The sequence below is a fragment of the Taudactylus pleione genome, unplaced genomic scaffold (genome assembly GCF_031769625.1).
Source record: "Taudactylus pleione unplaced genomic scaffold, aTauple2 ptg000041l, whole genome shotgun sequence".
In the NCBI taxonomy this organism is placed as follows: domain Eukaryota; kingdom Metazoa; phylum Chordata; class Amphibia; order Anura; family Myobatrachidae; genus Taudactylus; species Taudactylus pleione.
This window is the reverse complement of record NW_028284443.1, coordinates 29,937,817-30,081,995: the sequence shown is the minus strand read 5'-3', so window position 1 is coordinate 30,081,995 and position 144,179 is coordinate 29,937,817.

The following is a 144,179-nucleotide window of genomic DNA, read 5'->3' as shown; positions in this document are numbered from 1 at the left end:
GGCTAAAAAAGTGGAATGTTATGCAATGGCCAAGTCAATCCCCTGACATGAATCCGATTGAGCATGCATTTCACTTGATGAAGACAAAACTGAAGGGAAAATGCCCCAAGAACAAGCAGGAACAGAAGACATTTGCAGTAGAGGCCTGGCAGAGCATCACCAGGGATGAAACCCAGTGTCTGGTGATGTCTATGCGTTCCAGACTTCAGGCTGTAATTGACTGCAAAGGATTTTCAACAAAGTATTAAAAAGTGAAAGTTAGATTTAGTATTGTTTAGTTTGTCCCATTACTTTTGGCCCCTTAAAAAGCGGGTGGCACATATGGAAACCTTTGTAATTCCTACACCATTCACCTGATTTGGATGTAATTACCCTCAAATTAAATCTTAAAGTCTGCAGTTAAAGCACATCTTGTTTGTTTCATTTCAAAGCCATTGTGGTGGTGAATAGAGGCCAAAATATGAAAATTCTGTCAATGTCCCAATATTTATGCACCTGACTGTATATATTTTGGTAGTATGATAGAAGTTATGTTTGGTGACTGCCTTGCCTTTGAAAGCCATTAGTTGGCAGGTGAGCTTTAAACCAGTTAACATTTTTTTCAGTTTATACTCTGTGATAGCAGCTACCAGGTTTCAATAAGTATGACAGATAGTGTAGGACCGGCAGAGAAGTGGGGTCCCGTGATGTGGGCTGCAGGCTTAAATGCATTGATCAGTCCATGAACCAAAACTCCATTATTTATTTATATATTATTGTGAGTGATTTAACAATGGTGAGCGCTGAGTTTTCTGTTTTTATTTATTTAAGCAATGTGGTCACAAGCCACTTGCACCCCTTGCCTGGAAATAGCGAATGCATGTCTGCACCCCAACACTGGGAGTGGCGAGTGCAGTGGATTCCTGACTTTGTTTATTTGGTTAATTTTTAATTAACCTTTTGTGATCATAGCTTTCTCATGCACCCCTGTGCAAGCTCATTTATAATAACTTGTGTCAGCCGCCTTTTTGGTAGTATGATAGAAGCTATGTTTGGTGACTGTGTTGCCTTTGAAAGCCATTAGTTGGCAGGTGAGCTTTAAACCAGTTAATATTTTTTTCAGTTTAAACTCTGTGATAGCAGCTACCATGTTTCCATAAGTATGACAGATAGTGTAGGACCTGCAGAGAAGTGAGGTCCTGTAAAGTGGGCTGCAGGCTTAAATGCACTGATCAATTTATGAACCAAAACCCCATTATTTATGTATTATGGTGAGTGATTTAACAATGGCGAGTGCTGAGTTTTCTGTTTTTATTTATTTAAGCAATGTGGTCACAAGTCACTTGCACCCCATGCCTGGGAATGGCGAGTGCAGGTCTGCACCCCAAATCTGGGAGTGGCTGACATATATATATATATTAGGGATGTGCAGGCTCGGATAGGTTCGAGTTTGCACGTGGAGTTCGGATTTTTCCCTCCAAAAAAACGGAACTCAGAAAGAGGCAAAACGTCATCTTACATGGACGAACATCATCATTCCTGCCCCGCCTCCCCTCTGATGTCAGAGACATAATGTTAAAGAATCTGAAGTACAATGGATCTTCATTAAGGCATTCTGTAAAGTGTCTATATAAAGAATCAGTGTTTGCTTTCAATTGAATATACATTTGTTGGAGCTCATAAATAGTTTATTTAGTAGATACATATTCTTACTGGTTTGAAAAGTGTTATTTTTCTTAATAATTAAAAAAAGACCTGTGCAAAATCAACACAATTGCACATGCTTCATTTATGGCAAATGGACCACTTATTACCATTTTTTTTAGTGGTCTTGCAAGTAAAATAGGTGCCAATCTTTTTTTCATATTTTTGAATAATTATGGCTAAATTTGTATTTGTCAGTAAGGACATGATTGTTACATGGATCCATCTTTAAGATTCTCCACTTTTTGTCATCTTTACTGAAGCCAGAAATACAGTACTGTATATCTAAATTTTGTGGAAAGTGGGCTGATATAATTAATATTAAGTTTGATAAATTCAAATTAAAAAAGTGTGCAAGTTGTAGCTTTTTTCTGAAAATCTTTTTTTTCTATAAAAGTGGATTCTTCATAATGCAAAATAATTGACTACTAGGGATATTGTTTAACCCTATTTTTTATGGGTGCTATTAGCATGGGTATACTGTATGGTCGGCAATAAACCTCCTTGAAATGAGCATAAATATTAAATGTATACCAGCTATTGTTATTATGAGATCTAAAAAAAACAATAAGGTCCGGACTACACGCAAAAAAAACGTCAAATGAAAAGTATTGTTGTTTAAATATAAACTAAATGCTGCAAAATCACTTAACTACCTGTTCAACTAAAATGAGGTAATCTCATTTTATAAATTAGTTTATAAATTAGTTTTATAAATAAGCCATAGCAGAAAGTAATCCAAATAAATGTAATTCTCCCAGTAACAAATTGCCCAAGATGGATGCCACTGATGATAATATTTATAATAATTATGCAATATTATTAAATGAATGGGGTATAGTATAAAGAGTCGACATTCAGAATGTCAACATAGACAGCATGTTGACATGTTGAATGTCAACATTCACAATGTTGACACTGACCTAGCATTGTGAATTTTGACAGTCGGCATGTCGACAATGCATTTTTTCATTAAATTGTTAACCAACCCTAAACCTTACCCCACCGGAGTCTAACCCTAATTCTAATCCTAAAATCATCTGTCATCATTCTCACAGCGTCAATATTGTTATTCCTGACATGATGAACGTATACCAATGAATGCACTTCTTAAATAAAATAAATATATTTAGCTGGATAGTTAGTCTGTCCTCTCAGGAACCACAAAACTGCTTCTATTCACTGTTTATGATTGAGCACAGACTATAACTATTTTATATTACAAGTAGCCAGAGTAAAATGAGCAGTGTTGGTTTTCAAGGTTTCAAATAAGGAGATTAAATCATGCTTGAATCATTGGATATTGTACATTAATGGTTATAGAAAGTAATTCAGATATTTGTAGGGATTGTATGTAAAGGAGATGGTGAGTGTAAAATACTATAATTAATATCAATTAAGTTCTTTTTTTGCCATGCTTTTGTACATAATGCTTTAAGAAACACAACCTACAGCACACATAATAATGTTCTTGTAACTAATACATGTGCAAAACATAAGGAAAGGCCGACGAACTGTATATGGTGATCATACAAATATTAATAATGCATTGTAACTAAAAATGTACTTTAATGCTGCAAGCATAACTCTCACAAATGTATACATGTTCAAGAAAATAACAGATGGATTCTCTTTTAACTGTTCCAACCAGATCCCAATTATGTCCTTGCCACAAGCCCTGGAGGAAGATACAGGACCATAAAGAAGCAGTAGTCCTCTCAGACAGTGCCACTTAAGAGGAAGTAGCAAAAAAACGAATTTAAAATTGTACAAGTTGCATGTTTTGTAACATGCCATCCTTATGCCCTTATATGAGTCATTATGCCTTATTGTAATGTATACACCTCTGTTATGTCTAGTGTTTAAAACACTACTAACAATGTGTTTTAAGAACAAATGTGGATAATTGTATTTGGTGTGTGTCATAATATTTGCTTGACTATTTATCATGTCAAAATAATGTGTGGTTTGCTAAGGATAGTGATGGTTGTTATAATGTGCCATGAGAGGTAGTCTACCAGTGTATTCTTGGAAGTGCCATGTCTTAGGCTTCTTGCTTTAGTAAGTTAAGTTTGTAGACTCTTAGCCAAGTTCAGATTACTTTGCCATTATTTTATTACAGTATGATAGAAACATCATCATTGTATAATAAAAAATTGTGTAAAAGGTATGCATATACTTACACATGTAACTGTCTTTTTTATAGTCTTATATGAGTGCTACGCATTACAGATAGTAATTATAAGGCAACACTTAAATTTTTTATTATCCTACAGGATGTTAATATTTTTAGCCTGTTTGCACTGAGAGAAAAAGAACAATTGGTGAGTCTAGACCAGTCTAGTTATATGTATAACGTAAGTTCAACGACTCAAGCACAACACTCTGAATATGTTCCTTCATATACACAACCCCCTCAATGGATCCTGTACTGGAGATGTTGGCATGGATTTCTGCATTTCATAAAAAAAAAAAAAACAATTTTAGGAACCCAAACACATCAAAACAATAATATTAACCATCAAATGAGGTGCTGAAAATACCTGCATTATGCCACTAAAGCTCTCCTCAACAGGCTAGTCACAGCTAATGAGACACAAACCTCAGTGCAGTTAAGAATATGTTTTAGCCTTAAATCAGTCAACAGCTCTGTGAGTTAAATAATAATGTAGTGTCACTATTGACACAAACCGATACCAGCTTTCCAAAACCCATAACATCTCAAACATATAACAGCACCTCTCCTGCTAGTTCCCTCACTCCTACAAACGGCGTGGTGCACACACCACATGCAGTGCCGGATTACCAAATAGACAGAGTAGGAACCAGCCTATGGGCCCCTCACCTTTTAGGGGCCCCACAACAATGGATCAAAATAATATTGATTTGATCTTGAAAGAAAATTACAATCAAGCTTTCTTAAATTATTTCCAAGAGATAGAAAAAATGAATCAACTCAAAGAAACAAAGAATTTACATTAAAGACTCTATAGAGAAAATACTGTGTTATTGTAATGTACCCATTAACAACTAAAAGTACATAAACCATATACATCAGATTCACATAACAGTTTGTCTCTTAATAGCTCATCTTCTGTCAGCTGTCAATATGTAAAAAATTTTGGTGCAACCTGCGTACTTGTAATGTAAAGTAGTGATGGTCATTTCCATCTAGCGGCTAACGTGCACAGTACTTAGATCAATGATGTCCCCCTAGAGCTCATGCCTGAGAACCATCGAGAAACTAAGCTGTCTGTGGGATAGTGTGTCATGACTTCCCGCTGACTCCAGATCATAGTCGAATATTCGCGAGTAGAAGCTTAGAGAACACAGACGGGTATATAATTTGCTAGCGGGGACCCGAGATTTTGACTGCCTAGTGGCCTCCACAGGATTTAATCTGGCACTGACCACAGGATATCAAGATGATGTGTTCTCCCTTTCTAAAAAGAAAAAAATATTTAGTTATAATTTCTCTAGTAATGCTATTTTCCTTGAATGATATCTCTCCTAATTATTTGTAGCCAAGAGAAAAATCATTTAATTGTGACATGTACAGTGAGATGAAATTTTATATTATATTTGCCTTATACATGTGTTGTGTTTATAACATTTGGGACAATAAACAATTTTTCTTCTTTGCACAATTTTTCAGCACATGATTTAATTATGTTGGGCTCAGTATACATATATATGTTATACATGCACTGATATCAATCAGCCCTAATTAACATACCTACAGTGTATCCGGAAACTATTCACAGCGCTTCACTTTTTACACATTTTGTTATGTTACAGCCTTATTCCAAAATTGAATAAATTCATTTTTCTACACACAAAACCCATAATGACAACATGTAAAAAGTTTTTTTGAGATTTTTGCAAATTTAATTAAAAAAAAATTAAGAAATCACATGTACATAAGTATTCACAGCTTTAGCTCAATACTTTGTTGATGCACCTTTGGCAGCAATTACAGCCTCAAGTCTTTTTGAATATGATGCCACAAGCTTGGCCCACCTATCTTTGGGCAGTTTCGCCCATTCCTCTTTGCAGCACCTCTCAAGCTCCATCAGGTTTATGGGAAGCGTCGGTGCACAGCCATTTTCAGATCTCTCCAGAGATGTTCAATCGGATTCTTTCCGGATAGACTGTAAATAGCAAAAAAAAGTGTGGTCTAACATTACTTAGACCAAGGCCCTGATTCAGAGCCGGACGCTCTGACTGAGCGCTCACTCTGAATCAAGGCCGTCCCTCCTCCTTTTTGGAGCGGCCACCTGGCCGCTCGCATAGCTGTGGGTGACCACCCACAGCTATAGCAAGCGGCCAAAATGATGGTCGCGATGGTCAAGACCATCGTGACCATCGGGCTTGCGACGAGACCCTTGCGGTAGGGTCCCGCTGCCGCAAGCCCTGGAGTGCTTTTGGCTCTGTCAGAGCCAAAAGCACTCCCACTGACATCACTAGTGATGTCAGTGGGGCCGGCCCCAGACGGTAGGCATTCCCATGGGAACGCCTCCGTCTGGGCAGCCACGCCCCCAGCACGCCCACCAAAGGGGGCGAGCTGTCAATCACCATCGACAGCACGCCCCCTTTGGTGCGAGACCCATAACAACAGCTTGGCCGTCGTTATTCGGGTCTCGCGCATGCGCACGAAGGAGCCGTCTCCATCCTGCGCAGCTGCACTTGGGCAACATCGACCCGCTTGCGAGCGCTCAGCGCTCGTGAGCGAGTCTGAATCAGGCCCAGAGTTCACAAGTATAATACAGGTAAAATAGTCAGAATGTATTCTTAACCTGCATCCCCCCACCATCCCATTCCCCTCTGTATTGAGCAATGTTGTAATGCCAGATGGCAACCAACCACAATATCTGAGACCTCTGCTGAGCTGTAGAGTAGCATGCCACCAGACTTATCAAGACATCTGAACCTGGATTTCAAAGCCCAAATGCTCTCTAATACATCTATTGTTATGTTTTATTGTATATATATATATTTATATATATATATATATATAAGCCAAAGGTGCACACTCAAGACTCTATACAGACTCAGACACTGGAGATAAATGCTAACGACGTTTCAGTAATCAAACTGTCTTCAGGTTACAAATGTAAAAAACAGTAACATGTTTATATATACTCTGTTACTCACCCCTCGTGTACCATCGGCTTCCCGGGACGGGACTGCCCACCTGCCCATAGTCACCTCCTGCTGATGTCATCGCGCAGCCGTCTTGATGCAGCAAGTTAGTGTTGCGACCCATCACCATCGTTACATCAGCATCTATGCAGTACACAGTAGTACCTGGTTAAACATCATATATCAACGGATGCTGTACTGTGATCAAGTTAATGCCTAACATTAAGTCCCCCCCGGGGGTGCCTAACCCTAACCCTCCCTCCCCCTAGCCTAACCCTAACCCTCCCGGGGGGTGACTAACCCTAAGTCCCCCCGGGGTGCCCTAAACCTAACCCTCCCCCCCGCGACTGACCGCTCGTGGCGCCCGGCATCCCTTCGATCGAGATGCCGGGCGCCTGTCTCACAGTGTTGGGGAAATGACAGGCGTCTAGATATAGATGCCCGGCATTTCACCCTCGCCGGGATATGACAGTTGGGAAGCCGGATGTCGGTATTAAGGCAGCCGGTTTCCCAATTGTATACCATACAGACAGATGGTGCAGCACTCCATGCACTAAATAAGATTTTAGACAATGGCATGTAGTCAGCAACATTTCAGTGCATTTATTATCATTAACACTCACCTTAAATACCAAATACTAATCACCGCATGTATGCTGTAGCCAGTAAGCGGGACCCTGAGTCCCCCACGGCCACGCATAAATTATGATGTCATCACGCACGATAACAACACATCAACATGACTTTATCAGTAAAACACACATAATCTCACAAGCGTATGAATCATAGTAGGCAACTAATATGCAATCTTTTACAATAAATAGAGATCATAAAGGCTACACTATAAGTATCAAATTTGTCTCTAAAGGGCATATAATTGATAAGAAAAAACATTATAGAAAGTCTAATAGAAGAGAATATTATAATCTTGCTGCCGTAAAGATTCATCGATATCCTATAGTATGTCAAAACGATAGTGACATATCTATATCGTGGTCTCAAGAATGAATATATAGGTAACAATAAAAAAGCTATACATCACTCTTATCCAAAATAATGAAAACACAATTCTCATCAAAAAGAGCATATCAAGAAAATGATGTCATTATGCACATTATATATACTCATATGAAGAACTAGAATTGACAATATTCAGAAAAATATATTAACCAAACCTAGGTACACAGATAAAATAAAAGGACAGCACAACAGCAAAAAAATCAGTTATTATGTAAAGTAATGGAGTCCTGCATGTTCATTCAGTCCCTTGGGAAAAAGGGTCCCTAAACAATATATCCATTTACTTTCCGTCTGTAATAATTTCAAACATCGATTACCACCTCGGATAGATAAAGGGATATGATCAATCATTCTGTAGCGAAGTGATGATAATGGGTGTTGGGCATTACAAAAAGTCTAGCGACAGGTTGGTCACTATTACCGGTATTCAAAGCGCTTCTAATCGCGGACCTGTGGGCTGCCATACACTCTTTGAATGAGCGTTCGGTCTTATCTATATACAGTATGACAACCCACAGGGGCAAATAATTTGATATACCACAAATTTAGAAGTACATGTTAATCTATAGCCAATGTGGTATACCTTACTTGAGTTAGGGTGATGAAAAATATCACCTGAGATCAAAAAACTGCATGAAGTACAAGAACATCTATAGCACCCATTCTTACCTTTCAAAAAATTGCCTTTAGATGACTCTTTAGGACTAGTTATAACTGTCTTAACTAAACTATCTCTTAAATTGCGACCACGCTTGTAACTGGCCATCAATTTAACCTGTTGTAGAGCCAAATCACCATCGGTTTGTATCATAGGCCATTCTTTTTTTGCTGTTTGGTTGATAACTTTGCTCACAGGGTTATATTGCATAACCCATGGAAACAGTGGTGTCTGAGATCTAATGCTACCGCTGGTCGACAGGTCATCCATATCTAAATCTAACACTTATGTGATTCACACACATATGATATAATGGGAACTACTAATATATATCACATGTAGTGGAGACCCATTAATGTAGGTGTGTTGACCAACTATATACTAACATAATATACTTGCTGTGTGGGATTAAACCTTATAGCTAAGAGACTCAGAACTACAACATATATTTATATATTTATACATACTGCATAGCTAAGAAATATTTACTATAAGCATTGCATGGCAATACATAAGGATAAGACATCTAAGCGAAGGAAGAGAAGACAGTTTGGAATACTGACTATACACATTATTAGTCACTGCATTGTTTGGTACAATTTGATACTTCCTTCTAGAAGCTGAGGAAGGCATTTAGGCTTAAGAAATAATTATTTGCAACATAAATAACAGAATAAACTATAATAAGTAATGAACCACTGTGTTACTAAACACCGATCATATTGAAAGAATGACAAATTGACAATGGTCTCATTTTGCATATTATATTGTACACATTAATTTTCATCTCTTTTGCACAATTCTATCTTTTTATATTTCACCATCTTAACAAATTTAGGCCTTGATTCAGAGCCGGACGCTCTGACCAGAGCGCTCGCTCTGAATCAGGGCCCTCCTCCATTAAAATGGAGCGTCCTCCTGGACGCTCGTATAGCTGTGGGTCACCGAGATTCAAGCATCTGTTTTTTACTTTATTGCTCCTATCCCGATGTCACAATGAGATAATACAGTACATATCTCAGTTTCTTTCTAGGTGTCTAAACTTAACAATATTGAAAGGGCAATCCAAATTCATCCTGTAGATTTTGCGTGATGCTGGAATGAACAGACAGACAGACAAACAAAAATTCTGAAAAAAATTGTGTTTGTCTCCACAGTTTATATAGCTTATCCAGTTTGTTCTGAATAGATTTCAGCCCAATATTTCCCCCACATTTTTGTTCTTGACCCAATGCTGTAACTTGATAGTTCAGTACAATACAATACAAGGACCATACAGTTAGATACAACTGTGTAAATTACTAAAACAGAAAAGATACAGGGGGAGATGTATCAAATCTTGGAGAGACAGAGAAAATACCAACCAATCATTTCCTAACTGTCATTTTTCAAACACAGCTTGTAAAATGACAGGTAGAAGTTGATTGGTTAGTAATTTATATCTCTCCACTTTATTAATTTCCAAGCTTAGATAAATCTTCCCTTAAGTTTATTTAATAAAATATAATTTAGAGCAGACACCATTAAGAACCTTGGAATCCTGGTTAAGAAAGGGCTGTAGCCTTATAAAAATAAATCTATTGTAACATATATTATATGGAAGTTACCTAGATTGGCTACACTACCGCATTATTTTTATTATTATAGAAATAATTTGGCATTGTAATCCACGTAATGTTTTTATTGAAGCCTCCATGTCCACTTGTTTATTTTATTTTAATTAAGAAGTATTCAAGATGAAAGTAAGAGAATATGTCTGATTTTGTCATCTTGACAATTAGTTGAACATTTTGCTTCATATGCTGACATCTCCTTGATCCTTACTTTTGGATGCTGTAAATTTATTCCTAGGCCAATGCTACACCTGGAAGACCTGGGGGCTCTGTTATATGTATGCTTAGGCCAATATTATTTTAATGGCGCACAGCTTTGGGAACTTACATCTTGCCTCCACATGTTACTAAAACATTACATGCAAAGTCATGTTTTGAATAAAATGTCCTTTATTTAAAACAATAATTAAGTTGTAGATTTCCACTGGGAAAAAATCTTCAGGTTGAATTGAATCACAAATGAAAATGTCTGCAGATAGTTATGACACTAGCAGATTTCAAACAAACAAGATGCAAGAGAAAAAAAAAAAAGTGAATTATTCTTAAATATATAAAGAATATACTGTGGAGATTTAATTTTACAATTACTTTTCCTTCTTTCATTTTGTTATTAATAATACTTTTAATTTTAATAAGCTAGGAGCGACTCTCAGCTGGCCACATGATATATATATATATATATATATATATATATATATATACAGTATATATATACGAACTAAGGACCTGATTCAGCAAGGAACACAATTGCAAAGCTGCACGCAGGCTATAGATACAGTATATGCACGCAAGCAGCTTTGCAATTGCGATCCTTGCAATAATGTAAATGCAGTAGAATGTGTATGACACCCCATGCTGCATGTGCGATCCCAGCACTGCAACGGAGGTCACAAGTTGGGATCACCATCGCGACCATCGGTGGTCGATGGTTGCGATGGTGGAGGCGCTGGGCGGCCGATCAGCTGAGTAAGCCTCAGCTTGCTCAGGCTGGCCAGCTTGCGAGCCCAGGAGACTGCGTACATCCAAGCAGTCCCTGGGCTGGCCACTCCCGGAAAACAGTATGGATACGCCTCATTTCAGGGAATGCTGGCCGCACCCAGCAGAGGCATTCAAGGGCTTGCGTGCGATTAAGCAGGACCCATTCTGCACACTTGCAGAATGGATCCTACGCACACGCACATTCCCAATAATTGGGATCAGGCCCTAACACAGTTGCGGAGTCATTCTTGTTATACAAGACCCGAGAGTGCTGCTGTTTCTCTGCCTATATTCAAGGTATTCTCTACCTCGCATGGCACCTGAGCAAGTATAAAATTCAACCTGTGGAGTAACTCTGTACCTGGACAAACCATGTTGCAATACAGGGATTGCAAATACATACCCTTTTTTGCATGTGGGGTTAATACTGGCTGCTTCTGCATGTAGCCTACAAATGCTGGACAGCTTTATTTTTAATCTGTAATAAGATGTCAGTTTGGACACACCCCTCCCACATCTAAATTTCTCTGCACATTACATCTGCCCCACCTGCAGTGCAGCATGGTTTTACCAAGATGCACAGTTACTCTATTTCCAAATCTGAATCAGGTCAAGAGAGTGAGAGTGCTGCTAAGCAACAGGACACATTGCTAGCTCTGATTGGCTCTCACTTTGCTGTTTTATCACTATGTTCTATCACTATGAGCAGCTGCTGTACTTCAACTTGGTGTAAGATTAGATTTTTTTTCTGTGACTGCTTCAGTAAAATCATCACTGCTCGGCTCCCTTTTATCACAGATGAATGAACAGACAGACTCAGAATCGGGAACTTTATTTTATATATAAACATATACAGACACTCTATCTATCTATCTATCTATCTATCTATCTATCTATCTATCTATCTATCTATCTATCTATCTATTCGAGAAACCTGAGAAAAGTGTTTCTTTAATAATACTGAAACATTGGTGAAGATATGTCTTTTTTTTGGTACTCAGTGCCACCGCTGGAATATATTATGTAAATGCCCAGCCTGGGTGATCTATGGAGGGCACAGCTTGCGTTAATGCATAGAGGAGTGCCACCTGACTGTGTTTGCTCATACATATTGTGGTTGATAGTTAGGGCATGAAAAGTGAGATAGTCCCCCGAATGGAGGCTTGGTTGTATTTTCTGTTATTGTATGCTGATGATATTAAAGCACCATTTTGTCTGTTTGAACTCCCAACAAGCTGTGTGGTGACTTTTATTTGAGCACCCAAATACTGCACACTGACCACTCTACTGAGGAAAATAGCCCAGAACTGCGCAATATACAGTATATGTATATATCTGCAAACTCATTCTGATGGGACTACTAGAATCTAGTAGAGCTCCCTGACATAATATAACTGATTCAGGGCTCCTCGGCCTTTGCTCTGCTCCAATATACAAATCACATAGTAGTGACTTCCCATCCTGAAGCGGACTCATCTAGTTGTTTTGCATTCGTTTTTGCAGTAGTTGCCTACAGCCATTGATGAGGGAATCTTTCATGGTCCCGTTTGTGATATTGGACCAACAGTTGGGCAAATTTATTTACAAATCTTATTACTACTACATGTAAAAACAAATAGTTGTTTTAAAACAGTAACGTTTTTGTTCATATTAGAACTGTTCAAATTGTTTTGAATTTTTTAACATGTGTTCTTAAAAGTTATTTTTTAAAAGACCTTTTCTCAAAATCTTAAACACTCATTTCAATTTATGTTTGTTTATTTTCTTGCCGCTGAAATTTTGGATTACAAACACTATCTACAGTAATGCTGATTAAAAGTTTGGATGAAATGACCATATAAAAATGCTACATGACAGGGAAGTATATTTTTTTCTAGTATACTGAGTGTAAGGGGTAAATTTACTAAGAATCGAGTCTGGGAAAGTTTGCTTTTATTTCAACTCGATTAGCTTCACCGAAACTTGGATGATTTGTGGCTCCTGAGACTCTCAAATTTCCCAAGAAGTGATTTTAGCTGAGAGTGAGATGTCTGATGGTGAAGCAGAACGAGATTTCTCTCCAGAGTAACAGGTTTTGCAGGAGATTACTCACCCGAAATTGCAGTGTCTTCTGTACAAAACTCTCCCAAGCAACCAGCCTGCACATATCAGTGAGATATGTGTAAGCTGCTTGTGTTGTACCTGTAAAAAAGTGGGTTCAAAGTTTTCAAAAAAAATGACATAGGGCCCCGCCCTAAATCCTAACCAGCCGCAGACTTGCCAGCCTATCCTGGTTTCTCTAGTTATGGGGAACAAAATGTGTAGGCTTCCACGGTAAGGTAGAAACCCACACTAGGCTGCAGGGACAGTCCTGGTTTTAAATATAAGGGGGAAAAATTGCGTATGGTCTCCCCTATATTTAAAACCAATGTAACCCTGGTTAGGGTTACAGAGATATATTACATATAAATATAATTCATATATACAATTGAAACAGGTATATATTTTCATTCAACTATTTACAGCAAAATCCCATTTATGAGGTAAATGTTAAATATACTGTAGGGATATATGTGATGTGATGTAAATATAAGTAAATATGTGGAAATGTATGTACCCTGTGCATGTTAGATATCTATGATGTCAGTGGACTTTAGTGCTACATGCTGCAGATATATATTTCACAGACATTGGTGATAGTTGCACAAGGGGGCGGAGTAATATAGATGAGAGTGAATCGGTTCCTGTCAGGAAAATAGGATCCGGTGAGAAGAAGGATATATAACAGCTGTTAGCAGCAGCTGAGAGGCAGTCTGCTGATCCCTCCCTCCAGTGCCTGCCCTCCAGTGACCTGGGCAGCCGGTGAGCACTGATGAGCTGCCAGGCGCAGGGGGGCAGAGCCAGAGAGGGAGCCCAGCTGGAGCTGGGGAAGCAGGGGGGCAGCAGTACTCACCCTGCCTTATTGGTGAAGCGGAAGAAGCTTACCGCTGATAAGAGGCAGTGGAGCAGCAGGGGTGGTCCCGGCAGCGGAGCAGAGCAGCAGTTACCAGAGGCATTTCCTGTGGGAGGAGGTAACTGCAGGGGCTCGTCAGTGGCTCCAGCTTGACAGCTGATCGGCTGTCAGAAGGAGGGGACAGACGCCCAGCACCACTACCTGTGAGGCGATGCTGGCATATAAAGTCAGCTGCACAGAGGGACTGGCTTCAAGGAGGTGGTGAGAAATCTTTTAATGGAGCATACGTACACTTAGTAGCCACAGTTACTCTGTAGTAACTGTGTAGAGAGGCTGTATAATGGGACCAGCAACCTCCTGGCTGCCCCACAGCTAACAGGCTGTGAGAAGGGGATGTGCAGCTGATAAGGAGAGAGGGATGACCTCGGCCAGTGTGAGGATAATCTATCAGTGTAGAATTCCTGAGGCAGCGTGGAGTATTCTGACAGCAGTGAGTAACTAACCCACTCTGTAGCACCACACAATGACTGGCCAGCTACTACAGTAAAAGTGAAAAAACAAGGGGGCACATAGAGCTCTAAGGGATTTGTCAGTTGGGACAGTTATAAAATACCCCTGCATTACAATGTACTGTCATCAGGATACAGCTATAATTGAAACTTGGGGGAGCATGTTCTATATTTTTTGTAGTAACAGAGGAGCAAAAGCTAAAAAGTAATTTATTTCAGCTGCAGCCAGATAGGGAATATTCTATGCTATGTCAAAGTTTACAGCCTTATACTCTGGCTTCTGCATGGCTGAACATATGAGGTATCGTTAGCATCCAGCTCTTAGGCTATTAATCCTTAATGAACTTTTAGCTACATAAGTGGAAACCTATATGAGAGGGATACTTTGAGTGTTCACCTTGGATACTATTCATACAGGAGATACAGCGAATTGACGACTTGGACCAAATGTATTTAAGTTGTTAGGAGTGGTATATTCCAGCACAGTTGAAGGCATATTTACCACCATATAGTATAACAGAAAAAGGAACATTTTATTCTTCCGGATTCCAAGCATAACTTAATTTATGGCGATAAACTGTGCATCTGCTTAAAACTGTACAATTTGCAACAATGTTCAGTTAATATTTATGCATACTGTGACACAGTCAGATTAGGAGGTCCCTCTTCTGGGTAGGGGACTCCTTCCTTACACACACACACAGCAGCAGGAAAGCAGCACACCAGTCTGGAAGCGAGTACAAGCTGGTCGGCGCCAGTCTTTATTGTACAATGTCAGAAATAACATAAAGAAAACATAAACATAAATCCTAGCCCTGTGGGGGCACTAACTTCACAGGTAGTTCCCTCACTACCAGAACCTGGCAGGGCCTAATACCCTCGCCAGCAACAAAGCACAGCACTCACAGTTAGGTTTCCAAGTGTCTCTGAGCAAACTCCCTGCCTGCTCTCCCAGGTGAGACAATCAGCCCTAAACACACTAGGCTTATATTGGCCACTCTCAGGTGGAAACCCTAACAACCTGTTACCAGGCTGCGAGAACCAAAACCTGGAGCGGCCGTGGGTGGAGCCCTCCCTCTCCTCTCACCCACAACCCCCAGGTCCCAAACCGGCTTTTCAAAAAGCCGAAACTCAAGCCTGCTACACTGCAGACTTTCTCCTGGGGGTTTAAAACACAAAAGACAGGAATCTGGGACAAATGTACCTGCCACCGACCACTTTACCAGTGATCCTATCACATATCCCCCCCCTTTGGTTCGACCTGTGGGGTGGAACAACTGAAGCCCCCAAACAATGAACGCGTGACAACGCGTCAGCATTGGCCAGCTGGCTTCCTGGCCTGTGTTCCACTGAAAATTTAAAAGTTTGTAACGCCAAGAACCATCTTGTAATTCTCGCATTACTGTCCTTATTTTCAGACATCCACTTCAGAGGGGCATGGTCAGTGATCAATTTGAACTTTCTTCCGACCAAGTAGTACCTGAGAGCCTCTAGCGCCCACTTTATGGCCAACGCCTCCTTCTCCACTGTGGCATAGTTTCTCTCATGTACATTCAACTTTCTGCTAAGATAGAAAATAGGGTGTTCCTCACCCTCCTTGTTCTGGGACAGGACCGCTCCTATACCTACTTCTGATACATTGGTTTGTACTATGAATTCCCTTTCAAAATTAGAAGTCATTAGGACTGGTTGGGAACACAACGCTACTTTCATCTCCTGAAAAGCTTTCTCTGCCTCAGGACTCCATTCTACCATGACTTTTTGTTTGCCTTTGGTCAGGTCAGTCAGTTGGACTGTCATGGTGGCAAAGTTGGGCATAAACCTCCTGTAGTACCCGGTAATTCCCAAGAAGGCTCTCATCTGCTTCTTATTCAGAGGCCGTGGCCAGTTTTGTATGGCATCAACTTTATTGAGCTGAGGCTTTATCAGGCCTCTGCCAATGGTGTATCCCAGATATTTTACTTCCTCCATGCCTAGACAACACTTTTTTGGGTTGGCTGTCAAACCTGCCTTATAGATGGAGTCCAACACTGCTTGTACCCTGGGTAAGTGAGACTGCCAATCAGGATTATGAACGACCACGTCATCCAGATAAGCAGCCGCATACCATCTATGGGGCCTTAGAATCCTGTCCATCATTCTTTGGAAGGTAGCAGGTGCCCCATGTAGCCCGAAGGGCAACATCTTGTACTGAAACAAGCCCTCAGGCGCTGAAAAAGCTGTCTTTTGTTTGGCGCTCTCGGTTAACGGTACTTGCCAATACCCTTTGGTTAGGTCAAGAGTGGTTAAATACCTTGCCGTCCCTAGTCTCTCAATCAGTTCATCCACTCTTGGCATCGGGTAGGCATCGAATTTTGAAACACTGTTCAACTTTCGGAAGTCATTGCAGAAACGCACACTCCCGTCGGGCATTGGAATCAACACAATGGGACTTGACCATTCACTATGTGATTCTGCAATAACCCCTAACTCTAGCATATTTTTAATTTCTTTCGACACCGATTCTCTTTGTGCTTCTGGTAACCTATAGGGCTTTAGATTAACTTTAACCCCTGGGTCAGTGATGATGTCATGTTTAATGACCGAGGTTTTCCCAGGTACGTCAGAGAACAGCACCCTATTTCTAATCAGAAACTCCTTGACCTCTTGTTGTTGAATTGCTGACAGGGTTTTTGCCACTGTCACTTCGGGAACTAAGGGCCCTGGACTTACTGGAGGGTCTCGGACGGCCGACAGTACCGTTCTATCTTTCCAGGGCTTTAACAGATTTATATGGTATATCTGTTCCGGCTTTCTTCTCCCCGGCTGGTAAACTTTGTAATTGATCTGCCCCACTCTTTCTAAGATTTCAAAGGGCCCTTGCCATTTAGCCAAAAGTTTATTTTCCACAGTGGGAACCAATACTAACACTCTGTCCCCAGGAGCAAAGCTGCGTAACCGAGCATTGCGTTTGTATACCCTCTGCTGTGCCTGTTGAGCCTGTTCCAGGTGCTCTCTCACTATCGGCACTACCGCAGCAATTCTCTCCTGCATTTGAGAAACATACTCAATCACCGTTTTGTAAGGACTAGACTGCCCCTCCCATGTCTCTTTGGCAATGTTTAGTAACCCCCTTGGGTGTCTCCCATACAACAAGTCGAAGGGTGAAAACCCTGTGGAGGACTGGGGAACTTCTCTTATGGCCAACAATAAATACGGCAATAAGTAGTCCCAATCCCTACCATCCTTGTCGACCACTTTCCTAAGCATGTGTTTTAACGTCTTGTTAAACCTCTCGACCAGCCCATCGGTATGGGGGTGATAAACCAAAGTTCTTAACTGTTCGATATTGAACAGGCGGCATAACTCTTTCATGACTTTGGACATAAACGGTGTACCCTGGTCAGTTAGTATCTCCTTAGGTATACCCAGCCTGCTAAAGACATGAACTAGCTCTCTGGCAATGGTCTTGGTTGACGTATTGCACAAGGGGATCGCTTCCGGGTACCTGGTAGCGTAATCCATTATGACCAGAATATACTGGTGTCCCCTGGCAGACTTCATTAAGGGTCCAACCAAATCCATCACTATTCTTTCAAACGGCACCTCTATGATAGGCAATGGAACTAGTGGACCCTTAAAATGTGGCCTGGGAGCATGATACTGACACTCAGGGCAGGATGCGCAAAAGTCAGATACCTCTTTATGAAGCCCGGGCCAGAAAAACCTCTGCATTATTCGCTCAGTGGTTTTCTCTACCCCTAGATGGCCTGCCGTTATATGACCATGGGCCAGATCCAACACTGTTCTTCTGAAGGCTTTGGGAACTATTAGTTGTTCCACAACATCTTCCCCCTTCTTAGTCACCTGATATAACAAATCCTGCCACATTGCCATGTGGGGATAGGACAAAGGACTATCAGGGTCTACGGGTTTACCATCAACTACTTTTACATTCTCCCTGGCTTTTACCAAAGTAGGGTCATTCAACTGCTCCACGGCAAAGACCTCTCTTCTGACCTCTAAATCAGGCAGACGATCACCTGGCCCAACAACTCTTCCCACCTCAATGGGAGGCACATCAGTTGGCGGGCCACCATCACGCTCCGCATTCTCTAGTTTGCCAATCATAGTAGAAAAAGGGAATAACTCTGACTCAGAAGAAACTCCCTCCTCCACTACATCGACAACCTTCTCAAATGGATCGGGGTTGTTCACCTCTGGAACAAAACGGCTTTCCCACAACTTCCAGAAGTGAGCAAAGTCTCTCCCCAATATTGCATCGTACATCAGACCATGTACCAAACCTACAGAAACTATAGCAGAACCACATGGCGTCTCGATGTTCACCTCGGCAGTAACATAATATCGAGTATCCCCATGTATGCAGGTCACACCAACAGTTTTCCCCTCACGCCGCAAGGGGTTCACCAGCTCAGCTTTTATAAGTGTCACCAAGCTACCAGAGTCTAACAGTGCCTCTACTCGGTTGCCATCTACAGTGAGTACACACATGTGCTTATCAGTCACAGCCTGCCGGTCAGCCGTACAGGCTATCTGTGCAAAGAAAGACCCCCTGCGGTAGACATGAGCAGTATCACATTGCATAGGTTCAGTTGTAAGTGCACAATTAGCGGCAATATGGCCGAAGCCACCACATCGGAAACACTGAGTCATATTAATGTCTAGTCGTTTATGGGGCAAGAACCTTCCCGGCCTGGCAGGCCTGTCTCCAGGTTCTACACCCTCAGTCTTAGGTACATTCCACCGCCCAGCACCCTTCTCCCCTGGAACAGTCTTACCAGTGTCTGTGGGAGTTTGCTGGTGCGCCATCGGGGCTCGGTGGGGCATACTCATCAGCTCCTCAGCCGCCACGTACCTCTCCACCAGCTCGACCATCTGGTCCACGGACTTAGGGTCTGCATGGCTCACCCACTTGCGCAGAGTTACTGGTAATGATCGCAGGTACCGGTCCATCACGACCCTTTCCACGATCTGTGGTCCCGTCAGCGTCTCGGGCTGTAGCCATTTTGAGGACAGATGGACGAGGTCATGCATCTGTGAACGAGGAGGCTTGTCCCTATGGAACTCCCAGCGGTGGACCCGTTGGGCACGAACAAAGGTGGTGACTCCCAAGCGAGTTAGGATCTCCTGTTTTAGTTTTTTATAGTCCTTGGCATCAGCCAGGCATAAGTCGAAAAATATGCTTTTTGTGGCTCCCCAGACAAAAAAGGCGCCACCAGACTTGCCCACTGCTCCTTAGGCCAACTCTCCCTTTCGGCCGTTCTTTCAAATGCGGCGAGATAGGCCTCCACATCATCGCCCAAAGTCATCTTTTGAAGGAAATGACTGGCTCGTACGGAGTGAGTGGGGGTGGAAGGACCAGTAGCAACATCTCTGGGCCGGGCGACCAGGTGCTGTACCATCTCTCTTATGACCTGGCTGTTTTCCGCTAAGGCCTGGCGGGTTTCCTCAATGGAGACCTGTTGAAGTCTGTTAGTCTCCTGCTGAGCTGCTGTAGCTTCCTGCTGAGCCCTGGTAGATTCCTGCTGAGCTGCTGTAGCTTGGAGCAAGGCCTTAATAATGTCCTCAATTTTGTCCTGGGGTGTAGGTTGGAAGCTGAACCTTGCCTCTCTGAGCATTGGCTGATGCCTCCTCTATGGGACTCCAAGGACACAGTGTTATTTCCACACTCACAAATTGGGTGTCAGTCCCTTTCATTTTTAAATGGAAAGTTTTCCTCTTGCTGCAACTTTAGTGTGTGTGGTTGCCCGCATTCTCCACCATATTGTGACACAGTCAGATTAGGAGGTCCCTCTCCTGGGTAGGGGACTCCTTCCTTACACACACACACAGCAGCAGGGAAGCAGCACACCAGTCTGGAAGCGAGTACAAGCTGGTCGGCGCCAGTCTTTATTGTGCAATGTCAGAAATAACATAAAGAAAACATAAACATAAATCCTAGCCCTGTCGGGGCACTAACTTCCCAGGTAGTTCCCTCACTACCAGAACCTGGCAGGGCCTAATACCCTCGCCAGCAACAAAGCACAGCACAGCACTCACAGTTAGGTTTCCAAGTGTCTCTGAGCAAACTCCCTGCCTGCTCTCCCAGGTGAGACAATCAGCCCTCAACACACTAGGCTTATATTGGCCACTCTCAGGTGGAAACCCTAACAACCTGTTACCAGGCTGCGAGAACCAAAACCTGGAGTGGCCGTGGGTGGAGCCCTCCCTCTCCTCTCACCCACAACCCCCAGGTCCCAAACCGGCTTTTCAAAAAGCCGAAACTCAAGCTTGCTACACTGCAGACTTTCTCCTGGGGGTTTAAAACACAAAAGACAGGAATCTGGGACAAATGTACCTGCCACCGACCACTTTACCAGTGATCCTATCACAATACCTATATGTATATGAAACTGGGTATGATTTCATCTCTGAGTGTAAAGGAAGTATTTATTGCCGTGTTATACTGTTGACACATAAAGATGTTAAAGCTATAATTATAGTGAATTTTATTCCTGGAGGAGTCTGTCAGTCCTTGGGTCTACATGAACGAAGAAGAACAGGTCATATATATAGATATGTATGTGATGTTACCCTGTAATATTATATGTAATTTCAATCTTCATACACAAACATCACATTACACTATCAGGACCTTATTAATATTATAGTGTATCACATGGCTTACCCCAGGCAAGCCTTATTTAATTAGCTTGGGTGGAGGCACTGGATTAATGATAATATAAAAGGTACACCACCTAGAGAGGTTAAGGGTGGGTGCATTATACAACATGGGAGTAACAAAGGTGGTAGTAACCTGGTGATCCTTTAGTGGTAAAAAGGGGGGTTACATCTAGAGGCACTGCTGAGATGTGACTTATAAGGGAAAGGTAGGGGGAGCAGAATGGAGTTCTGCTTCTCTAGAATAAAAGTAGAAATGTGAGGAGACTCACTAACAGAATAAGAGGGTAGTAGAGGATGCCACAGATGCCGGTAGTAATGGCAGTGACCAATAGAGGTAGTTTGAGTGATAATCTGGATGATAACCATGTATCATTCACAGATTATCAGGGGGAGTGTGCAACCCTGGTTAGGGTTACGGAGATATATTACATATAAATATAATTCATATATACAATTGAAACAGGTATATATTTTCATTCAACTATTTACAGCAAAATCCCATTTATGAGGTAAATGTTAAATATACTGTAGGAATATATGTGATGTGCTGTAAATATAAGTAAATATGTGGAAATGTATGTACCCTGTACATGTTAGATATCTATGATGTCAGTGGACTTTAGTGCTTCATGCTGCAGGTATATATTTCACAGACATTGGTGATAGTTGCACAAGGGGGCGGAGTAATATAGATGAGAGTGAATCGGTTCCTGTAAGGAAAATAGGATCCAGTGAGAGGGAAGATATATAACAGCTGTTAGCAGCAGCTGAGAGGCAGTCTGCTGATCCCTCCCTCCAGTGCCTGCCCTCCTGTGACCTGGGCAGCCAGTAAGCAGCGATGAGCTGCCAGGCGCAGGGGGCCAGAGCCAGAGAGGGAGCCCAGCTGGAGCTGGGGAAGCAGGTGGGCAGCAGTACTCACCCTGCCTTATTGGTGAAGCGGAAGAAGCTTACCGCTGATAAGAGGCAGTGGAGCAGCAGGGGTGGTCTCGGCAGCGGAGCAGAGCAGCAGTTACCAGAGGCATTTCCTGTGAGAGCAGGTAACTGCAGGGGCTCATCAGTGGCTCCAGCTTGACAGCTGATCAGCTGTCAGAAGGAGGGGACAGACGCCCAGCACCACTACCTGTGAGGCGATGCTGGCATATAAAGTCAGCTGCACAGAGGGACTGGCTTCAAGGAGGTGGTGAGAAATCTTTTAATGGAGCACACTTACACTTAGTAGCCACAGTTACTCTGTAGTAACTGTGTAGAGAGGCTGTGTAATGGGACCAGCAACCTCCTGGCTGCCCCACAGCTAGCAGGCTGTGAGAAGGGGATGTGCAGATTATAAGGAGAGAGGGATGACCTTGGCCAGTGTGAGGATAATCTATCAGTGTGGAATTCCTGAGGCAGCGTGGAGTATTCTGACAGCAGTGAGTAACTAACCCACTCTGTAGCACCACACAATGACTGGCCAGCTACTACAGTAAAAGTGAAAAAACAGGGGGGCACATAGAGCTCTAAGGGATTTGTCAGTTGGGACAGTTATAAAATACCCCTGCATTACAATGTACTGTCATCAGGATACAGCTATAATTGAAGCTTGGGGGAGCATGTTCTATATTTTTTGTAGTAACAGAGGAGCAAAAGCTAAAAAGTAACTTATTTCAGCTGCAGCCAGATAGGGAATATTCTATGCTATGTCAAAGTTTACAGCCTTATACTCTGGCTTCTGCGTGGCTGAACATATGAGGTATCGTTAGCGTCCAGCTCTTAGGCTATTAATCCTTAATGAACTTTTAGCTACATAAGTGGAAACCTATATGAGAGGGATACTTTGAGTGATCACCTTGGATACTATTCATACAGGAGATACAGCGAAATGACGACTTGGACCAAATGTATTTAAGTTGTTAGGAGTGGTACATTCCAGCACAGTTGAAGGCATATTTACCTATATGTATATGAAACTGGGTATGATTTCATCTCTGAGTGTAAAGGAAGTATTTATTGCTATATTATATTGTTGACACATAAAGATGTTAAAGCTATAATTATAGTGAATTTTATTCCTGGAGGAGTCTGTCAGAGCTTGGGTCTACATGAACGAAGAAGAACAGGTCATATATATAGATATGTATGTGATGTTACACTGTAATATTATATGTAATTTCAATCTTCATACACAAACATCACATTACACTATCAGGTCCTTATTAATATTATAGTGTATCACATGGTTTACCCAGGCAAGCCTTATTTAATTAGCTTGGGTGGAGGCACTGGATTAATGATAATATAAAAGGTAAACCATCTAGAGAGGTTAAGGGTGGGTGCATTATACAGCATAGGAGTAACAAAGGTGGTAGTAACCTGGTGACCCTTTAGTGGTAAAAAGGGGGGTTACACTAACACCGGACCCAAAACGGCCGGGCTGTAATGACACAGCCTGGAGACCCTTTCACCGGGGCTCCGGGGCCAAAGCATTATCAGCCCAAGCCGGTCAGGCCAAGCCGGGTATCTCAGGGGAGGTGGGGACCCCCTGAAACCCCAGGTTTGGACTGAAGCCCGGGGCTCTTCCCCGCACCCCTGGAGCATTGGGTACGGGGGTAATAATGTAAAGAATAGAAGGAAACTATTGTATTTTACAGTGGAACTACAGGTGCCAGCATGCCTGCCCTTTGGCATTTGTGGAGCTACAAGTGCCAGCAGACGGGCGGCACCTGTACCCCCACTGTAAAATAAATAGATAAAGAAAAACAAGCACACACAACGTGATTATTAAAGCTTTATTACATACACCTACCAATTCACACATACTTACCTATACCAGATGTTTCTGTCCCCTTTTCCAGTAGAAACCTTAATGACTGGCCCTGCAAAAAAGATTTCATACTCACCTATATTCTGGGGCTGCTCTCCACAGCATCCCCGGGACTTGGCAAAACAAAAAAGTGACTTAGTCGACCTGACGGACCCAGGATCTGTATGTGTGTTGCCACACATACAGATCCCTCGTGAATGCCAGCTGACGGGCCTGCACATGGTTTGCACGTCCCACCAGCCAATCAACAGCCACTAACTGTAGAGCGGCCGCTGATTGGCTCCGGCTATTGACAGTTCCCATGTGGGAACTGTCAGTAGCCAGAGCCAATCAGCGGCCGCTCTACAGTTAGCGGCTACTGATTGGCTGGTGGGATGTGGGAAACCTTGTGACGCCCCGTCAGCTGGCATTCGCTAGGGATCTGTATGTGTTGAAACACACATACAGATCCTGGGTCTGTCTGGTCGGCTCTCCAGAGTTTGCAAACTCTCCCAAACTCTCCCTTTAGTAAATTTACCCCTAACTCTCAATATCTGTTTTTATTCTATCAGCATGTATCTGAGTTGCATTTCCTACTCTATATATCTCTTCATTATCTACTACTACTCTAGTAGCAATTCTCATAATGGTTGTCATTTTCATAATCTGCTCATTGTGTCTGTATGGACAACATCAGTGGCGTAACTAGAGTAGAGCCGCCGGGACTCATGCCCTGGGTGCTGCGGGACCGGCGCCGTGAGGTGGCACCACTGGCCATGGTACAGGTCCCGGAGGTCTGCCCTAGTCAGTCAGTGTAGTGCTGTCAGTGCTGGGTAGTACACTCGTACTACCCAGCGGTAATGTGTGTGTTTCAGCAGCCAATGCGAGTCAGACAGACTCTCATCGGCTGCTGCGCCCACTGCCAGAGCTGGGCTGGAGCTCACTCATGAGCTCCACCTTCAGGCTCCTGCAGTGGGTGATGGCGTCTCTTCCATAGTACCGAGCAGGACCAAGTGGGAGGATGGAGGAGCAGACAGCGACGGGCGCGGCAGGAGCAGGGATTCAGGTAAGGTAAGTCAGTGTTTTGTGTTTTGTGTGTGTATGTATGTATGTGTGTGTTATGTAAGGGGCACTACTGAGGGCACTGAATAGGGAGGACCACTACAAAAGGCACTGTATAAGGTACACTGCATAGGGGGGATCACTACTGGGGGCCTGCATAAGGGGGACCACTCAGGACCAGATTAACACAGGGGCGGATGGATCTACAGCTCCAGGTCCCCTGTCAAAATAAGCCCATAGTATCTGTGCTGCTGTAGCCAAGCTTATTTGTAGCTGCTACAGCAGGCAGCAAGTGGCCGTCTGATGCCCTGCCCCCCTTGACCGTGGGACGTTATCATACCCTACCCCTAGCAAACTGTGAGTGGCTGTCTCGAGTGGCCGTCCAATGCTCCGCCACCCTGACTGCAGGATGCTAACACCGCGCTTCCCCCAGAAGACTGCGAGTGGCTGTCTCGAGTGACCATCCGATGCCCCACCTCCCCACCCGCAGGACGTGAGAACCCTCCACCAGCAGGCTGCAAGTGGCTGTCTCGAGTGGCCGTCCGATGTCCCACCTCCCCGCCCGCAGGAAGTGAGAACCCTCCACCAGCAGGCTGCAAGTGGCTGTCTCGACCACGGGGCACGAGCACCTCCCTCCCACAGCAGGCTGTGAGTAGCCATCCAATGCCCATCCCCTCCCCCCATGGCGGATCACACCAAGAAGGGGGGCGTCAGGGCTGGAGCATGGCTCAGTGGGCAGTGTCTGCTGCTCATCAGGGATCACTCCAGGGAGCTCCTATGAATGGGAGGCTGGCTAACATCAAGATAAACTGTCACCTAAGGGTACAATAAAAAAGGCAGTTTTAGAATATCTATTTTATGTGTGTTTTGTTTTTTAAATATTTTATATTTTGATTTTATTATACTGTATATATAAATATATATGAAAAAGGGGGTTAAAGATACATGCGCCTGATAGTGTAGTAGATTAATTAAAGTGATAATTGGTGCTCAAAATTAATGTGCGTACCAAAAAAAAGAACTTTAAAGCTTATCTGGTTTCCAGTGGTACATTGGCTCATATAGGGTGGAATGTAAGGGATGTTATCTACTGGAACACCTTAAGAGAGGCTCATTCAAGCCCGGAAGAGAAAATGTGATATAGTGTAGTTTGTTTTTACATAAGTAGCAAGACAGGACTACAATTAGCTGAGTACCATATATTGTTGTATATCAAGCATGTAGTATGTATATCCAAGATATCTCCCAGTATTCCTCTCTCCTCAGTATTCTTTGGAGGAGTATGCAATGCACATAAGCCTTTCAAAATGGTACCCAGTCCTCTTAAATATGAGTGTCCAATGACTAGAGAGTCTGGATCAGGTGGCCTCAACGCGTTTCGTCTGGTAAGGACTTCTTCAGGAGAGGTATTATGTCTGGGCAGTGCCTTCTATTTATACCCTGCATAGAGGGAAATGATTTCTGCAGGGTATAAATAGAAAACACTGCCCAGACATAGTAGATGACATCCCTTACATTCCACCCTATATGAGCCATATACCACTGGAAACCAGATAAGCTTTAAAGTTCTTTTTTTTGGTACGCACATTAATTTTGAGCACCAATTATCACCTTAATTAATCTACTACACTATCAGGCGCATGTCTCTTTAACCCCTTTTTCAGAATCACCTTATCCGCTGGCCAAAACCGTACACTAAGAAGACTGCTGCCGCCTTTTAATCAAGGATCAGTGACATTTAAAAAATTAATTGTCTATATCACATTTATACTACACTTTTCAATATTTAAATTTCATTTGAGGGAATTACTGTATTTGTGCGCTGTCCCTACACACACTTCCACATACAGTATATATATTATATATATATATATATATATATATATATATACAGTATATACACATATATATATATCAATATCTATTTATCTCTACAGTATCTCTAATTATACATATACACATCTATAATTATGTATACGTAATTATATATATATAATTATATCTATCTAATATATATATATGTATGTGTATGTATATATATATATATATATATATATATATATATATATATTATATATGTGTGTCATGCCAGGTTTGACTACCACTCAAATATATGTATATACATATACATACACACACTACTAGTAGAGGATTGAGAGGTGCAGTCAACTACCATTAGTTTACATTGTGTGATTTACTATTGAAGGTACAGACCTTTTTCCCCCTAAATTAAGGATCTATTATATAATAGCCTTTGATATCAGTCCAGGGCATACAGAGTGTTACACAAAGCACAAGCATGGGGATGTGAGATCCCGAGTACTGGCATCCTGTACCCATCTTGCATGGGGATGCGGTCAATATCCCAACTGCGGGGAATCCGGAAGTCACAGTGCCGGTGCTGGAAACCCAACACCTGTCAGAAAACCCCCCCTACCCCGGGCCTAACAGCTTAGGCGCCCGCTTACCTTCGATCGGGATGCTGTCTGTCAGGATTCCGGCATCGGTGTGTAGGCTGGCTTTGAGATTTAGCCATCTATGTTTAGTCACGGGTCAGGATTCCGATGCCGGTATTTCAACAGATGGCATCCCGGCCGTCAGTATTTAGACTGCATCCCCACCCGCAATGCTTAACACATCTCTTGCGGCGGGTTACAATAGGCCCTTCATAAATTTCAGCTCTAGGCCCTTGTGAACCTTAATCTGGCACTGGGACCACTATTGGGGGCACTATATAAGGGGCACTACTGGGGACCTGCATAAGTCGGACCACTACTGGGGCTACTGTATAAGGGGCACTACTGGGGGCCTGCATAAGAGGGACCACCACTTGGGGCATTGCATACTGGGGGTACTGTATAAGGGGCACTACTGGGGCCTGCATAAGGGGGACACTACTGGGGGACTGCATAGGGGGGATTGTATAAGGGGCACTGCATAGAGCGGCACAGTATAAGGGTGTACTACTGGGAGCACTTCAAAAAAAGAACACTGTATAAGGGTGCACAACTGGAGGCACTGTATAAAGAGAACTACTGAGGGCACTGTATATGGTGCACTACTGGGCACACTGTATAAAGAGCACTGCTACTGGGGACATTGCATAAGGGGCATTACTACAGTGGGCATTGCAAGAGGGGCACTACTACTGGGGGCATTAAGGTGCATATGGAATGGAAAGCAATGTTCCCAGAGTGATGAGTAAGGGGTGTGTGTCATGTTGACATGCCCCATTTTCAGTGACCACGCCCCTTGTGGTATGTGACCACGCCCATTGTTGGCGCATGCACATAGAGTGGGGGGCTCCATTTTTCAACTTGCCCTGGGCTCCATATACCCTAGTTACGCCACTGAACAACATACAGTTTTAGCAACACTTCTTTTACTTTCAGTTATTCTCAATAGATCCATCAAATGCAACAACCGCATGTCTAATGGTAATAGCAGTAATGCAGAATAGATTTTTCCAATTAAGGTTTACATTGTAAAGACCGCATGTGCTTCAAAGAAAGTCTGAATTAAATGTAAAATTACCAGGCAATCTACAGTATACTTCATTTCCAGCATTTTGGATGTCAGTAAAATGGAAAAGTTCTTGATTTTATTGGATAAAAACAGATGGGTCTCCTTTAGCTTTGTTCTGCCTGGTGGGGTCATGAGGAATGCTGACATAAATGATAAACAGTCAAACCCCAAAATATAATACATTAAAATACACAAACTCACACATCAAAGGCAGAATAAATGAGAAACCCTAAGGTTATGGCCTCAGCACATTACATCAGAGTCATTTCTATCATAACTATTTCTTCCATGCTGCAAGTTACTTATCTGTACAAGTAAATGTTCTCTCATCTCAGTGTACAGAAAGAAAACCAAAAGCTTCCAATAAGTATTTCTGTTTAAATGATTTTGGTATGTTTCAAGGAAGAAAATTCAGCACCTTTGAAAAAAAATCCACAGATGGTGTTTTGAACTTGAAAGTGGCATGCTAAGTAGAAATATACAACTATTTCCTGTTGAAAAAACATCTAACAGAAATTTAGGGCTAGGAGATATTTGCTTTACAATCATTAGTTACGTATTTCCTCTTGTCTACTATTTATTCAAAGTGCTTAAAGGAATCCTGGACTTCCCCTCTCCAACTGTGTTGGGCAGGGAATGCACATTCAGTGTTATTGTTTATTATATGTATACACTAAGGAGTCAAAAATTTTAGAACACCCCCTTTTTCAAGTTTTTATTGTACTCTAAAATAAAGCATGAAACAAATAATAATTGGAGATCAAAAAGAAATCATAGCATCATTTTGTTTAGCACACTTTAATCTCAATTTTTGACACTTCAAAGTAGTGACCAGGACTGGTGTTCCTTATGCAGTGCCCCCTATGCAATACCCCCATTAGTAGTGCCCCCAGTAGTCATGCCCCCTGTAGTCAAGCCCCCAGTACTAATGCCCCCTGTGGTAGTGCCCCCAAAGTTAATGCCCCAGTAGTAATGCCCCCTGTATAAATGCCCCCAGTAGTAATGCCAATGTAGAAGTGCCCCAATAGTATTGCTCCCAGTAGTAATGACCCAAGTAGTAGAGACCCCAATAGTAATGCCACCCAGTAGTAGTGCCCCCAGTAGTAATGCCCCCAGTAGTCATGCCTCCTGTGGTAGTGTCCCCTGTGTAGTGTCCCCAATAGTAATGCCCCCTGTAGTAGTTCCCTCTGTATAAATGTACACAGTTATAATGCCCCTGTAGTAGTCCCCCCCAATAGTAATGCTTCCTCTGTAATAGTGCCCCATGTAGTAGTGCATCAGTAGTAATGCCCCACCCCAAGTAGTAGTGCCCCCAATAGTACTGCCCCCTGAATAATGCCCCCAGTAGTAGTGCCCCCAATAGTAATGCCCCCCGAGTTATGCCCCCAGTAGTAGTGTCTCCAGTAGTAAAGCCGCTTGCACCAAAAAATAAAAACCTAATACTTACCTTAAGCCCTGCTTCTGCATCTGCTGCCATCCAGTCTGCTCAGCTGCTCCTCCTACCTATGGGAGAGATGTCATGACGTCTCTCCCATAGTTCACTGTGGGAGCCGGAAGCCGGAGCTCACAAGTGAGCTCCAGCCTCTGGCTCCAGCTGCCGCTGCGGGTAGTGCGCCGGGCGCCACTGGTAACAAAATCTTAGTGGGTGCCTGGCAAGTGGAGCCTCCCTGTGGTGCCAGACTGGGGTGGGTCAGCGGAGGCGGAACTGGTTCCGTCTCCTCCGGCCCTCTTTAACCCCAATGGATGTGGGGGCCCTTTACGTATGGGGTCCCAGGGACAAACACCCCTGTCACCCCCCCCCCATTAATCCAGCCAAGGTAGTGACCTTGTGCAGATATAACTGATGAAAACACTTGTGGTATTCTTTCTATGGTGTAAATCAAAGATTTTTCAGGGAGTTCTTCCCAATACTGTTGCAGAAGTTCGCACACAAGTGTTGCACTTGTAGGTTGCTTTGTTTCAATCTTTTGTCCAGTTCACCCAAACCAGCTTGATGGGGTTTAAGTCTGGACACTGTGCACCAACAGTGCCACTGTCAGAGGAGCATTGCAGCAGACATGGGAAAGAGTGGGTGCTGTAGGCAGGCTGGAGCAGCTGTGGGCGCAGAGTAAGTTGGCCAGAGAGAGAGCAGGTGTGGTCAGCAGTCTGGCTCAGCTTTGGGGGCGGAGCGAATTGGCAGGGGGAGACGGTGTTCAGTAGGCAGTCTCAGGTGACCCAGCATATGCCGGGTCCCATTACTAACATAGAACAGGCAGGAAGATAGACATCACTGCTTCTCTCCAGCTGAATAGCTCAGACACCTCTAATTGGTCAGTGATAGTGAAGGGGGCAGAGAAGATGGGAGGAGGCAGAAAGACAGCAGTCTTCACTGCTTTTCTCCCATCAAGAGGCTCTTTACACCATCCTCAGATGGCTCAGCTTTCCGTTCTTCTCTGAATCACTCTCCCCATACTACTGTATGGAGAAGCGATCATAAGAGCATGATCATGCTGAGAAACCACTGGAGAAATCAAAAACGTCTCCATGGTATACCCCTTCCTGAACAAAGCAGTGAAATGCCCTGTCTTCTGGAGTGCTTTACCTGAATAGACCCCTAACTTTTTGTGCACTATTGAATGAATATTTACAAGACTTTTTTCATCATGGGACATTTATTTCCTAATTAAAACGTCTTCCTGCCTGCAAGAGTGGTGATTTCCTTATCAGTGGTAGGCAACTGTATTAAAAGTACAAGTAGGTAAAAAGCAAATGCACTTTTAATGTGCTAATTATTTAGAAGTAATTACAAATGGGCTAAGTTTGATGCACATACTAGAAGCAAAACAGTATGACAGACTGGTGTAAAATAGAGTGTTTTAATGAATCTTAAAAATGGTATTCAGTATAGAGCAGATATTTACCTGTTGCCAACCAACAGGAAAGAAGAGGATGCACCTAATTTGGATGTTGTCTCTGGACCCTCCTTATCAATATTATAGTCAATGGCATTATAATATAGAAGACATTTTACTTGCTGATTACTATGTGAGGCAAATTGGCAATGTGCAAACATTACTGTCCTTATAAATGCATATAAAATGTTCTTTAATTTGATTTAATAAAACACCTTAAACATGCTTTGAAAACAAGACAATAAATGTGTTTCACAATGCATAACAAAAACCAGTATGGATAACTGGATTTCTAAATAGTGTATTTTCAATTACTAAATTAAAATATCGCTATGAAGACTTCTACAATTTGAATACTGCAAAAACAGAGGCTCATCCGATAAATTTTTACCCTGCCCTAATCTAAACTTAAAGGTACTTATTCCTATGCTTGGTAGGATAACAGCCTTTTATATTGAGGAGTTTATATTCCACAGCGTCCTACTGACATTGTCGTCTGTAACTATGTCCCCCTATTAGGGAACTGTTCTCGTCTGACAGCTAATTGGATGTTGCAGGAGGTATCATGGTTAGGCTGTATGGCAGCCTTAGAAATGGTCCTGTTAAGCAAACTAATATATTAATTTTGCACCTTCCCCAGACTGCTCCCTCTATGTCTAATACATGTTATTCTGTATTTATTAAATATATTTGGAAGACAGGGAAACCTAAACTGTCTAGACGCACCATGTCCTTGCCTAAGACAGAGGGAGGCCTAGCATTTCCTGACTTGGAAAAGTACCAAATAGCATGCCTCCTGAGCCAAACTGGGTATTGGTTTGTAGTAGACAACCCTAAACCATGGTGATTCTGGAGCAAAGTAGGACTCACCCTTTTTATTGCCTGATTTACTATGGTTACCACATTCCTGTAAGATCCAGGTATCCCCCTCATCTTTGGCGGTGTTGGCTTCTGTGGCTGCTTGGCACAAAGCGGTCTCTGGGTGAATGAGTTTCACCTTCCCACCATGGTCTCTGGATGCTATTGCCAGGTTAATTCCTGATTTGAGTTTTGACAAATGGAAGGTTTTACGGGTGCATGCTCTGAGTTACGTAATTTGTGATGGTGCTTTGCTATCATTTGCAAGCCTTCAGGAATATTTTTCTATTTCATCTAGAGATTTGTATAACTACCTACAACTGTGTCATTGGTTTCAGAGTACCCATGAAGGTTCATTAACTCTGGTCGCCACCCCAAAATATATTACTGAGAAATTATTTTTGGTAGGGTCTAAGAAGGGTATCTCTTGGTGTTAAAGTGTGCTTCTGGGCTCCTCAAAACCTGGTCCCTTTCCAGCTTTAATAAAATGGGAAGTCAAACTCTCTATAACCCTTACAGAAAATAATAGAAGCTCTATATTCTGCATGTGTTTTACCTCTTCTAAATGTATCTCACATGCTGAGATGTTTTACAAACTTATTAATCGGCTATATTTGTCCCCTGGTAAATTACACCAAATATGGTCCTGTATTTCTAATCAATGCTGGCAAAACTGTGTCAGGTGGGGGACCTTTACCACATTTTCTGGGCTTGCCTGAAAATTAAACAGTTTTTGAGGTTATCCCTAAAGTAACTGGGTCTTCTATACCCCAAGATCCCCTTGTAGCATTATTTAATTTCCACCAAGGAGCTGTAGCCTCTGGAGACAGAATGATGAGCCATATTTTATTTTCCACTAAAGCCCTTATTGCTTACTATTGGCTTTTGGATCTCTTACCAAATTTTACTGCTTAAAAAATAAACTACAAATTCATTGTGATTTTGAAACTGGTGTGTCTTACTCCTCCTCAGCTACTAACCCATTAATGAACTGGTTTGGGTGGAGTGATTATAGGGTAGATGCTAGAACCTCTGTTGGTATAGCCTGGTACTTAAATTGATTTAAATTAATTGAGCAGATTTCAAGCTAAGTAAATCTCCCTTATTATCTGGATTGCGATTAGATTTTCATTCTGACTCAACGTTGTGTTTTTATTCTTTATTATGAGTATTGTTTTTCTAACTGTTGGTGATCAGTTGCAATATGTTTCTAGTGAGTCTATTTGTTATTTGTTTTTTTTTGGATATTCCCTCATTACTGATATTTTTCCCTCTTCACTTTTTTCCTCCCCCCCCTCTTATTTTATATTTTATATTTTACTTTGCTTTATATGTTTGGAAGAATAATTTCTAAGATTGTTTGGTTATATTATAAAAATTAAATTTTGAAAAAAAAAAGAAAACAAACTTTTTTATGATTATGTTTGAAGGTTTTATTGGACATTGTCATTTTGTTAACAATGAATAATATAGACACTATGTTGTATCCATTACAAGCTGGTGTATTTTGGAAGGTTAGTAATTCTTTAGCCAAAAAAAATGGATACCATTAGAGGTGTGGATTGCCGCAGATCTACTAGGTTTTCACAGCACTCTCTTAAAAGACTTTCTAAGCTCCTACCCATGAATTAACACCCTTGCTAAGGGGGAGATGTATCAAACATTCTAAAAAGCGTAGAAGTGTTCAAGTGAGAAAGTTTGTAATTGCAACCAATCAGCTTTTAGTTAGCATTTATCAAGTTCTTTTTATAAAATGATCCATAGAAGCTGATTGGTTGCTATGGGCAACTTCTCCACTTGTTCACTATTGCACTCATTAGAAGGTTTTATAAATGTTCCCCATAACTGTCTTAGGAAAGGATTGGAAAAAGACACAAAATAATGGGTTTACTGCATTGGTATCAGTGTAAAATATTGGTGTCTGTTTTATGGCAAAATGTAATATATAATGAACAAAAATAAAAAATGTTAAAAAAAAACGTGAAAATAAGTTTCAGGCACTGAGGACAAAACACATCGATCTTGCATTCCAAAGACTGATATTTTTTATTGAGCCTGCATGTTGAACAGATCACAATAGAACTACCAACAGAACAGTTCTTCACATTCCACTAAGAGGAAGAACCACTTTACCCTGTGGGATCTTGCTGCTTGGCACCTGGACTCATATACTGACACTGAGACGATTGTAAAGAAAGTTATATTAAAATAACATACAGACCTTCTAGCTACTGTTAGGGGAACAATATCCCCTAATATCTAAGTTCCAGAATATCCTTAGTGTTGCATATGATAGAGCTGTCCAATTCTGAGCTACTTTTTACTGTTATTGCTGTTATTAATCTTGCAACTTTTAAATTATTTACACCTAAATTCCTGGAAGGTCTTGGAGTTATTTGCAAATATCAATACAAGCTTTTATTACCACTTGTCCATAATATCCAAGTGGATAATTAACTAATTGATTTTAAAATTGCAAGTGATCATGTTATATTTTTATATGCGACAATGATTTTTTTAGTCATTAGTTATTGTTTTTATTATATATAAAATTTGGGAATATTAAATAAGATGCTCCCTTATTATATATTGCATAAAGCAGCCACCAATATTTTACACCTTTACCAGCGCACTGTAACCTGTTTTGTCAATTATTCAATAGCATTGATATCTTATAAAATAATTATATTATATTATTAATATAGTAGAAAAGAATATTTACAAGTTTTGTTTGCCCAGCTATTCAGTTAATTAAAAAACTTTATATTAATGAGCATTATTAGAATCATAAAAAATGTTTTTCTTAAAATAATTAATATAAACACCTTCTGGTAGAAATATTTTCTTCCTGATGTCACTGCAATACTGCAAATGAATGAAGTCTAAAACCACTTAACACTAAAATGAACAACTATATACAATATGAAACATTATTCAAAGATTTTTTTTGTGGGTTTTTAATGTCGGCTTTTAAATATTTTGGATCATCATTAGATGTAATGCTTAACAGCTCTAAGAAAGTGGCAATCATGTTTTATATTTATCCTGGAATGCCTGTGTTACTGGCACAAAACTTGTTTTAAACACATCAGAACAGAGGTCCCATAAGCGAGCATCATTTATACTGGAAAGCTATTATTGCATAATTCAAATCCATGATGACATAATCTGGAATAATTTAGTTGTTTGGTATTTCTGGCCAGAATATTGCAAATGCTCTAAGGGAAAAAATAATAATGTTTTTATAATAGTTAAACTAAACTAATTGAAAAGTTTGCTGACAGGATACAATCTCTTGGACTTGAGTGATGTAATGTCTTATTAATATAAATGCATTGCTGCAGCGCTTTTGTTTGTCCAATAGAGAATACACATTGTTCATTCTGTAGATAATTACTGATATATTTAGACATTGAAATTCAGAGGTTTTTAAACTGTTACATTTGGCTGGTATATGCAATCCAAAAGTATTAAGATGAATAACATTAGATAAGAAAATGTCACTTTTCAAATATCTCAATTTACACATTGAAGTATCCACATGTAGTGGACAGAGGTTAGGAAAGGACACTGATAATTATTTTGGCAAAAACCTGCGACAGCATTTTATGACTTGCCTAAGAGAAAAGGGTACTCTCCTTAGTGGGACACTAATACATCATAAATAGTACAAAATAATAAGTAATAAGATACAACTAAAACTTAACTTTTATTATAAGTATATAAAATATTTGTAAAGATGGGTACTCACATGAAATACGATAATAACACAACACATAAACATATTGTTACGATCCTCTAGCAATTGCTAGGACCGAGATGGAGGTATTGGAGATACGAGGCACATTGAAGAACAGTCACAAGCAGAATATTAAAATCATGGCAGTTTACTTTATAAATGATATGGTGGACCTGGAGGGCCAGTACAGACACAACATGTTAATGGTGCAGTAAGAAGCTGATACAATAGGACAGTCAATAGAATATACTGTAGACTTGCAGCCCAAACTAAAGTTGTAGAATGGCCAGGAGGCCTAGTTGACAGCGATGCATGAATCGTGGTATAGAAGCAGGATTGCTGGATGGCCTGGAGGGCCTAGTAGAACGCGATGCTTGAAATGTGGTGTAGAAACAGGATTGTTGGATGGCCTGGAGGGCCTAGTAGACAGTGATGCTTGAAACGTTGTGTAGAAGCAGGATTGCTGTATGGCCTGGAGTGCCTAGTAGACAGCGATGCTTGGGCGTGATATAGAAGCAGGATAGCTGTATGGACTGGAGGGCCCTGTAGACAGTGATGCTTGAACTCTGGGTACTTGGGTCACCTAGAAGCCGGTGAGCAGAATACATGCAGCATGTGCAGATTATAACTGGAAGTCTGGAAAGCAGGTTGCATAACCAAAGTTCCACATGAAAACTCTCTAGCCGACAGGATGGCGACAGTCCTGGAAGTTCAAGTAGGATCAGCTGCCAATCAGGCAACACTAGGAGGAAACATGTGAAATCTTCTGACGTCTGGGTCTCCTATCAACCGGCAACTAGAAGCATGGTCAGGAGGAGGAGAAATACTGGCAGGAGACAAGTCCTGGATTGGATTTGTAACACATATGGTGACAAGATTAAGTGTTATCTTATCCTGATAAGATATTCTGGGTCCTATAGTGTTGAAAAAATAAACTTAAGATGTGATAGTTTTTGTCTATTACTTGGGTTTTGCTACCATTACATTATATGAAATTTTAACATTTATTATTGCCAGGGGATGGTGGTGGAACTTTTCACCACTATCGGATGATTGAACTATCAATAATTTTGTCTATTTCATGTTTGCCAATTTCTTCCTGAGCTAATTTTTTACATGTATGATGATAATCACATGTGTTACTTTCAGAGCATGATAGAAGCCTATGTCAAAAATGGTATGATTAAGTGATAACTTGTACACGGTGTTATCTACATCATTTTTCTCTAGACAGGCTACTATTCAGTCCCGATCATTCAACCTATGATGATTTACATATGGATAATCTTGTAGGTGCATTTTATGTCGACGAGGTCTGATTTAAGTGTATTTTTCAACACTATAGGACCCAGAACATCTTATCAGGATAAGACAACACTTAAACCTGTCACTATATGTTTATGTGTTGTGTTATTATCATATTTCATGTGAGTACCTTTCTCTACAAATATTTTATATACTTATAATAAAAGTTAAGTTTTAGTTGTATCTTATAACTTATTATTTTGTACTATTTATGATAGATTAGTGTCCCACCAAGGAGAGTACCTTTTTCTCTTTCTTTTACCAATATATACTCCATTTACTCTCATGGGAGCACCTCTGTGAACCTATTATATTCATTCACTCATATTCATTACTTATCACAGCAGTACATCCATCATCTATCTTTTTTCTGTTATTTTCAACATAAGGTCATTGTGCCAGTGCTCTAGTCATGTCCCATTCCCCCCACACACCCCCCATATTTACCTTTCTTAAGTCAGCAGCACTTGACAAACAAAAATTATAGATCATACTTCACACCTGCTTAGAGGTGATTAATGTGCTGCGCACAGAATAGACATGGATACACTATCTAAATACAGTGTTCCCATGAGGTGTCAATAATAAAATATCCTGTAGTGTTTATATATATTCCCCTGATGAAGTATTTTATGTAGACAAAATGCGTTGGCTTTTCTAGTTCCTGTACCCACAGTAGGACTTATTTAATAAACTACCAATCAGAATTAGGATTTGATTTTATTGGACTTTATTTTTGCTAAAAAAAAACCTTTGGAACCCTCATACAATTAGGTATAGCCTTACACTGAGTGGATACATTTGTCTTCAGACCCAGATAAGAAAATAAATTTATATTTTTTAAATTGTCTATGTGTGTACAGTATCTTATTTTTATGTTGTATGTTCCTCATACTTTATTTAAATAGTGTTTGTTAGGATAAACACAGTAAGATCATTGTTTCCTTTTCTACAACTGGTGGAGAAGTAACTCCAAGAACACTCACGATTTCACAGCTAACAACAAAAAGCACATTATAAAATAAGTAATTACATGTTATACCGCTAATGTGGTGTACCTTATAGAATGTTCTTGTGCACTTTCATAAATTTGATGCACATTCCAAGCACTAAAAACAAGAATAAGTTAACGTGTGCAACATAAAGAAGGGTAGTGTGCAATATGCTATAGCAGAACACTTCAAGAATAAACACATTCCTGCTCGTCAACTTGCATTTTAAATGTACAAGCTACTACATAATAAATAAAGTAGTTTGGAGGACAAAATGGCCATTGATGTTCAAAAGTCTCAAATCGGCAAAAAAATCTGCACATTGTTAAATTTAATCCCAGGTTGCGATATAACCTCCAGTACACATCATGATACCACATCTACCAATGACCACAAGATATCTGAATATGAAGGGAGTGATGCAGCATTGAATATAATGTATATAGAGCATAACTTGCGTTTTTTCTCACTGCTCATGCTCTGGATCCGAGTGTTTGCAGCTATGAGCAATTCAGAGTTCAATCGCATCTCCACTTGTGACTGAACATGCATTACTGGCCTGTATCATGGCATTCTCATGTAATTTAGCGAGGATGTCCTGATGGACCTATGGGCTAGTATGCAGGATTGGACATAAGCATAAATGCACACAATATGTGAGCAAACACTGACACTTTTTGTACTATTTGTTTTGCTATACTGCAAGGCAAAGTTACCATTATAAAATGTTTTTAATCTAATACAACAGCAGAGGTGGAAGTAGGACAATATACAGCATTATTCCATGACACCACTTCTCCTTCTGTTTTCATTGTAAAACTACTTGTATCATATTCCATTCACTGACAATTTCCATACTGCCACTATCTTGCAGATAATATAGTTACATTTCATTTATTTAAAAGTATTTTGCTGGTGGTCCAACCTCTTCAGAGTAACAAGGTTAACATACAGTATCTGTAGCCTATAAGAAGGTACTATAGAGCATGAGGTAAGAAAAGGGTTTTGTGGCACCAAGTGAATGTGTTGCAGCTATTGAAGAGGGTAAAGGCTTCCCAAATTAGCTTTACAGGGTCAGGAAGAACAAAGTATCTCCACAGCAACTTGGCGAGTCCCCGTATTGACAAAACTATTACTATGATTTACTGAAGGAGCTTCGTTTTTGAAAAGGAGGATTTCACAATTAGGACAGTAATCAAGCCCAAATTAACATTTTATAGAAATGAAATATTGTAAAGCAATACCCCATATTGATTGCTACATAACATTAGCCATACATAATAAATAACATACACCTAAACAATATCAGTTTGAATGTAAAAAGTTAAAATTAACAAATTAAAAGTTTTCCTTGGAACACATAAATATACAGATACTAAGGGCAGTATCCAATTAGCCCCGAACATAGGGCCTGATTCAGACCCGCTCGCGAGTGCATTGCACTCGCAAGCGGGTCGATGGCCGGGCAGTGTGTATGCGAGCCCCGGAGCGAGCGAGAACTTCACTCGCTCCGGGGCTCGCTACAAACGGGGCGGCTGTCGATGTTGATTGATAGTTCGCCCTGTTTTGTAGGCGGGGAGAGGGGGGTGGCTGGCCAAACGGAGGCGTTCCCGAAGGAATGCCTGCCATTTGGGGGTGGCCCTACTGACATCACACGTTATGTCAGTAGTGAACTTCCTACTCTATTAGAGCAGGAAGTTCACTGGGGCTTGCGGGAACAAGACCCTACCACAAGGGTCTCGTCGCAAGCCCGATGGTCGCGACCATCACCTGGCCGCCCGCTAAAGCTGTGGGTGGTCACCCACAGCTTAGCAAGCGGCCAGGAGGCTGGACAAAAAAAAAGCGGCCGCCCTGATTCAGAGTGAGCGCTCGCTTTTTGCGAGCGCCTTTGAATCAGGCTCATAGTTCGGGTACTAATGGATAGTCGTGATAGGCGAAGAACTGGGATTATCCCCATTTTTCGCCAATGTTTTTGTTCTCCCTATCCTATTAAAATTCGGTCGAATAGGATAATTCTCCTGACAATATATAGGACCGGCAAATAAGCTCGCGTACCTATGTGTTTTCGCCATTTAAGTGGTGAAAAAGCGGCATTTATTATGGATTATTATTCCAGGACACATCAGGTCCCGAAAAATATTCACAATAAGGGCCGGCAACAGGCGGCACTTTTGGGCTAATAGGATAATGAGTACAAATAAAGCATAATATAAAATTTAATATATATCTATGTTACCTTCTCTACCTTTTGTGTTGATGATTTCCAGGGTAGAGGGGTAAATGCTAAGCCAACAGTGCAGGAAGCAGAGTGGGGAAGGTTGCAATGGAGGTGGGATGGGAGCCAGAAGGTTTAAGAATCAGCTGGTTGACAGTGACAGTTGGAGGTGTGACAGTTAGCCTGGAGGTAACTGTCTATATTTGGTGAGGCATAGTACATCATCCTCTCTGTCTGGCATTTAATTAAGAGTACATGAAACCCAAACACATACATCTAAATATCTCACAGTTAAGTGAGTAACTTCAAGTCAAGTGTTAACAACATTGTTTAATCAAAATAACATATTAGTGTCCACACCATAGAATTGAAGCATAATAGGGTTTTATTTTAGTTTTCTTCAGTCAGCAAAAGTCACAGCAGTACAGCAGCCCCAGTGATGCAACACATGAGTGAGACCTCATGTAGGTCTCATTAGAAAGTTGAGTAAAATAATACAATTCCAGCTCACTTTTTAACTAGTCTAAGGTTGGATAACATAACACGCAGGCATGTACTGTACATCAGTTAAAATTCTCAGGAATAATCTGATCATCATTTATAGCCACGCATCCCAATTGTCCTTTGTCCTTGATTGTCAGTTCTGCAGACAAGTCCTTTATGGTTGGCTCATAGTCTCTGGACTTCTAAGAAACTCATCTCATAGCCCAGCCTTCATCCTGGCACTATGCCATTTCTTAGACTGCATTCACAATGGGTCCTTGATAACATTAGATAATTGGGGACCTCCTGAGGTGTGAGCTTCTGTGTTCTGTAGATTACAGCTTGACACGTACATTAGTGCATCATAAAACAAAAACATGTTTGCTACTATTTTAGGAGCCATTTTAAACACATTTATTTGTGTGCAGACGCTATAAGTGCATTTACTGTACAAAAAACTTCAAACTTTTTATCCTAACTGACAATTTATTAATAATGATTTTATACCTTATACAAATGCTGATTACTTATAGGTGGCCATTCATAACACTCAAGCTTTGCATTGTATGATTAACCTCTATAGCATTCACAGATCAGATACCATAATGTAATAACTAAAGACATTAGGATTGCAGGGAGAGAGAACAAGAAAGGGCTATCAATTTAACGTGGTATCTGATGAGATGATAAAAAAATACATATATTGGTTATGCATGGTCAAAAATCCTTATAATCTCTTTAACATCATTTATCTAACTTAACTTTACTGACAGGAGCGTACCTGGATATTTGAAGGCCCCATAGCATTGTGAAAAATGTATGTAACACTTGTAACTTTGACGAGGAAGATGGGCCCCCCTCAGCTCTGATTCCCATAGCAACTGCACCCCTTTGCACCTATGGTAGTTATACCCATGTGTATTAATATACAACCAGTTCAAACTATTTACCAAATGTGCACCAATGTACTGATGGCCATTTGTAGTTAGGTTGTTTTACTGTGTGTGAAGTAGGGACAGGGGCAGATTTGGAATTTAAAGTGGCCCTGGAAAAACTTCTGAAAGTGGCCCTATTTCTGCATGACAATGGCGCATACCCGAAACAGTGGATGTGACGTTTTGGCAAGGGGCATGGCCACTCCCCCGACACAGAAGAGGAGACCCTGGGCTGAATGAGGGGGCACTGTGACTGGGCTGGTTGGGGGGTTTTAAGTGGGGGCAGTGGGCTTCTTCAGGAGGTAAGAGGGAGGGATGACACAGAGCTGACTGGGTGGTAGACATTTGGATGGGTTAATCAGTGAGATGGTGGGGGACACTGGCATGGAGAAGGAGGATACACTGGGATGGGGGTCATTGGAATAGGGGGCACTGGGCTGGAGAGAGAGGGGGCCACTGGGCTTGAGGGGATGGGAGCACTGACCTGGTCTTGCTGTTTTTAGAGTATGCCTTGCCCAACACACCCACAGCAGCCTGCTAAGCAGCTCCTTTGCCTCCATCTCGCTGCTCCAGATCTGGTCGCTGCTGCTGGGATCATTATCTGAGAGACCACCAGACCCTGCACACCTGCTCCGCCTGTAGGCACACATCTCTGGCCATTCATAGACTCCATCGGTACCACACAAATGTCTTGCAGCAAAGAGTTGATCGGCAGCGGCCGGGCGGCTAGCAGGCTACCTGTCATACAGGTGACGCTCTACTGGGGGTGGGGCCATGTAACAGGCAGACCGGCCCAACAGTCCTCTCAGCCCAGTGGGAATTTTCCCGGTAAATTATGAAACCAATTCGCCCCTGTTGTGTAAATAATGGCTATGGGTTAGGATTAACTGTTTAATATTACAAAGTATTAAGAGAGGTGTACTACATAAATTTGCATATTTATAAATTAGATCTAATACACGCAAGTGGAATCTATTCACAGACACAATAAACTCTCAAGAGTTTAAAGGTGGCAAGGGGCAGAGTTATTGTACATCTTTGAGCTATAAGTGAAAAGTAAATTTATAGTATAAATATTCTTTGCTAACCATTACAGTATCATTTTGTTGTTGTCTTGGCAAACTATCCTCCTTAAAATAAATCACCCTGAAAGTATATTTACTTTCCACTTGTTTCATTGTGTAATAGTTAAATGTGGTAGGTGGATGTTAACGATACTGGATCAGAACCTCTATATACCCCTGCCTGTACCTTCTAAAATCCTACCTATAAACCTCTAAGGATGACGCTAATTTGCGTACGCAGTCACACAGTAAATAAAAGACTCCAGTCTTGGAACATGTGGTTCCGAAGCACAAAGTATTATTCAAGTAAAAAGTACAGTCAGTTACACGCTATTGATCCAGACACAATTAGACGCAAAGGAATTATACAGACCCCAAGTACAGTATACATACACAGCGTTTCTGGACCAGATGATAGGCATCAGCAAGAAACCCCGTTGTCATTCAGCATTCAGCAAGAAGACTAAAAACCCAGTGTTTGCGCACACATATTTATACCCCCCCAGAATAGACCGGACAATAGAGAAGTTTGTTGCTGAAGTCATTGGTTCCCAGGGAGGAAGCATCTGTTACAGAGAGTTTAACAGGCTGGTTCAAATAGACTCATCCAGCCTCTAACAACTGGGGGTCTCTGCCCTCCCGCCCCCATGCAAAATCCTAACAGTTATACATTTTGTTGCTTGAAGTCTCTGCGGTCCATAAGTTGAGAATGCATGATGCGATCTCCACACAGATAGTACCGGAATTCTGTTGAAACAGTACGCATCAGTACGAAACCAAACACGGCTTTCTTAGCATGTATAAAACCCTAGTTATCAAATATCTTTATTTCACAGCATTTATACTAACTGAACCAACTTAAATCTTATACTTTAAAGCTTATTAAACCTTATGTGTGAATATGTAATGTGTGAGTATGCGGGGTTTGATATAAGGACGCTAGTTAACTTGGGGCAGATGCGTGCGCATAAAGCTAATAAAACAGCGATTTCATACAAAGTCTTATGCATTCTCTAATATGCGACTAGTTAACAGCGCAATTGTGCGTATTAATGTGTGTATGAGAAATGGTGAAAGATGCAATCGCATGTTGCTAATAGTAATATCGCCACATGTACTAAAGTGTAAGTTTATCTAAAATGGCGCTTAGGTAGCCATTCGCAAAATGGCGTCTTGCGATCTCATTTTCTAAAATGGCGTCTTGCGGCCAGTCGCAAGATGGCGTTGCTGTGATACAATTTTAAACTGGTCTTGTCTCAGTCAATTATCCAGCTTCAACAGTCCACCCTTTGATACCAAACAACATGCTATCACAATCTGTTATTGGAATTTTTATCTTAGGCTTACATTTACATATTATTTTGTGTTATAATGGGATGGCACAAGGTGGTTCTTAATCCATCAATAATGAGTCTCTGGGTGAGGACATAAAACTACTATTATACGTACACCGCGGATCTTGGAAGATCATGTGAAAGGTGTGGGAATGCACCAGGCTTATAAAAGCTGTCTTGAAGGGGAATTGAGACTTTACATTATCTGAGGTGTTTTAATAATAACATTTCAATAATACATTCTATGCATGTCTAAATATAGTACATTAAATGATGGTATTTCCTAGCTCAGGGTTGTAATGCAGTTCTGTATTTACCTCGGTATTCATACTGGCCACCATCATAATTTCATTCTTTCGTTTTACTCTATTCTTACATTTTCCACACTTCAACACAATAGGAACACACCGGATTCATATGCCAATTATTATGATGACAATTAGTATAGGGATCAAGAATTTACATATGCTGGCGATCACTTCCTGGACCCATTCCCCTAGACCTGAGAAACATTTCACTGGGTTCAGCCATGACACCCATCCTTCTATCTTTTCCCCTACTTCAGCCACTGAAGCATTATGGTTCTTACGAAATTCCCACTTTAGCTGCAGGATTTCATCCATCTTCCGGTCTATCACCTCCTTAGGGTCACTGGTATCATTGGTGATATAGGTGCAACATTTTACTCCAATTTGGGTGGCTAACGTTACGCAATACCCTCCAGTAACAGCAGTTAAATAATTCAACACTAGCCTGTGTTGCACCAGTTCTTTCTTGTACGCTTGCAATTCTCTCCCTGTATACCTGAATGTGTCTTCGTACAACTCGGTGATATTATCTATCAATTTAGCAAGTTCCTGAATATATCTAAAATTTTATGTTCCCTGAGCGATCCTGGTGGGATCCAGTGCCACTAAAACTTGAAAGCCAGTTGTCTCACTAATTAACTGAGCGGCTTTATGCACATTACCAGGTATCATATTTCTCTTGCCTCTGTGTTCATATTGCGTGTGAAGATATGGTGATGGTGTGTTTTCATGTATACCAAGCATTTCAAGATGTGTGAGGGTCATAACTTCTGGGACTACTCTTCCCAGGTAACACAAACCTTTGGAACTCGGGGAGAGCCATTTATACGCTTTTCTTCCACAGATGAAATATACATTATCAGGGAGAACATAAGGAATGGTATGCATCATTATCTGGTGCATGCAAGTCTCTGGCTGTATTATTTTAGCACAATAACCATCTGGCACCTTACCAATAATCTCCTTGGTGGAACTCAGTGTATACCGATACCTAAAATGTTTCCCACTAGATTTAATTGAGCGTAACAGATCATAGTTTATGGACTCATTATCAGCTCTTTGTGAGAAGGTCATTGTCTGGTTATTCCCCATCACTTCCCAACCTCCAGGTTTATTGGGGTTGGTTATGTTTAAACACAAAAGTGATCTATCTACTTGGAATTGATAGAGTTTGAAATGAGGTGGTTTGGATGAGAGAAATTTTCCATCCAATGTTTTCCCTTTCTGTAATTCTAAAATGTCCGTGATATGGCACCAACCCTACATTATGCTGTCCCTGTGGCACATGTGAACATACCCAGCAATCAGTTTGATTTAACACTTTGCCTACCATGCTATTATAATCCTCTAAAGGATACCCACCCCAGTACGGGTTATATTTAGGTTGGCACTGTTGGATACAGTTCTCATCAACTAGGGACCCACAAAGCTCACAAATACAGGAATCTTCAGACGATAAACCTCCACACCTTCCCCGAGTATCCGGAATGACAGCTCTCTTAACAATAACAGTACTAAGATTGGTCAGACACTCCCCTGATTGGCATTGCATTCCTCCTGACTCCACTCCATCAGCACTGCCATCAGCTCCCATTTCCTCGATCGGTCTCCCATCACAGAAACTGGATATCCCCGAACCGACCAAGAGGGTGAACACTCTAAAAGAGAATATGAAAATGAACACAGCAGGCCCGTCCATTGTCACAACAAGTCCTGCAAAATTTCTCTCAGTTCAGGTATCTCACTACGACCTTTTCAATCCTCCTGGAACAAGCTCACGAGCGACAGGTCCACACTATCAGCCTTGTCTCCGACTTGTTTCCCCACTGGTTGATTGACCTTTTTGCAGTGAGTGGAATGAACCCAGGTATCTCTCTCGGCCAGTGCCAGATTAATGTCCACATGGGCCTGGAGCTGAAATTCATGAAGGGACTATTGTGTGCCGCTGCAGGGTGTGTGACAAGTGCCGCAGTAGTGTGACTGGTGATGTGGGGTCGTGACCAGTGCGGTGTAGGTGTGGTTTACATAGGGATGTGGCCTGTGCTGTGGATGTGTTTAGTTCCATGGAGGGCATAGCTGGCGCCTACCTTCAACCTTGTGAAAGGATGTAAGCTGTATGGTCTGCCTTACCTTGTGTGCTAGAATAGTGTAGATTTATAAAACAAAAAAAGAAATCCAAAACTATTGGCATATTTTTTCTATAAGTGTTATAAAAATGTCATTATATAGACAGACAGACAGATAGATAGTAAATTGGGAGGGTACACACTTAAGGGAACCCAAGCGGGTATAGGGCCTGATTCAGACCCACTCGCAAGCGGCTGTCCGCTCGCAAGTGGGTCGATGGTGTGCACTGCGCATGCGCACGACAGAGGGAGCTCCGTCGTGCGCATGCGCCAGACGCGACGAGCGAAGGACTTTCCTTCGCTCGTTGTGTCTGATCAAAGGGGGCGTGCTGTCGATGTTGATTGACAGCACGCCCACTTTGGTGGGCGTGCCGGGGCGTGCCTCCCAGACGGGGGCGCTCCCAAGGGAACGCCTACCGTCAGAAGCTGGCCCACTGACATCACTAGTGATGTCAGTGGGAGTGATTTTGGCTCTGATAGAGCCAAAATCACTCCGGGCCTTGCGGTTGAGAAACTCAACCGCAGGCTCCGGCTCGCAGTGGCGATGGTCGCGATGGTCAAGACCATCGCAGCCATCAACCTGCACGCTCGTATAGGCTGTGGGTGGTGACCCACAGCTATACGAGCGTCCAGGAGGACGCTCCATAATTATGGAGGACGGCCCTCATTCAGAGCGTGCGCTCTGCTCAGAGCGTCCAGCTCTGAATGAGGGCCATAGTGTGGTATGTTGAAGGGAAGGTTAGGGTTAGGCTGTGAGGGGAGGAGGATAGTGTTAGGCACTAGGGAAGGCTAGGGTTAGGCTGTTGGGGGAGGATAGAGTTAGGCACTGCAGGGAGGGTTAGGAGCTAGGGAGAGGTTACAGTTAGACTGCGGGGGGGAGAAGGTTAGGCACTACAGAGAAGGTTAGGACAGGGGTGCACCTCTCCAGAGTCCCGTGTCCGCTGCAGTAGGGCTGCATAAATCACATAGAAAATGGGAAAATGGTCACCAGCCATTTTCACGGTGTTTTGCGTATGCGCAGTAGTGAAATCACCAGGAAAATGGCAACTGTGCCATTTCCCCAGTGACATGCACAGTAGACTCTGGGCACAGACCAGTGCCCAGAGTCTACTGCTGCGCTCAGTGCGCTGCCAGCTGCTGGGGAGAGAGGAGGGGACCTGTCGCCCTTTCAACTCTTAATACGCCCCTGGGTTAGGTAAAGTGTGTGTGTGCTGTATGTATGCAAATATAATGTGTGTGTGTGTGTGCTGTATGTATGCAAATATAATGCGTGTGTGTGTGTGCTGTATGTATGCAAATATAATGCACGTGTGCTGTATGTATGCAAATATAATGTGCGCGTGTGTGTGCTGTATGTATGCAAATATAATGTGTGTGTGAGTGCTGTATGTATGCAAATATAATGCGTGTGTGTGTGTGCTGTATGTATGCAAATATAATGCGCGCGTGTGTGTGCTGTATGTATGCAAATATAATGCGTATGTGCTGTATGTATGCAAATATAATGCGTGTGTGTGTGTGCTGTATGTATGCAAATATAATGTGTGTGTGCTGTATGTATGCAAATATAATGCGTGTGTGTGCTGTATGTATGCAAATATAATGCGTGTGTGTGTGCTGTATGTATGCAAATATAATGCATGTGTGTGCTGTATGTATGCAAATATAATGCATGTGTGTGTGCTGTATGTATGCAAATATAATGCGTGTGTGTGTGCTGTATGTATGCAAATACAATGTGTCTGTGTCCTGTATGTATGCAAATATAATGCGTGTGTGTGTGCTGTATGTATGCAAATATAATGCGTTTATGTGTGCTGTATGTATGCAAATATAATGTGTGTGTGTGCTGTATGTATGCAAATATAATGCATGTGTGTGCTGTATGTATGCAAATATAATGCATGTGTGTGTGCTGTATGTATGCAAATATAATGCGTGTGTGTGTGCTGTATGTATGGAAATATAATGCGTTTATGTGTGCTGTATGTATGCAAATATAATGTGTGTGTATGTGTGCTGTATGTATGCAAATATAATGTGTGTGTCCTGTATGTATGCAAATATAATGCACGTGTGTGTTTGTGTGTGTGTGTGTGTGTGCTGTATGTATGCAAATATAATGTGTGTGTGTGTGCTGTATGTATGCAAATATAATGCGTGTGTGTGTGCTGTATGTATGCAAATATAATGTGTGTGTGTGTGCTGTATGTATGCAAATATAATGTGTGAGTTTGTGCTGTATGTATGCAACTATAATGTGTGTGTGTGTGTGCTGTATGTATGCAAATATAATGCATCTGTGTGTGCTGTATGTATGCAAATATAATGCGTGTGTGTGTGCTATATGTATGCAAATATAATGTGTGTGTGTGTGCTGTATGTATGCAAATATAATGTGTGTGTGTGCTGTATGTTTGCAAATATAATGTGTGTGTGTGTGCTGTATGTATGCAAATATAATGCGCATGTGCTATATGTATGCAAATATAATGCGCGCGTGTGTGTGTGTGCTGTATGTATGCAAATATGTATGTGTGCTGTATGTATGCAAATATAATGCGTGTGTGTGTGCTGTATGTATGCAAATATAATGTGTGTGTGTGTGTGTGTGCTGTATGTATGCAAATATAATGCGTGTGTGTGTGTGCTGTATGTATAAAAATATAATGTGTGTGTGTGCTGTATGTATGCAAATATAATGCGTGTGTGTGTGCTGTATGTATGCAAATATAATGCGTGTGTGTGTGCTGTATGTATGCAAATATGTATATGTGCTGTATGTATGCAAATATAATGCGTGTGTGTGTGCTGTATGTATGCAAATATAATGCGTGTGTGTGTGTGTGCTGTATGTATGCAAATATAATGCGTGTGTGTGTGCTGTATGTATAAAAATATAATGTGTGTGTGTGCTGTATGTATGCAAATATAATGCGTGTGTGTGTGCTGTATGTATGCAAATATAATGCGTGTGTGTGTGCTGTATGTATGCAAATGCGCAGTGCCAGATTAATGTCCACATGGGCCTGGAGCTGAAATTTATGATGAGCCTATTGTATGTCACTGCAGGGGAGGTGACAAGTGCCGTTGCAGTGTGACTGGTAATGTGGGGTCATGACCAGTGCGGTGTGGTGTTGGTTTACATAGGTGTGTGGCCAGTGCAGCGTTCTCCCAGGACACTCCGGGCAGTGCTGCATTTTCAGGTGCCGGTGGCCTCAACACATCTATGCAATGGCATGACGTTACACACTTAAGGGGAACGAGGTCAGCACAGGGCGCTCTGGAGTTAGCCCTGCTATGCCGCTGACTGTGCATGTGTAGGCCAGCACTCCTGTGCAAAGGATAGTGCTATGGCGTCTGGTGCCCTCCTAATTACCACTGCCTGTGAAGGGAGGGAACTATGTAGCAGTGGAATGGACGGCACACTGGATAGCTTGTATAAAACACATTAAAATCCATTTAAGTTATCAACATTTCAGAACTTGTATTCGTCCCTTCAGTAATCCTGACAAAAGAATGAATACAAGTTCTGAAGCGTTGATAACTTAAACTGAGTATTAGTGTGTTTTATACAGGCCGTCCAGAGTGCCGCCCATTTGACTGCTATATATATGTGTATGTGGGTGTGTACATACATTACACACCCACATACACACCCACATATACATGTAAATTGTGATGGTACAGGGGCTTGAGGCACACTTAAGGGGACCGAAGCAGGTGTGGTGTGATATGTTGACAGTCATGAAAATGTTGACATTAGGGTTAGGCTACATGGGGGGTTAGGCACTAGGGGAAGGTTACGGTTATGCTAAAGGGGGAGGAGGATAGGGTTGGGCACTAGGGGAAGGATAGGGTTAGGCTACATGGGGGGGTTAGGCACTAGGGGAAGGTTAGGGTTAGGCTACATGGGGGGGTTAGGCACTAGGGGGAGGGTTAGGGTTAAGCTACATGGGGGGGTTAGGCACTAGGGGGAGGGTTAGGGTTAGGCTACATGGGGGGGTTAGGCACTAGGGGAAGGTTAGGGTTAGGCTACGGGGGGAGGAGGATAGGGTTAGGCACTAGGGGAAGGTTAGGGTTAGGCTACGGGGGGAGGAGGATAGGGTTAGGCACTAGGGGAAGGTTACGGTTATGCTAAAGGGGGAGGAGGATAGGGTTGGGCACTAGGGGAAGGTTAGGGTTAGGCTACATGGGGGGGTTAGGCACTAGGGGGAGGGTTAGGCTACATGGGGGGGTTAGGCACTAGGGGGAGGGTTAGGGTTAGGCTACATGGGGGGGGTTAGGCACTAGGGGAAGGTTAGGGTTAGGCTACGGGGGGAAGAGGATAGGTTTAGGCACTAGGGGAAGGTTAGGGTTAGTCTACGGGGGGAGGAGGATAGGGTTAGGCACTAGGGGAAGGTTACGGTTATGCCAAAGGGGGAGGAGGATAGGGTTGGGCACTAGGGGAAGGTTAGGGTTAGGCTACATGGGGGGGTTAGGCACTAGGGGAAGGTTAGGGTTAGGCTACATGGGGGGGTTAGGCACTAGGGGAAGGTTAGGGTTAGGCACTAGGGGGAGGGTTAGGGTTAGGCTACGGGGGGAGGAGGATAGGGTTAGGCACTAGGGAAAGGTTAGGGTTAGGCTACGGGGGGAGGAGGATAGGGTTAGGCACTAGGGGGAGGTTACAGTTAAACTGCGTGGGAGGAGGTTAGGGAAAGGTACTATAAGTTAGGGGTAGGCATTAGGGTTAGGGGGGGATACTCACTGGAAGACTGGAGCCGCAGAGGTCATGACCGCTGGGACCCGGAAGCCGTGCTGGAGTCACTGCAGCCATCAGGAGCAGGTCAGTGAGCGCTGGGCCAACAGGAATGATATGTCGACATTCCATCACTGTCTACATGAATGTCGACACGGACAACTTCAACATTATGACCATGTTGACATTCTCCTATCAACATGATGAATGTTTACATATCATTCCACACCTGCCACAGTCCCCTTAAATGTGCCTGAAGCTCCTGTACATCCCTATTTACCACCGTGTGTGTGTATGTATATATACATATACACACACACATATATATATATATACACACACACACGTATGTATATATATATATATATATATACACACGTGTGTGTATATATATATATATATATATAAATGCACGTACATTTGTATATATATATGTGTGTTTATGTATGTATATAAACACAAGTGTGTGTGTGTATATACATATACACACACACATATATATATATATTTATATACTGTATATATACACACACAAGTACGTACATACATATACGCGTGTGTGTATACATACAGTACATATACAAACACACACACACGTGTGTGTGTATATATATACATACATATACACAAATGTACGTGCATATATACACACATTTATAAACAGATTAGGTGGGTATAAGAGCTTATACACATAAGCTGTTATACCCACCTAATTTGATTGATAGATAGGTAGTAGATATATATTTACATGCATATATAGACAGGGGCCAGACATTACACTGACCTGAGTAAAAATCCTGACATGCTGGGCTGAGCTGCCTTTAGAGTAGAACGGTTCAGGGGCGTAGCCTCGGTATAATGGGGCGGAGCTTCAGCGGGTCTGTGGTGGGCGGGACATCAGAGGTGGGCTTGGCTTCAGCGGTCCGAGGGTGAGCGGGGCTTTGGCCTGGCCTATCGATCCACTTCAAGTGGAGTAGAACGGTTCAGGGGCGGAGCCTCGGTATAATGGGGCGGAGCTTTGACGGGTCTGTGGTGGGCGGGGCATCGGAGGTGGGCAGGGCTTCATCGGTCCGAGGGTGAGTGGGCCTTTGGCCTGGCCTTTCGATCCGCTTCAAGTGAAGGGGAACAGGTGGGGAGGTCAGAATTCACTAAGCTGATTTTGGCAGCCATTGGGTGAGAGAGCTGACTGACAGGAAAAAAAAACAAAACTTTTTTTTTTCCTGTATGCACTGCTGTCTGTGAGGGCCTATTTTCAATGGGAGGCCTGGAGCTGTAGCTCCACCCGCCCCATTGTTAATCCGGCCCTGCTCTCGGCCACCTTCAAAGATGTAGTACTTGTCAGCAGCACCTGGTATGGACCTTCCCACCGATCAGTCAAACAACCTGAACGCAAGAAATTTCTGATCATAACATATTCTCCTGGTTCAACATCATGACAGTTAGTTTCAGGCATATCATTAGACAATTATTTTAGTTTCTGCTGCTGTTGCTTTAACTGCTTACTCATTGGTATAAGATACTTTACAGTTACTTCGTTGTTACTCTTCAAGTCTTCCTGTGGACTTATAATCAAATGAGGTTGTCTACTGAACAATATTTCAAATGGGGACAGATTTAGTGGGGGTCTAGGAGTGGTCCTTATGCTATGTAGGACCAAAGGTAACGCTTCTGACCATCCCAGTCCAGTCTCTGCCATAATTTTGCTTAACTTAATTTTAATAGTCCCGTTCATCCTCTATACCTTGGCACTGGCTTGCGGTCGGTAGGGGGTATGAAGTCGACTATTAATACCCATCAGCCTACACATATTTTGAAAAACATCACCTGTGAAATGAGTACCCCTTTCACTCTCAATGATTTTAGGGATACCGTACCTGTATACAAATTCCTGAACTATTTTCTTGGCAGTAAACGCAGCAGTATTAGTGGCAACTGAGTAGGCCTCAACCCAGTTAGAAAATATGTCTTTGCACTCTAACAATATTGGATCAGAACCTCTATGTGCCCCTGCCTGTACCTTCTAAAATCCTTCCTATAAACCTCTAAGGATGACGCTAATTTGCGTACGCAGTCACACCATAAATAAAGACTTAGACATAGAACCTGTGGTTCCAAAGCACAAGTGATATTCAGGTAAAAGTTCAGACAGTTACACGCAATAGATCAAGACACAATTTAGGCGCAAAAGTAAATCATACAGACCACAAGTACAGTATATGTATACAGGCGCTTCTGGACCCAGAGATAGGCTTCAGCAAGAGACCCCTCGTCATTCAACATTCAGCACAAAGACTCCCAAATAGTGTCTGTGCACCCATACTTATACCCCCCCAGTATAAACAAGACAAAAGGTATGTCTGTTGCTGATGTCATTGGTTCTCAGAGGTGAAGCATCTGTTACAGTGCATCTAAAAGGCTGGTTTAAACAGACTTTCCCTGCCTCTAACAGCTAGGGGTCTTCCTCCTCATGCCTTCTTCAGCATCCTAACAGTTGAATCTAAAATATACATTTTGGTTGCTTGTAGGTTCTGCGGTCCATAACTCGAGAATGCATAATGCGATCTACTCACCGATAGCACCGGGAAACTGTGGAAAGAGTATGCATCAGAACAACTCCAAGAATGACGTGTTTATCTTGTATAATTCCTTAGTTAACAAATATCTTTATTTCTTAGCATTTAAACTAACTGAACCTTCTTGAATCATACACTTTAAAGCTTATTGAACCTTATGTATGAATATGAAATGTGTGGGTAATCAGGGTTTGGTATAAAGACATATTTAATGTGTGTATGAAAATGCATTTGTCTCTAACTGAGTGAACATTTTAGCAGTGTGGCATGCTGGGTTAGATTGTTCTACACGTCCTGTCAGCAGCCCCCCCCCACCTTTCCTGTGTTCAAAGGGAAAATACCTCTGTCGGTCTCTTGTGTGAAAATGCAAACTACAAGAGACATTCTAGCCAGACCACCCGTAGTGAGTAAACACTATGCTGGAAACTTATCTACACAAGCCAGTTGTCACCTGGCCACTTGCTTATCAATACTATAAAGCCATTTCTGGAATATATCCTTTATAATACGTAAAGTAATGAAATAGGCTTTTAGTGAATCACCGTAACATATGATAATGGTCACAGATGCATTCATATGATGCTAATGGTATTATCGCCACATGTACTAAAATGTGAGTTTATCTAAAATGGAGCTTAGGCAGCCATTTTGCAAAATGGCATCTTGCGGCCAGTCGCAAGATGGTGTCGCTGCGATTCAATTTTAAACTGAACTTGTCTCAGCCAATTATTCAGCTTCGACAGTCCACACTTTGATAGCAAACAACATGCTATCACAATCAGCTATTAAAATTTAATTTAGGCTTACATTTACATTTTATTTAGTGATATTATGGGATGGTACAAGGTGGTTCTTAATCCATCAATAATGTGTCTTTAGTTGGGGACATAAAACTACTATTATAAGCACACCGCGGATCTTGGAAGATCATGTGAAAGGTGTGGGGATGCACCAGTCTTATAACAGCAGTCTTGAAGAGGAATTTGAGACTTTACATTGTCTGAGGTGTTCTATAAATAACATTTCAATAATATCTTCTATGCATGTCTAAATATTATACATTTAAATGATGGTACTTCCTAGCTCAGGGTTGTAATGCAGTTCTGTATCTACCTCGGTATACATATAATTTCTGACCACCATCATAGTTTCATTCTTTCGTTTTACTCTATTTTTACATTTTCCACACTTCAACACAATAGGAACACACCGGACACATATGCCAATTACTATGATGACAATCAGTATAAGGATCAAGAATTTGCCTATGCTGGCGATCACTTCCTGGACCCATTCCCCTAGACCTGAGAACCATTTCACTGGGTTCAGCCATGACACCCATCCCTCTATCTTTTCCCCTGCTTCAGCCACTGATGCATTATGGTTCTTACGAAATTCCCACTTTAGCTGCAGAATCTCATCCATCTTCTTGTCTATCACCTCCTTAGGGTCGCTGGTATCATTGGTGACATAAGTGCAACATTTTACTCCAAATTGGGTGGCTAACGTTACGCAATACCCTCCAGTAACAGCAGTTAAATAATTCAACACTAGCCTGTGTTGCACCAGTTCTTTCTTGTACACTTGCAATTCTCTCCCTGTGTACCTGAATGTGTCATCATACATCTCGGTGATATTATCTATTAATTTAGCAAGTTCCTGGATTTATCTAAAATTTAATGTACCCTTAGCAATCCTGGTGGGATCCAGGGCGACTAAAACTTGGAAGCCAGTTGTCTCACTGATTAACTGAGCGGCTTTATGCATATCACCAGTTATCATATTTCTCTTGCCTCTGTGTTCATATTGTGTGTGAAGATAGGGTGACGGTGTGTTTTTATTTATACCCAGCATTTCAACATGTGTGAGGGTCATAACTTTTGGAAGTATTTTTCCCAAATAACATAACAATTACAATACTAAAATTGTTCAGAAACTCCCCTGATTGGCATTGCACTCCTTCTCCTGACTCCACTCCATCAGCTCCACCATCAGCACACATCTCCTTTATCGGTCCCCCATCACAGACACTGAGTATCCCCAAACAGATCATCATGACAAAAACTCTGGAAAGAAAAAGAACTAGGATGACCACAGCAGACCACTCCATTGCTGGAAGCACTGATCTACACATTTCTTTAGCTCAGATATCTCACCGTCACCTTTTTAATCCTTCTGGCCCAAGCTCACAATCGACAGGTCCACGTTATCGGCCTTGTCTCTGCCTTGTATCTCCACCGGTTGGTTAACCTCCCTATAGTGAGTGGAATGGACCCACGTATCTTCCCCGGCCACCCATTGAGGATGCTGTATCGTCAGATACGGACCTTTCCACCAATCAGTCAAACAACCTGAGCTAAAAAAATTTTTGGATCATAACAAATTCTTCCAGATTTGACATCATGACAGGTTGCATTAGACATGTTAGTTAATAACACTTTCAATTTCGGTTATTCTCATTCATCTTCGTGAGACCCTGCACAGTAACCTCATTATCAATTTTTCACATGAGGCTGCCTGTTTGGACAGTATCTCAAAGGGGGGCAAATAAAGGAAAAGACAGTCTGGGATAATCTTAGTGTTGTTACCCATCATCTTACACATGTTCTTGGAAACGTCACCGGTAAAATAAGTCCCCCTATCATTTTTAATAATTCTAGGGATATAGTATCTGTATACAGGTTCCTGCAATTAAATTTTGTTATTAATAGCTACTGCTCTAAATAATGCCTGTGCCACTGGGTTGGATAATATTCCGAGTAGTTGACCTTAGCCTGGCATGGCTGCCGTTTATCCGTAGCAACCTTGTGTCCTGTGAGTGGGAGACAAAGCACAACAGTTTAATATCATTTAAACATGACCTAAAATACAACAATAAATCATCCACATTTTACATTAGAACAGATACATTGGCAGGTTGAAAAGATTGTAAACAGTCATATAAGGCCTGGGAGAAGATACTGGGGTTACCTATGAACCCATGGGAAACTCGTGTTCCTGTGTGGTGTTCTTCACTTTGCAGTACTTACTTATGTGTCCCACTTGGTGACAGTTAAAACATAATTTTGAACGGGGTGGATGAAAAGATTGTTGTGGGATTTGAGCAAGAGGGAAAGGTGGTGGGTATGGGTAAGGATAGGGAGGGTAAGGATATTGTGGGGGATATGAGTATGGGACCTGTGGTTGTGTATGATATGTGGGGTAAGGATGTGTTTGCTGTGGTGTGGGATTGGTGAGGATGTGTAATTGTTCAGGTGCATGTGTGTGTGTGGGTGCAGGTGTGTCGGTTGGCTGTGATGTTATTGTCATTCCTTCCAGAGCTTGTATACTGACAGCCATTAGTTTCTCACTCTGGGCTTCTCTCTTTTTGGAGATGTTTTTATCATGTTCTATGGCAGACTCTATGAGGTTATCTATTGTAAGTCCCCTCCAGCCAGGTTGTGAGGTCTGAACCCAAATCTTTAAATCGTCTTTCAGATCGTCCATGAGTACCGTGACTATCATTCCCCTGTGGTGAGTGCTATCTTTAATATCTTCTATCCCAGTGTACTGGGTGATAGCCTGCAGAGCCCGATCACAGTAATCTTCTGCAGTCTCACTCTCTTTCTGTTTGATTGTGAAGAATTTGTTCCAGTTAACTACTACTGGAAAATATACACCCAATTGAGTTACAATGCGGGAAATGTTACCTTGGTTTACTTGGTCTGCTAAGGGAATGTCGCCATCCAATACACAGTCCGTGATAACTTTTGTCACGTCGGTATTGCGTGGTAGACAGGCCCTTAACACCACACGCCAATCTTTATTAGTGGGCTCATGAGAACTACCCAAATTTCTCAAAAATCTTTGACATTTGGCTAGTTCCTTTTTGGGATTGGGGAAATCATTTATGATGGAATTTAGGGCCTGATTCAGACCCACTCACGAGCGGCTGTCTGCTCGCAAGTGGGTCGATGTTCTGCACTGAGCATGCGCACGACGGAGGGAGCTCCGTCGTGCGCATGCGCCAGACGCGACGAGCGAAGGACTTTCCTTCGCTCGTTGTGTCTGATCAAAGGGGGCGTGCTGTCGATGTTGATTGACAGCACGCCCCCTTTGGTGGGCATGCCGGGGGCGTGCCTCCCTGACAGGGGCGTTCCTAAGGGAACGCCTACCGTCAGAAGCCGGCCCACTGACATCACTAGTGATGTCAGTGGGAGTGATTTTGGCTCTGATAGAGCCAAAATCACTCCGGGCCTTGCGGTTGAAAACCTCAACCGCAGGCTCCGGCTCGCAGTTTTGATGGTCGCGATGGTCAAGACCATCGCGGCCATCAAACTGCACGCTCGTATAGGCTGTGGGTGGTAACCCACAGCTATACGAACGTCCAGGAGGACGCTCCATAGTTATGGAGGACGGCCCTCATTCAGAGCGTGCACTCTGCTCAGAGCGTACGGCTCTGAATGAGGGCCTTAGTTCTGCTCTTGTTCATGGACAATGCATTACTACTTCCCTCGTGGGCACTACATCGTTTGCATCTGCATTTCCATTCGGAACAGTTATCGTTCAAATGGGATGCAGACCGGCAGCGTTGCTACCTCTGACCTGTTTACCTGGCTGGGGGTTTAATCTGCTGCTGCTACGTATGGTATTAACAACTTCCTCTATGGGTGCAGAGTGTGTTAACACTTCCCTTGCTGTTACCGATGGAGATGGCGGCACCACCCGTGATTGTGGTGATGCAGCATCTATCATTTGCACAGCATGGGAAATGGCAGACATTACAATAGGCTCATCATCCACATCATAAACATTTTCTTTATGGTTACTTAAGAGGGGGTACAAATTGCTTGTTAAATTTTAATGGGTATTGTTGGTAACTGTACTTGCACCTCCATCCACATAAGGTGGGGGAGGTGAGCGTGAACGACTGGCAATACTCTCCACAACGCTACCTTGCCGCACTTGCGCGCCAATTTGCGGCTCGCCCGTACTGCAATTCAGCGTTGCAGATGCATTCTCTGGCAATGCGCTCGCAACGCTAGTTTGCGTCGCTTGCACATTTTTAAGCCACGCATCCCCTTCATGCTGCCATAGTTTTAAACATTCAAAATACTTAATCTTTTTCTCTCGGGAGCGCATCAGACTGATGTGATCCCGGACATTATCTAATACATCCTTATCAAAACTACCAATTCTGGGAAACGGTCTAACATTCTTCATCGTCATTTTAAACCATACATCACAATACCTTATTGCATAAGTACCGTACTTAGGGCCTGATTCAGAGCCGGACGCTATTTGCGCTCGCTCGTTCAGAAAAAGGGTCCGGCTATTTAAATTGAGCGCTCGCTCTTTGCAGTCTGTTGACGCCTCTATGTCTGAGCGAGCGAATGATACATGCGCTCGCTATTTTGTATAGACGCCCCCTGGCCACTCGCATCCTACATCATCTCCACTATTTATTAGATTAATCGAGTACATCGAAAGGCGTCTGAACTGCTCGCAGTGCTTGTGGTAGGATTTTCCTACCGCAATCATGCGAACAGTTCAGGCTAAGAAACAATCAAGTGACGTGGCCAATGAAGCTGCTTTGTTAATTATGCACACCCTTAAAACGCCCATTTTGACCATTTGGCACACCTGCGTTCAGATCACCACTCCCCGTTTTCAAGCACCTTCCCCTGTTACCACCCACAAACGCCTCATCCTGTCACTCAAATTAGCAGGCACTCGCTATTGTGCGAGCGCTCAATTTCCGACCGCACTGACTGGTTGGCGCATGCGCATTTTGACCCATACTCATGCGCAGTTGTGCGAACATTGCTCGGAGCGAATGAGTCAGGCCCTTAGTATGCATAATACGACGGGCCGATGTGATCGGCGCCTCCATTAGCAACACATCATTGTCTAACATCTCTACTGTTTGCATGGCTCCCATTCTGAGACAAAATCCTATGCTTTTCAATAAAGATTTAAACTGGTGAAAGACAATCAAGATACTTTCACTTACCTGTGGACGATTTAAGTCGGCGGCGCCCACACACCTAGATTTGAAAAAGGCAACCCGGATAAGATTTAGTAAGGCAACTTCCACACCTATGGAAGTTTATAGGTCAGCCACATCCATGCACCTCTCTACAACAAAGACAACATGTACACCTGCTACTGTGTATAGAACGGTAAAGCTACTTACCGAGCGGCTAGACTAACCCTTGTACCTAGCCCTTAAGGATCATACAATACCCTTAACTTTGTCCAACAAATATTCACTGTTACACACTTTTTTCCTGCGCATAAAAACAAACGTTAACCCAGATATTGACAACAATTGAAAAAGGTAGACCTCAACGGCTTTGTTTAAACACGTGGCATCAGAACCGGAAGTACGTATACACTATTGTGCGACCAGCCGCATACACAATAATGCGAGTACCACACAACCGTATAATAACTTTTTAGCTGCGTACGCAAAAGTGCGTCTTTACTGTGCGCAAAACTGCGACTCAACCACGTACTCAATACTGCGGTACCCCTTTTAAACGTTAGTTTCTATCAACAAAGGAAAACAGACTTTTTCCTTTCTTGTCCCTGGATTCTAGTCAGCTTCCTTTGCTCACACGAAAATGGATAGTGATCTTTCAGCACAAAGCAGTTACAGGAAAACCCTGCATGTGGCCACTCCACCCTTTGCTGAGATATCGATAGCCGTATGTGCCGTGTGAGTAGGTAAGTGACCTCACTACTACGAGCCCCCAACTAATGATACTGGATCAGAACCTCTATATACCCCTGCCTGTACCTTCTAAAATCCTACCTATAAACCTCTAAGGATGACGCTAATTTGCGTATGCAGTCACATAGTAAATAAAAGACTCCAGACTTGGAACGTGTAGTTCCGAAGCACAAAGTATTATTCAAGTGAAAAAGTACAGTCAGTTACACGCTATTGATCCAGACACAATTAGATGCAAAGGAATTATACAGACCCCAAGTACAGTATACATATGCAGCGCTTCTGGACCAGATGATAGGCATCAGCAAGAAACCCCGTTGTCATTCAGCATTCAGCAAGAAGACTAAAAACCCAGTGTTTGAGCACACATATGTATACCCCCCAGAATAGACCAGACAATAGAGAAGTTTGTTGCTGATGTCATTGGTTCCCAGGGAGGAAGCATCTGTTACAGAGAGTTTAACAGGTTGGTTCAAATAGACTCACCCAGCCTCTAACAACTGGGGGTCTCTGCCCTCCCGCCCCCATGCAAAATCCTAACAGTTATACATTTTGTTGCTTGAAGTCTCTGCGGTCCATAAGTTGAGAATGCATGATGCGATCTCCACACCGATAGTACCGGAATTCTGTTGAAAGAGTACGCATCAGTATGAAACCAAACACGGCTTTCTTAGCATGTATAAAACCCAAGTTATCAAATATCTTTATTTCACAGCATTTATACTAACTGAACCAACTTAAATCTTATACTTTAAAGCTTATTAAACCTTATGTGTGAATATGTAATGTGTGAGAATGCGGGGTTTGATATAAGGACGCTAGTTAACTTGAGGCAGATGCATGCGCATAAAGCTAATAAAACAGCGATTTCATACAAAGTCTTATGCATTCTCTAATATGCGACTAGTTAACAGCGCAATTGTGCGTATTAATGTGTGTATGAGAAATGGTGAAAGATGCAATCGCATGTTGCTAATAGTAATATCGCCACATGTACTAAAGTGTAAGTTTATCTAAAATGGCGCTTAGGTGGCCATTCGCAAAATGGCGTCTTGCGATCTCATTTTCTAAAATGGCGTCTTGCGGCCAGTCGCAAGATGGCGTTGCTGTGATACAATTTTAAACTGGTCTTGTCTCAGTCAATTATCCAGCTTCGACAGTGTCTATCATATTATAGTAATAGATCATAGGGTCTCCTGAGCCGGCCTCTGAAGGACATCCCTCTACTATCTAGAGCATTGGGTGGAGGCACCACTGATACAGGAGATATTAGTAGAAGATCATGTGACCATGTAATATATTCCATCTATAGGTAAACAGGAGCAGGGGGCATTGCATAAAGGGGTATTACTAAAGGGGAAACTGCATAATGGACACTATTACTGGGGGCATTGAATAAGGGGCAATACTACTTTGGGCATTGTGTATAAGTGTCAATAACGTGGTCATTGTGCTAAATGGGCACTACTGTGTGTCAGAACATAAATAAGGGACACTCCTTTATGATGTAATGTGAATCTCTAGCTCTATGTGCGGTGTAATGTGGATAAGATTGTGCTACTGTGTGGCATAATTTAAATTAGGGATAGTATTGTATGGCCATGTCCCTTTCTTTCAAGATCACGCTCCTTTTTGCGCTACACGCCTTAGGCGCACGCTGTCCTTTTATTGATAAATCGCCGGAGGGAGGGGGGGGTCGTTCCACCACAGCTCTAGGACCACTTTAAGCATTGCTACCCAGAATATCGGGTGTGGCATCGACACGCCTGCCGGGTGCGCCTGGCATTCCGTGAGGAGCACAGTGTGACTGCTGGACTGGTAAGGGGGAAGAGTTCGTGGAGCTGCGCTCCATGGTCCCGATTTTTTTTTGTGGGGGGGGGATGTCACCATGCATTACAGTACCGGGTGACACCAACCCTAGTGACGCCTCTGGCTAAGGCCGCGTGATAGTGACAAATAAATAATATTATATGTAAATAAGAATATAGAAATCAGCAGGGGTGGATTGGGAATTTAAAGTGGCCCTGGAAAATATTTTGAAAGTGGCCCCATGTGCGCGCGCCGAAGACGCGTGCCCGAAAAAGTAAGTGTGGCCACATGGCAAGGGGTGTGGCCTTATGTGAAATTCCTGAAGGCCGCTCCACCCCATTTTTGGTATGCTGGGGGCATGCCCACTGCTACATGAGCTGATGGATATGCCCCTATATGCAGGCACACACAAACATACATACTGTCACACACATATGCAGTCACACGCATAAATATACATACTGTCACACACATACATACTGTCACACACATAGATACTGTCACACACATATGCAGTCACACACATATGCAGTCACACACATAAACATACATACTGTCACACACAAAAACATACATACTGTCACACACATAAACATACATACTGTCACACACATAGATACTGTCACACACATATGCAGTCACACACATAAACATAGATACTGTCACACACATAGATACTGTCACACACAAAAATATACATACTGTCACACACATAGATACTGTCACACACATATGCAGTCAAACACATAAACATATATACTGTCACACACATAAACATACATACTGTCACACACATAGATACTGTCACACACATATGCAGTCACACACAAACATACATACTGTCACACACAAATACTGTCACACACATATGCAGTCAGCCAGTCACACACAAACATACATACTGTCACACACAAAAACATACATACTGTCACACACATACACATATATACTGTCACACACATACACATACATACTGTCACACACATAAAATACATACTGTCACACACATAGATACTGTCACACACATATGCAGTCAAACACAAACATACATACTGTCACAGACAAAAGCATACTTACTGTCACACACAAATACTGTCACACACATATGCAGTCACACACATAAACATACATACTGTCACACACATAGATACTGTCACACACATAAACATACATACTGTCACACACATAGATACTGTCACACACATAGATACTGTCACACACATAAACATACATACTGTCACACACATAGATACTGTCACATACATAGATACTGTCACACACATAAACATAGATACTGTCACACACATAAACATACATACTGTCACACACATACATACTGTCACACACATAAACATAGATACTGTCACACACATAAACATACATACCTCCTTCTCCTCTCAGTGCTCCCATCCATGCTGCTCCTGGCCCTGACATAAGGCAGTCCGTGTAGCTCTGACCCCTGCTCTGACTCCGCCTCCACCATTCTTCTCAATTAATTTCAGATCGCAGCTGCTGTAGCTGCGATCAAAGACTGGGGGGCCCTTCAGAGAGAGGGGGGACACACACAGGGACACTTGAGCAGCCTCCCCCAGTCTTGCTGCACCTGCTGGCTTTATGTTTGCACAATGCACGAGGAGGGGAGGATGGCAGGGCGATGTACCGAACCTGTGCTGCTGCTGCTTAACTTACCTTTCCTGCCAGTCCTGGGGCCTCTCCACTTCTTACACTATCAGCAGCCCGGGTCTCGGCACTGCTAGTTGTGACAGGCAGCCGACGGGCTGCCTGTCAAGAAAGAGACTGCTAAACTTTGGGCAGGTGACATGTATAGGGGGCGGGGCCACATGTGACAAGCGGCCCCACAACCCAATCGGCCCACCGGGATTCTTCCCGCTGTAGGTAACGGCCAATCCGCCCCTGGATATCAGCAGAGCTAAGCATAAGTACTCCAAAAGTATTAAATAAATAAGATGTCCCAAGTCACTGTGCCATTTGGGAAAGGAGATAATAGCTCAATCAGAAAATTCACTAATCTAACTATAACAAAAATAATGTCCATGTGATGATTACAAACAGTGGATTAAATAAAATTAATTCAGAGCATTTAATTAACTTTTCACTCTTTAAAAAAGATGTAGGGCCAAATGTAATAGGGTGAGAGTTTAGAAAATGGGAGAGTTTAGCAGTAAAACTCTCACACTAATACATTGATCAAGTTGTATTTTCAATACAGGAAACACCTGGATGAGAGTTTAAATCTTGAGAGTTTTTTGAGTCTGAAAATCATGCAAGTTTGCATGTTCTGTGACTTTATTACATTGGTTGCGTTTAAAAATGTGAGAGTTTTCTCTCACATTTTCTAAACTCTCACCCTATTACCCATGACTTGCTACACACCCCAGTGAGGTATGGTCACGCCCTTTTTCTGTGCACAGAGGGATGTTCTACAGCCCCAGTCTGTCCGTGTTTAGAGTGATGCACTTCTGAACACAGTAATAGTTCATACTGCTGCTCCATGATGTGGGTGGTCTGCACAGAGGGATGTGACATCAGTGGTGGGTGTTATCGGCACTTGGCACAAAGTTCCTTCCCAAAAATGATAATGGATAGTTGTACCAATAATAAATTATGTGTAAAGAATATGGACCATTAGTCCTATACTCTACAAATAACTGATAGTCTAATTTAATTCTCTATAGATTGTAAGCTTGCGAGCAGGGCCCGCTTACCTCTTTGTCTGCCTGTTAATACCCGGTCTTCTTTATTACTAGTTTGTTCTCAATTGTAAAGTGCAACATAATATTATGGTGCTATATAAGTAACATATATTATTACATAGGTATAGGATATGCTCCTGGAATATTGAGCGACCATACAATGCAGACCATTGAGCGACTATACAATGCAGATTAGATCATTTCATTTTTACATTACATTGACTCATTAAGAAAAAATTGCAATGATCAGCTATTTGTTTCTTAGAACAGATACCCGGATAACTGAATCATGCTTTTAAAACTTTACGTTGTATGTCGTCCTGTCATTCTTTTATTATTTTATTTCACGTTTTGTATATTTGCTGTGTTTATAAGGAGATTTTCACGTGTTTTTTAATGCATATGTAATAAAATGTGATTTTAGTAGTTAAACCATTTATTTATTTATAATACTTTGGTCTTACCAATTTTCTACAAAATTACTAACCAGAAGGAGTGAAGTTGTCTAGAGCCCTCCTCCAATAGACAGCCTCTGGAATGGAAAAAATGGAGGGTTTGAAGAAAATATGGGCAAAGAGAGAATGGTGGGGGAGCATTCGTGACCATGGTAGGGAGTACAATGCTGTGATAGTAATTATGTGGACAGTATATGAAAGTGATAAAAGGACATGAATGGAAACTGATCAGCTGCTATTATGACAAAAGTCATAAATTTGCTTTCCACATATTTATTTCAAATAAGATTAAAATCTATGATGATATTTGGAATCCTTACATTTCTTCTATAGCCTGATTCTTGTATATTGGTCTTTAATTGAAGGACCCTTCTGAGCTTTGTAAATGATTTTAAGTTCCAATGTTTCTGTTAGTAGCCATGTTTGTTTGTTTTTTTAAATAATTTATTCCTAGCTATTTTCGTAAAATAAAAAATATACAAAAATAGTAAAAAATATATGTAATATAGTACACTATAAGTTTTTTTTATAGAGACGATTTTGAGGACCTACTAAAAGGCACCTGTTTTACATCCCAAACCATATGTTATGAACCCTGACATGTGAAGAATACATAAGAAGGCATTTAACGTAATGTAAATAGTGTAAGTGTTCTTGAAGGCATGATAGATAACAAGGACAATAGCAGGCAGAAATAGGAGGACAGACAGATATAGGAAAGGAGCTGGGGCATAAGTTTATCTGTCCGGGGGGTGAGAATGAATTGGAAACACTTCTTTATAGATAAGAGTGAAGGGAGTATGAAGATACAGGATGACTTGGAGTTGACTCTCTAACTTGGAAATGAACACTACATCATTGTACAAGAAAACTATATATTTGTCTTTATACTAGAACAGCCTGACAGTCTTCTTGCAATCTGTCACAAAACAGATATGAAATCTCTGATACTAATATGTGATTCTTTCACTGTATAACCAGCTATTATTATATTATGTTTATTATGCGTAGTGAGGATATTATTTTATAAATAACTGGCACAGAAAGTTGCAGCTGTAAATTCATTTCATTTTATTTCATCATAGGGATATGAAAGGGGATGGGTATGTAATGCTGACAGTCAGCATCCCAGCGGTCAGAATCTTGATGCCAGGATCCCGACAGGGTTAACATACCGACACTTGTTGGTTGGTATGCTAACCTTCACCCTCTTCCTACCCTAACCCTCACTCTTTGGTGCCTGAACCTAACCACCCCTGCCCGGTGTCTAGCCCTATACCTCCCCCACCTAACCCTAACCTCTAACCCCCCGATACTTACCTTCGGCATGCCAGCGGTCGGTATTCTGGAGCCGGGATCCTGACTGCTGTCGGGATTCCCGTGCCAGGATATAGTCCATCAGCATGCCGTGTGGAGGTATGCTGATTACATCTCTTATGAAAGATGTACTGTAATTTAATCTGTTGAATCTGTTGTAAGAAAAGAATATGATATTACAGCTGATGCAATAGAATGGAGATAAACACATCTAAACATTACTTTCATTGCATTTTTTTTTCTATTTACCATGGAATATTATATACTTCAGCACAAAACAAAATGTGTTAGTCTGAATGAACAACATAACACAGCAATGATGAAGCCATTCTCTGCCATATGTTCTCTGAATTTGCCTAAAACAGCCTCCATAAAATGTGAACTTTCTTCTGACATTTTCAATTGAACAGAGTCTCCAACCTCTGATTCATTCTTTATCAGATGTTCTGTTATTATGTTTAGAGATCCTGTTTCCATAGTGATGTGTTTATTCTTCTAATAATATAGATTGAGCATTAACTAAGGAAATGTACATGCCAAAGAAAATGTGTAGTATCTCTGACACAGTTTGTGCAAAGAACAGACCTGGGAACGTATATTTCACTTTTCATATTTTGCTTAATCTTAAAGTGCCCATAGGCACAACAAAGGTTACTTGCAATTTACCATGTTTGTGCATTGATGAAATACTTGCTATGTGTGTCACATACAGTCAAAGTACATTGATGAGACTGAATTCTAAAGAAAGATAAGAAATGTGATTATCTATTTGTTTCAGATGTTCTCTGCTCTTCCTATCTGACATTTAGTAAAGTCACACTGATGGCACAGGATCTCCCATTCCAATGGTGAATTGAATCTGCAGAGGACATCCAGCATCATTATTGGTGGTGTAATAGCAGCCATTCAGAAATATGTAATGACCTGACTTGTTACCCAGTAAATGTTACTTGATAATTTTGAGTGAGTGAATTGCACAGAGTAAATATGAGCACAGTATCTACATATACAGTATTTAAAACAAATTAAACTGTGTTATGAGGTAAGCACAATTGTTGGCAGCTGCCAACAGGAATAGTTCCAGATGGTTTGTCACTGACTCCAACTGTAGCTCTAAGATGCATAATTATAGCATATATGAGCTGCAAGGAGATCTATAGCTAAGGCAAACAAGAGGACAGTGAACATGCAACAATGACGTTTTTGCACACCTAGTATTATCACTCACATATTGTAGCTCCCAGAAATGGTGATAATATAGTAACTGAGGAAGAATCTAAATTAAATAATTAGTGAGGAGTTTAGTCAGGATTTGGAAATTGGCATTCAGAAGAGAGAGGTACCTCCAGTGTAATGCGCAACCACGTTGCAAAAGTAATACCTATTACTAAGCCAATAGCAAAGGTAACACATTCACGGTAAACTAATTGTAATAAAAGCACTGGGGAAGTTGTTGATGGGAGGTATATGTGTTTAACTTCTGTGTGGTAACTAAGGATACTGGATTTAAACCTCTATACGCTCCTGCCTATACCTTCTAAATCCTACCTATACCTTCTAAATCCTACCTATACCTTCTAAATCCTGCCTATACCTCCTAGAATTGACGCTATTTGCGTACGCAGTCATACAGTAAATAAATGCCTTCAGACTTTGAGAAATGTGTTTCCAACGCACAAAGGTTATTATTCATCATAAAAACAGTAGGTTACACGCTGTGATCTAAAGACAATTTAGCGCAAAGAAATCATACAGACCCAAAGTACAGTTATACATTTGCACGCGCACTGGGACCAGTTACTGGCATCAACAAGAAACCTCCATCAACAGCATCAGCAAGAAGACTCCAGATTGGGGTCAGAACACACATTTATACCCTTGCAGGGATTGGGAATACAATAGATAAGTTTGGCATGATTCCCCATTGGTTCTTCTTAAAGTTGTCTTGGTTATAGGATCATTTATTGGACAATTTCAAATGGATACAGACGGTCTCTAACCTCCCTTTGTATCCTTTTTCCCGCCGCATGCAAATCTAAGCTGCTAACATTACACAGTACATTTTAGTATTTTCACTCTCTACAGTCCATAAGTTGAGAATGCATGTTGCGATCTTCTCACCGATGATACCGGACAGCTGTTGAGACAGAGTAGATCAGTACAACACCAAACATGGTTTGCTTATTATGTACTACACCTTAGATATTAAATAGTCTTTATTTCACATTAGTAATAAATGAATAAATTTGAATATTACACTTTGAAGATATGGAACCTTTTACTTGAGTGTGCAGTGTGTATGTATTAGGGGTTTAGGAAAAGATGCTGGTTAGTTATATGTAACTTAGGGAAGATGCATACGCATGAAGCTAATAAACAGCGTTCGCCTGCAGGATTTTATGCATTCGCTAATGTGCGTCATGTTAACAGCGCAACTGTGTGTATTTAATGTGTGTATGGGATATGGTGAAATATGCGATCGCATGATGCTAATAATAGCATCGCTGTATGTACTTAAGTGTGAGTTTCTCTAAAATGGCGCTGGGCGGCCATTCGCAAAATGGCGTTGTGCAGATTCTTATTTTTAAGATGGAGTCTGGTTGCCATTCGCAAGCTAATTTTACACTGATTCTGTCTCAGCCACTAAACCAGCTTCGACATAATTATCCAGGTGTTGAGCAGCCTTGCTTGCCAGACCACCTGTAAGAGGCTGATAAATGGTGTGTCAGTTCCTCTGGACAGTCTCTATCTGGGGAGCACGTTGACAGACCTGATCAGAGACTCTGCTATGGCTTTATGTAATTGAGGTATTTATTTGCTGTTTTGTGTGAGTTGGATATTAGGTCTTCCCTCCCTTAACATGGGATTTTTATGTATAGTTTGTGCCGGACAGCCCAGTATTTATTCTTTGTTCATTTTGTGCAGCAAAATAAACCTAGCTGCGGATACTCATACCAAGGCACTGGATTGGTGTGCTATTAATCGGCCACAGCAAGAGAAGTGCTACCATTTAACCCAGGAGACGGCACCCCTTGACCTGATCTTGTAACATAATCTATATAATAATATAGCTAAGTAACATGACAGCAATAATAGTGATGCCTAGTGATAACCCAGAGAGGTCATTAGGTCCAAATGAGGTTAATTTGGCCCAATATCCTCCTGGTGGTGATGCATGGGTATGACACATGCTGTAAGCCTCAAATGCTGGAGAACCCTGCAATATGATGTCGAGGGCTCTGGAAGAACCTGGTCTTATATAAATGGCTAATTCCATGTTTTTGGGGGGCTTAGCAGGCTATTATATTGCTGTGATTGTGGTTAAAAGTTAGTAGCTTGTCCTCAAATATAATGGGTTGATGGGCTCAGTTTTAAGAACCCAATGAAAGGTATTAACGGCTCTAGTGATAGAGTCAGTCCAATACCTCTGATTGGCTTCTCAGTGTTCCATTACTATAGATCCCAGGACAGTATATTCTATTGTAGAAACTTGTTTGTAATCATCCATCTTTACTTTGTACTGTTTATCCCATAATCTTCCTTCAACAGAGAAGTATTATTTGCAACTTGTTATGTTGCATGTGAGTAACTCAACACTGTGGACTTGTCATGAATCGGGGTCATAGCATCCCATACAGACTCAGACATTTGTTAATCTCTGTTTCCAAGACATCCCAGGGACAACCTCCCTGTGATTAACTAATGCATCTGTGTGCTCACCTGGTCAGCCAGAGCAACAGTTATTCACCACCTCTTATTTAAACCAGTTTGTTGGGAGCAACCCATTGCCTTGTATATTGTGATCATGTCCTCCATGACTCTATTTGCTACTTTCTGGAATCCACACGATTTACCATCTGCTGCTGTGTAGCGTCATCTGCCAGTGCCGAAGCTTCCACGCTGCATATAGACCAGCTTATAACACTCCGTTCAGCCAGCAAGTATACAGTTATCTGCTTATCATCTGACACTGTGTATCATCACCTGTCAGTGCCGCAACTTCCACACTGCCTACAGACCCACTTTGTTTCAGCCAGCAAGTATACAGTTACCTGCCTTCCATCTACTGCTGTGTATCATCACCTGTCATCACGGCAGCTTCAACGTTGCATACTACCTTAATACTCCTCAGTACAGAGCCGCCAGTGGTTGTCCAAGATTTTGGGATATATTATTGTGCTGACCTAGTATTGATTTCCTTGCACTGTGTGCTATTGTCTCGTGCTGGTCCAGAGAAGTGTGCTGGTTCCAGGGCTAGGGTTCAGTGTGCAGTATACGGTCTGTACACTGAGGTGTCCAGTAAGCTATGTTACTTATCCTGACTCTCAGTTTCTGAGTACCTCACTTGTTCCAGTTCCAGGTCTTGTGTCAGATCAGTACCAGAGTTAAAGCTTCCTCAAGTTGTACTCTGACTACATAAAACTCAGATTCCTGGCTAAAGTTCTGCATTCCTACCTACCAGTACTATATTGTTCTGTGTTCCGGAGGTCATATAAATTCCTGGAGTATATTCCTGGTCTTCACAGGTCTTCACAGGTCACTAGGCGAGGGGTTGCCAAGTGAACCGTGTTTGTTTACTCTGGTTCCAGTCCAGTATCCATGTCCATCACAAGTCTGTGTTTCCTACACTGTCACCTATATGTACTGTGTACCTATACTCCTATTCATAGCCAAAGTATGTTTAAGCCACCTAATTTCCTATGCACATCCGTCATACCTAAGGGTTCCAATCCGGATCTACAGAATTCCAAGACAGTGACAGGACCTAATTCAGATACTTATGTTGCATGTGAGCAACTCAACACTGTGGATCTAATTCAGAATTACATGCAAGGTAACTCTGCAGGTGGATCTTGCAATTTTTAGCAACTAACATTGCAGACAGGGGCAGATTGGGCCACAGGGTCATGGCACAGTTCCCGCTGGGCCAGTCCCTTGCTCCCTTTAGTGGCTTACCACTGCCTCTGGCTCTCCCACTATCCAGACTGGCTACTGCCTGCCGGCTGCCGTGATCTGAGCTCAGCTCCATTCAGGCAACTGGAGCTTCTGTGCATTGTTTACTGTCATAAATAGAGTGGCCGAGGGGGAGCTGCTGCTCATGCTCAGCCACAGCAGCTCCTCCCATGGGCCTTTGCAGAGCTCGTGAGTCAGTTCTCACAACTCCAGTCCAGCCCCATCCAGCACCTAGCAGCATATACATATTCATCTTCCTCCTCTAATTCCCTTCCCAGCAGTTCTGTGCAATCAGCTACCCATCACAACACAGTCCAACTCCATCCCCATTTGACAGCCAGGCGGCAGACAGAGAAGGTGGTTACATTCAGTAATCCCTGCGGCCGCCACAATGACACAGCAGCATGACGGGCTCCTCTGATAGTCCTGTTCAGTCCAGATCACAGGACATGACCAAGAGCTCTACACGTAGAGGTAAGAAGTCTGGGGATTCTAGATCACTGACTGCCTGTCCAGCACACCTTGTCAACTAGACATACTGGGACTGAGGTAAGACAGTGGTAAGAAGTAAGACTGAAGTAAGGAGCTAAAGAACCATATCTAGTTAATTTATAAGGGAATCAAATTAATACATTAAAAGAGGATATAAAAACTATACTTGTTTACATTGTAAAAAAAAAAGGTGCCCTAGAAGCAACCTAATTAATATATATAAAATGTATTCAAGATGAAAACAAAGATTTGACTTACAAACTTTTTGTGCCTAAGAAGGCAGAGGGTCATCAATTGCAAAATGAAGAAAGATGTTTCACCATAACCATAGGAAAACTATTTATGCTATGATATTACTTTCCACGTCAGATAAAGCCAGCAAGTTCAGAAAAAGATTTTAAAAGTGGACTGAAGACCTTTCTTATAAGGTATCCTCTGAGTCACCACAATTAGTATTTATGAGAAGTTAGACCTTCATCTTTTATTCAACTTACTAACTATATAACTGTGGAGCATTTTACAATTAGGTTTTTTTGTTGTGTTAAAAAAGGCTATGTCAAAAATGTTTCTTTAAATACACAGGACTTCATTCAGAGCCACTCACAAAATGCGAGCGCTCGCTCTGAATGAGGGCGGCCGCTTTTCTTTTGAAAGGCGGCCTCCTGGCCACTCGCAAAGCTGTGGGTTACCACCCACAGCTTTAGCGAGTGACTACGTAATGGCCGTGATGGTCTCGACCATCGGGGCTTGTGACAAGACCCTTGCGGTAGGGTCTCGTCTACCGCAAGCCCCAGGTTGCTTCCTGCTCTAACAGAGCAGGAAGCACCCTACTGACATCACTGGTGATGTCAGTAGGGCCGCCTACAAATGGCAGGCGTTCCTTCAGGAACGCCTCCATTTGTCTGGCCATCCCCCACCCCGCCTACAAAATGGGGCGAGCTGTCGATTGACAGCCGCCGCTTTTGTAGCAAGCCTCGGAGCGAGTGCATTTGTCATTCGCTCCAGGGCTTTCACACACGCAGTGCAAGCGCTGCGCGTGCGCAGGCCCTCACCATCGACCCGCTTGCGAGCGCATAGCGCTTGCGAGTGTGTCTGAATGAGGTCCACAGTCCACTCCTTACAATTCATTAGAAAATATTGTTCCGTTAAACTAAATATTGTTTTTACACTTGGCTGCAGAATCAGAACTTTTTGGGATAGTCCACACTGATCATGGAAAGACCTGACCAACCCAGATACAGCTGATCCTTCCATTAGAAGTGGGCAACATTTGCTCAAACAACAATAGTTTCAGCCTTTCTCTTGGGTACTAGCATGTGCCGGAATACGCAAGCCCTGAGACGCATACTATCACTGCCCATGTAACTAGGCGTAACACTACTGGTTATGTTGAAGAATCCATCTTCAGCGCACCATCGCCAGTTGCACCTGCTTGCCTACATCCGCACTCTGACTAAACATGGCCTCTGCAACTGCGGGTCTGTGTCTGAGAACACAACTGCTTCACTGACACGTCCACCACACTCCCATAACACGCCCATCAGACAACCCTTTTTTTGCGTTCCCTTTAGACCACCTCCCATTCACCACCCAGGAATGCCCATGGTTTTGCCTTCCCAGTTCTGCTACCAGTGATCCTGTATGCAGCAGGGTATTTGTGCATACATTCGGAGTAATACATGCGCCGTAGGGGTATTTAAATATTTTGCACATGCACAGTAGCAAATAATCACTGAACTGCACAAACATGGGCATTGCGTGCAGTTAGCGCACACCTCTGAATGAGGCTCAATGTGTGTAGGTGCCCATAATACAAATGTGTAAAAAAAAAAAAGGTTCATGATATAATTACTAGAAGACAGAGGTTTTACGCTCTTCTTCCTGAATGTTCTGCCCTAAGATAGGGAACCTTTGTTTTGAGATTATATATGTATTTGTTTATGTTTCCAAAAATGATGTGCCTCCATCTACAAAGTGGTTCATTAGAACCACTTCCAAGCTTACAAGTGTGATTTATTATTTAGCTTTGCTATAACTTTGAGTGATGTACAAGGAAGGCACATGTTTCGGCTCCTCCTTTGTGTGTTGCTGGTCTAGGCGGCCTTGGCAGAGGTCTGTTTTGGGGAGCGAAACGTTGGTAATATAATAATATAATGCTACTCCATTCTCTTCTAGGGGCTGTGTCCATGTCCGCGTCCGTTGCTGCTATAGCATCTGTGACTGTATGCTAATGCTGCTACAAAGCCTTCTCTGGTGTACAGACATGCATCTGAATGTGCAAGGACTGAGACGCCCACTTCATAGTCAAATATCACGTAGTGCGTCTTTAGACGACAACATCTGTTGCACCATCGAAACTTGCACTAGCACAGTGCAAGTGCTGATTCTCCATCTGAGTATGGCCTCCTATATGGGTCAGCGACATGGCCACAACACTTCCATAACACTCCTATAAGACTGACCATCTCCATGCATCTTGAATAGCCACTCACTGCCACCTCACAGTCAGCTCCCAGGAACACCTAATACATTTCTAATACATTTCAGAGACCTTCCATCTATATCTGTACTGCGACTCTGGGCCTGATTCAGAGATGGACGGAATTGCGACATGCCCCCGTTCCCGGGAATGGTGACCAGCCACGCCCCCTAATGCTGCAGCATGTCAATCATGCTGCTGCTAAGGGGGGTCTGCGTACAAGATCACAGGACTCATTCTGCACATGTGCAGACCGTAGACCATCAGAGCTGTATGTAAAACATCGGTTAGCGTGCATCTCTAAGTCAGGTCCTCTGTGTGCAGACAATTAGGAAGCATGTGCAGTGCGAAAAACATTGCTCATCAGCCATTGGCAGTGCAAGTATTTTAAGGTGATCGAGTGATCTGCAGATATATCTGCTGATGATGGTCGTTCATTGACACTGAATGGCCATCATCTGTGTCTGGCTGCGGGTCCCGTGGCCTGGGGCATGTCCCGGCGGGTGGGGGGCATGTCCCGCCCCCTCCTTGCGGCTGCCGCTGTGTGTGTACGGGCGGTCTGCAGACCGCCTGTACACACTTGCCGATGGACAGATATGTCTGCAGACATCGGCACAGCCAATGCGATATGTCGGTGAACGACGACGTTCACCGACATATCGCGGACACACAGCTTTAGAGTCAGGCCCCTAATGAGGTGATCAGAATATCAGTCGGTGTTTTGAAGTGGTAAGTGCTAATAATATGATGCTGCTCCATTATTTTCTAATGAGGTAATTAAAAAATCAATCTGGGTTTTGAAGTGGTGAGGGATCGTTTATTTGTTCCCTTTATTATGTGTTATCTGTCTTACACACTTGTTAGGCACCCTGCAAGGTGTCAAACATAATGTGAGTGCAGAATCTATATATCTATCTAAATATATATCTATTTAGACCACACAGCTGATCACGGGGCTCGGCTCTCAGCTCTGGAATAAACGCCATCTCCAGGTGGTGTTATTATCACAGGGCTTCCCCTGGTATTTTTTCACAATAAATTTGTAGTAACTTTGGCTAGATCACATTTCCCATTACAATTATGGGAAATGTGATCTGCTTACTAAAAATATGTGATAATTAGGGCTTGGAGTAGAATTTTACTAATTCTACTCCAATTACCCTTTAGTAAATTTATGTGAAACTAAAATGTTGTAAAAATAATGTTAATAAATAGGCCCCTTTGTGTTATAGTTTCACCATTCACATACTGTATGTTATAACAAACCAGGTTAAATATTATTTAACTGAGTGGGTGTTTAGTTTTGGAATGTCACCAACATTTAACAGATATGCTTCCAATTATCATACAGGCCAAGCAACTGGGAGTGTTATTAGTATAAAATAAATATGTGAGGTATAGAAACTATTATTTTTATTTTTTTTGCCTTTCACTTGTTACTAGATTTACTATTCGGTACTTTAGCCCTATCGGATGCATGAACTCTCCACAAATGTCTTTGCTTGCCAAATATATAAAGACATTAAAATAAAGGTGGGGTTAAACTAAATCAAAATACTTGAAGCCAAGAACCAGTAGAGTACCAATGTTATGTTTGTGCTATGATTTTTTTTACTATGTCACCATATTATTCTCATCACGTGTGTTGAGAGGCTATTCCTTATACATAACATTCTTTATTTAAACATTACCTACTTATGTTATTTGCCAGTCACCTCCCAACAACTTAAATTATGTTGTCTTCTTCTAGAAACCCTCAGCTGTAAGTATGCTACCTCATATGACTCTCTATACTGTTCCCTCTCTGTGCCTTCTTTCTAATTAATGTACAGTATTGTATACAGTAAGTTTTCAAATTATATCCTGATACATTTGTGCTACAGTCCTAACAGTTTGATAGAAATTAAGGTGCAACAGTGGTGTCAATGTTTACCAGGCCAAAGGGTGTGGGAGCCCATGTGCCATTCCTATATCTAACCTGACCTTGGAGAGAAGAAATAAGATTCAACTGGATAAGGAGAAGAGTTAAGAGATAATTAAGGAGAGGTACAGCATTAAAGGAAAAACAAGAGGATAATAAAATGTTAGACAAGAGTCAAGAAACATGTAATACAAAGGGCAGCTTATGAAGAGCTCTCAATCAGATGGGAGCAGGGCCGGCTCTAGGGTTGTTGAACTAGTGCAGTCGAACAGGGGTGCCAACCATAGAGGAAGCACCCCTCCCCAACATCCCGATTTCAGTACTGTCCCGCTGTTCCACCCGTGGGACGAAGTGGCCGTCGAGTGGTGAAATCGGGATGTTGGAGACCCCCACCACCGCAGCTGTGCGGCGGTGCCGGACCGCCGGAGTGTAAATTGATGCAGCACGCATGTGCGCGGCATCCATTCACTGATGTGAGAAGGCTAGGGGAAGCCCAGCCAGTGACGGAGGGCTGGGCTTTACACCCAGCCTGACGTTATTTGGAGGCGTGCCATGTGGGCACGCCTCCAAATAACATCACTTAGGGGTGCGCGATTACAGGGCTCATCGTTCCGGGCTGGCACAGGGTGCTCAGACCCCTAGAGCTAGCCCTTGATGAGAGTTAGGCAACTTTTGCTTGAAAAGGTCCTTGAGTCAAGTAGGTGCGAATTTGTGCTTTGTTTGAGTAAGGATTTTTCATGTTGCCCAAAATAAAGTTGTATAATTAAAACAAGAACCATAATAATACCTGAGTTCTTTATTCCAGAGGTTACATGCTCTCTTTCTCTATCATCTTTGAGTACAGCTTTGAGTACAGCTGTCTCATGCCCCTTGGTCACATTTTTATCCATTCCACTATCTTTCACTCAAATCTTAGCACTTGCAGTTCCTGGATTATTTTTGTGTGTTACAGTATGACATATCTTAATAAACACTTTAGTTAATCCTAGTTACAAAATGATACCTGTCCAACATAGACAGTGCAGTCAAATACAATTCAGAAACTATCCTCTGTAACTTTGCCAGTGTTCAGTGTCCTTACACAACTTAAACAAAATGTTTGTATCGTTAATCTCAGAACAACACTGATTCATTTCTATCCCTATTGAGCCTCCAATCATAGCCTAACTGAGCCTGCCATTTTTATTTCTTTATTTTTTATGAGCCTGCAATCATTGAGTACAAGCAGCTGAAACCAAAATCGCATTTTCTAAAATGTTGTCCTTAAACAAATATACATATTTATTTCAGTTTTAGTGCCAGAACTAGCCCAGGGCTCAGGGTCTTATACAGGCCTGACCAACCTGTGGTTTTCCAGCTGTTGTGAAACTATCCAACATGCTTTACCAGTTGATCTGTGAAATTTGAAGTTTCACAACAGCTGGAAAACCACAGGATGGCATGACCTATCCTAGGGGACTACACCATTGCTCCCTTGTGGCACCAAAAATTAGCTTCTAGGCACTGTGCAGTATAGAAAGCTGCCAGGAGCATCCTTAGGACACTCTGGTCAATGGTGCAGAGCAGCCTAAAGGGTCCGGGCTCTCTGCTCCTTCTTGGTGCTTGCGTCCCCTCCCTGTCTACATGATGTCATATGTTTAGGAGGTAGACCAGCACAGGATGGCATATCGACCTACTACGGCCCTGTTCAATATGCTATAAGAAGCAAACCCTAACTGTCTTTAAAAATGTTAAATACATTGGTACACTGTGAAATGTGGTGTAGTCACAAAAGTATAAAATGCTTCAAGTCATGAGAGGAATTTCATTGATACAAATTATTCCTCATGGGCACAGCTGCATTTCAGCCTGGAACCAAGAGGTTCTGCTAGCTTATCTATTGTCCATGGCTTAAAAAAACATATGGTGGATCACTCACATTTCCTAGAAGGACCCCTACGTGCACAACTTGCCATCCTGGTGGTACCTCCATGACAGCTGAATGTACTTTCCAACTTAATGATGCCGACATAGCTGCCATGGTGGGGCAATGTGACTAGCAACATCTTTGACCTTGGTACACTCTATTCTTCACCCTGTTTCCTTGTGTATAGGTTTGTGGACTCTGAGTAGCTCACACCAACCTTTTCAGGAGTTAAAATAAAAAGAGCAACCCCAAGAATATTCCTGCCTGCCCTGCTGCATCCTGTCCTGTTCTGGTATGTTGCAGTGTCTCCAGCTCTCCAGTTGTACACCTTCAGGAGATAGCCCTCTGCCATTCTCTCTCCAGTATGCCATGTACTCATATATGAATTCTCAGCACAGGGATCATCTAAACCAGAAATTGCCATGGAGGAAGGTGGCATTGCTCAAGTTGTGCAGATTCTGCAGTCTATGCCAACCAAACAAGACTTACTACTACTTACTAACTACTACTGCAGGGCAGACTTCAGGATATGGTCCACATGGTAATAGCTTCCATCCAAACTTATGTAGTGCATTTGGGTGCCAGGCTGTCCTTTCTGGAAGAGTTTACACATACTTAAGTCACCTCCCAAAATGCTCTCTGAGAAGCTATGTTACATCAGGCATAAGAATGGAACATCTCCAGAGCAGGTTAAATGACCTTGATAATTGAGGACAGAGATATAAGTATCAGAGGTATTTCCGAGGACATTCCGCCACAGGGTCTCATAGACTTCCTCACCAGAATTTTCAACAAAATTTTAGACCAAGATCCTAGTTCTTCTATAATGTTTGACAGAGCGCATCAGGCCCTCCGAATAAGAGGTGCTCCAATGGGCTGACTAAGGGATGCAATTTGTCATCTGCATTAGTACACTCAGAAAGAGAACATTCTTTCTAAGGTCTGATGTTTGGAAAGCATTGATATTGACTGGCAGAGAATTCACATCTTACAGAATCTGTCATGGGCCATTCTACGAAATTGCAGAGCTGGAGTTACATAAGTCAGGCATCAAGAACAGATGGGAAGTTACGTTCCATCTACAGTTCTCTCATAATGGCAAAACATCCACTCTGAAGTAACCCAGTGATCTCCCCACCTTTTGTTCTGACCTGGGCATCTTGCAAGACTCTTTAACAGATTTCCAGCACTATATACTGCTGCACCTTTGTATAATGCCCACATGAACCCTCGGGTTCATATATGTATCTGTAAATCTGGCTCTGATACTAGCCAGTGCCTCCCCAACTATTTACCTCACTGCATGTCACTGCTTCACAGAACTTTGGATATTTATCTCCCTCAAATCATGGTTGCCTTGTGAGTATGGTATGCTGTTGGGAACCATGCTGCAGTTTACTATGAGCCTCTTGACTCATTTTTTATGTTTCTTTCTGTTTTTGCCCATAAGGACGTTAACTTTTTTGACCATGTACCATGCTTACCTATTTGGGTAATACATTCATCTTGGTTTCTGGTCTATTTCACCTGTTAATTTATTACAGGATCTTGGGATCCTGAGCATACCCCTAAGTTTTTAGCTTTTTACACTTTTCTAGTTGCTAAAAGGTTGTCGATGCCCCCAACCTCTGGTGACATCTTAACAGCCCATATTGATCCTTTGTCTTTGTTGTGCTCCTCATTTATACAAATACCTATTTCTTCAATGCATTACATATGCTTATTGTTTGATATGTCCTCAACCTCTTCTCTTGCCCTCTTGTTGTATTCTCTTTCCCTAGCACTTGCCTAGTACTATTTCCTGGTTTTATGGCAGCTAGTGTAGGAGCAACAACTATTAAGATAGTCTCCATTAAGGCCAAGAGGGGAATCCACCCCCAGAGCTTTTCAATAAAATTGCCTTTTCCCTGCATGGGATTAGATGTTGCTATTTTTATTCTCCAGACACCTTTCATCAAGCTATAGAACAATTTAATTTAGTGGGTAGCAGGATGCTTCTGGTCAAATGTAAACTGTATGGCCAAATGTACATTTTGTTATTCTTTATGTTCCCAGTCAGAACCAGTCAGCTTTCCTGACCAGGGTGTTGGATCAGGTGGACTCCTTGGCCAAAAGATTCCTCATAGTTGGGGGATTTGAATTTCAGCTGGAGTTGGACATCTCAAGGATCTCTGCCAGATGCTCTTCGAAATTGCACTGTCAGGTAAGGTGTACCTTGCACGAACAGCAGCGGGTCAACAGGTGGAGGCTCCAGAATCTGAGTGAGCGACTACACATTCTCTTCCCATCCCCATGACATCTGTTCTAGGTTAGACTACTTCTTCTTGCCCCACAGAATTTTACATCTGATTCAACATTTTAAGGTAAATTACACTAAATCAGTGGCTGTTAATCTGACCGCCTCTACCCATATTGTTGACGTGCTAAAGCAGTCTATTGCATTCGCCTGGTGCCCAACTAGGGATTGTTTTATATAGTTACTTGTCCAAACATTTTGCAGACAATTTCTGCCCATTGATCCATAAACCAGGCAGCTTAGTGATTGGCATCATTTCTTATCCCTGGTTAACATTTTCCCAAGAGTTCTTCATTTACTACAAATGCTCCCCATTCATGTCTCTAAACAGTGGTTTACTAACTTGTACAGACTGGTGAGAGATTTTGTGTGTGGGGGAGGGATGCAGATCCAATTTCAATCATGCAAGAATAAACTCTATTCATGTTAAAACAGTTAGCGCTCATTCACAGGTGTTGACACAATAGTTGTAAATTAATATGCCATAAATCAATACTAATGCTCAATTCGTGTACATGGTCCTGCCTAAAGCCAACATATAATTCAATACCAACTTTTGCAGTTTTAAAATTTCATATGTAAATGGTGTTATCATGGTGTTGTCAGAGAATATATAAAAAAGTAAAACAATATCATATGATTATTACTCTCATTACAAGAACACAATAAAGGGGAATATGGGGAAGAAAAAAACAGAAAAATCCAATACCATTGCTGCCCATTTCAAGCATGCCATCCTGTTTAGGCACAAACATTTAGGGGGCTTCTAACTTCCCCACATAGTATGATGCTTTTATGTTGAGTCTTGGATTGGACTCGGTCGGGGGCAGGCAAGCAGTGGATCAATGTGGAAAATCACTCCTTTCCCACACCTAGATCGATTCCCTTAGTTATCCAAGGTATCTATAATTTTTTCATCCCACTATTGGTCGCACGTTAGCCTGCAGAATTGGGTTTCCTCTGTAATCTCGGCTCTGACCCTATTGTTTGACAACCCCGATTTTCCTCCAAGTATCTCAAATACTGCCTTTTGAGTATGGTTACAGAAGGGGTTGACCAGCTGGTGGTTGCTGTGGGTGTGTATTCTATTGGTGATTTACAGGCTAAGTGGTCTTTGCCGACTCTGTTTGGCGTTATCTGTAGATTAGCATTTGGTTCAGAGCAGGGATTAATGGTTGGCCTGTGGCAGAGCCTGACCCCATTTGAGACCATGTGTCTGGCTCCTTTATGCCCAATGCATTTTATGACCAGAGGGTACAAACTGCTGAGAAAACATATATTTATTATGCTTCCCAATTCCACTAGTGAGTGGGAACAAGACCAATTAGACCTGAAAGATTAGCAGAACATTTTTAGAACTACTTTCTCTTCTTCTGTTAGTTATTCTATAATAGAAACTCAATTCAAGGTCCTCTCTTGTTGCCCCCTCTCATACCATGGTGTTCCAAACAGTTGTTGGAGATCTAATAAGTGGGCTCTCCACTCCACATCTGGTGGGATTATCTAGTTCTATGATTACGGGCAGAGACACTCCTACTGATCCCTCTTTCTGGCTTTTGAATATGCACTCCAGACCTACAACCAGTTATAGGAAATCCCTACTGAAACACCTCAATAAGACAGCTAAAGCAGTTGGAGGTCCATTTCCCCACCCACACATAAAAAATGCTTTAATAGATAAAATCTATATATGGATATGGATGACCTCCTTCTAAAGGTTGAAAATAATATGGAGTTATGAGCTGTTTGGTCCCCATGGCTAGAATTTAAGACCTATTTGAATAATTCAACTGGGAGCATAAGAGTAAGGACCATGACCCATTCCAACTTCCTTGGTGCCTTGTTGCTTTTCCCTAGCTCCACTACTAGCATGTGCCAACTTGTTTCCTATGTAACTTGTTATTTTAATGTATTGTGGGTAACAGACCTTCCCACCACCTTTTTTCCCTCCCCCCATCTTGTGTAATGGCTCGTGCTTATGGTTTTGATATTTTTTTTTTCATTTTTCTTATAAGACGTCTTTGGTATGATCATGATGTATGTTTTTTGATGATTTTCACGATTCTTGTTTCACATGCCTATTATACGTTTATATATCTTTATTACCAGACATCTTGTTTTGGTCAAGTTTCTGTGTGAAATTCAATAAAAATATGTTGCAAACAAATAAATTATTCCGCATGGAAACTCTGTTTTTTGTTTTTCCCCACATTATTAATTTCATCTCATTAATGTCTTCATGAACTCCTATTATTCGCATATGAGTGCAAGTCATGATTATATGTGATTTGTGTGTCATTTTTAACCAATTTCTATGCAAATTTAAATCAATGATGGAAAAATTGTAACACGGGCACTGCATAGTGCGTATACAAATGAACGTTCATAATTATTTAGCTTCTACTATGACTGTTTCCTGGTTAATTTTTTAGAACACATGTAATTCCTTATCATCACCGCCCTTATAATTGCCCACCTTGAATACTGTAACCTACTCCTCTATAGCCCTGATCCCCTCTATCCACTCCCTCTTCAGGATATCTTCCATCTACTGGGATGCCATACCACACTCAATCTGGCTTTCGCCTTGCCTCTCCATCTTTAAAAGTGTCCCCACCTTTTCACTCTAGCCTGCCACATTTTGTTCTTTTCTTCCTCTTTGCTCATTTCCTATTTAGAATGTAATCTCTTGTGAGCATGGCACTCTCCACTTCTGTTTTCTCCACATAAATATGTAATTTGCGAGTTGTAATTATGTATATATGATAATCCACAAACTTGTCTATTACTCTCTGGTCACATTGCACGTATGTAATCTTGTATGTACAGTGCCATGGAACCCTTATAGTGCCATATAAATAAAAGATAATAATATAGGGATTGCGGAAAACACAATTTGCTTTTTCCCGCAAAGTACTTTGTTTCTCCACTAAGCATGCACATCCTTTTCGAGATCTACTTTGCACTGACACCCCTTGCACTTAGGAAGGTGGAAAGTGGATTGGAGGGGGTTTGTAAACATGGCTAAAGAACAGTAGCGGCATGTTCGGACATGCATATGCTTATGTTGGAGGTGGATCTCTTGAGGGTGAATGAGCCCTAATACAAAATGCGAACTGATGATAATGATGATGATGATGATTGGTGTCTGCTTCTGGTAGGCTGAATGCAGCTGAATCGCTCTCACATATAATAACATGACTTTACTGTGGCTGTTGAAACCTATTTGCATTATTATTTATATTTGCAATCAGTCCATATCACTGAAGCATAGTCCCATTTGAGCTTTTGAAGGGGAAGGCGATGGATGTTTGTATTAATTTGAACTTAATCAATACTTTCATTTTGTTTTTCTGTCTTGTTCTAATTTCCTATTACATGCTGTAATTTTAGCATAGACCTACCACTGTGAAATCAGATCTCCAGCATTAAACCTAGCATGTAGTACTTCCTGCTAGACTCGCTAAGCCGCACGCTTCTTACAATACACCCTCCTCTGCTATGTGAGCACATGTGATTTTTTGGTGGGAGCAATTTACATCTGGCATTTAAAAACAAATTCCATCCTAATCTGAAAGAGTCACAAAGTGAGCACATGCTCTAAGTGCTTTGCTATACAGGGCCTATTGGCAGGAGTACTGCGCATGCACAGGACCTGTACTGGCTTGTGCAGAGCAGGTCATGCATCATCGCATGCAGTGCCCCCTAAGCCACAGCCTTACTGACAGGCTGAGGCCGTTTGGGAGAGGGGGTGGCAGCCAAGGATACCATTTAACAAAAAGGGGGCGTGTCATCCCAATTTTGTAGCCGTGCAGCAGCCAGGGTCAGCATCTTCTACATAGATTTCCTGGTTTTGTCAGAGGAGTTCCGGCACCTAGTCTGAGTAAATTTAGGCTTACTCAGATGGGCGATGGCTGTGACCATTAAGATCGATGATCACTATGATTATCCAAAGCTGTGTCTTTGGACGCAGCACTCGTATGTGCATTGCCGACAGGAGGCGTCTTTTTTCTATAGACGCTTCCTGCTGCATTACCATGTTTTCACATTGCTGCTGCGGCCAAAACTGCAGCAACGATACTATTAGCATACAACTCTGAATCACCCCCACAGTACATTCTGTATATCATCATTATTTTTCATCAAACAGCACCTGTGAAAGCTTCCACCCAAGTTTATAGATATGTACAGGAGACTATCTGTGCACCCAATGCGGTTTGCATACCCTGCTCTGACTAATGTAACACAAACTTATTTTTATCAGATTATTTAATATGCTGTTACAAAGGCAAAAAGGAAAAATTAAACATGCATCAACTGCTAGTGGTTAGTGCAGTAGGCTGGGGAATTCAGCTGTTTTCAATTGATGCTGAATAACCAGGGTTGCCAACCCATGTAAAGTATTTTTTAAATATTTTTTACAGCCAATTTTATGAGGACATAATTTATTGAAATATTACTTAATAATTTAACTTATGACTGAATTTCAAAATATATAATAAAATGAATACGATATTTGCACCTAGAGGGCTGTGAATGGCATTTAGAATTAACATTCATAGTTTTGCACAGTCTGAGAACTACTGATTTGAAGCATGCTGTTAGGAGTTCAGTAAGCACAGCATAGCCCCATGTTGTTACTTGAAATTAATGAAAATCTGACTTAATTTTTATTCACTGACAATTTACAACTATTGGCAACTGTGAGAATGATGTATACCAGCTCAACTATTATCTTTTGTGCACAAATATGTTGATAAAATAAGTCATATTTCTTATACATTAACATTTCTAATATCTTTGTGGCATAATGTGTAAGGGGGGGATTTCTACTGTGTGGCATAATGTGTAAGAGGGGGATTTCTACTGTGTGGCATAATGTGTAAGAGGGGAATTCTACTGTCTGGCATATAATGTGTAAGAGGGGAATTCTACTGTGTGGCATAATGTGTAAGGGGGGGATTTCTACTGTCTGGCATATAATGTGTAAGAGGGGAATTCTACTGTGTGGCATAATGTGTAAGAGGGGAATTCTACTGTGTGGCATAATGTGTAAGGGTGGATTTCTACTGTGTGGCATAATGTGTAAGAGGGGATTTTTACTGTGTGGCATAATGTGTAAGGGGGGGTTTTCTACTGTGTGGCACAATGTGTAAGGGGGGGGTTTCTACTGTGTGGCATAATGTGTAAGAGGAGAATTCTACTGTCTGGCATATAATGTGTAAGGGGAGAGGATTTTTACTTTGTGGCATGTGTATGAAACATTACTACTGTGGTCATAATGTGTAAGGTTAATTACTACTGTGTGAACATAATGTGTAAGGGCCATTACTACTCTGTAATGTTTAAGGGTGACTACTATTGTGTAGGTTAACATGTATAAGGGACACTACTGTGTAGTGTAATGTGAATAATTGTGACCCCCAACCACATGTACAGTATATTAACTTATCACCTAGTATAGGCCTGGCCAACCTATGGCTCTCAAGCTGTTGTGAAATCTCAAATCCCAGCATGCTTTGCTAGCTGATCAGTGGGAGGGTATACTTGGACTTGTAGTCTTGCCTGACCTAGTTTATAGTATAGTATACTGTATTTAATACTGGGGGTTGTGTATCTCAACTGCTTTCCTTGGTGTTTAGACTTAAGGTGAACTGACATACATGTTTCTTGTGATATTGTGTGGAACATAATGTTTTAGTTTGTTACATGAGGTTTATCTAAAGGCCAAGGGGATTTTGGAAAATGGGATAGTCCATTATATAAACAAATTGTGCAAAAATATCCTAACAGCAAACTTGTTTTCCTTCTTTAAAGAACAAAAGACTTATTCATAGTTGAGGTCATCAAAAAGTAAGAACACTATGAAAGATATCCTACTTATTTTCTTTCCAAACAAAGCAGTTCCCATGTTGCTCATCACAAGACAATATTACTACTGAGAACCAAAATATCATGCACAGTAGAGTTTATTCTACATACCCCAGAATACATATTCAGTGCATGTAGGAAAATCTAATTTTTGTTACAATGACTGACATATTTTGCCATTACTATTAATAAAAATTAAGTTAATAAATATACTTTAACATTTTACCCAAATAATTTTATGTTCAAAGATCAACCAGGTTCTCTTTTGTGATAATTTCTAAACAATTTTTCAATACCAATACTTTTGCTAAAGATATTCCTGCCGTTGTGCAAAAACGCATGTTTATTGTAACAAAAAGCACAAAGAGGGAATTTTGTGGGCATACATTATTTATTTTTTTAAATATTATTATTACTACTACTACTACTACTACTACTACTACTTTTACTTCTACTACCACTAGCTCTTCTATTGCAAAAGTAAATATAGCAAAAATATATTATACTGTAGTATAAGTATTTGTACTTACAGTAACTGATAATCATTTTTTGTCTTTTAGAACTAATTTGTATATGTTGTAATATATTTCATATGGCATGTGGCTTAAAAGGTTTGTCAGAAGCCTTAATTACCCACATTCCCAAGAAAGAGAATAAGTACATTTTATCAGCTATTTATTTAGTGCCATCATGTTAGGCAGTGCTGTAAAAAAAAAAAACATTTAGTCATTCACACCCATCCTTGCTCCCCCGGAGCTTACAATCTAAATTATTTTCCACACATTGACAGACACACACTAGAATCTATGCTGCTAGCCGTTTATTAACGTACTGTACCAGTATGTTTTTTTTTTACTGTGGTAGAAAACTGTAGCACCCAGAGGAAAGAAACCCATGCAAACACACAGCGACATACACCACAGACAGAGCACTCTTTGGTGTTGAAATCGTGAACCCAATGTTGTAAGACAGCAAAGCACAGTAGGTATGCCAGCTGTGTTGTTTGTTTTAGGATGTCTTTAAAACAAATTATTATTTTTATAATTTAACTCTTTGTCTAGCTCTTTCATTTTGCTAAAGAGTTTATCTAATGGCAACCTGCAGTTTGATATGCAAATGGTGCATGCAGTTGTTCACAGGTCTCACCCTCCCCTACTGCAACATTATTTTGTTGTTACTTAATTTGAAATCCCCAATAACTAAATAATCTGTATGTTCACAAGGTTATCAAAAATGTATACAAACAAAATTAAGACACACCGTACAAAAGGCCTGATTCACTATTGATTGCTATAGCAATCGCAGCTGGGATTACGCACGCAGATCTGCTGCAAAAATATGCTAATGACTGCAATCGCAAAGTTATTATAGAGACGCCGAAAACCAGCATGGAGATGCCCACTACCACTTTCGCATACATCGATAATACCTTGTGATCCTACTTATACATCGGTAACATCGAGTAACATCGGCCCCTCATGCACAATTACAACAGGTCTGACCTTACTCAGAAATTACTAACCTCGTTGCACGCAGTGAGTACACAAGCTGCGTATGCCATCTCAGTGGCTAATTTATGCATGCCCATGCAAAGGCGTTCAAACGGACAGGCACACCTGCGTTTCTCCGACCACTCCCCCGTCACCACCCTAAAATGCTGACGTCCCGTCCCTCCATCTGCGATGGCTTTGTGTTTGCGTAGGTGAATGCACAGCAATCGCAATGCTAACTCGAGCACGCACACTGCGGTGCATACGTAGTACACAACAATCGTCCGTCTGCATACACTAGCGCAATAGTGATAGATGCTGAATCAGGCACCAGTGTGAATCTGATTCAGTTCAGCACCTAAGAAATGTAACATAAAAAGTCAAATGGATTTTCCATCTTGTAAGATTCAGTTGGCAAGAGCTATAGCTTTGGTTAATATGCTTAAGAAAAAAAATCTAGAATGCTTTTTCTACATAAAAAGGTCTCTTCTTCAAACCACACGACTGGGCCTGCAGTAATAAAACAAGATGTTCCACTTTTTGAGTTACAGTTTTTCCATTATAGAGCCAATGTTATATTTGTAAAACAAATGCAAGGTTTGAAAATATGTTGCCATGTTTTAAAATGGAAAATACAATAACCGATTTACATGAACAAGCAAGTGAATGGCAATTTACCGAATAAGTGCAAAGTAAAGTAAAATAATATAAATATAAAATGATATCCCTACTAATCATTGCAAGCAACGAGTTCCCAAATTAATCTCAGATGGAGTTGGCAGCTAACCTCTATATGCCTTGATTAGAATTTCCCTGTTAAACTTTAGTTTTTACTGTCATACAGATTGTGTTTCAAAAGAATGCCTTACAAAAGAAAACAATTCCTAGTGTGTAATACAAGCTTTCAACACCTCTGAAATACATTGCATAAGGCAAAAACTTTCTTTCCACTAAGACGTTCCTTGATGAAAACTGAAGAGAAATCTACAAAGGGCCTATGTGAGTGAGGTTAACAGTGTTTGGCATGACCCTACAGAGAGTATAACAGTCACTTAGTGATGAATTACTGGAATATATGAGATTTCCTAGGAGGGTTTTAATATTATCTGTTTTGCTTGGTGTAAAAAAACACAAAATACATCAGATTACAGTATTTTATACATAGAATGGAAACTAAAACCTTGATCATTATAAAGACTGTTATTTTTCCTTAGCATCTGCAAAATGGGCCTTGCTCTATATAAGGAGTAGGACAGTGTTTCCCATAATAATTCTCACTACTGGATACTTTTTAAAACAGCATGAAAGTAGGAACAGTCAGATCTGTATTTCTCATCACATAGATCAGAGCCTGATATAGATATGGGAGCAAAGATCATCTGCTTAAGTGCAGCATACCATGTCAATTTATAATGTCCTACTGTCCTATGGCATATCTCTTCTTGGTATCTGGTCACATGGTCAAACTGTTGATATGCACCATGTCAGCATTCTAAGAATGTTTTTCAGCATTCTCAGAATGTTGACAGGTTCACAATATCTACATCTGAACTGTGCCATGTGAAATGTCAACATTTTGGGGATGTCGACAGTTAGGCGCCGCCTGGAGAGTTAGGGTTGAGCTTTAGGGGGAGGTTAGGCTTAGGCGACACTAGAGGGAGGGTTAGGGATGAAGGATTTAATAATCCTCTCAGATTTACAGTGCATATTGGTAGTTGCTCAATCACCTTAGTAATACCACTCAGCTGCATGAAAGGGAGGGGTTAGTCTATACAAGAAACAACAAAAGGTATCCCCAGCACCCAGAATGATATCAGCAATAAGATTTGAAAAACTACATGGTGGTAGATAATTCAGAGATCTTTGTTGAATATATTTGCAAAAATATGTGGAAGCCTCCAGAGGCCACGTCATGGCATCTCTGATACTGGAGGTTCCTAAGTCTAAGTCAACCCCAAAAACCCAGCAAAGGCCAGCCACCCCAGGGCAGCACACCAGTGAAAGACTAATAAGTGTTAATAATAATATTAATAAATCAAAAGCTATGTGTTAGGGGGCGATACACAGGTGAAGGGTGTACTTAAAATGCTAAATAAAGTAGTATTAGAAGAATATAAGTAATAATAAAGTCTTAAATAGAGTATTATAGTGTGTCACCCCAAAGCAGTCCAGCCATACCAACCCAGGGAGCACCGCACCACAAACTCATCCCCAAAATGAACATACAATCTGGGGCATATAATTGCCCAATATAAGGCCACATAATAATGGCACATACACAAACATATCTAAAAATGAGAGCCAGCTTACCTTGGAGTCACCCCTAGGTCCTCCTAATGGCACTACAGGAACCGTGTGATTGCCGAGACCAGGAAGAAAATGCTGGAGCAGCTGCAGCCGCCGACAAAAGGTAGAACACCACTAGAAACCAGGGACAGTTTGTCGACAGTTCATCATGTTGGCATATCATCCATGTAGACATGAAGATGTCTACATTGTCACTATCGACATGCTGCATGTCAACAGTTTGACCATATCAACATTCTCATGTCGACATGATAACTGTCGACAAATCATACCACATCCCTCTTCTTAAATTTACCATGTATTTAACAACAACAGAAACATGTTTCACTCATCTTGAATGTAGTACTAAAACATTACTTGTTTTATCATCAATTTAGTACATGTTTTATAATCTTTCCTCCTGCATTATGTTGTTCCTCCTGCTCTGAGGTGGTTTGTACATGTTTGGTAATGCCTAGCAAATATTTGACATGATAATTATGGAATTTAACACTTTAAGGTTCTTTAATTAACATATAAAAATAATCCAATACAACACATTTGACTTTTTGTGATGTCCACGGACTAGAATTGCAGTTTTGCCCTTACTGTACTTGACTTACGTTATAACAATTCTCCCCTTCTCCATTGCGTCTCTCCAGTCACATGTGTCAGATGCTTATAAGTATGCATACCCAATTATGTGTATAGACCATTTTCTGGGCATGTGCAGAACTATTTGGGGTATTTTATGCTGTAAAAGCTAGCGTAAATGCAAGTCAGCACCAGACTCTAAGTGTACTTCATTATAATAATGTTTAATGTAGCTTAATATAAGAGTTTAGGTGGGTGCTGTTAAATGGTAACTCCTCTAAACAATGCATTTCACTAATAATTTGATAAGTAGGTTGATAATAACTGACCTTCCATGGCTGTATCTGCAACCATGGAAACAAACTGTGAACTACACTGTTTATTTACATATTTACAGTTAATGGTAAGGAACATTAGTTATTTCCAACCAATCAATGAATTCACAGGAACATTGGTGTTAACAATAGGGAATTTCACAGGGAGGTCCTTTTTCAAGGATCAGAAGTTGCAAAGGCTACAGGTGTATTGCATAATTTCCCTGCAAGGCAACAATGCTCTTCTGCACATAAAGTGCTTCTATAAAGCTGGGCATCCACTCTACAATTGTCTGTCAGATATCTGTCCAATCTGGCTGCTTGGAATGAAAACCTGGTAATGTATGGGAGCAAATGACAGTCGATCATATGGTTTTAAATACTGAAATAAGGACAAAAAAAACTGTTAAAATTGGTTACATATGTGTGTTTTAACCAATTTGTCTGAACAACCATTTTTGGCTATTTTTCAGTGTTTGTGAGCAAATGGACGATTGTCATTTGTTTTAGGATTATTTTATGGATTGAGTTTATGATGATAATGTGTGATTTGAATTTCAATTTATATCTTTTGGGACTTTATTAAGATCTAATTATTGAGTGCACTTCCGGGTTAAGACACACTTAAATAGTGGTGCCTTACCCAGTGAGTCCATGCAACCTTGAGGAAGAGTCATTACTACTCGAAACGCGTTGGTGGAGCTTGATGGACTTACGTGCACTTACCCAATAACCGGCATTGTTGTTCAGCCCAACAGTGTCTTGCTTTGGAGGGAGAGGAAAGGGGATTCCGGAGCCTTCCATTTTCATACTCACTTCAAAAGCACCTAATCTAGTGCTGAACATGGTACGGTTTCACTTCTGCTATTTAAGGATACTGTATTCATTTTTATTTAGGCCAACATCTTAGGCCTTTAATGTATGATCTTTATTAAATTTATTGTGAACCTATTGCACTATTTGTATCTTTTTCTTTCTTTTTGGGTCAAATCGATGAATGGCTGGAATGCTTTTAATTGTCTGAACAAATAATCGATTGACATCATTGAACTGTGTATCGCCATCTTTTGAAGAGATTGACAGGACTATAATACTATAAGAAAGTTTCATTAAGAGATTGACAGGATTCTAATACTAGAAGAAACTAGAAGAAATAGTGCCGCAAGTGTTATTTACATCTCATATTTCCTTATTTTAGCATCATAGTGAAATAATCGGTAACATCGAGTAACATCGGACCCATATGCACAGTTAACGCAGGTCAGTCCTCACTCAGGAATTGCTAACTTCAGCGCATGCTATGAGGCCTATAGGCTGCGTATGGTATCGCAGTGGATAATTTATGCACGCCCATGCAATGGTGTTTAAACGCACTGACACGTCTGCATTCGCCCGACCACCCCCCCATCACCACCCACAAACAGCACTTCCTGTCAATCACTCTGTGATGGGTCTGCATAGCCACTGCGATCGCAGTCCCAATCGCAGTGACCGGTTCGGGTATGTGCACTGTGATGCATACGCATGTGCAGTACGTAGTAATTGGCAGATTGCATGCATATTAGCAACTGCGATCCTTGCTGATTCAGGCCCAGAGCAGAGGCGGATCTAGACTTTCCATTTAGTGGGGGCAGATTTTATATAAACAACAGGCTTAATCCACAGCACTCAACCATCTGGGGTGCCCTTGGCATGTGACCACCAGGGGAGTAGCGAGGGTGGTTCCAGTGGAGCATGAGCACCGGGTGCCAAAATTTACAGAGGGCGCCATTCAGGTTTACTGAATTCATGGAGCGCTGCACCGTATGATGGCTGCCTGTTAGTTTTATCTAGGTTTGTTTGCTCTATATCCTAAATAAGATACAGATCTTAGATCCATTTCTACATTTCATGCTGCCTCAAGCTGCCCAGATTGCCTCCCCTCCGGCTCTCCCTCATCTGTGATCATCTTCTGTCACCTCACCTTTCCTGTCACAGTGATTACATTCACTTCTCACCTCTTTAATTCCCTCATCTCTACTCTGTGATCGGCTATTTGCCCCTGTCCACTCCTTTCTTATTGGCCTCTGTCACCTTCCCTCTCTCCTCTCCTTTTCTTATTGGCTTCTGTCACCACCCCTCTCCTCTCCTTTTCTTATTGGCAGGTATGAGTTAAAAAAAAAGTCACTACTTTGCTATTTAAAGTAATGGAGGTGTTCCCAGGCATGACCACAAGGTGTTATTTTAAAAATACTGTATTAGAAGACCTGAAATAATGGTGGTAGACAGAACATGATTAGTAGTACTCACATTAATATAGGTGCAATGTATATTTGCAAAGTAGGAGCATAGCTGAGAATGGAGCTTCCCATAGGTGTCCCCACTCCAGTGATAGCTGCTTGGGGCAGTAATTGCAGTAATAAGCTGTGCACCCTGTGGAATCTCACTGTTACACATGTACTCTGTTAATTTAAGTTACATGATCAGAATATATAATACAATCCAGTGGCGTAAGTTCATCCCAGGTGCCCAGAGGCAAGTTATAATTTGGTGCCCCCCACCCCCCGTCACAGCCGCTGACACTGTAATGTAGCAATTCGCATGCATCAAGGCTATAGATAGATGAAGGCAGCAGCTGATGGTCTGACATGGAGCTCTTCACTAGTGTATGGTGGTTTCTCAGGTGCCGGTAAGGGGTGCCATGTATTGGGTGGCCATGACGGTACACTCTGGGTACCTAGTTACAGCCCTAAGTGGGGTGAATATGTTGTGGACTATGGAGGAGGCGCCCCTTCAGAGCTGGAGCCCGGCGGCAGGCGCCTCCATTGTCTCCCATAGTTCTGCTCCTGATACAATATCCTCTATTGTGTAAAAAAAATTATTCAAATGAGATAAAAGTCAGATCCTAGGTGCTACTGTATACATAAATAAAGCAGTGCCAAAGGATCTACCCCTTAATGTCAGATAGTGCATCACCAAAGCATTCTATACTCCTGATGGGACCTCAACGCCCAGCGTGATACTGCCACTGTTTGCTGTTTTTCTCTTCACTTCAGTATTCCCCTGCAGGCTGGCAATACCCCACTAGCACAGTTCAGTATAGGGAGGGGGCGCTATGACTTGCACTTTCTCCGGGCGCCATGGTTCCACGCTACTCCTCTGGTGACCACACCATCTACATAAAAAATATCATACAAACTTGGCACTCACTTGGTTTTCAAACTGCAACTCCTTTAAATACAGGGAATGTTGGTTCCAAAATATTGCAATAATTTGTTAAGCTGGCCACCACTTCACGGTCATTCCCATCTGGCCACTCCCTACACTGATTCTCAGATAAATGATCTTGGTCTTCCACCTTTGGCTCAAGCTTGCATACATTTTAAACAAGACTATGGGTCCTGGCTTAAAGAGACAGGACCACACCCAGGGATATCAGTTAATAAGCACCTGGAAATAGTTTGTCTTACATTTGAAAAACGGGGTGCCCTAGCAAGTGTGATCACATATAGATAGATAGATAGATAGATAGATAGATAGATAGATAGATAGATACGCACACACACATATATATATATATGTGTGTGTAGGTGTAGTTGAATCAAGCGCCTGGTGTGTTGCATATAGATTAAGTAGAACAAAAGGTCTTAGAGAATAAGACTGTGTATATAACTACAATATGATAAAAGTGATAATAATAAACAATTTATTCACATAAAACAGACATAAAAATAGATCATAGGGCCAGCACACAGTAATAGCAGCAATAAAAGCTCTATTAAAATATTATAAAGTGCAGTGTGCTGTAAAAACATATACCATAAATATGTAATTCATAATAAATATCCCAGTTACAAATAGCAATTGATAAATACCGCATAAACACTGATTATATGCTTATAATTCAGACATAAAATAATTCTTTAAAATATATTAAAATAATTATTAAAACAGTCAATGCTTATCTGGATATATGATAAAAGTTCATCAGGCAAGAAAGAGGCAGCTTCCCAACGTGTTTCGTCCTTCAGGGACTTTATCAAGGGGTGTTGCTGTCATGGGGTATCTCTTACTTATACCCCCATTGATTAGGACTGATTGGTACATTATGCAAATTCATGGTGACATCACTTCTGGTTCACGATTAAGTGATTGTGATGCTCTGAGGATATTCCTGGTTCAAAAATGCTTTCATTCCAAAGATCGTGGCGGCCGAGAACGAGAGGTGATCTGTGACTGCGGAGATTGAAGATTTCCACATGAGGGCCATACGCATGCGTGAAGCCGAATGGAGGCGAATGGACACTGAGTAGAAGCAGGGTGGAGAAGGACGCTGCCAGCATCACGGAGCGAGCGTGCGCACAGCGGGACTAGCAGACGGGCGGAAGCCAGCACTGTGTATTGGTGGAAGTTACGCGGAAACCCGGAAGTGGGTCCCGCGTCCACGATCTTTGGAATGAAAGCATTTTTTAATATAGACACATTTACATGGAACTATTTGTATGGAACTAATCATTTGGAGTGGTGATCACTTCAGTATAACCAGGAATATCCTCAGAGCATCACAATCACTTATTCGTGAACCAGAAGTGATGTCACCATGAATTTGCATAATGTACCAATCAGTCCTAATCAATGGGGGTATAAGTAAGAGATACCCCATGACAGCAACACCCCTTAATAAAGTCCCTGAAGGACGAAACGCGTTGGGAAGCTGCCTTTTTCTTGCCTGATGAACTTTTATCAAATATCAAGATAAGCATATTTAATTTTTTTAATAATTCTTTTAATATATTTTAAAGAATTATTTTATGTCTGAATTATAAGCATATAATCAGTGTTTATGTGGTATTTATCAATTGCTATTTGAATCTGGGATATTTATTATGAATTACATATTTATTGTATATGTTTTTACAGCACACTGCACTTTATAATATTTTAATAGAGCTTTTATTGCTGCTATTACTGTGTGCAGGCCCTATGATCTATTTTTATGTCTGTTTTATGTGAATAAATTGTTTATTATTATCACTTTTATCACATTGTAGTTATATACACAGTCTTATTCACTAAGACCTGTTGTTCTACTTAATCTATATGCAACATACCAGGCGCTTGATTCAACTACACCTACACATGTTTTTCTGAGGACAATTAACCCATTGTCCCATATCAGTTGTTTTAGCAGACACCTATTATTTTAGGGTGTGTGGTTGCCTTTTTATAACACTTTAAAATCACCACGTAGAGGAGAGTTGTGCCAGGTTGGCGCAATTTTCATACTATCATTATTTATATATATATACATATATATATATAAATATATATATATTTGTCCGACACTCACAGTAATGAGAAAGAACTTTTAGAGGTGCCCTCACAATAAATAAAATTTAAGTATCCAAAGGTGCGGCACTCTCAATAAAAAATATGAGCAACACAGATGTGTGAATCAACGTTTCAGTACCTTTATGTACTATCTTCAAGATTATAAAAATTAGCTTATGTCTTACCTTATTTATACATAATGCACCCTGTGTGGAGTTCGCACTGACAGCGGGACCGTGCACCCGGCCGGCGTCAAACAGTCAAACAATAATGACGTCATCATGCCAAGAGTGAACGTCAGACAAGCGTGCCCATCACAATGGTTACGGAATAAACATATCAATAGACAGCAGCGACATTATAATTATCTGGCAATACAATGAAGTATCACTATAGATCAGCAGCTTACAATTTTCACATAAATATAGTAAATATACTCCACATTAAGCCCACGGGATGCGATCACATTGAAGCGATGGATCCACCTAGCTTCACATTGCATTAATAAACGATTCCTTTCACTACCTCTCACAGGTTCAGGGATGTGATCAATCATCCTATATCGTAAACACGCCAAAGTGTGATTGAATTCTGCAAAATGGCGTGCTATGGGCTGATCAGTAGTACCGCATAGCAATGCTGCTCTAATACTCGACATTTGCTTTCTGGATGTCAGGATCAGGATCATTGATGACAAGATTATTATCTCTCTGTATACTAAACCCAACAATGTCAACAATACTTTTCTAGCCTTTAGCTTCTATAAATACATCTTAAAACAAGGTCTTCAAAGGTCTCAATTTTTACATATATGATAAATTGCATCTGAATTTGAGACTACTAGAGAGTACATCACAAAGAACGGAGAGAATGTGGTTACATCAGATCACTGATCAAGAAGTACATTGCAGAGGTTATATATACTGTATGTCTAGAGAAAGCCTTTACATTCCAAAAAAATCACAATAGTACTACAACCAAAACTTTCCTGACAGTCCATTGAGTTTTACAAATGTAAAACGGGTTGTTGGGGCAGAAATAATGTAACTGCTTAAGCAAAATAAGAGCCGTTTGTAACAATTGTTTTTAATACATTCCCCTGATTAATACTCCAAGGAAACATCTCATTTTGGGCCCCCTTATAACCTGTTTGTCAAATCACAATTTAATATGATTTAGGCTATTCCCTGCTGCTCGGAGCCCACAAGGTTGCCTAATGCATGATTTGGATATGATTTGATTCTGTAGTAGAAATGGACAGAACCAGTTATTATCAGAGGGGGAGGAGCTGCTAGTTAACTGTTCTGGTTTAGATTATGGAGTCATTCAAATTAAGTGAAAGTTCCTTGCACCTGAGAGTGCAGCTGTATGCTGGACGTACAGTACCTCTGGACTTGCACATTTCTGTTCACAGCCCCTTAGGGGGCGAATTGCAGTGATGTTGCCAACGTTTCTTTGCCTTTCTAATGGCAATTTTCCCTTTTTGCATCTAATTGGATTGACCCCAATAAGTGCTCTGACTGCCTCTTATTCAGTGATATTTTGCCATTATTCACTGAATGAGAAGCAACAAAGTACTATTATTGTATGACAATGAAGGTCACTAAAAGCTCCTGAGTTTGTGCACCTTGAGGGTCTTTTCCCTTTCAGTGGCAGCACAACAAGTAGTTTGTGGAACTTAGGGTATATTGAGATAATAGAATATGTACTGGTGAAATTAGGGATGTATTATATTGTAGATGTATGAATTTTGTAGATGTATACATTACATAGCTTCAAACAACCAATTCAATCATTTTCACTAGATTATTATTTAAACATGTTAAATATAATTTACTGAGTATATGTTATATTTAATAAGTGCACCTTTTTAGACATAACAATGTTGAATGTGCTGGATAATTGCATAGTAAATATTTGCTTTGGAAACTTTGTACAGCTACTGCTTGGTCCATATGACGTTGATTGTTTTCTCTGTAAGTCACAGTCATCATATTAACAACATTATGAAACCTGCATAAAAAGTCTGTAAACTTCCACATCACACCACATTATTTTAATTCTCACTTCAGATGTATAAATGATTATTATATTTTTAAAACTTCCCATTGACAAGCATAAAATACATATTTAATTAAGTCCCTTTGTTAATATTTCAGCATTATGGGTCTAAAGGATACTTAAAAGTTTCTAAAACATTTGTCAAAGTGGCTGCATTTGTTTCAAAGGTCAAATGTATCATTTTGTTTATGCTTTTCCTTTATTGAGAGACCAATATATGTTTATGCTATAGCCAAGGTGGAGTTTTGTCTCTTGTGTTGCCTCAAGGCAAAATGGTTTTCCAGGAGCCTGAAGTTTCCTGAAATCGGGCCCTTTATAGTAATAGATCATGACTTTTGGCCAATTCTGCTAATTTATTACTTGTCTTACTTGCCCCTTCTTAGAGAGTCGCTTTTGCTTGAGCCTTGGGCATTTTTCAGAGACTATTCTAATTGTTTGCTTGACATGACCTAAACCTTTTTACTCCTTCTGGCAAACTTCATCATTTGTCTGTGGAGAAAGCACATCTAATAACCCTTGTTTCATATTACTCATAATTTTGATTCACTAATAAATTTAATTTTAGTATCTGAGTGCACATGAATTGTGTCTCACACAGCACAACATTTGTTTTAGAGATTAAAAATGTACTGTAATAGAATTTCTTGCAAATTTTTTTTTATGTCTCTTCTTTTCATTTCTTTGTCAGTTAACTTAGATTTCAATGTACAATATATAGTAACTTGGTACACGTTACCCTACAATACATACTGGAGGTATAGAGGTAATGTTACATATCTGGCTGTTTTTTGCAATAAAATATTGAGGAATAGGTGGCATACATTAATGGAGACTCATAACACACATAAAAAGGCAAGGCATTTAGCTGCCTGATAAAATTATATAAACACAAAATATAAAGCATTTTGAAAGTGCATTTAATATTACTGCATATAACAATGTTCATAGAACTAACTAGACTACACTAACTACATTTATTTTTTAGATTTACAATAAGAAATTGACACATAACATATTTGCAAGGCAAAACCTTGGCAACTGAACTGAGTTCATGCTGTATGTGTCTGCATTTTGAAAAAGTTCTTAAGTAGGGTGGAACTTCTGGTTTTGTTCCATCTTCCCATGATTTTCCTGACCTGAAATTCCTTCCAGTTCCTCTGGCTTCAAGATGTCAGTTAGTTAGCGGAGGTACTAGTGCAATATAAAGTTACTGATATGGGGCGGAAGAGAGTTACCAGAATATCTAACTCTCTTCTGCCAGTGACTTGATGTACAGTAAAAAGATGAGTGCACACTTCTAAGAATACCTTTTGTATCAGAGATTTTAGATTTAGTGTTTGTTGTTCAAGTTAAAGCTGTTCTACTGTCTACAGTAATAAGTGTGGCAGTGCAGGGGCTCTGACTCTCCTAGCTGTTGACCAAGGAAATACATCTAAACATATGCTGTGAGGCAGTTTGTTGTGTGTTCAGGACTTAAAGCACTGTTAAACATTTTTAATAATATAAAACTTGTGTGTTAAAAAATATAATGTCATTGTTAGTGTGACATCCGGATTATACTAGGTGTTTTGTGAGGCAGTTTGTTGTGTGTTCAGTGCCTTCAGGCATTGTTAAAAACAATTTAATAATGTAAAACTTGTGTGTTAAAAAATATAACATCATTAATAGTGAGGCACTGTGTTGTGTGTTCAGATACTGTTATCAATAATTAAAATGATAAAACTTGTGTGCTAAAAAAATATAACATCATTAGAGTGCCAGCAGTACTAGGGGTGCTGTGAGGCACTGTGTTGTGTGTTCAGGCACTGTTATCAAAATTAAAATGATAAAACAAAACTTGTGTGCTAAAAAATAGTATGTCATTAGGGTGTCACCATTACTAAGGGTGTTGTGAGGCACTGTGTTATGTTTTCAGGCACTGTAATCAAAAATTAAAATGATAAAAAGGCATCTTCTGTAACCTCACATGCAACACCTTCTCATTCTAAGTCTACATGTGTCGCCTTTAACACAGGCAAATCAGTTCATGAAAGCAAAACTAATTCTGAAGAACAACTGTGTGTTCACAGACTTCACAAACCCTTGAAGAGAGTTTAAGGGTGTCCACGAGTGCTATGTGTGAGACTGACATTTCTGACACTGTACTCTTAGGGAAGCCTCCTTCCACCATTTCTGCCCCTCTGCAAATGTGGGAATGAGCAGCACAAGTAAAGTTAGTGACAAAGAAATTGAGGATGCTACTGTGAAAGTGCAGTAGGGTGAGGGGAATATTTATGTATCTGACGCTGATGAGTATATTGATGATAAGAATATTCTTTGTGTCAAAGTAACTCAGCCACCAGTGGCAGCAGTTCTTGCCTTTGATAAAAAAAAGAAGGCCATTGTCATGTCTGGACAAAAGACCAAAAAAGCCACCTATTTTGTGTGGAATTATTTTTACCCAAATCCTGACATTTGCAAAACCATCTGTACCACTTGAGAAGCCAAAGGGCATTACCATTTAGAAACCTCCCCTCTATTACGTTATTTGCAGTGAGTTCATGCAAAGTTTTTTTAAAAAGATGAAAAATCTGGTCAAATAAAAACAAGCAATCCAGCATCAGCTAGCTTCCAGCTCTCAGCTAAATCCCAGTTCATGCATTCTGCACTGCCAACACCTTCACCATCAATCTCCTTATTAATAATCAGATGTAGTCCTCCATCATCCAATTTGTGAAGGCTAATTGACTCATCCCCTATCCAGGATTACCCAGAAGATTCCTTGTGCACTAGGGCTGCTGTTGCTGCTGCCAGGGGTGAATTTCATCCTAGAAAGGGACCAAGTAGACTTGTTTCAAGCAACATTTGACTGTGAAATAATCCCTTGCAAGAGGAAGCTAAAATGAAAGCTGCCATCCATTTGCACAGCGGATCACTGAAGCCATGAAGGCTATTCTAGCATTAGATCTGTGTCCAATATCCACCATCTATGCATGTGGTTATAGACAGTTACAGATGTGTTCACATACATCTAGCCTCCTTGCACTTTAAACAGCCCTTCTAGCTGCACCATGTCATGGCATAACTCAGAAGCACTGATTGTCTGTCTGTGTGACTTTTTCCCTTCAAATGTTTCTTACAAAAAGATGGTCGGTGCTACAGAGTCACACGGTACTCACCCGTTATGTGTAATGTAACTTGTAGCGCATCCCAGATAGATATATGTGGACACATCTGTAATTAAGGTCCTGTGTCCCCGCTACCAAATTCCCTCAAGTTTCCATTTTATAAGAACAGCAATTCATCACCTGTTATAGGGACATTAGAAGAAAACTATTTTTTAGAATAGAAAATGCTTGGGCTGACTGGCTTTGGGTGATAATGCTTTGGCCCGGGAAGATCTGGTGAAAGGGTCCCCTGGCTGTGGCATTACACCCCTGCTAAATTTGAGTCCAGTGCTGGTTTTAAAAATTGGGGGAACCCTCACCATTTTTCTCCCTATTTTTAAAACTAGGACTGGCTCTGGGAGCCCAGTGCTAGTTCATAAAATACGGGGGAACCCTACATGTTTTTTTCCTATATTTTTAGAACCAGGACTAGCTCAGGAGCCCAGGGCTGGTTATGCTTTTTGGGGGGGACACTACAGCATTTTCTTTAACATTAACTCTTTCATTAATTTGAACACAAACAAGCAGCCTGCACGGCTTGTTTGGGAGTGTCTGGCGGCGGTCAAACACTGGAAACTCAGGGATAAATACGATCACATACACCCTCTGAAAACACAATTTCAGCATATCCTGATTCTTGGTAAGTTTGAGAGTTTCAGCAGGCAAAATCACCCAAGTTTCAGCGATGCAAATCGAGTTTCTACTCGTGCAATCTTGACCAGACACGTTTCTTAGTAAATTTACCCCAAAGTATCAATAGTGGAGGATTATTTTAATGACAATGTACAAATTAGCATGTTGCACATTCCTTTTGATTACTGGGAGGAAAAAAAAGCAATTTGGAACCCCTTGCACAAACTAGCTTAGGTGCACTTAAGTTGCCCACCCTCCATTTTGTACTCGGAAAGAGTGTTTAGCACACCTTTGGAACCTTGTGAGCAATCGGCGTATGAGGCTACTTCCTCAAAATGTGGGAATAAGTTATGTTCATAAATATTAACTGCAAATTCTGTGAGGAAGACCTTTCCCGCCAATTGCGACAAAGTACAGATACTTGTGTAATGGTGTGGTGATGATGATGATGTTAACACTGATGAGGGTGAGGATGATAATGACATCTTTACAGTGTAAGATGATTAACAGGGGGGCATGGCCTAGCAGCTTACCAAGCCAGATGCTCTTCTCTGTGGCTCCCACCATCCCTGCTTTCAACAGCCCAAAACCGGCCTTCCTCACATCCCAAAGCGGCGATTCAACTCCCCCCCACTCTCCCCTTGTCACCGGGAGACCGCTGCCGCTGTCTCCGACTTCTGTGGTTGACCTCCGGGCATTGGGCCTTACACCACGCCAAAACCGTGGCCTCAGTTAGTGGCTCGCACCCGGCGGCAACTGCCAGCTATCTCCGCCTACCCGCGGACTGCACCATTAACCTGGCTAATGCCCATACATAGCGGGGACGCTGCAGGCTATCACCTGGAAGCCCAAGCTGGCCCTCAACCTCCGTGTGGGCCCCCCTACCTCCACCCTTGGATTTCACTATTAGCCTTACTGGCATCAGAAGCTCCAGCTTGTTTTAAACTCCCTTGCCTCTCAATTTCTACTAAGGCAGGACCCGACATCCCCGGTGGTGAGGCCTAACATGATCACTGAAACCGTGGCCTCAATTTTTGCAGCTCCCCAGAAGCCTTGGATGCGGCATCTCCGTGGCCTTGCAGAAGACATCGGGTGAAACCTCCTGCTATCATCGCAAACTGAGTGGAACCCGGAATGCATAACCTGGGTGTTTAGATACCCTGGCCCCACGCTGTGACCTGTGACTGGCTGGGAGCCGAGCAGATGGGTGAGTGTGATGCAGAGGCTGAATAGCAGCCATTATAACAGCCACTCCAGTGGAGATTGCCATGCTTAGCTAAAGTACACAGACAGCCATTACCACCTGCAATAATACACTGCAGACCCCCCTACATCTAAGGATGGAGGACAGTTTTATGTTTATTACTGCTGAAGGTGACTGCTGGCCAAGTCACTGGATAAATTCATAAAGCACTACTTTCTCACATTTCCGTTTTGGCAATCCTCTCCATAGATGATTAATTTCTATTACTGGGAAACTGGACTGCCAGATATGTAGCCTATCATTATATAGTGTGCTCCATTATTAACCCAAGCATCTGAATTCAACCTGAACTTACTACCATTTTAGAGATATTACTATTAAATATAACACATCTCTATATCATCTCTATATGAAAAAATACTTATCCTCACCTAATGCCTTGCAAACACAACAGCAAAGGCAGGAGAAACGCAGGGCTGATCACAATATGGCCCCAGACAAAGACATGGATGATGTATCCCCGGTGGCAAAAAAAGTTGCAGCGACACAAGAGTCCTATGTCACTTATAATGATGTTGTTGAGGCTATAATATTGACAAGGGGTCCCTTATTAACCCAAGCTGTTTCACATATAACGTCACAAATGCAGCAGCTTACCCATAGAGTCGCTGAAACTGAACAAAGAGTTGGAGAAATATTTCAAGACACAACTCAGCTAAAACGCACGATACATAAGTTGTAAAAGGAGAATTACCAGCTATGGAATAAAATAGATGATCTCGAAAATAGTTCCCGCAGGAACAATAACAGATTGGTGGGATTGCCAGAAACAATTAAAGGTCCAGCCTTAGCACACTTTGTCCGAAATTCTCTACCAGCCATTCTCGGAATTGAAGCTGAATGTCGAGACCTGGTGATAGAAAGAGTCCACAGACTTGGCCGATTCTCTACCTCATCTGATGCACGTCCTAGAGTTATACTATTTCATTGCTTAAACTACCTTCACAAACAAGCTTTCTGGGCTGCTTCCAGATGTAAAAAATCGATTCAATGGGAAAATTCTAAATTATACCTCTTTCAGGACTATTCAGTGGAACTTTCCAGAGCCTGATAGGCCTTTTCTCCAATCTGTGCTCAGTTGGTTACTGATAATCAAAAATTCGCTCTCATTTACCCTGCTAGACTCCATCTATTTGAGGGTACCTCATTCAAGGACTTCACAAATCCAGCTGATGTTGAAGCATATATCCGTGAAGAAAAGGAAGCTGCCACCAAAGACATCTCAGACTCTCATACATAACCACAATGTCACCATTCTATCAGAGGGAATGGGTATGAAATACCACCAGCCGCATGGCCGGCGGTTCGATTCCCGTCAGCGGCAGCCCGACAAGAGCAGAGTTAGAAGCAGCGGAAGCCCGACAGCGCTGGAAATCCTGATCGTGGATAGGTAAGTATCTACTAATCTAACCCCCCTAACCCTAACCCTCCTTAGGGGTGCCTAACTCTAACTTCCCCCCCAAGTGCCTAACCCTAATCCCCCCTCTAAGTGCCTAACCCTAACCACCCCATTCCCCACTGCCTAAACCTAAGTCCCCTGGGGGTGCCTAACCTTAAGTCCCCGCGGGGGTGCCTAACGCTCCCTCCCCCTAGCCTAACCCTAACCTTCCAGGGGGGGTGCCTAACCCTAAGTCCCCCCCGGGAGCCCTAAACCTAACCCTCCCCCCCCGCGGCTGCCCGCTCGCGGCGCCCGGCATCACTACGATCGGGATGCCGGGCGCCGGTCTCCCGGCATCGGGGAAATGCAGGCGTCTACATCTAGACGCCCGGCATTTCACCCTTGCCGGGATATGACAGTCGGGAAGCCGGCTGCCGGTATTTAGGCAGTCGGCTTCCCGTTTGCTTCCCTATCAGAGAAACTGGACTTGTAGCTTTCATAATGCTACATCATTATCTCCTCTCACAGAACTTCAATTCTTGTTAGTTCTAAATTTCCAATGGATTACGTATCCAACCCTGCTCTATCTGGCTCCATACGGTGACGTTAGATGAGTATACTTACCACTATAACTACTTGTTTATACTTTATTAATTAATAGTTATCTAAGATTATAAATTATGACTGTTTTCATATTTCAACTATTGTTGACAAATAGATGAATGTTTTTTGTTACTATATGGTTACATGGTTTTCATCTTATATCTCCAAATTAGTAACGTTAGTTCTTTTATACAACTGTTTCCAAGGGTTGAGACATGGGGCACACTAATTGCCTATTTGAATATAAACAAACCCCCAAGGGCAATGCCCATCAATGGTTTTGAATTGTTCTATTATATATTTGAAATACTGTATTTTTGGCTACAAGGCTTAGCTGCCTTCAATGCTTATCATTTCAAATGTCCTTTTTTTCCCCTCGTCTTTGTCTCCTTGTCTTCCTATCCTACTGTGGTCTTTCATCCCCTCCCACTCTACCACCTTAATTATAAGGATGCATGACATCATATTGGCAGGTTGTTTTACCTTATTTGAATTTCTAATAGACCAATGGCACTAAAATTCGGCACTTGGAACGTGGGTGGGATTAACTCACCAGCAAAGCGGAGAAAGATATTATTATACTTAACTAAACAACATATTGACCTAGTTTGTTTACAAGAAACACATTTGACAGAGCTAGAGACTAGAAAACTACAAATGCTTGGTTGGTCAATAATAGCTATGGCTCCTTTTAACTCTAAGTCCCGAGGCGTGGTTATTCTAGCTAGACGTAACCTCTCTATCACTGTATCATCTGTAGATGCAGCCCCCGAGGGTCGGTATGTTATAGCTGAGATACAAATAAATAAATCATAATATGTGATACATATTGTCTATGCACCCAATGTATACAGAAAATCCTTCTTTAACCAAATTTTAACAAAATTATTGCCACATGATCCAAATTCATTGATTTTGTGTGGCGACTTCAATATTGTGTCCTTACCTATTTTAGATCATTCTAAAACTAATTCTCACCTCACCACTCCTCCCAGGTTAGGAATACCTACTATAACTAAGAGATTGCAATTGATCAATGTATGGAGAGCCATCCACCCCACCGAGATAGACTTTACTTGCTTGTCAGTTGCTCATAAAATATTGTCGTGAATAGACTATATCCTACTAGCTAGAGCTTGTTTTCCAAAAGTATCTGAAGCTTTCATCGAGCCTATCGTTCTATCTGACCATGCTCTGGTATGGATGTCTCTACAAACTGACTTAGATAAAGGTACTTTCAAACATTGGCGATTTCCTACATATCTTTCACACTCAATCACATTTAGAAATAAATTGGAATCAATGTGGATGGATTACAAACACAACAATAACTCTACTGCAGAGTCTGACCCATCTCTATTTTGGCAAGCGGGGAAAGCGGTTTTACGGGGGTTAATATTTCTTATGTCTCAGCAGAAAATAAAAAACTTGCCAACCAATATCTAGAACTCCAAACTAATCTTACTGACTCTTTCCAATTATAGAAAAATGACTCATCAACCCTTTCTAGGACAACATATCTTACAGCAAAAACTTTGTTTGATGAATACCTGAAAGATAAAAGTGAACGTTATCTCTTTAATGTCAATTATACATTTCACAAATTCGGTAATAGAACAGGTAAATTATTGTCTAACCTACTAAGAGGCACTCAAAAACCAATGGTAGTACACCCATTGCATACACCCACGGGATCTTTAACTACGTCTAGTGGTCAGATCACTGATATAATGGAAAATGTTTATACCAATCTCTATGCTGATAATCATACGAGACCTCCACTAATAAATGATTAACCTCCTGTTTTGCAACCCCCTCTATTGTCACAAATACCAGTAGAATTCTCAAATTCTCTTACTGCCCCTATTACTCTTGATGATGTGACTAGGGTAATACAAAGCATGAAAACTTCTAAAGCTCTGGGGCCTGACGGACTATCAGCGGATTTTTACAAGATCCTTTTGCCACGCATAGGTAATGATATGGTATCTTTCTTTAATCATATCATCACTACCAAATCACTACCACAACACTTTAACTCCGCAATAATCAAAGTTCTCCCGAAGTCTGGTAAAGACTGGTTCTTACCACCCTATATTCTTATAAAACATAGACTATAAAGTGTTAACAAAAATATATGCTGACAGACTACAACTAATTTTGCCACACATCTTACATAAAGATCAAACTGGTTTTATCTCAGGAAGACATTCTGTAGTTAACGCTAGAAAAGTTTTATCTACAATTCAACAAACCCACTCAACTTGTTGCCCCACCCCGAGAATGATAGTATCATTTGATACCGAGAAGGCATTTGACCTTGTAACCTGGACACATCTTTTTTCCACACTTTTGGGTTTTGGTTTTCCCTCCCTATTCATAGATATCCTCAAAACACTTTACACGGATCCAGTATCACAAATCTCATGTAATGGATATATCTCTTCCCATTTTCCAATAAGACGAGGGACACGTCAAGGATGCCCTTTGTCTCCCTTATTATTCGCGATAGCACAGGTGGAGGGGATCCAGATTGGCGATATTGTTTTAAAGGTTGCGCTTTTCACTGGTGACATGTTACTTTTCCTTTCTAACCCTGAAATTACATTACCAGCTGTGTTAGATATAATAGCTAACTTTGGATCTGTCTCAGATTACAGGGTCAATGTCGACAAATCGAAGATTCTTCCTATTAGTGGACCATTGTCTTATTATGCTTCCTCACCAATCTTATCTACATTAACATATCTTCCATGTCTATTAAATATCTTGGAATACACATTACTTCTACACTCACTCACCTTTATAACGCTAATTTTACTGTAGTGATTGCTAAAACCTTATCTATGCTTGATAATTGGAAATCCTTGCCATTATCTCTATTGGGCAGACTAGCAAGAATCAAGAGTATAATATTCCCAAAACTCTTTTATGTGATGCAAATGCTCCCTATCAGACTAACCAGAAAAGATATCAATCAAGTTACTACCGCCTTCTCTCGCTTCATTTGGCAGGGCAAGAGACCTCATGTGGCTTTATCCAAGATGCAAACCTCTCGACGAACAGGTGGTTTTGGATTGCCTGATTTATTATCTTATTCCCTTCAACCTTTTTCCATTATGTCAGTGATTGGTTATTGGAAACTAGTTCTTATACAGATCATCATTTAGATACCTCTCTATTTGCCCCATACTCACGCAGGGCGCTATTACACACTAAAAGGAATGATATCCCAGCACATATAATAGACAATGTCCTTTTTAGAGATACCTACTTCTCTTGGATCTCCATTAATCAAAAGTTGCGAGATAACCCTCTTCACTCCCCATACCTTCCTATTTGGGGAAATCCGGCTTTCCCCCCATCATTGACAAACAGTAACTACATAAGATGGAAAGACAAAGGTTTATCCTTAATCTCCAAAGTTTTTGACCCAGGAGGCCATCTCTTATCTTTTGAAAATCTAAAACAAAAATATTATCTACCGTCGCCACAGTTTTATATGTATCTCCAGACCAGACATTACATATCTTCTCTTACCATAACTAGGGATAATGAAATGACCCCTACTTTATTACAAACAATACTAAAACTAATTGCTGACGGTCCATAAAAGATTAGTATGATATATACTCACATAACTGGTAACCTTCATTCTCATGCCTGGGATACCTTACTAAACAAATGGAAAACAGATATTCCCTCTTTAAATGTATTGCAGACATACTAAGTCACTGTTACACTACCCTTCGACATCTCCAATCCATGTACTTACAAGAGGTTCACCTCCACTTTATTCATAGGGCATATATTTCCCCAGCTCAGAGATGTCATATGCTATCCTCTGAATCAGGATCCTGCCTAAAATGCCACATATTTAAGGCCTCATTCATACATTGTACCTGGGAATGTAGAAAAATTAAAAAATTCTGGAACAAAATCATTCAATTTATTAATGGTATGTTTTCTCTCCATTTAACCCCTAATCCAGAAGCATGTTTATGTTGTAATTTTAACTCTTGGGATCTGGGTCCAGATAAACATTCAAAAATACGTCTTATTACTGTTCTTCTTACGGTAGCAAAAAAGGTAATTCTAATACACTGGACAAGTTCATCGTCTCCATCCTTAACAGAAGTACAGAGGATAGACGTTCAACAATTCCCGATATAAATAAAGGAGTCGAGAAACTTTATCAGAAATGGGAACCTTTTATTAATACACTGGAAAAGTCCTCTCAAGAATATATTATAAAACTTTATAAAAATACAGATTGATATTTACTTAGACGTATTAATTTATCAGACACTGTATGAGTTGCTCCCCACCCCTTAACAGCATAATGTATAGTAATGCTAAGAAAGTAAAATGACGCCTGCCCAGGTAGCATTCTTGTATCCCCCCCCACCCTTCTTTTCTTTCCCTTTCGTGTTTCCCCTTGTCCTCCTGTATACTTATTGATATCGATTGTATATCTTTTTTTCTTTTCACGTGCTAATGTTCAGTGCAGATATTTATATCATTTTGTTAGTATCTTCACAGATAAAATTCCATTTCTTTTATTATATACTGGCTGCTAGTAACAATTTTTTTACAATTATTGTGATTGTAATTTAGCAATATGTACAATTAATAGTCCTGTGATAACACATACTGTATTTTGATGTGGATTTTTGATGTGGATTTCTTTTTACTATGAAAATCCAATAAAGAATATTTGAAAAAGAAGATGATTAACAATGATGTTAGCCACCTTAAGCCCATTGGTTGTTTGTTTTGTGGGAGCCCAAACAAGCCTAACACTTTAGTCCCAAAAGTGGCAGTCTCTGTTGCTGAACTGCTTGGTTTGTTAACGGTGCATGTCCTTTTTAATATAAATTTAAGGGTGGGTGGAAGGGTCCAAGGACAATTCCATTGTGGACTGCTTTTCTTTTCATTATGGGATGTTTTTTGGGGGCATTGGTGATGGCCTTTTTTGCATATAGAAACATTTTTATTGGTAAATGCTCTAACATATAACTAATTTGCTTAATAGTTTTAACTAGAAAAAATGTGGTGCCTCACAAAATATAAAATAAATTAACAGAATTATGGAACACATTTAGTATTATTTAGTAATTTCAACAAGAAGATACAAGGCCACATCTGAGTTTAATTAATCAATCGATTATTATTTTTTACCTGCCTTCCCCTACCTACTACACCTACATTTCCCTTTAATGCCCTCAGCCTCAGAGCTAATGCCCCTCATACTCAGACTCTCTGGTGCACATTATAAATGTACTATTGGGGTTGTTACCCAATTAGGAAGTAGGGAGGTGGGGTAGTATGGCCAACTTCTCTTGCAATCCTTGTCCTGGATCCACAACAACATTGTTTTCTCTTATGGCCTTTTCTTTACTCAGTTGCTGCAAAACAAATCTCACAAGGCCACATCTCAAATTCAATTTCTTGATTAATCAATGAATCATTCAAACAATGTTTTACCTGCCTTCCACTACATACTCCATCTCCACTTCCCTGTACTGTCCTCTGGCCTCTGAGCTAATTCCCCTCACACTGAATCTCTCTAGTGCACCTCATAAATGCACTTCAGAGGTTGTTACCCTATTAGAAAGGAGGAAGTGGGAGGGGAGTTTGGCCAGCTTCTCTTACAACCTTTGTCAAGAATCCTTGGCTATATTAACAACAACATTGTATTCTTTTATGGCCTTTTCTTTTCTTAGTTGCTGAAAAACAGATCTCGCAAGGCCACATCTCAAATTACATTTTCTTATTTAGTCAATCAATCAATCAATCAATCAATCAACCAATGTTTTTCCTGCTTTCTACTCCACCTCCATTTCACTATACTGCCCTTGGCCCTCTGATATAGTTCTTGATTAATGAAAACAATCTTTCTATGTGTTTGTACAGTCTACTAAACTGCTATCCTGTCTGCAACTGCTGTTCCGCAATGTTTCAAAGATGTGCTATATTTTTTTAAACTGCCATGTGTTTGTACCACTGCTCTGTTGCTTAGTTTAGCCAGCCAGCCTTTGGTCAATATGGGTGAAAACAATATTGTGGGTTGTAAGGTGATCAAAATTGACTAGAAAATACTAAAATTATGTTAGTGATGTTAATAATACTGTAGGAACAAAAACAGGGCAAAATTACATGATTTTAGCTGTTTTTATAAATAAAAAATAAACTCAGAACCAAAACTAAAACAAGACGATTACTTAGAACCAAAATCAAAACACATGGATCTGTGCACATCTCTAGACTTACATGCCCTTTCCCGTTTCCTCTCTGAAGATATTAAAATCTGCACATTACTATCCTTAACACATTCTGTATTTTTCAGTTACAAACAATAGCTAGTAACTATGGGGTCTATTCATGTAGCAGTGAAATGCCATTTATCAGTGATAACAGGGCTTTTCACTGCTTCACCCTATTCAGAGAAGGGGTTAGCATGAAGAAATCTCTTATTTCTCCAGTGGTGCCCATGATTACTTTACATATCACTTAACCATACAATAGTATGGGGATAGTGATTTATAGAAGGATGGAAAGCTCAGCTTGCCATTTTGTTTCTATAAAAAAAACTTTGACAAGGTGTATGGTAAACTTTTCCCATCAGGTTGGCGTAATGAGCATCCTGGTAGGAGAAGAGCAGCAAAGACAACTGTCTTCCTGCTTTCTCCCTATTCTATTTGCCCACTTCTCTACCTCTAGCTAATCAGAGGAGCCCATGGAGAGAGTGGCAGAGAAAAATATCTGAGGTGACCCAACATATGCATATGCTGGGTCACCTCAGTCTGCTGACTGGCTCCTGCTTCCATGGCTGGCCCTCTCTGCCCCTACCCTCGCCACTGCTCTGACCTGTAAGATGACCCAGTGCATGCGCAGAGAGAACATCCTTTCTGACCCCACAGAAACTCAGAAGACCGCAGCAGATGACAGGATCAATGGGGCACTCATTTTTTATTTGCTCCGTTACTAAGCTAAGTATACATGAATAGCTATATAATACAGCTATATATCGCATCAAACTGATGCTATATATAGTGAAAAACATCAAATGGGACGAACAATGCTACATGAATAGACCTCTATGTGTCTTCCCAGCATTCTTGGCGCCAATTCTTATTGTTGTTCATTTAAGAAGCTGGGAAGTCACATAGTAACTGGTAAATATGTGTTAGAGAAAATGATGCTGCAGGTTTTAATTGCTTGAAAAGGGAAATGTTAAAGCATATGCAAGTCATGGAAAAAGCAAAAATATCCTCACCCTACACACCAGATATGTTAACACAATCCTCAGAACTGGCTTATATCCATGGCACCTATTCCTTGTGTGCTCTTTATTTGCCTATTCTGCTACTAGAATTATATACTTAACTACAGATGTGTCCTTACACATCTTTGCTGCAGTCGCTCTAAAAAGCCGCTCTCGGCACTCCAGGTCGACTCTGCTAGCGCCGGGCATCTTTCTTACAGACTCAGGTGCACACAGATATACAAGTGTCACATATGAAATGAATCAGCACAGTCTGATGATGCATCCGTATTTTCTGCAGAAAAATGCTGCAACACTAGCATAATAGCACGGGACCTGGTGGCTCACTGACGCCAGGCAAGTAGCCTGCGTAGAGTATTGAAGCTAGATGTATGAGGACACATTTCTAACGCTTAGTAAAACCCTATAAAATATAAGCTCTCATGAGGCTATATCTAGTTTGCAAACTAGACTAACATATTTGTTTATGTACCTACATATCTTGTTGTATGTTCCTCATTGTCCGGCACTACCAAACACTTGTGGCAATATATACATACAAGATAATAATAATAATAGTTATTAAAAAAAAATAATGTGTATGTTAATTTGTGATGTAACTTTTTCCTACACAGATATTATCATCCTTTTCTATCCTACCTACATTACAAACCATTTATTGATTGGTACAAATATAGGCAGAAATGACATAACAGTCACTTCTGTGGACTTCACACAATAAATGGTTTGGTATAGTCTGTGAGCAGCCAGGATAACACAATTAGTGATGTCTGCACTACAGGGAGTGGCAAAATCCAAATGACTAGATCACACCAAAAGCTGGTGACAAATGAGCAAATAAGCTGGCAGCATCACAGGACAAACATTAGGACAAAGGGAAACATGCAGCTGATAGCTTGGCTTCCAAACAAAGGGTGGCATTGTGGAACATCTACATTGATTAATTGCCCAAACCATCAAAACATAAATATGTCTCATCTATGTGAACAATAGAGCTTACTCTTAGATGATAAGTACTAATGTAGCAGGCTTACTTCCCAAGTGATGACAAAACTATTTTCCCAACCTGTATGATTGATGCTGCTGTAGACACCACCTATTCTGTTTTTCTGGAACATATTTGTTATTTGTGATCATAGCACATATATTAGTGACAGCGTCTCCATTACTTTACCAACTCTAACATAAAATAGGTTATATGGATGGCTAGATAGCTACAAATATGTGGGCAATACTGCTGGAAATAAAATATTGTTTTTGTAAAGCGTAAAAGCTTAAGCATTAAGAAACTTATTTGAAAGGCCTGTCAAATTGAAGCCTGTAGTCCACTTAAAAAGCCACATTGCATTGATCACATAGATCAATATTCCACACTACAAAGGTAAAATAAGAATTTAGTTTGAACAGAGAATAAGCAGATTTTTGGGATGTGTAGTAGGTGTTATGTCACTGCGCTTCCTCTAAAATCTCACTCACTTTCTAAACTATCATAGAGGATTTTTCAATGCATCTTATGTTAATAAACCAGCCCATGGGTTCCTCTGATACACTGTTCTGAGAGACAGCTATGGGATCAGTAGTTGGAGGGTATGCTGATCCTTGTAGTGCCATATTGGAGGATCCTGGGGTGCCTCCAGATGAGTTAGCTCTCAATTTAGAAATACATAAATGTATCACCCAAAGTGGGTGCTATTATCATGTAACGTAGAATGTAGCAAAAGAGTAAGGGCGCTATTGTCAGGAACGCCGTTACCGGGACTCGACACAGAGTCCAGCCAGCTGCACTACTTACCTCCAGCTTCTGGTTCGTGGGGCTGGGCAGCCCCCAGGCATCTTCGCGGCAACGCTTCAGCCGCAGGGCGTGGGTCTTCCCCACCACGCTGACTGGTGTCCCTCGTGCAGTGTGACGTCATCCTCCAGGGTTGCCGGCAGAGTCTTGAGTTCATGGGTGTGGCCATCTTGCAATAGCCAGGGTCCACCAGTCATTTTGGGTTCTCTGGTCAGCTGGGAGTCAGTCACCAATCAGCAACAGGCACTGTATATATAAACCCTCTTGGATGTTCATTCAGTGCCTGTACAACATTTTCTCAAGTCCTAGTATTTGGCTCCTGATACCTTAGTCTTGGACTTCCTATGCACCTCCGTGTTCTCTTCTGTTGTTTAAAGATGCTACCTTGGATACAAACTCAAAGCACCTCAAGACGTTACTCTGGGTTCAAACACGGAGCTCCTATAGACGCATACCTGCGTATTCCATCCATATCTCTGTGTCACATCTCCGTGTACTACATCTGGAGTGCGACGCACCAATTGTGTACCTAAAGACCCACACTCATTGCAAGCCTAAGTCTTCACAGTCTAGCTGGATATACCTCTACACCTTTGACCTAGGATTCCCGTCTCGTCTTGCTTGGCGAACCCCAATGACTTGGACTCAGGATTCCTGCAGTCGTCTATTGAGCATAATTCAGCATCATCGTCATGGAGTCCATACACTAATGCCAGTCGTCCTACTCCTATATGCTGCCACCTTCCAGTCACGGATTCTCAAGACTCACGTGCTTATTGTTTTCTTTCATTCTGGATTATTAGTTCTGTTTCTGCCCCTCGTCCCCAGCAGTCCTCTGTTTGTTCAATTAACCTCGTATTCTTGATTTCAACTCGGACTCTAAATCTTATTTCACCTATAAGGAAAAGCTATCTGAAACCTTCTCAGTTTCTGCTACCACGGTCTCAGCCTGCAGAGTCTGATTCATCACAGGAGGCCAACTTTCCTAGAGTCGTGACAGCTATTATACAGCTGCTGGTTTGAAATTTTTTATAAAAATTATTAAAAATACACATGAAAAAATACAATTAATAACAATGAAATATAATCACATGGATACACACAGGTCGACCTGGACTGAAAAATAGTAACGTTGAGCTGTGGCCAAAGATTTGACAGTCCAGTCTTAATCATCTATTTGATGAACATGCATTATTGTCACTTATGCAGGTGTTAGTAAGTAAACTCCAAAAGTTAGTATTAGCAAAGCAGAAAGCTGTTAGGATAAATAATGGATATATTTGTTGCCCCTATATCTTGCTATTGTGCATGATTCTATATTCAGTCTCTATTGAAGCTGTTATTATGCCATATACTTTACCGGTCCTCACATTTTAGATACTCTTTAAGGGGTGAATGGTATTGCCCCACTGTCTGTGTTTATTAAAACAAAATGCAACCATATAATTATACATAAAATCACATTTTACAGTATTTACATATTTATATATAATACAATACGTTGCTTCATCAGATCAACAATGCATCCCAATACATCATATCAATAATCCTTACTCCTACCCTCACCACCCCCAACTTCACACCCCTGACCATCCCCCCTCCCCCTCACCCCCCATCACCAATTCTCCCCTCCGTCACCAACCCAAGTAGCGAAAAGGTAAGTCAATCATCCAGATGTATGTAAAGCACTCCTCTATAATTTATTTAATACAAAGTGAAGGACAGGAAATGACAGAAACCAGTTACAAAGGACTCAGGACTGAACTTTCGCTACCCATTCAAGGGGGCCTCAGATGTCGCCACAACCGTGACCAACTGACGGCGTCCATTCTTCCTTTGTCCATGTCCATCATCCGTTTCACCTCATGCAAGATTTCCCCAACAACCGATATCCAGGGAAGGACTTTACCCCTAATACCCAATTGACACTGTGCGTTCCATGTGTAATACCGTACTACTAAGCTAACTAAAAAAATAGTGCACAAATCAAATCTCCCATACCCCTTGAATGCCCCATAAGCCCATTCAGGGTAACTGAGCCCCGAAAGGCAAGAAATACGCAAGCGTCTTGAAACTCCTTTACAAACCTCTATGTTGTAGGGACACTTACAGAAGAAGTGGTCCATCGTCTCCTCCTCCCCTAGACACTCCTCACGTAGACAACCACGATCATCGGCACTTCTTACTTTAAGGTTACCTCTAACGTAGAGCCTTCCATGGAAGGAGAGCCAGGCGATGTCTCTAAATTTCAGAGGAATCCTCTGAGAATTAATCAGAGCCAATCCCTCCGAACACATCTCACCTGATTGCCCCACTGTCACCAATCGCTAACCTGTTAATCCGACATGCCACTGTAAGGTAGAGGGACCTCTTCTCTTTCTAGGTGGCATTAGGTTTTCAGGTATAGTCATCTCTATCTCCAGTGTGAAGTGTGTTTGTCATGTATGGGTAACTTGTGGTTCCTGGTTTCCAGCTTCTGACTGCGCATCATCCCTGGATCTGTATGCATCACTATGTTGAGTAGGAACCTTCAGATTTGAGACACCTTGCTGCGGCTGGAGGCTTACAATATGTTTGCAAATGTAGGTAACTGAGATAACTGCATTGCTATTATCATATGGAATGTAAATCTCATGTGGCCCATTGCATTGTGCTTGAGGAATGTGTGTAGTTTTTTTCTGATACAATTACAGTCCTGAAGTAATCAGTACAGTCAAATGGCTGCATATTGTTTCTCAGTACAATTTGTTGCATTGGGATAAAGTTTTGAAAATTATCCAGAATTTCTTAAAATTTTGATTGATTGAGAAAAAAAATCTAACTAAATTCAAGCCTGTTTGACCATATTGGGGTAATTTTTCACAAGCTCTAACCATACCTCCCAGCAAGTACCAAGCTGGAGTCAGGATGGGTGCAGCATTCACATCACACAATGTAATTGCATTATACAGTGGAGGTACTTGCCTTTGCTGCAGTCAGTAGGAGAATACTTCCCAACTCCTCTGGGAAATCGGTATAAATTTCTTGATTGTGGGGCCACGGAACAGTCATTAAAAAATGGGACTGTCCTGCCAAAAGCAAGACAGTTGGGAGGTATGCTCACTTCTGCAAATGTGTTCAATCTGAAGTTTATACATATTAACTTTTTTTAAGGGTGAATGACGAATAATGCAAATAATAATCTTCAAACTTTGAACACAGTAATGTTTACCATGCTAAAATAAAAATACACTATATTGACAAAAGTATTTGGCTACACCTGTTAATTATTGAATTAAGGTGTTTTATTCAAACCTGTTGCCACCGATGTATAAAATAAAGCACCTAGCCATGCAGTCTCCATTTGCAAACATTTGTTATATATAAGGGGTCGTTCTGAAGAGATCAGTGACTTCAAGCCTGGTACTGTGATAGGATGCCACCTTTGCAATAAGACAGTTCGTGAAATTTCATCCCTGCTGGATATTCCACTGTCATCAGTAAGTGAAATTATTAGAAAGTTAAAGCGTTTAGGAACAAAATCAACTCAGCCATTAGTGGAAGACCATGTAAAATCACAGTGTGGGGGTTAACGACTGCTAAGGCGCATGGTACGTAAAAGTCGCCAACGCTCTGCTGATTCCTTAGCTGAAGAGTTCCAAACTTCCACTGGCATTAATGGAAGCACAAAAACTCAGCAGGGGAGCGTAAAGAAATGGATTTCCATGGCCGAGAAGCTGCATGCAAGCCTCACGTTGCCAATTCCAATGCCAAGCTTTGGATGGAGTGGTGTAAAGCATACTGACACTGGACTGTGGAGACGTGGAAATGTTCTGTGGAGTGATGAATCATGCTTCTCTGTTTGGAAGTCATATGGGCGAGTCTGGGTTTGGCAGATACCTGGAGATGGTTACCTACCTGAGTGCATTGTGCCAACTGTGAAGTTTGGTGGAGGAGGGATAATGATATGGGGCTGTTTTTCAGGGTTTGGTCTAGGCCCCTTATTTCCAGTGAAGGGTAATCTTAATGCTTCAGCATACCCAAACATTTTGGACAATGCTATGCTTCCAACTTTGTGGTAACAGTTTGGGGAAGACCCTTTTCTATTTCAACATGACTGTACCACAGTGCACAAAGCAAGGACTATAAAGTATATATGATATGACTGATTTTCCCCTTCTCACCTTGCAGATAAAAGATCTATTGGCACCAGTCATCTTATATAGAAATACCAGTGCTGTTTGATTGTACTGATTTTCCACTATATTGTTGTCATTAATTAATATCTTCATAATCCAGAGTGACTTAAGTTCTGACTATATAACTACTGTATATATTAACTCCTAATACATGGAATGCTGTTTAGGGTCTCTTTGTTTTAGAATTTTATGATTTACATTTGGTGTGGGTGGGGTTACAGGGGAGTGGGATGCAATCAGTTACTACACATGTTTGCTTCACTATATATTTAGTAGGGTACAGACTGCAGGCCTGTTACAAGGCTGCATAGGTTTTTATTTCAAAGTGGGTTTTTTTTCTAAGTGGTATTACATGCACTGCATAATATAAAGAGTTAAACAGGAGGAACACAGGAGAACAACAGTTAAAATATAACTCTTTACAACTTTGAAACAATTTAAAAGGATCTTCTGAGCTAACTCAGCCACCAGCTTTCATTATAACCTGGACACACCTTTATCCAGCACCCTGCTTCAGCATTGCAAGCAACTACTAGTTAGTTTGCTGCACTTTTATTTTTGTATGTATGTTTAAATCATTCCTGTACCACTGTCAATTTATCTCTATACCACTGTAGTATCTATCATTGTTTAACATCTATACAACTACTTTATCCTAAATTTAAAGTACTGCAACTTTAACAACTCCAAACTCAGTTTTTTTTATTAGATATTGTTGTAGTTGTGCCTTTACATCTACCAGCACTGTTCTTCCTTTTATCTGATTTTTAGACATTTTAACTGTACTGTTCCTGTATCTCACTCTTATCACTACTACGGCTGCTCCCCCGTATTCCCTCATCTACACTATGTCTCTCTTTTCTTCTGCTCCACCCCTCAATCAGCAGCTATATAACTCTCTCCTCTACCACCAGTTCCCATCTTTTTCCTCTCCATAGTCTCCTCCACCTTCTCCTTCCTCTCCTCTGTTTCCCTTCATCCCATCTAGTACTCTCCACCGTTTCTCCCACAACTCCATTATTATTTACTCCTATTCCACCATGGTTCTGCTATTCCACCACTAAGCCCTGCACCCTCCCTTTTCTCCAAGTTACCTCTCTTATCCACCCACACCACACTAAACCTCCACCTTGCCCACCACCTGCTGTCACCCTTCCTCATTTTGAAGCCCACCACATACGCACACTATCCTTGTCCCCCTGCTCTAAATCAATATTAACCCCACACTATAGTAACCCTAGCAATCTCCCTATTCTCTGTGCTCCTAACTCTGTCTCTCTCTCCTGTGTCCTCTGCAAACCCAGTTCTGTCTATAATCAACTAGTCCCTGTCCATTACAGTTTCATCTCCCACTCTTGAATCTCCTAGCCATCACCAAATCCTGGATTTACCCATCTGACACCACTTCCCCTGCAGCTATCTCCTTTGGGAGCCTCACAGTCTTTCATACTCCCTGGCCTGGAGGTTGCCACAGTGTTGGGGCACTTCTATCGTCTGGTCACCCCCACCAACTCTTACATACTAAAATCTCCATTTCATTCTCTCCATTCAATGCTCATGACACTCGCTTCTTCCAACTTTTTCGAGTAGCTACCTTTTTTCGTCCCCCTGGCCTTAGCTCAAAATTCATTGAAAACTTTGTTCCCTGGCTCCTAATCTTCAAATGGGCTCTCGAGACCCCTCTCTTCCTCAAAGCTTTCCAGCGCTCATCCTAACCCACTACTCCATGTTCCTTCCTCACAATCCAGCCCATTTGTGTCACCCCTGTTTGTTTGCCCCTCCCCTTTAGAATGTAAGCTCTCACAAGCAGGGCCCTCTTTCCTGACATGCTTCTTCCTCCCTTACTTATATTTTAATTTACAACAGCACCTAACACTTGGTTGCTGACACCCTGCATGCAGCACTGTTATGCAGCAATATTTATTAATCCGGTATTTGTCCTGCATTGTTTGTACTGTTAATAACTGTTTTTCTTGTGTGCTCATTTGTTTATGTACTTTGTAAGGCACTGTGAAACCCTTGTGGCACCAATTAAATTAAGAATAATAATATTAATAATAATAATAATAATAATAATAATAAGGACATTGGGCCTGATTCAGTGAGGATCGCTATTGCACATGCAGTCTCACTGCAAAGATATGCTAATGATTGTAATCGCAATGCCTTCGCAGCCTAATATAAGGACACCCACTTTACCAAACACACATCCGTAATACTTAGCAAGACTGCAAAACCATCGGTAACATCGAGAACAATCGCAGCCTCACACACACTTGTACAAGGTCTGACCTTACTCAGGATTTGCTAGCCTCATCGAACGCAGTTAAAGCCCAAGCTGCGTATGGCATCACAATGGCTTATTTATGCATACCCCTGCAACGGCGTTCAAACACACTGGCATGCTTGCATTTCACAGACCCCCCCCCCCATCACCACCCTCTAACGGTACTTCCTATCAATCACTCTGCAATGGTTCTGTGTAGTCACTGTGATCGCTGCCACAATCGCAGTGGAGTGTTCACGTACGAGCACTGTGATGCATGCGCATGTGCAGAACACAACAATCGGCTGACTGCGTGTGTAATCGCAGTTGCGATCCTTACTGAATCAGGCCCATGGTTTGATGAGTTTGGTATGGAAGAATTTGACTGGCCTGCACAGAGCCTTGACCTCAACCCCATCGAGCACCTTTGGGATGAACTGGAATGGGGATTGCGAGTCAGGCCTTCTCATCCAACATCAGTGCCTGACCTCATAAATGCTCTACAGAATGAATGGGCACAAATTCCCACAGAAACCTTCCAAAATATTGTGGAAACCTTCCAAGAAGAGTGGAAGCTATTATAGCTGCAAAAGAGGGACCAACTCCATATTAAAGTATATGAATTTGACTACAATGTCATTACAGAACCTGTTGGTGTAATGGTCAGGCGTCAGAATACTTTTGTCCACATAGTATGTTAAAATACTCATTATTTAAAAATTATATTTAATTAACATTTGAAAAAAAATATAAAAAAAAATCTATGCACAAAATACAATAAATGGCAACGGTGTATGATGTGCCTCCAATGCGGACAGTGATCTTTGAATGAGCCTATTGAATAAGATTTGCAAGCATTGAATGTGAACTGCAAATTTGGTTTGATTTGGAATCGATGGACAGTTTTGATTTTTCTTTTCTATGCATATTAGTAGAAAACTATTGGCACCGTAAATACAGAATGTGTGCTTTACTGCTGCAAAATAGACCGTTTCAGTGTTTCTTACACAGATCTGGGTTGAGTAGATCAAATCCCTGGCCTCCTTAATCAATCCAGGCTGCCTACATGGGTCAGCATGGACATTTTACATTACCTATATTCTTGTAGGGTGTCCACTACTAAATTCAGCTACAGGGGGATAAGAGTCATATGCCAAGTACACAAACAAGTGTCGATCATAGGCCATGCTCATTGAGCTCTTCTTCTGATGGTCCACTTGGGTCTCCTAGAAGGCAGCACTCTTTCCATTTTATAAGAACCCTTCTAGAGTAGACAGGATGTCTGACACTGCCTCTCCTCAGGTCACTATAGTGGTCCTCAGTAGACCATCAGGCAAGTGCACATATTGAGAAACTACAATTATGTACACGAGGTGCTGTTCTTCCACAGATACATAATTAGTTTCCCACTGTATGGCTCTTTGGCCCACAAATGGCGAACAGATTAATTTTTTCATTGCAATTTAAGTTTGATCTAGGACACACGTCTCCCTAATCTAAACCTCTCTGCATATTTTAAATCTGCTCCACCTGCAGTACAGCATGGTTTGCCAAAATGTTAAATAACCCTGTTTTTTGCCTTGCTCCAACTCAAGAGGGGGATAAATAATTGTATAAATTACACACAAAGTCAAAGATTGACTCTGGATTTTGTTTTTAAATAAAAAAGAAAGGCACAATTTATGTTTTGTATCATTACAGGCATGTGTAGAGAAATAAATGGTGGAAAAGACATTCAAAATGTGCAACTTCTCGTTTTCATAAGGTTTAATTACAGAATGAAATGATGTGACTATATTTATAGCTCGTGGAATAAAATAAGTTGTGGAGCATCATAACAGAAACTGAAATTAATGATGAATCTTACACCACATGGGTAAATGTTTTAGGTATGTTTCCCTTTATCTCTTGTGAGTGTGCTGTATACTTTATAGCAGTGTATTGTCTTTCACTTTCCAGTGACTTGACATAAATGATTGGCTGATAAACACTTCATGGTCTGTGTTTACACTTTCAGACTTCAGAAGATAAACTTTCTGTGGAAAATCATCCAGACATGATCCTTGATAATTTATATTCTAAAAGATTTGCATTATCCCATTAATATTTGTATTACCAACCTTAAATGCTCTTGGAATACTCATCCTTACATTGGAACGTGGAGCTTTGTTTGGTAACGTTCATTAGATCCCAGATGCTCTAACTCTGAAGCAACACAGACCTCAGGCTGTATTAATTCTGAGTTTACCAATCTAGTGAACTGTGAACTTGACTGCATTCATTTGGCAGCAGGCTGACTGAGTAGTGTTATGATAAAAGATAACACCCTCCTCTAAGGAACTGTAATAAAAATGATTTTATATATATATATACATATATATAATAGGGATGTGCAGGCTCGGATAGGTTCGAGTTTGCACGTGGAGTTCGGATTTTTCCCTCCAAAAAAACGGAACTCAGAACGAGGCAAAACGTCATCTTACATGGACGAACATCATCATTCCTGGACAAAAGACCAGGAATGATGATGTTCGTCCATGTAAGATGACGTTTTGCCTCGTTCTGAGTTCCGTTTTTTTGGAGGGAAAAATCCGAACTCCACGTGCAAACTCGAACCTATCCGAGCCTGCACATCCCTAATATATATATATATATATATATATATATATATATATATATATATATACAGTGTGCTCATAACTACACGTCCCCTATTCAGAGACGTCTGTAGCTTGACCTAACAACAAGAATGTCACCAAATTTGTTCAGGAGACTAATTAGGACATATGAAGCAGTAGTCCGCACAAAAAATCCAATTGTGCAAAAAGTCACTGATAGGGGGAATATGGCACTGTTGTAGCCCAGGAAGCCAATAATTTGGTTGTGGGGTTACCTGAAGACTACTGTATGCCATGGAGGGCTCATGAACTTGGCAGCTTTAAAAGACAACACATCTCGTACTGTGACGAACATCCCGCTGACATGTTACGTTCTACTGTTGAGAATGTTGTGAACAGGAAGCAATGTCTAGTCCTCAAGAATTGTGGCCACATCGGAACAGGTCCTATACTGCATTGGCAAACTCAATATGTTTGAGTTGGGCAACAAGTTTCTGACAACACTTATGCTCTACTAATATTTAGAATTACTGTGTAGCACAATTAAGGTAATACTTCAATACAGTTACTCATTTATCTGCCAATCTCCATGCTTTATTTTACATGGTACAGTCCAATATTCCTCCAATCTGTGACTTTTTGCACTAAAAATTTTTCCCCACGGAATACTGCTTCCCATGTCCTAATTAGTCTCCCTACCAAATTTGGTGACATTCTGGTTGTTAGATCGAGCTACAGACGGCTATGAATAGGGGAAGTTTACAGTCACCTTGTATTTATACATATACAAACATATGCATACAAAAGAGAGAGGGAGATGGCCCTGTTTCTATATGCAGAAGACTATGTTTTCCTATAATTGCTGCAATGACTGGAAACATTGGACTGTTACAGATATAAGCCAAAAAGAATTGCTTAAGATACAAGTGATTTACTAGCAAACATTTTTGAAGAAATATTATATCCACTTACCAATAAACCCTAAAACATCCTTTTAGGGACAAACTAGAAAAGTTGAAAACAGATCAGTCACAGTAAACCACTGACACCAAGTATATATTACATAGTACTGTCTACAGCCCAATTTAGACATCATCGTTCTCAAGCTAGAAATGCCAACAATATTGTTTTCATTTTCTCCGATTCTACATTTAAAGAAATAACAGTACCTAAAAGTTTACAAAACCAAAAATGTATGTTTCTACATATGCAGTATTAAAGGTAAAATATGCTGTTTTATATTCCCCGACTTTATAACATTTATAAAATGTGATTAAGTATCTATTTCCCCTTAATAACCAGAAAAGCAAAATGACACATATATTTTAGTTTGAAATGTAAACTTCGAGTCCAATGCTATTTATGGAGAGTCTCAGGGGGCGATTCAATTGTTGCGTGGGTGGCGATAATTAATGAGCGCCCAGTTTTGCAATTCAATTGCTCCCACTGTGTTTGTAGTGCATGTTGGATATGAAGTGCATATGTGCACTGCACTGACAGGATAGAAGAGAACAGGGGTGGTAAGTATAATGGCTCGGGAGGGGTCGGAGAAGAGAGTGTGTAGGATTGGGGTGCTGCTGAGGGGGCAGAGCGGCTAAGGTGACCCAGCAGATGCCGGGTCCATTTATTTACTAGTGATATGATATAGTGTAACACCCCCTTTGGAGCGAGCATGTGGCCCTCAGGTGATGGTTACAGCTAGATCTCATTCAGTTTCAGTAACCTGACGTCATTAGTAACTGTCAAACTTAATTTCCTACTGTCCACGTGGGCATAGAGGGAGAATATAACCTCGCGGCGAGTGAAGCGAACCCGCGAGGGGACAAGTTTCTATTTTAGTGGACTGTGTGGGCAGGGAACTGCACTTCCGCCCTCACTGCACGTCACTTTCAGGTACGAAAACAGACGAGGAAATATACCTTGCCCTCAGATGACACGGCCGAGAATCACTATGGGGGCATAGTCAAGTAATGTCAGATAGTAACAGTTAGAGTCAGTAGATAACAGTTAGGGAACAGAGAAGCACAGTGCTGGTTGTGAGAGGGAGGGAGAAGAGCTACACAATTATTTAAATATTGCAGCTCACATATTCTGCTGAACTGAGAGCCAAAGCAGTGTAAATATAATTCCATTGTTGTGAATGACAAATTGTCTGATGCCCATTTTACCTCTGACGCATGTGTGCACTGTAATACCACCATACCACATTTGTGTCCATATATGAAAGTTGTTGGGGGGGGAAGTACAGTAACTACCAGAGGTAGTGGGCAGGACAGATGTGTTAGCAGGGGGAGGGGTGGTTCTAATCGCCTCTCCTAGATCCGTCCCTACAGTAGTGTCATACCACAAGGAGAATGTTATCTGGACAGAAAAGTTTCATTTTCCATATAAAATGTAAATCAAGGGATACATCAGTTAATGAGCAACTGTTGATATGGTCAGATCTAATTATATTGCAACTATGGGTAACACCCATAGTTTATTCAGCTTGTGCTTCCCCTGCCTGTCCGCATGCCACCAATCCATGTACAAAAATGTTCATACATACAAATGAATGTTCAAATTCATAGTACTGAAATATATTTTATATATTGCATACACACTAATTGTAATCTTAAATCATTTATGTATTTTTACATTACTAGAGCATGAGCATAAAAAACATGTCTCACATAGAAAAAAAATATATTAAATTCCATTAAATTCAAATTAAATATTGGCTAATCATTATTACACTATACAGACATGACATATAATAATGTACAGAATAATTAAATGTAGACATATTAGATAAATGCAAATAACATAGATGCAACTTTGTGTATCAAATAATTCTCAAAGCATAATCCACGGACGTAGGTATAGTGGGTACAGGGGGTGCCATTACTATGGAGTCCAGAGGCATACGGTGCCCCAGATCCAGGTCTAGTAGTTGTCTACCAAGTTCGAGTAAATGCTTGTTGATCAGTTGGGTTAAACCATGGCCCGCTTTGAAAATGGGTACTCATCAGAGCTTATAAAGGTAGTAGTCTCTGTCTCTTCCACTCAGTAAAGCTCCATATTATAATCCATCTCCTGCGCTCCTGCTTCACCCTCACAGGCATGACAGTGAGCTTGACACTATGAGAGAGTAGGCTTCTCCTTGATTACAACCTTTATGAAGTGTGCTGGGGTGACTATCGAACGTCAAGCTTAAGGCTGTCCTAGAAAGGTACAGTGTTTTGAGATTAAGATCTCTACTCAAAGGTTGAATCTTCAGCATTAGGGAGTGTCCCCCTCAGGTAGGTGCTGGTTGGTCTTCGCCCCCTCATCCAATATCTTTACAATCAGTATAAACTGCAATGCCCTCAGCTCTGAAGGACCTGAAGGCATGGGGCTGTAAGTATCAAAAGCTGCCACTAGGGATGAAGCACTTGATGTATCAGCAAATCATGTAAGATAAGATAAGAAGTCAAAGGGATATGATTGCTTACCAGATTTTTATGTAGAATAAGGCTGTCTAACTATGCAATATCCCATTTTTAGTAAGTTTTAATAGTAAGGGAGGTGCGTGTACTGGATGGTATACTGGAGAGGTCACTACTATGGGACATAAAATGAACTAAGACAATACCATGGGCAATAAAATGACCAGCCTCTGTTAAAGAGAGATGTCTCCCTAGAAGCATTGGTGCAGAGGCCCCTTCAAAGTGTTGCTATGGGGCAAATAGAGTTCTGGATACGCCCCTGCATAAATCATCAATGCAATTTCTCATTCGGATGCTATAACAATGGATTTATATGATGAAGTCAAAGTCACATTATTTGAATTTGACTGAATGTGTCTTGTGCAGTCATGTATTTAATTATAACATTTTTACTAATATAAAATTCTGACTAATAGAGAAATTAAAGTCGGTCTTGCAGAACTGGTTCTTTCCTCTTTCCCCTGCTTATTTTTTTTTAAGTCATACGTTTTTTTTTTCCTTTTTAAAGAAAAAAAAATCAATCAGACTCTCTGTGATTAATAGGATGAACGCTATATTTACATAACTCTGTGTTGTACTGTACATGTAGAAGCGTCCCACACTTATGTTGCTATTAATTATATACATTTGGCATTCTTCCCCAGATAAAAAAAGAAAAAAAAAATCAAAACTCCAGCTTGAACTACCCCAGCTTTTCTATTGTTATCTTACCACTCGCTTGTGCGGATCATCGCTGCCTAGGGGAAGATTACAAGAATGCAATGTCTTGTTAAAACCTGAAAGAGCAATGAACAAAAAAGAAGTCTCTCTTTCCATCGAGCAGTGTTATTCCGATAATAAGTAATGTCTCTCTCCCTGCTGCGAACACTGGTGACCTGGCAGCCAGACCACAGCAAAGTAGTAAATAATTCACAGAGAGTCATTGGCCTCCTTGTAGATCTCTTCAGTGCTTTGTCCTACAAATATGTTCCCCCGCAGCACTGAACTTGACAGAGATTGTAGTCTACAAATGTTTAAACTAAAGCCATGTCTGATAGAGAATGTAAGTGGCACACACTCAGATGGTGGAATGTTTAAGAATGAAATTTCACTCAGCCACTTGCTAATTATCAGCCAGTTAACACCATTTGTCATCATAAATCTGTTTGTGCTGAAATAAAGAGCAATAAAACACATGCACAACTCAGATAAGGTTTTGTTTCACACAGCACTTATGTTTTGAATGCTAGGGACAAGTACAATATCAATATTCATCATTAATTTTCACTATCCTATGGATTTCACAGTACTCATTTTATGACTATGACAAAAAAGAGGTTTAAGGATCCATAAGCTGAGCATACCTTCCCTATGACTTCACTGCCTGAGAAAACTGTAGTTTAAAATAACACAGGTCCTTCTGGCTTTATTGTTAGTGAGAAATTGCTTTTTCCTATTAGTTTGCAATATGCGGAATGATATTGTCCTGAAGTTCATCGCATAAAGGCTGCATTTAAAATCCTTTCCACCAAGAGGTTTTATTTCCAGTAGTTTAAATATAAACATACCGATCCAAGCATTTGATGCCACCCATCATAAATGTTTCAATAGCAATAAACAGACGGCTACAGCTGTAGAAACTACATCATACACATTGGTATGCATAGGCAAATGGTTGAAAGAGTGGGCAATGCTGAAAGGCTATAGGGCAAGTTCTACTACCTTTACTATGAAAACAAATAAGTAAAAACTAACATCAAGACTTCACTTTGAATATATTTTATTAAAGTGAATGTGACTTTTTCTGCAATTGGTTTCCTTGGAAAATATTATGTTTATTATGTTTGAAGGTATTGTTTGGGACTCCTACTACTGTGGATTTAGCATCCTGTTTAGTATTCAAAAAACTTATTATGAGTGCTCTGGGATGACATTACTGCTCAATACCAATACGAGATTTCCAAACTTGAATGTTTATGGACAGGCCATGCTTTAGCTTCTGCGTGGTGGTGGGTGCCCACCAGAGTTTTTTCAAGAAGGTCTACAGTACTTTAGCTATGCTAATGGTTAATATTCTAGTTGTCTTATATACTAGTTACATTCTCATATAAATAAAAGTTTCAAGCGATTATCAAAAGTGAATATATTTGTGATAACATTGTGATTGTGGTGATGGTCACGGCAGACAATTCGTGAGATACAATACGAGATCTGGTGCCTGTCTCTGTTCCGTCGAATAACTTGAAAAGCTCCAACTGACCTAGACAATGGAGCCTGCAGGAATATATATTAACACCCCTAATAATTTGCCCAAAGGCAGTTTTTATAGATACAGCAATATAAATAACTTCCCTGTGAGGAAAAGAGGAATATTGAATAGAGAGACATTGAGATGGCGTTCCAGATCACTGTCTTGGCTACACCCATACAAGTTTGGTTCACTAGACACAAACTCAGACCTTATTGCACAATACAAATAAAACAAGTTTTTGGTAGTCTCTGATATATAATTATTATCATTATTATTATTTTTAATTTATAAGGCACCACAAGTGGTCCGCAGAGCTGTACACATGGCTACAGTAGGACAGTACAGGCAGGGTACACAGAACATTACAATACAATACACTAACTGAAACATAAACAGAGTACAAGTAACAAGTAGCGCCACAATTCTCAGTACACATTACACATTACAGCTGGGAAGGTGAAGGCTGTCATTGAAGTGCTAGAGAAGAGGGCTGTTAGAACAGGAGGGAGGAGGACCCTGCTCCTAGGAGCTTACAATCTAGGGGAGAGAGGAGACAGACAGATTACACAAGGCGTGAGCATGTGGATGGGGACCTGAGGGCAGGAAGTAGGTGAGGTAGAGATGGCTGAGGTAGAAGGGTGGGGTAAGTGGCCTGGTGACAGGGTTATGTGGTGGAGGGGTATGCTTTGTTGAACAGGTGGGTTTTCATTGCACATTTGAAGCTATGCAAGGTTGGGGAGAGCCTGAGGGGAGAGCCTGAGGGAGCTCATTCCAGTGCAAAATCTTGGATTCGAGCGTGAGATGCAGTAACCAGGGTAGAGAAGAGGTAATGGTCATTGACTGACTGGTGAGGGTGGGAGGGAGTATGTAAGGAGATGAGGTTGGAGATGTAGGGAGCAGTGTAGTGAGAGTGAGGAGTTTGAAGAGGATACTGTAGGGGAGTGAGAGCAAGTGCAGGTTTTGGCAGAGGGGAGTGGCGGAAGTGGAACGGCGGAAAAGGAAAATACAGTGCATCTGGAAAGTGTTCACAGCGGTTCACTTTTTCCATATTTTGTTATGTTACAGCCTTATTCCAAAATTTAATAAATTCATTTTTGTCCTCAAAATTCTACACACAATACCCCATAATGACAACGTGTAAAAAGTTTTTGGAGATTTCTGCAAATTTAGAAATCACATGTACATTTTTTTAAATTAAAGTTGCAAAAATCTCAAAAAAACTTTTTACATGTTGTCATTAAGGGGTATTGTGTGTTGAATTTTGAGGACCAAAATTAATTTATTCCATTTAAGAATAAGACTGTAACATAACAAAATGTGGAAAAAAGTGAAGCGCTGTAAATACTTTACGGATGCACTGCAAATCTAGGAGTAACCATGTTACTAAACTACAAGCCCACAAGCTAATACATCAACCAACATGCAGCGCTAAAAGACAGCATGTTGCCAAATATAAAAATTAATTTAATATCAAATCACAATATCAATAATCACATTAATAAATCATGACATCATAATAGTCATAAAAAAATCATAATGGACATGAAAAAAGGATACTAATATTCTTAAAAGAGACCTTGGCACTATATAAAGGCAGTTCATGTGCACATAGCAGAGTCCTAAGGGTATTATAAATCCAGCTAGTTAGGTAATGTTACCAGTTTGAGGTAAAGTTACCAAGGATTCTAATTAGCGGTGGTCCTGAATCTCAAGGAGTCCAATGCAGACAAATAGATCTTGCAAGCCACAGTCCTGGAAATAAAATGCTGGAAGTCCCAATTACGGACGATAATTTGGTTAGCAAGAGAAGCTCCTCAGCAAAAGTACCTTTATGCCAGGTATAAGCCACCAATGCGTTTCGCTGCTAGCATGCAGCTATTTCAGAAGCTACAATATTTACAGCACAGGCTAAAAGTAGAATTCATAAAATATCTGATAAAAGCAACTTTACAGCCCCTTTGTGAATGAGGAGGGGGTGGTCAGTTCAGAGCCAGCTCTTCTGTGTAGTATGCAAAATTATTCTTCTGCAGTGTTTTGAGCAGGGCCTTAACTAGGGTAGTGCGACAGGGCACCACAGGGCAGGGGGAGCTGTTTGGTCCTGTCAATTTTCCTGTTTATTATCATTCTCACTTGTAACTTCCTCTTCTTTTATCCCCAGCATCTCCTGGCCTCCCCTATTTCTTCCCTGGCCCATTCCCATGAGGCCATGGCCCTTTATCAGTTACACTATCTTATCTCGCTATTTAAAAAATGGGGGGGGGGCGCCAATGCTCTCTCTGGCACAGGGCACCAAAAAGTCTAGTTACTGCTCTGGTTTTGAGACTACCAGGACACTTTTCCAATGAGGCACAAAACTCCTTGCATATTATCCATGAGTGTAGTATGGTTTATTTGATAACACTTTATTTTTAATTTTACACCATAAGGGACACCCTCTTATCTTTAGTGCACTGCAATTCCCTGCCTGCCTCAAAAAACATTCATCCAGCTCTGCATGTATTTAACCTAAATTACTTTCCCCTTAAAATCAACCATATGTTGAAGTATGTTGAGGTCTTGGCACACTTTTAAAGTTTTGAGGTTTTTAGTTAGGTTGAATTGGTTCTGTAAACTCCCAAATATTGTCTTTTTGTTGAAAACCATTCTGCAACAGTTTATATATTTTTATTTTATTTGATGAAAGGTATTAGCAATAAAGAAATAGTCTTATACAGAGTACAGCAACAAATACAGTTGAAACATCAGATAACAAATGTGACAAAATAACAACAAGCGTTTTCCAAATGTTGTTATAAGAAGGTAAAAAAAGGGTTGGGTAAAGATGGGTACACACTGACAGATACATTGGCCGATCAATTGATCCGCCAATGTATCAGCTGCCCGTCAGGCAGTGTGTACCAGCGATATGTAGGTGAACGCCGGCGTACACCAACATATCGCATTGGCTGTGCTGCACAGCCGATGGACAGCTATGTCTGCAGACATATCTGTCCATCGGCGGGTGTGAACGGGCGGTCGGCAGACGGGGGTGGGACACGTTCCCCCACCCTCCAGGACACGCCCCTGACACACACCCTGGTCACCGGGACCTGCGGGCAGACACAGATGATGGTTGTTCAGTGTGTACGAACAACCATCATCTGCAGACATATCTGCAGATATAGCTGTATAGTGTGTGCCCATCATTAGAATGGTGAGAGAAAAAATTGGGAGAGAGAGAGGAGATGTGGGGTAATCTCTCAGGCATTGTTCTAATCTACAACCAAATAAACTATCACAGGCTGATAATTTGGAAGATATATAGTGAAAAGTTGCAAACAAGAAATGTTATTAAGGCGGAACCCAGGGCCCCAGGTTTTGTACAAGGATCCATTTCATAGATCTATCAGTTTTTCTTAAGGAGGACTGCTAAACATGGTGGGTTTGGAGATTTCCAACAGGTGTCTGGCAAACTTTTAAATATGTTTTGACAACCCTGGAAGAGTAAGGGGAAAAAGCACAAGCTTAGGTTGGGAAGGTATACCTACTGCCAGTCGCGAGTTAAGAGGGCTGACAAGCTTGTGTGAAGAAGTTAATCTTGAGGGCTTTATTGAAGGTGTAGTGGTTGGCAGAAAGTCTGATAGAGCGAGGTGGGAAGTGAGTTCCAGACTAGATAGGCAGCATGGTAGAAATCATCCTGGAGTGAGAGGAGGTGACCAGAGCAGAGTTGAGGTGGTATTCAGTAGAGTAGCTGAGAGGGAGGGAGGGAGTGTGGACAGAAATTAGGTCAGAGATTTAGGGCTTTATATAAGTGAGGCTAAAGTTACTGTCTGTGGTGGATGGGGAGCCAGATGCAGTGAGGCAAGAGAGGTAAATGAGAAAGGCGGCAGCATTAAGAATATATTTCATTGGGGCAGGGAATGATGAGATGAAGGCCAGATTGGTTGGGACTGTAGTAGTCCAGGCCAGAAATACATTGAAGTGCTTTGCTGCATTCATGGTAGAGAAAGGTCTGATTCTATAGATATTATGAAGATGGAAATGGCAAACTTGTGATATAGAGGAGTTGAGGATGATGCCCAAGCAGCGGACTTGAGGGACAGAGGAGTCTGGTGCTGTCAATAGATAGAGTAGGGAAGGTGAGAGAGTCCTGAATTGGGGGAATATAATGAGTCTACTCCTTGCCTCTGAATAGCAGTATTCCAATATAAAAAAGACAAAGGGGTCTATTTACTAAGCAACAGGTTTTGGTTTTTCTGTGATTTTCTGCCAAATGTGCACATTGGAGATTTACTAAAGGGAAATCAGAAGGAAATTTGTCGAAAAACCAAACTTTAGAAAGCAATAGTCTATCATCGGATCAACTATAATTTTTTTTTACATAGACAGGAATAGGAGCTGCAGATTTATTAATGCTCAGTCTTAGAACTGACCAAAAACCGACATTTAAACGACGGAAAACACACAAAAAAATAGACTTGCCTGTGACAGTCAAGTTTGATTGAAGCACTGACCAAATCAGTATGATCTGTGCAGGCTTTGTTAGGTTAAACAGTAAAGAAATGTTTAAATTGTTTTTAAAAATGCGTGGGGTGCCTCACCCAAATCAATAACCAGCCCTGGACCTCCCACCCTAGGCTGGTAGGGAAACAACAGTGTGGAATTCCCCCTACTTTCCACTAACCAGAACTAGGCTGAACCAGCTGGGGGGATAATGCTATAGCAGGGAGACACTCTCAGCCAGTCAACGCTTCCCAGTTAATTTTAATGGACAGTGACCAGTAGTGACCCTGTCACTTTCATCGCAGCCCTTCAAAGGGAAAGTTATTCTGTTTGTTATTTTTGCCAAGATCATTCTGACCTGTGCAGTGCTTTAAATCTTCTGAAGATTGACGGCGGATTAGATTGGAAAGGGGTATATTTGACAGGGTTTTAGACAGAAATTAAACGATGTACATCGCCATCGGACTTCTATTGACACTCAAATCCAATGGTTAGTAAATACTGCATTTTTAGTCAGAAATCCGACTGCTGTGTCCATCAGATTGCAATAGACTGCAAATCTAAATCTTAGTAAATAGGTGTCTATCATTCTATATTTGGCTGGGCTATCCTTTGGAATAAATGTAACTCCTTCACTTTTGCTTCAGCTCTTTAACTTCTTCTATTTATTACCAATATAATTTTACATGGGGAAACCATCTGTGGACCAATATATATCCCATATCTGAGAGATAAGAAAACACCTACCTGCACCAGTTTATACTTGCAATACAAAATCATTCTACTCCCCTGTTATTTATAATTCATTGGGGAAGTGCCACCAAAGTTAGATAAGGTGTATACACTTCTAAAAGAAAAATAAGTTTTAATATATAAGGTGCACTGGCTAAAATATATTTAAAATGTAATAACTTTTCTTGCAATACTCCAAAAAATTGGAGTTGCTAGCTTCCTACTATGTACCTACCCGTATTGGTTTAGCCCCCATCTCCCACTGCTGTTGATCACAAATGAGCACATGAATGCAGGAGTGACTGGTGCTAATAGCCAGTATCACTGGGGTTATCTCTCAGCTGCCCCAGCAAAATATTATTAGTACATTTGGCAATTAAAGATTTTATTGTTATTGCTGCAAATTGCTAAATGTTTAATTGGTTTGAAAACCCAACTATGTCCACTCTCCCAGTATTTCCGTGACATTCATGAATTCGGGAGACATCTCCTGTGATACTTAATAACATAACTGACTGGCATTTTATAGGTTTTTATAGGTTGTGTTTGAAAAATGACAGGAGCTGATTAGTTGGTACTTTACCTCTCTCCAGTTATCTCTCTCCAAGGTTTGATACATCTCCCCCTATAATTCGGTATGCTTTGCGTTATTCCTGACCCACTCTGTAACGTATTAGGGGTAGGATTACAATGATGCGTATTACCCCTTTCCCCCTGGACCTCGACAAATCTCCTACTAAATGATATATACAGATTGTGAACTTCTGAAAACAATTGATATTCATCCACTAGTTTCCAAACATTCAAGCGTTCTCTAAAAACTCACCTCTTCAGACAAGCTTATCAGATTCCAGGACCGCCCACATAACCTTTTATAGCTTCCCTATCTTCTTAAGGTGCCTATCCACTAGAAGACAGGTAAAAGACTGCACGATTACGACATTGCAATTGTGAAGTCATTTGTCAGTCTGTGATGTGACTACACTGAACTACCAGTTGTTCAGTGTAGGCACAATCAATCATCTGCAAACATGCTTAGCCAGACGTTATCGCCAGGTTGACCAACATGTGTGCACGATGATAAATGTCTAAAAGACAAAAAATTTTAAACAATTTTTAAATGATTTTTCAAATGATTATTGAACGAGTATCGAGCGATCTAACGATATCGATATCGTTATCGTTCAATCGCTCATTTTAATCGGCTAGTGGATAGACACCTTTATAGTAAACACCTATCACATCTTCTCTTTCTTCAATTTAACCTCCTCTTAACCCTAGGCCAACTTTCCAGTGTGATTGGATTATACAGCCCACCAAGAACATCTGCAATTGGGCTGGACCAAATCGCAATATGTAGCACCTTTCCTTGTGTATCAACTAGGGGTGTGCACCGGCCACTTTTCGTGTTTTGGTTTTGGATCTGGATCTTTCTTCGTGTTTTGGATCTGGATTGGTTTTGCCAAAACCACCCTTCCGTGTTTTGGGTTCTGGGTTTTGTGTTTTGGATCTGTATTTTTATGAAAAAAAGCATAAAAACAGCTAAAATCACAGAATTTGTAGGTTTTTCTGCTCCTATGCTATTATTAACCTCAATAACCTTAATTTCCACTCATTTCCAGTCTATTCTGAACACCTCACACCTCACAATAGTGTTTTTATGTCCAAAAGGTTGCACCGAGGTAGCTGGATGACTATGCTAAGCAACACGAGTGGGCGGCACAAACACGTGACCCATCTAGGAGTGACACTGCAGTGGCAGACAGGATGGCAGTTAGAAAAACTAGGCCCCAAACTGTACATAATGCAAAGAAAAAAAAGAGGTGCAAGATGGAATTGTCCTTGGGCCCTCCCACCCACCCTTATGTTGTATAAACAGGACATGCACACTTTAACAAATCAATCATTTCAGTGCCAGGGTCTGCCACACGACTGTGGCTGAAATGATTGGTTCGTTTGGGCCCCCACAAAACAAGCTGGCAATTAATGTGTCCCTGCACAAACTGGCTCTACGGAGGCAAGATGTCATCCTCATCCTCCTCATCCACCGATTCCTCACCCTCTTCAGTGTGTACATCCTCATCCTCACAAAGTATTAACTCGTCCCCACTTGAATCCACCACCACAGGTCCCTCTGTACCTTCTGGAGGCTGGTCTCCCTGGAAGAGCTGATAATTTATTTTGATGAACATCATCTTCTCCACATTCTGTGGAAGCAACCTCCTACGCCTTTCGCTGACAAGGTTCCCGGCTGCACTAAACACTCTTTCGGAGTACACACTGGAGGGGGGGCAACTCAGGTAAAATAGAGCCAGTTTGTACAGGGGCCTCCAAATTGCCTCTTTTTCCTGCCAGTACAGGTATGGACTGTCTGACATGCCTACTTGGATGCTGTCACCGATGTAATCCTCCACCATTCTGTCAATGGTGACAGTATCATATGCAGTGACAGTAGACATGTCAGAAATTGTTGCCAGGTCCTTCAGTCCGGACCAGATGTCCAAACTTGGTCCTGCCTGCCCTGCATCACCGCCAGCGGGTTGCTTAGGATACCTAAGTTTTTTCCTGGCAGCCCCAGTTGCGGGAGAAAATGAAGAAGGAGCCGTTGACGTGTCACGTTCCGCTTCAGCTGACAGTGTGTTCACCAGCAGGTCTTTGCACCTCTGCAGGCTTGTGTCAGCCGGAAAGAGAGACACCACATAGGCTTTAAACCTAGGATCTAGCACGGTGGCCAAAATGTAGTGGTCTGATTTCAACAGATTGACCACCCTGGAATCCTGGCAAAGCGAATGAAGGGCTTCATCCACAAGTCCCACATGCCGAGCGGAATCGCTCCGTCTTAGCTCCTCCTTCACTTTCTCCAGCTGCTTCTGCAAAAGCCTGATGAGGGGAATGACCTCACTCAAGCTGGCAGTGTCTGAACTGACTTCACGTGTGGCAAGTTCGAAGGGCTGGAGAACCTTGCACAACACGGAAATCATTCTCCACTGCGCTTGAGTCAGGTGCATACCCCCTCCTTTGCCATAGGTGGATGTATAGGCTTGTATGGCCTTTTGCTACTCCTCCATCCTCTGAAGCATATGGAGGGTTGAGTTCCACCGCGTCACAACCTCTTGCTTCAGGTGATGGCGGGGCAGGTTCAAGAGTGTTTGCTGGCGCTCCAGTCTTCGGCACGCAGTCGCTGAATGGCGAAAGTGGCCAGAAATTTTTCGGGCCACCCAAAGCGTCTCCTGCACGCCCCTGTCGCTTTTCAGAAAATTCTGCACCACCAAGTTTATTGTGTGAGCAAAACATGGGACGTGCTGGAATTTGCCCAGATGTAATGCCCGCACAATATTGGTGGCGTTGTCAGATATCACAAATCCCCAGGAGAGTCTAAGTGGGGTAAGCCACTGGGCGATGATTTCCCTCAGTTTCTCTAAGAGGTTGTCGGCGGTGTGCCTCTTACTGAAAACGGTGATACACAGCGTAGCCTGCCTTGTAACGAGCTGGCGTTTCTGAGATGCTGCTACTGGTGACGCTGCTGCTGTTGCTGCGTAAGGTGATACATCTACCCAGTGGGCTGTCACAGTCATATAGTCCTTAGTCTGCCCTGTTCCACTTGTCCACATGTCCGTGGTTAAGTGGACATTGTGTACAACGGCATTTTTCAGGACACTGAGGACACTTTTTCTGACGTTTCTGTACAGTCTCGGTATCGCCTGCCTAGTGAAGTGGAATCTAGACGGGATTTGGAACCGGGGACACACTACCTCCATCAATTGTCTAAATCCCACTGCACTAATGGCGGATACCGGATGCACGTCTAACACCAACAAAGCAGTCAAGGCCTCAGTTATACGTTTTGCTTCAGGATGACTGCTGTCATACTTCATCCTCCTCGCTAAGGACTGTTGGAGGGTCAATTGTTTAGTAAAAGTAGTGGTGTTCCTACTTCCTCTCTGGGATGATGAATGACTCCCAGCAGCAGCAACAGCAGCAGCGGCAGCAGTAGGCGTAGCAATGCAGGATCCTCCGGAGGAATCCCGGATAGGAGAGTCAGTCATGCCAGTGACATGGCCTGCAGGACTACTTCCGATCCTGACTAAGGAGGAAATTGACGAGGAGGGAGTTGACGGTGTGGTTTGCAGGTGCTTGGATACAACAGGACAACGGGATTTAGGTGTCCCTGGACTGCTTACGGTCTTAGCCAAAGTTTCTGAACTTGACAGTAACTTTTTATGAACGCGCTGCATGTGCCGTATAAAGGAGGATGTTCCTAGGTGGTTGACGTCCCTACCCCTACTTATTTCACCTTTACATATGGTACATATGGCAAGACAGTTGTTGTCCGGATTTGGATAGAAATATTGCCAGACCAAAGAGGTGGAATGTTTGGTCTTCTGCCCAGGCATGACCGTGATGGGCTTTTTCATCCCACGGACAACAACTGTCTCCCCCGGAGCCTGATTTAAACAAACCACATCACCATCAGAATCCTCCTCGCCAACTTCCTCCTCAGCGTCAGCTACACCAGTATCCTCATCCTGTTGTACTTCAACAGTGACATCTTCAATTTGCATATCAGCAAGTGGACTGTGGGTGCTCCTTTCAGCACTTGCAGGAGGCGTGCAAATGGTGGAAAGAGCCACCTCTTCCCGTCCAGTGCTGGGAAGGTCAGGCATCACAACCACCACCACACTTGGACTCTCCTTGGGGATTTGTGATATCTTCTTAGAAAGCACAGTTCTTCGCTGTGCTTTTGCCAGCTTAACTCTTTTGATTTTTTTAGTGGGAGGAGGGCTTCCATCGTCATGTGAAGCTGAACCACTAGTCATGAACATACTAGGGATCGACCTTAGCCGTTCCTTGCCACTCCGTGTTGTAAATGGCATATTGGCAAGTTTACGTTTCTCTTCAGCTGATTTAAATGTTTTTTTCAAGGTCATTTTCCTGAACTTTGCCATTTGGGATTGTATGTGCCCTCTACTATGACATTGGGCATCGGCCTTGGCAGACGACGTTGATGGCATGTTATTGTCTATGTCATGACTAGTGGCAGCAGCTTCAGCACTAGGAGGAAGTGGTTCTTGATCTTTCTCTATTTTATTTTTATCGGAGAAAGTTTGGTCCTCCATTTATGTTATATCAATTTGATATATACGTGCGGCTAAACACAGAAAATAATTTTTTTTTTGGTTTGGACTGGAGTGTACTTTCGGGGGTTACAGCACCCTTAACGGTCAAGCCAGCCGGCCCTTTACTTATGACACAGGCGCACGCTTGGCACTACTTTGTTGATGCACGTGCGGCTACTGCGCACACAATTCACAAACACAGAAAATAATTTTTTTTTTGGTTTGGACTGGAGTGTACTTTCGGGGGTTACAGCACCCTTTAACGGTCAAGCCAGCCGGCCCTTTACTTATGACACAGGCGCACGCTTGGCACTACTTTGTTGATACACGTGCGGCTACTGCGCACACAATTCACAAACACAGAAAATAATTTTTTTTTTGGTTTGGACTGGAGTGTACTTTGGGGGTTACAGCACCATTTAACGGTCAAGTCAGCCGGCCCTTTACTTATGACACAGGCGCACGCTTGGCACTACTTTGTTGATGCACGTGCGGCTACTGCGCACACAATTCACAAACACAGAAAATAATTTTTTTTGGTTTGGACTGGAGTGTACTTTGGGGGTTACAGCACCCTTTAATGGTCAAGCCAGCCGGCCCTTTACTTATGACACAGGCGCACGCTTGGCACTACTTTGTTGATGCACGTGCGGCTACAGCGCACACAATTCACAAACACAGAAAATAATTTTTTTTTGGACTGGAGTGTACTTTCGGGGGTTACAGCACCCTTTAACGGTCAAGCCAGCCGGCCCTTTACTTATGACACAGGCGCACACTTGGCACTACTTTGTTGATGCACGTGCGGCTACTGCACACACAATTCACAAACACAGAAAATAATTTTTTTTTTGGTTTGGACAGGAGTGTACTTTGGGGGTTACAGCACCCTTTAACGGTCAAGCCAGCCGGCCCTTTACTTATGACACAGGCGCACGCTTGGCACTACTTTGTTGATGCACGTGCGGCTACAGCGCACACAATTCACAAACACAGAAAATAATTTTTTTTTGGACTGGAGTGTACTTTCGGGGGTTACAGCACCCTTTAACGGTCAAGCCAGCCGGCCCTTTACTTATGACACAGGCGCACACTTGGCACTACTTTGTTGATGCACGTGCGGCTACTGCACACACAATTCACAAACACAGAAAATAATTTTTTTTTTGGTTTGGACAGGAGTGTACTTTGGGGGTTACAGCACCCTTTAACGGTCAAGCCAGCCGGCCCTTTACTTATGACACAGGCGCACGCTTGGCACTACTTTGTTGATGCACGTGCGGCTACTGCGCACACAATTCACAAACACAGAAAATATTTTTTTTTTTGGTTTGGACTGGAGTGTACTTTCGGGGGTTACAGCACCCTTAACGGTCAAGCCAGCCGGCCCTTTACTTATGACACAGGCGCACGCTTGGCACTACTTTGTTGATGCACGTGCGGCTACTGCGCACACAATTCACACAGAAAATAATTTTTTTTTTGGTTTGGACTGGAGTGTACTTTCGGGGGTTACAGCACCCTTAACGGTCAAGCCAGCCGGCCCTTTACTTATGACACAGGCGCACACTTGGCACTACTTTGTTGATGCACGTGCGGCTACTGCGCACACAATTCACAAACACAGAAAATAATTTTTTTTTTGGTTTGGACTGGAGTGTACTTTCGGGGGTTACAGCACCCTTTAACGGTCAAGCCAGCCGGCCCTTTACTTATGACACAGGCGCACACTTGGCACTACTTTGTTGATGCACGTGCGGCTACTGCGCACACAATTCACAAACACAGAAAATAATTTTTTTTTTGGTTTGGACTGGAGTGTACTTTCGGGGGTTACAGCACCCTTAACGGTCAAGCCAGCCGGCCCTTTACTTATGACACAGGCGCACACTTGGCACTACTTTGTTGATGCACGTGCGGCTACTGCGCACACAATTCACAAACACAGAAAATAATTTTTTTTTTGGTTTGGACTGGAGTGTACTTTCGGGGGTTACAGCACCCTTTAACGGTCAAGCCAGCCGGCCCTTTACTTATGACACAGGCGCACGCTTGGCACTACTTTGTTGATGCACGTGCGCTACTGCGCACACAATTCACAAACACAGAAAATAATTTTTTTTTGGTTTGGACTGTAGTGTACTTTCGGGGGTTACAGCACCCTTAACGGTCAAGCCAGCCGGCCCTTTACTTATGACACAGGCGCACGCTTGGCACTACTTTGTTGATGCACGTGCGGCTACTGCGCACACAATTCACAAACACAGAAAATATATTATTTTTTTAGCACTTGGGGGGAGCACCCCTGATGGACAGAGCACCCCCTGGACAACACTACAGCACCCCTTTAGGACTGGGACACTGCACAGGACTTTGGAGTGGACACAGCCCCTATGGAGAACTGACTGCACAACACAGTCCAGCCTGCCCCTATGGACTTTGAAGTAGTGGACACAGCCCCTATTAACAAAAGCAGCACAGCACAACACAGCCAGCCCCTATGGACTTTGAAGTAGTGGACAACAGCAGCACTACACTACACTACACTACACAGCCCTAACTCCCTCCCTCCCTCTTCACTGTCCACAGCCGAGTGAGAAAATGGCGCCGACGCGGGTACCTTATATAGGATCCAAAACCCGCGAGACTCGGAAGGCGGGATGATGACGTTTTGCCTCGATTTCAGATCCGAGTCAGGCGGGAAAAGTCGAGCCTGATTCGGATCGGACTCGGATCGGGGGGGCTCGGGGGGGTTCGGATTTCAGAAATCCGAATCCGCTCACCCCTAGTATCAACACCTATTTCCCTATTGTAAGCTTGCGAGCAGGGCCCTCTTACCTTTATGTTTGTCTTTTACCTGTGTCTTTTATGTATGTATGTCTGTCTGTCTTTTACAACCCAGTAAAATGTTAATGTTGATTCAAATTGTAAAAGCGCAACAGAATTTGCTGCGCTATATAAGAAACTGTTAATAAATAAAAATAAATAAAATCATCGGATAAATCAACAAGCTTTGCAAAGTTGACAGCCAAACAACCACAGCCTTATTGCTAACAAAAAATGAAATCCTAGTCATATATTAAATGCAATAATGCCAGTCACAATTAACCAAAGCAGTTATGCATAAACATGTGTGTCTTGCCCATTATAACTTACCAAGGTGTGTTGTACAATAGCATTTGCTGGTGGATATTTTACTACTGACACTAATTACTGGATTTATGCCGTAAAAGGCTGTTATTTTTTACCTGTCTTATTTTGTTTCTTTGTCTCATATTGAAAGATTTCTTGGTGCTTTAGAAACTAATATATCAACACTATTAGTAGCAATATGCTCCTGGGCTTTTAACAGTATAAATTAACCTAACAAAAGCATAAACATTTTTATGTATAGCAAGATTTAGCAGTTGTGTGTTTAGGCATAATAGTCTTATTTGTTTACATGGAAAAATGACTTTCTGACCTGCAGACATGGGTCACCACTGGCAATGAAGCCTCAAGGAAACATGTGGTTATAGTATAGAACAATGGCTGTCCACAAGTCACAGGCCAGTCACGTTTTTCACCTTTCATACAATGAAAGTTTTCTACACAGCCAGCAGGACCTCAGAGCCATACTACACAGCCAGCAGGACCTCAGAGCCATACTACACAGCCAGCAGGACCTCAGAGCCATACTGCACAGCCAGCAGGACCTCAGAGCCATACTACACAGCCAGCAGGAGCTCAGAGACATACTACACAGCCAGAAGGAGATCAGAGACATACTACACAGCCAGTAGGACCTCAGAGACATACTACACAGCCAGCAGGACCTCAGAGACATGCTACACAGCCATCAGGACCTCAGAGACATACTACACAGCCAGCAGGACCT